This window comes from Molossus molossus, unplaced genomic scaffold (assembly GCF_014108415.1).
Source record: "Molossus molossus isolate mMolMol1 unplaced genomic scaffold, mMolMol1.p scaffold_m16_p_18, whole genome shotgun sequence".
In the NCBI taxonomy this organism is placed as follows: domain Eukaryota; kingdom Metazoa; phylum Chordata; class Mammalia; order Chiroptera; family Molossidae; genus Molossus; species Molossus molossus.
This window is the reverse complement of record NW_023425353.1, coordinates 28,941,067-29,082,594: the sequence shown is the minus strand read 5'-3', so window position 1 is coordinate 29,082,594 and position 141,528 is coordinate 28,941,067. Positions and strand designations below refer to the sequence as shown.

Below are 141,528 nucleotides of genomic sequence, written 5' to 3'. Positions count from 1 at the left end.
ATGGGGATCTCTGAGCAGTTTGATGGGGATCTCTGAGTAGCTCGATGGGGATCTCTGAGCAGCTCGATGGGGATCTCTGAGCAGCTTGATGGGGATCTCTGAGCAGCTTGATGGGGATCTCTGAGCAGTTTGATGGGGATCTCTGAGCAAGTTTGATGGGGATCTCTGAGCAGCTCGATGGGGATCTCTGAGCAGCTTGATGGGGATCTCTGAGCAGTTTGATGGGGATCTCTGAGCAAGTTTGATGGGGATCTCTGAGCAGCTTGATGGGGATCTCTGAGCAGCTTGATGGGGATCTCTGAGCAGCTTGATGGGGATCTCTGAGCAGCTCGATGGGGATCTCTGAGCAGCTCGATGGGGATCTCTGAGCAGCTTGATGGGGATCTCTGAGCAGCTCGATGGGGATCTCTGAGCAGTTTGATGGGGATCTCTGAGCAGCTTGATGGGGATCTCTGAGCAGTTTGATGGGGATCTCTGAGCAGCTTGATGGGGATCTCTGAGCAGCTTGATGGGGATCTCTGAGCACTCCGTAGGAAAGAGGCCCTTCTCCCTTTGGGCGCTGTTTTCCCACCTGGAAATAGGATTCATTCCTCTGACTACTCCCCCCCGGGAGAGGATTTTCTGTGCCCTCCGACACGGGCCTGGAGTGCAGTGGTCTGTTTCCTGTCCACTGCCCTCTGTCCAGCCCGCTGCCCAGGGCCCCAGTCAAAAGGCAGGAATAAAGTATTGCTAAAGGGTCTAAGATATAAACCTTTTCCAATCTCCTGCTGATTCCTCTTTCTCCCTCCCTCCCTCTCCCACCTTCTCTGCCTTCCCCTCTCAGTCTGTCTTGCTGTTTTGTATTTGCTACTTCATGTCATATTTCCATGGATGTGGGGACACTTGTGGGGGACCCACACCAGCAACTGGGCCTTGCCCCACAACTCAGCACTCATGTGCTCACTGAGCCCCAGGTTCCCCCTCCCATGGCTGCCTGACCAGTGCCGTGCTCCAGACAGTGGCTCCAAGCCTGGTATCACCCCTTCCCTGGTCTACTGCCCAACCCACAGTGACAGGCAGCCCACAAGGGTATTGTATCTTTTTAAAAAAAATATTTGTCTTTATTGATTTTAGAGAGAGAAGAAAAGAAAGAGAGAGAGAGAGAAACATTGATGAGAGAGAACATCAATTGGCCGCCTCCTGCATGCCCCCCACTGGGGATTCAGCCCACAACCTGGGCATGTGCCCTGACTGGGAATCAAACCAGCGACCTTTTGGTATGTGGGTCAATGTTTAACAACTGAGCCACACCAGCCGGGCAAGGGTATTGTATCTTTCCCGCCGGGGCAGGGTCCTTCTGTCCTAGGTACCGTGATCCCTTCTGCTGGAATAACCCACCAAATGCCTCCTGGTGCTGCCAGCTTGGGGTGGACACCCATGGCCTTGCCCTTCTCTGAGATGCTGCCGGCCTGCAGCCCTGACCTTACCTGAGCCCAGGCCCCTGGTAGGAGCCAGCGGGGTCATTGGGCAGGGCCTTGGGTGCGAGGGACTAGGACCATGGGTGGGACCTTTAATGTCATGGAGAAGTAGCAGGAGGTAGGACCACATGCCAGTCATGGTCCAAGTCCCTGGGGCATGATCCATTGTTCCATCGGACTTCAGCAACACACATTCAAAGATACAAATTATGAATTTCAAGGCAGCAACTGGGAACTTTAAACCCCAAGCGTAGGGCTCTTCTGAGCAACTGCTCTGGTGTCACGCCTGTGAAGGCAGCCTTCCTGCTCCCTCCTGTGTCACGGCCTCTGCAGAGACTGTTCCCTCTACTTAGAATGCTCTCTCCTCTCCTCTTTCCCCAGTTCTCGAATACACACCTCGTGCCTGCTCAGGCTTCGCTTCCCTGGGAAGCCTGAGTTGTTCCCTGCCCCCAGACTGGAGGCTCATGAGAGCAGGAGCCAGGATTTTGCTAGTGAACTTCCAAGTACAGAAGGGCTCAGTCAGTGTGGAATGAGTTATTAGCTGAATGAATGGCCGGAAGGAGGGAAGGGGAGAAAAGGGTGTGTGTCCCAGGCAGTGGGGACAGCAGGGCAAAGGCCTGGAAGCGATAGGCCTGGTATGTTTGGCAGAATAATGCCCTGGGTCCGAAGGCATGTGAAGGGCTGGTGGGAGGAGAGGCCGCAATGTCACACTGGGGTCAGACTGTCCAGAGCCTCGAATGCCAGGCTAAGGATCTAGACTATGTCCTGGTTAGAGCACGGTTCCCTGAGAGGAGTCTAGCAATGGTGCGTTATGGTCACAGCGATGCCACAGGCAGATTGAAGGGGGGGTACAACTGGGCAGTGAACCTGGGGAAGCTGGTGCGGTTGTCCAGACCAGGGGCAGTGAGGGAGGAAGGCAGGCTGAAGGGTTTAGCCTCTACCCATTGTGCCCCCTATGCTGGGTCCCTCACAGCCTAATCCTTTCTCTGGCACAGGTTACAATGAGGTGCTTAAATGTCACATGGCAGCCGAGCCCCATGCTACGGGATTACTGTGCTCTCCTGGACTCCTCGGGCGCCGAGCAGGGCAAGGACACACGCCGAACGCAGCCACCTCTGAATCATTGCTGCCATGGGGTTCTTCTCACCTGACCCAGGGTCCAGATTTAGCTCTGAGTTTGAAACTCCACTCCTAAAATGAGAGCACTAGAGATCTTGTTGGCCACTGGAAAAGGGCGTGTGGAGAGAGAGGAACAGGTGCCAACCAAGGGGAGTAGGTGATAACTCTAGGAGCTCTGACGTGCAGAGTCCTGTCTGAAGGATTGTTTGAAGGGTTGTTCTGAGAACAGAGTCATCCCAGACCAGCGGAAGTGCTAGGGGAGGGGAGGAAGGGATGAGCATGCCAGGAGGGGGCAATGGGTGATGGATGGATCAGAGATTGCTGAGCTTATCCAAGTAACTTCCTGGATTGGGAAGAGACTCTGACCAAGGGAGCAATACTGGGCTGGACTGGAGACCAGGGGCCAGACCATCCTGATATCAACCAAGGGGCACAGCTAACTACACTGTCCTCCCTGACCAGTGGGCACCCAAGACGAAAGGGGAAATAACTTGCCAGACCCTGGAGGAAGAGCGAGGTGGTCAGTATCTCAAGTGTATAAAAGAGAGCTCGTTACGTTCTTTAGACAGTTTAATAAGCACATGCTCTAGAACTGCCGGGCAGTCCTCCGAAGACAGAGACAGATGCCACTTCTGTCCTCAAAGAGCTTCGGGTCTCGTGGAGGAGAAAGACCTCAGTGAATTACTTTGGAGGCGAAGGAGGTCATTCTCTTCAGAGAGAAGTACATATTGTTGGGGACCAGCAGTGGGGGAGCTTGGAGCTGGGAGACGCGGAGGTGGGCTCTGGGCTCTGCCCTGAGCACAGGGAGACCTCCCAGCCTCAGTTTCCTCTCTCACACTGAATGAGAGCAGGGGTCCTCGGCCTTGATGGAGCACAGGATCCCTGGGGGCTTGTTAACACACCCCTACTGCTCCCCACCCCCAGAGTGTCTGACTCCGTAGGTCTGAGGAGGGGCCAGGAAGGTGCTTTTCTAACAAGTTCCAGATACTGCTGGTGCTGGTCCGGGAACCCCACTTTGAGAACCTGTAGACTCAGGTAAGGGCTTCCAAACCTGTTTTAACCACATAACGTGTCCTCAGGACCCCCACAGGGAGCTCTGAAAGAGAACTGGGTGCGGTGGAGGCACCGACACCATCGCCCACTCGGTTCACGTGGTAACTGCGCAGCCGGGTCTGCCTCCCTCTCCGCCACCGAGGCCCGAGGCCCGAGGCCCGAGGCAGCCCCGCGTTAGCACCGGGGACGCGGGTGGGGTTCAGACGTGGTTTTCCGCCGGCAAGGTGGCCTTGGTGAGCCAGCCGGCCCCCTCTCTGGACCTCCACCTCCTGGCCTGTGAAATGGGTGTGGGGGGCACGCAGGGCGCAGCTGCCGCCGTGCGGAGTGCAGTCAGCATTTCCGTCCTTGGGACTGCTCCCTGCATCCTCTGGGCAGTGCGTTGGCCTGTGGTGCTCACAGCCAAGATTCCAGCTGGATTCGGCCCCCAACGCCCTAAACCACAGGCATGTGCCGCCCCCACTGGGGAGGTACAGACCAGGGTTAATCCGGCCCCCAGGACCCCCTGGCCTCTGGCTTTGGGACAGACCGAGAATATTTCCAATTACAAAATCTCCCAGGGCAGCGGCTGTTTGGGGTTTGCTTATCTCCCTGCCCACTTCTTACAAAGCCCCTCAGGCAGGGGCCGGATCACGGGGTGTTGTTCGGTGTTTTGTTACTGAATTTTTCTCAAGAAAGAACCCACTGTGTTGGCAACGCCTGGAGGCTGGCAGGGCATGGGGGTCAGCCCCATTACCCTCCTGCCAGGGCGGGCCGCTGAGGGTAGAGAGAGCTCCAGGGGCTCGGTTTTCTTCTCCCAATGTCTCCTTCCAGGGAGCAGCTACCCGGATGTCACAGCAATGCCTGTGCCCAGGTCCTGTGCTTGGCTTTCATGGCCCCTGGGAAGCCTCTCTCTCTCTCTCTCTCTCTCTCTCTCTCTCTCTCTCTCTCTCTCTCTCTCTCTCGTCTGAGTTCCACAAGCCAAGGCAGCCCTGTCTGCTGCTCACACCCTTTCAGTCCCACCTCCTAGGCTTTGCTGGGCTGAGCTTCCCACCTGCCTTGCCCTCCCTTCCCAAGAGTGACTAGTTGTCCCAATTCGCCCAGGACTGACGTTCCTGGGATATGGGACTTTCAGTGCTCAGGCTGGGAGTGTCTCAGACAAATGGGGCAAGTCGGGTAGGGCACAGACACAGAATGGACTAGAAGTCCAGGGTCCAGTCAATCTAAGTGGTCCTTGTTTCCAGCTCCTTGGTCTGCAGTCACATAGCCCCCCTCCTGGGCACAGACTCTGTCCTTTGTCCTCTGCCACAATTGCCTTGCTTTATGGAGTCTGTGGCCTGTTTTATGGAGCAAGGGGCAAACCTTCAGGAAGCCAGAGGGGCAGAGACTGAGCCAGGAGAGGGAGCCAAGGGTGCAGGCAGAATGTAGATTTGTGGTCTCCACCCTGCAATGCTGTGTGGTTTTGAATGAGCCACTCCCTTCTCTGAGTCCATTTCCCCAATCATAAAATTAGCATTATTAACTATCCTTTTAGGGCCATCAATAATGGAAGGTGATAACATTACTAGGTTTAACCAGTAGCTCACAGCAGATGGAGGATCCAGAATCCTACAGTCCAGTGCCCTGTGCTCCCCACATGTTCAGGAGTGAAACTCTGGACCCAACAGTGAGATGCCCTCTAGACATGGAAACCACCCAGGGAGTGGAGATACAGCAGGGCTGAGCTGACCTCATGCTTCCTGGGATGGCCAGCAAAGGCTCCTTGAGGAGGTGACCTTTGGGCTGAGACACAAAGAAAGCAAGATCTGGGGGAAGAGTATTCCAGGCAAAGGAACAGCCAGTGCAAAGGCCCCGGGGTGAGAACTAGCTGGATGTGTCCTAGGCTGATGGGGCAATGGTAAGAGACAAGGTTAGGGAGCCCCGTGTGAGCCAGGTCATGCAGATGTGTGAGTGGAGCAGATGTGGGTCTAGAGAGGTCACATGACCTACCTGAGGTCACACAGCAACCTCAGGAGTACAGGGCTCATGTGAGAGCCATGTGGGGGGCCCACGGAGCCACCTTCAGAGCCCTGCAGCCTGGGCCCAGCAAAGGATGCTGTTGTTCTGGTTCCCAGGGACCAGAGGATGCCAGGGTCCGAGGTGTGATTTCCCCAGTGCCCCGCTCAGCTAGAGCAGGGTACCCATATGTGACCCAATGCAGCCTAAGCAGGGAGCAGATTCCAGACCCCCTGGAACTGCAAGACAGAGGTCAGCAGAAGGGCCTTTTGCACTTTAGGTGCTGGGGACTGGGTTCCAGGTGTTTCTGGGTAACACACAGTGAGAGCAAAGGTCACTGCCTCTGGAGGCTCTGCTATCCCTGGAGAAGACATGTTGCCCTATACCCACCACACACTGGACTCATTCATCCATTCAAAAAACTTTTTTTTTAATCCTCACCCGAGGACATTTTTTAAATTTTTTTTGTTCAGATAGAGTGGGAGGAAGAGAGAGAGAGAGAAACATCGACATGAGAGAGACACATCCAGTGGTTGCCACCCACACAAGCGAACCAGGGCCGGGGACAAACTGCAACCGAGGTACATGCCCTTAGCGGGAACCGAACCCGGGTCTCTCTGGACCGCAGGCCGATGCTCTGACTGCTGAGCCAAACCGGCCAAGGCCAGAAAAACTTTTAATGAGACCCAGGCTCAGAGTCAGATCCTATCTATAGCCACAGAGCCTCAGAACCCATCAAGACACTTACCAAAAAAATTACATTACAGTTTTAAAAATCTCAAGAGGGCCTTGGCCCTGGGAAAGGGTCCCCAAGGTGAGGACATTTGAATGAAGGCGTCAGAAGGTCTGTTGGAGAAGAAAAGACATCTGGGCTCCGAGTGTGACTGCAAAGGCACAGAGCAGCGAGCTGGCTTGGCTCTTAGTGGCAGGGACCGGGCCACTTGGTGAGCATGACTGCAGGGGGTTGTGGAGGAAAAGGAGGGGAAGACAGGGTGTGAACAGGTCTGGGGGGATGTGATGCCATGGACCTGGGGTTTATATCACCAGCTTCTGACTTGGGCCATGGCGGAGCTGGCTCCTGGACCCTGGGACCCTCGCTCCCTTCGGCAGCTTTGCCGCTTCTGCCTCTGGCTCTGCCCCTCCCAGGAGCTCCAAGCCTGGGCACGTACCTTTCCTCTTCCCACCGCCGGGCCCAGAAATCAACTCTGCTCAGCCTGGGTTACTTTTTACTGTGGGGCTGTAACTGCACACATGCTTGCCCCGGAGGGACCCGTTTCCTGAAAGGTCAGAGCTCTACAAGCCTGTCCGGCCCCAGCTGCTGGGAGCGCAGCGGGGCTGGGGCCGCAGCGGGGCTGGGGGCGCAGCGGGGCTGGGAGCGCAGCGGGGCTGGGGGCGCAGCGGGGCTGGGAGCGCAGCGGGGCTGGGGGCGCAGCAGGGCTGGGGGCGCAGCGGAGCTGGGGGCATTCCTGCGCCTGAGTCATGAAACATGGCCGGGCCCAGCGAGGGGCTCAGTGCCCGCTGGTGGCATCCAGAGAACAAGATGGGGCTCATCCTCCTCCCCAGTTTATAATTCAAAAGATGAAGAACACCCTGAGGATCCCTCGTCAACACGGAGGTTTACCTCTATTGTCCCAGAGTGTCAGCTGGAAAAGATGTAGCTGATAACCGAAGTGTTAACTGAAAACTAAGGTGCTTCACTGAAAACAAAGATACTAGTTGCCAAAAAACATCCCTAATTGCCAAGGTGTGAGCTTATCTTTAAGATCTTGGCTACAAGTTAGGGTTGGCTAATAACTGAAGTGTTAGCTGATAACTGAGATGTTGACTGAAACACTGAGCAGTTAACAGATAGCTAAGGTTGATAACTATGATATTAATGGAAAAGTACAATTTCTATAACTCAGTTATTAAATGGCTACCCAGTTATTGAAGCAGAAACTCTGAGAGATACCGGGACGTTCATATTCCTCTAGGCATTATTCACAATAGCTAAAGCATGTCAATTGACCAAAAAATATGCATAAACAAAATGTGATATAGTCATACAATGGAATATTATTCAGACTTAAAAGAGAAGGAAATTCTGACACATGCTACAACGTGGAGGAACCAGAGAACTTTATGCTCAGTGAAGTAATGTCCACCTGAGAGCGTGGTACCTGGTGCCTGGCACATAGTAAGTGTTCAATAAACATGCGTTCCTCTGCCTTGCAGACCACCCCCACCTAGTCTCCCTTCCTCCTCACTCATGCCTGCTCACCCTGTTATGTGGATCAAACACTGGCCACAAATGTTTCCCCCCTTTGGCTTAACAAAGGCAAGTTGGAGTTGTCCATAAAACAGAACAAAATACCTGCAAGGAAACAAACAAAGTCAGAACAAACAAGCCCCTCTCCTCCATCCCAAATGCCTCTGAGCAACACATGAGGTGGAGGGGTACACAGGCAGAGATGACCATCCAGGGGCCACCCAACCTCACTCTAACCATCAGGTGTCGAGAGGGCTGGGGGCCAGCCCAGAGCTTTGAAGCTGCCAGACCTAGCTGTGAATCCAGGCCCCACCTTTCAGGGACGATGTGAGCTTTAGAAAGTCACTTCACTGCTGTGTGTCTCAGGTTCCCCATCTGGGAAATGGGACAGAAGAAGCAGTGCCTGTCTGTCTGATAATCCTCTTGTTTGCGCATCAAACACTGCTGAGGTCGAATCGAGCACGGTGTGACTGGGTGGAGCTTTGTAAGAGGCAGCTCTTGGTGTTCTCCCATGTAGGGGGAAACGTGGGGAAAATTAATGCTGCCATGGACTGAAAGCACCCCCAGTCTGCACAGCCCCTCATACACCACAAGGGCCGTAAGCATAGTTAAAAGAGTAGGGGATCCTCACTTGGCCCCCCAAAAGCCTGTCCAGAGCCCTGCACACAGTAGGTCCTTTGTTAATCACAGTATTCCAGCCCTAACCCAGTGGTCTTGAAATTTTTTGTGTAATTATCTTTTAGCTTCAGGCTTCTTTCTTCAAATGAATTCTTACAAAGAAACCCTTTGGATAAAAACAGCTCAAGGTCCTGAGTCTGATCAGCTTAGTCCTCCTTCCCTTGCCCCCAGCCACCCATGGACATCCCCATGAACCACAGTGTATAAAATTCCTGCTCAAGCCCAGAAATAATGCCACCTGTCTGCTTTTATAGTGCACCTGCTGTGGACTCTGCCCTGCCTGAACCAGCGGTCTCCATCCCCTCCACTTCTATGTCATGGTCCTAAAATCAACATCTCATCCCATTTTCCAGGGGAGAAGACAAAGGCCAAAAGACACTAAGTTAGCCGAGGTACCCCAGCTTGTAAGGGCTGGACCGAGATTCACAGGGAGGTCAGTCCCTCAAAGGCTGTGCTCCTTCTACTGCCCCACATGAGGCATGGAGAAACTGAGGCCCGGAGTTGGGGGGAGTAGTGACTTCCTGAGGCCAGACCCATCTGCTGAACCTGGGTCAAGGCCAGAGTGACCTTAGTGACTTCCAAGCTGATGAGCTGTGCTGTGGCCAACACTGCCTGTGGGTGCCCAGGGGGGAGAGCGTGCTGGGCCCGGTCTACAGCTGGCCTGGACTCTGCTGCGCAACAGCTTAACATCCAGGGTGGCCGGAACCGCATCCAAGTCCAGGGTGTTGCCATAGCCTTTCACCCTGAAATCTAGCTATGGGGCATCCAAGGGTGGCTAGCATGGGGAAACTGAGGCCCAGGCTTTCAACCAGTAGCCACTGGCTTTCCAATGGGCAATCTCTGTCACAGTTATTTTGTGATTGGATGTGTAACATTAGTGACTGCATCCTCCCATCCGTCCCAGCAGCCAAGGACGGGCAGCATTTATTAAGTAAGCGGACTGTGTGCCTAGTTCTGCATTAGGCATGTTCTTAGCTGTCATCTTCTTCACTCTGCACAAATGCCCATTTCGTAGAAGGGGAAACTGAGGCTCTGAGAGGGGAGGTTATTTGCCACTTCTTCCTGACTCTGGGAACCTACAACAGGAGTGGTGGTGTAAGGGAGGGGAATGCAGTCATTTATAACCCTGGAGACACCCACTATGAAGCCTCCCAGCTCCACCAAACAGAATGTGGGCTCTACTGCACATAATATATACGTACTGAACGCATGGTGGAATGACTGAAGGCCAGACCCGTGGGTAGTGCTTTGTAGTGTTTATTGAGTGAATGAATCAATGAATGAATGGATGATTCTCAATTGGGCACATTAAATAGCTCCCAGCCACTGTCCATAAAGGGGAAGCCTGGAGCAGTCTGCTCCCCTGTCCTCTACATTGTATTTTCTCTTTTCCCCTCCTGTTCCTCCAAGGGATCCACCTGCCCAGCTCCGTTTCTCATTTGGAAGTAATTGTCTCTGTTTCCCTCTGTCTGCTGCCTCTCAAACCTAGTTCATGATTCATTCCTTCAAAGACATCTCTTTCTTGACTGAGGAATGAGCACGAATGGACTGCCTTAGTTCCTTTCTAGGGGACAAGTTTATACTTTGAAAGGGGTAGTCTTGAGAAAATAGAATCTGGGAACGTGTTATGTGGTCTGGCAGCATCCAGGATTAGGGCTCAGCCTGGGGCTAACATCAGGACTTAGTCTGTAGCTAGGGTCGGGCTCAGTTAGACGCTAAAGTTGGAGGTCATCTAGGGATGCGAGTCAGGGCTGACGTCTCAATCTATAACTTGGATTAGGATTCAGCTGGGTTAAGGTTTGGGCTCAGGCAAAGACTAAGAACAAGTCTGAGTACAGAGTCATAATCAGGGTTGAGTTCTCTCCATGAATCAGCACGTGTATTAGTCTATGGTGAAGGTCAGGGCTCTGTCTAAGACCAGGATCAGGCCTCTGCTTATGGCCCGAACTAGGACTCAGTCTGTGACCAGACTCAAGGCCCGTTTATGACCAGGATCGGGGCTCAGCCTTGAACTAAGATCAGGGCTCAGTCTGTTTTTAGGGTTAGAGCCTGGGCTATGACTAGAGTCAGGGCTTAGTCTGTGACCACAGTCAGAGATCCGTCCATAAATAGAACTAGGGCTTTGTTTGGGAACAAGTTCAGGCCTCGGGCTAAAGTGAGGATCGGCGCTCAGTCTGGAGCCAGAGCCGAGCCAGAGCTCAGTCTGTGACCAGGGTCAGGGCCCAGGTTGCGGTCAGGATCGGGGCTCAGATTATATTTGAGGCTGTTTATAGGCCGGCTATTTGGGGTGAGGAGTCAGTCTGAGACCATGATCAGGGCCCAGCCTACACCTGTGTTCAGAAGCTCCTTCGTGGGTTCCTAATGAAAAGAGTGAACACAGCTTCCAGAACCACTTAGCGCCCTCCCCAAATTCGGACCCCCTGGAGCCCACTGAATTTTCCTCTATTCCTTAAAAACCCAGTTTCTTTCTGTCGGGCGCTGTCCTGACCCTCACACGCCACAGGGGAGCTGCCTCAGTACCTCCACCCAGACCCTCATCCCCTGCTTTCCTGCCAGGGAGCCTCCTGGCTCCAGGGTTATTAAGGAAGAATCCGTGGGAAGAAGCCTGTAAACAAAATCCATCACGTGGTGCTGGGGTAGGCGCCGGTCCTCCTGTGGCTCCACCTGCAGCAGCACTGGGCGGGCGGAGTGGACAGGAGACTTAATGAAATCCAGAGGGAGGTGCCCTGGCAGGGCCTACTGGGAAGGAGGCCCAAGATGGTAATTAAATTAATTTGAGTGTGTGTCCCAACAAGCACAGAAGCAAGATTGGGGGCCAGGGCCCATTCACCCAGGGCTTCCAGAGTCTGTTATAATTATAGAGGAAAAATAAGTTTCGGAACTTACATAACTCCACTGCTTGGACCCTGAGGGTTAGGCCCAAAATGTACGTATGGCAAAGCTGTGCCCGGACACCAGAGGCATCTCTGTGTGTCACAGGACATGAAAGAGCATAGAACAAGAACTTGGTTCTTGGCTCCGCTTCTCAGATGTGTCAAAATGAGGCTCAGGGAACAAAAGCATCACCTTTGGAGTCATGTGACCTGCACATAGAACTACCATCAAGTGCCAGATCCGTTATCCTGCCTTAGACCTGTCCAGTGTGGTGACTGTGGGTGACCAGGAGAAGGGGGATTTGTTCTGCTTGAGAGGAGGAAAGGAAGGCTCTCGAGTGGAGCCCTCTAATGGAGAGTTGGGAGTGGCTAGGCCAAGAAGGGGAAGAGCATACCAGCCAGAGGGAACAGCATGTACAAAGGCACAGTGGCTGGAAGGAGCAGAGCATGGTGGGGGCCACACATTAGGGCTGACTGCAGGTGCAAGGGCAGGGGTGGGGACGGAGGGCGAGATGGGGCGGTGAAGAGCCCCATATGCAGGGGCAGCCCCAGAAAAGTCTCCCACCACTTATTTTTTAAAAAATATATGTTTTTATTGATTTTTAGAGAGAGAGGAAGGGCAAGGGGGAGAGAGATAGAAACATTGATGAGAGAGAAACATTAACCGGCTGACCCCCGCACACCCCCGACTGGGGATCGATCCCGTGCCCTGACCAGGAATCAAACTGGTGACCTCTTGGTCCATGGGTCAACGCTCAGCCACTGAACCACACTGGCTGGGTTCCCACCACTTATCTTACTTAATCCTCACAATGGCCCTATGAGCTAGATGCTTTCATTGCTCCCATCTGACAGATGAGTAAACTGAGGCTGGAAATTTGAGAAGTCTGCTCAAAGCAACACAGCCAGAAAGCGACACAGCTGGGATTAAGAACACACATCTGTAGAGCTCAAAGCTGCTCCCTTAAACATGCTTATTTTGCTGTACCTTCCCCCCTGCAACTTTCCCGGCCAGAGTCAGGGTACCATCAGGATCTCCAGGAAGAAGGGGGGAGAGATGGGACCACTCCCTCAGGAGCAGGGCAGCAGCAGGGAGATGATTTCTTACCCCGGACTACCGCAGGGCTGTCTCTAGGGGTGAGGAAGCAGAGGGATTGGTGGACAGGAGTGAGCAAAACCCATGGCAACAAGGGGGAGAGAATCATAGGAAAGGCAGTTCCAACCGAACTAGGGGCTTCTTAGACAGGAGACGAGCATCCCATCCTGGGAAGTATGTAGGCAAGGGAGAGATAGAGGCATTCCTGGATTGGGTTTCTCCTGAGATTAGAACTGCATAGCTGAGTTCTTAGGAGCACCCACTTCTGCAAAAAGCCATGTTTGGCCATTGGCAGTGGAGAGGTGTCTTCAAATAAAGCTCCTAGAAGAGGCAAGGCCTGCCCGAGGGATCCAGTTACTTCCAGAGGGTTTCAGATGTTTCCAGCACCTTGAAAGCAGGCTCTAAACAGAACCTGATATAAAAGTCCTTAGTGTGCAGAGACCTTTCTGTGGTGTCCTATCTCTCCCTGGGTAGGAGGCGACAGATGCAGTTGCACAGAGAGGGGAAGTGACTGACTGGGAGTCACACAGCATGGTCCAGTGGGCCTCCTAGAGAAGGAATATGGCCAGGCTCACCCTCAGGGCGAGGCCCTCCTGGATGGGTCAGAGGGTCCTTGACATCACCCTCAATCAGAAATGAGAGTGTATTTTTGGCTGAATATTTTCCCAACCACAGATGAGATGGGACGGGATTGCACATTCCAGATTCCTGGCAGCTTGGGAAACTACTGCAGGCCCTGCCTGGTCACTCTGCCTCCTCCTGGTTCCCTGCTGCCCACCCTACGGCCCCGGGGTCTGGCGGCCAGCTTGGATGAGAACGCTGCCTGTGGCCAAAGATGCTGGCAACATCCCACCACCGCCCCTTTCACCTCTCCCCAGACTCCCCCGTTCCATCCCTCAGATCTCATTTCCACAGATGTTAACCTGGGTCATGGGAATTTCACCAGACACAGTGAGGACAAGCATCTCAGCAGGGAAATAGTTTGTACCACAGCCCAGAGGCATGACAACAGGGTAGCCTCCTTGGAGAAGGGCCTGCCAGCTCTGTGGCTGAAGCAGGAAGCTCCTGCCCAGCAAGGGGTGGGTGATGATATGGCAGGGTAGGCGTGGCCGGCCTGCCAAGGGCCCAGAGCACTGAGGACCTGTGTTTTATCTTGGAGCAATGGGGGCCATGGAAGTTGAGCAGGGAAATGCCAGGGTCAAAAATGCATCCCTGAAAGCTCCCCCTCCGGGGGTTGGGGGGTAGGGCTCCAGTGACCAATAGATTGGATAGGCAAGAGTGTGATAGCCAGGAGATCAGGGAGGAAATTGGAGTGAGGACCCAAGTGGGGTGCAGAGGAAGGAACTAGCCAAGTCTCCAAAAGAAAAAAAAAAGGCCAGTTGATTGACTGGTAATTGTGGGGCTGGCAGGTATGGATAATAGGACCTCCATTTTACAGAAGGGAAAACTGAGGCTTAGAAGGAAGTGACTTGCCCAAGGTCACTTGTCTAGATAGTGATGGTGCTGTCACCATAGACTCCAAGTTCAGGGCCTTTTCTCTCTACTGCAGCCACTTGGCAGAGTTTAACGCCTTTGCCCCCTATGGCTGGGACTTCTGAGGTAATTCACACTTCCCAGCCAGGTCCTGCTCAGAGGGGCTTGTCTCCACCCCATTCCCTCCCAAGGCCCCTGCTCCCACCATCCCCACAGAGTCTCAGCGAGCCCCCTCCTCCACATGGTATCTATCTCCCCTTCTGCTCTTTGGTGAGGCCCATTTTGGGAAGTTCAGGGGTCAACCTCCCTTCCTGCTTCCATCTAACATAAATCCCTCCTCCCTCTCCAGGCCCCTGTCCTAGTTTAGGCCCCATCATCGCTCACCTGCACAATTAAGCAGCCTTCTCCCCATCACACTGACCCCGTGCACTCTACCATCTTTGTGACACACCAAACTGTTTGATGTCCCCAAACAGAGCACGCACTTTCACGTGGCCATGACTTTGCCATGCCCTCTCCCTAGTTCACTCTTCCTGGTGAACTCCTGTTCATCCCCTGATATACAACTGCAAACCACTTCCTGGTCGCCCTCCCAGACTGTTGCAGATAGAAGCAGTCTCTCTCTTCTTCAAACCTGGAGAGGTTGCTTATTTGTCTACCCTACCACCTGGGAGGACCTTAGGGGCAGAGGGCCTCTCTCATCTCTGCCTCCCCAGCACTCAGAACGAGGCCAGCCACACAGCAGGTACTCAGTAATTGCTGAGTAGAGAGATGAATGAACAAACAAGCAAGCAAATCAAAGAATGACTGACACTCACAACCTAGAAGCACAGACAGTTAAAGATAGATTTCGAAGCCAGACCATGACCAAGTTCCAGCTCTGCCTCTTGAGGGCTGGGTGGCCGGGGGGCTTCAGCCTCCAGAACCTCAGTTTCTGCCTCGGTAGAGTGTTGGCAATCGTTCTTAGTGTGCAGCCCGGAGAGCAAGTTTGGTAACACACCGATAACAGACACAGCCCAGTGAAGTACTTGACCGTGTGCTCTGTGAAGCCAGCTGGACTGGGTTCAAATTTTGCTTCTGCCACTTTCCAGCTGTGAGCTTGGCCGAGTTACTTGACTGCTCTGTGCCTCTGTTCCCCCACCTGTAAACAGGGAATAATAGGGCTGACCTCAAAGGGTGATTGGAAGGATCAAATGAGGAAATGCATGCAACAAGCTTACAACAGAATGTGGCAAGTACTAAGCTCCCAATACATTGTTTCATGAAGTTTACATGAAGTGTCTAACACAAGGTGTGTGCTTCACAGGGTGAGTGTCCTGCTCTCCCGCCTCCTCTGCCTCCATCCTGTGGTCCGGGGAGGACGCTGCAGGGGCTCTGCAGGGGCAGGGAGGGTTCTGATTAGCTGTCTTGGCCAGGGTCCCTCTCTGGGAAGCAGCAGTGGGTCAAACACCACAGGGGCCGCTGTTCTCCCACACGTATGTCGAATTAACCGCCCACTTCAACAGCGACGGCATTCGTTTCAGACCTTCCGTGAAGGAGGACAGTATAAAGCGAGTTACACTGCGAGGGGACTTCACTGGATGGGTTTCATTCTGAGCTCCACTGCAGGGCACCTTTCAGCATGCTCCTTTTAAGTCCCGGATCAGAGTGCTCCTTTTCACTCCAAGGTCGAAACTGCTCTGAGCATGATTATTTTATTTATTTCAAAAAATATGCCTGGCCGGTGTGGCTCAATGGTCGAGCATTGACCCATGCACCAAGAGGTCCTCGGTTTGATTCCCGGTCAGGGCACATGCCCAAGTTGTGGGCCTGATCCCCAGTGGGGGGCATGCAGGAGGCGGCCAATTGATGTTCTCTCTCATCGATGCTTCTCTCTCTCTCTCCCTCTTCCTTTCTCTCTCTATAAAAAATCAATAAAGAAACAAAATTTTTGTTTTAAATATGTTTTTATTGATTTTTTTTAGAGAGAGAGGAAGGGAGAGAGAGAAAGAAACATCGATGTCAGAGAGAAACATCTATCAGCTGCCTCCTGCACGCCCCCTACGGGGGATCGAGCCTGAAACCCGGGCATGTGCCCTAACTATGAGTTGAACTGGGACCTCTCAGCCCATGGGACGACGCTCAATCCACTGAGCCACACCTGCCAGGTGAGCATAATTATTATTTTATTATTTTTTCTTATTGATTTTTTAGAGAAGAAGGGAGAGGGACAGAGGTAGAAACGTTGATGAGAGAGAACACCGATTGGCCACCTTCTGCATGCCCCCCACTGGGGATTGGGCCCATAACCTGGGCATGTGCCCTGACTGGGAATTGAACTGGTGACCTCTTGGCTCATGGGTTGACACTCAACCACTGAACCACATCGGCCAGACTGAGCGTGATTATTTTAGTGTCTATTCTTTTTTTAAAAAATCTTTATTGTTGAATGTATTACAGATGTTCCTCATTTTTCCCCCATTGACCTCCTCCTTCCCACTCCCTCCCCACTTCCACCCCCTCCCACCCTTTCCCACACTGTTGTCTGTGCCCATTGGTTATGCATATAAGTTCTTTGGTTTATTTCTTCCCACCCCCCCAACCCCTTCCCCTTTGAGGTTTACAGTCTAGCAACGAATTTGTACTTCTTAATCCCTTCACCTTTTTCACCCATTCCCCCAACCCCCCTCCCATCTGGCAACCAACAAAATGTTCTCTGTATCTATGAGAATGTTTCTGTTCTGCCTGTTCATTTTGTTTGTAGATTCCATTGTCAATAGATATGTATTCATTGCCATTTTGTTTGTTCATATTTTTTATCTTTTTCTTCAAAAAGACCCTTCATCATTTCATATAATAATGGTTTGGTAGTGATGAACTCCTTTAACTTTTTCTTGTCTGGGAAACTCTTTATATGTCCATCGATTCTAAATGACAGCTTTGCAGGATAGAGTAATCTTGGTTGTAGGTTCTTGCTTTTCATCACTCTGAATATTTCTTGCCACTCCCTTCTGGCCTGCAAAGTTTCTTTTGAGAAATCAGCTGACAGTCTTATGGAAACTCCCTAGTAGCAGCTTTTCTCTTGCTGCTTTTAAGATTCTCTCTTTAACTTGAACCTTTTGCATTTTGATGATGATGTGTCTTGGTGTGGGCCTCTTGGGATTCATCTTGTTTGGGACTCTCTGTGCTTCCTGGACTTGTATGTCTGTTTCCTTCACCAAGTTAGGAAATTTTTCTGCCATTACTGTTTCAAATAGGTTTTCAATTTCTTGCTCTCTCCCTTCTCCTTCTGGCACCCCCAAGAGGTGAATGTTGGCACACTTGAAGTTGTCCCAGAGGCTCCTTACACTATCCTCATTTTTTTGAATTCTTTTTTCTTTTTGCTGTTCTGATTGGGTGTTTTTTGCTTCCTTATATTCCAAATCGATGGTTTGCTTTTTGGCTTTACCTACTCTACTATTGAATCTGTGTAAATGATTCTTTATTTCAGTTAGTGCCTCCTTCATTTCTAACTGTGCATCCTTCATTTCTGACTGGTCCTTTTTTATGCTCTTGAGGCCCTCACTAAGTTCACTGAGGTTCTCACTAAGTTCACTGAGCATCCTTATAAGCTAAGCAGTATTTTGAACTCAACATCTGTTAGGTTGCTTATCTCCATTTTGCTTAGTTCTTTTCCTGGGGTTTTGTTCTGTTCTTTCATTTGGGACCTGTTTCTTTGTCTCATTTTGGCTGCCTCCCTGTGTTTGTTTCTGTGTATTACTTAACGAGAGGTATGGGGCTATCTGAGACCAGATGCTGCTTGTTTGAAAGAATTTAGGAAAACCTGAAGCAGGATCCAAGCGAGGCCAATCCTATGGTAAAGCAACTGGCAACAGCTTGGGTGGGCCTGAAAGTTGGGTGGGGCGGGGCCTCAGGGGGTCACCAGGGCGGGGCTACCAGTGTGAGCCAGGTTACTGGAGTCCCAGATATGGCGGCTGTCTGCCGCCCCAGGGAAGGGCTCACCAAAGGAACAAAGGCCTCTAACAGCCCATTTGTCCTGGAGAAAGCCCCCTCTCCAGCCCTCGCTCCAGTGCCAAACAGCTCAGTTCTTCCCTGTATGTCTCTGGCGCCCCTCGAGCTGCCTCCCCTCCAAGCTTAGAGGGAGAGAGTCCGATAAGTCCGTGTGCGGGCTCTTTAAGGAGCTGCCTGGGGCTCCAGCCGCCTCAGCCTCCCTGAGCCTCAGTTCCCACTGGTTTTTCCAGCCAGAAGTTATGGGGACTTCTCTTCCTGGCACTGGAACCCTGAGCTGGGTGCCTGGTGTGGGACGGGGACCCCTCAGTCCTCAGGAAGGACCTTCCCAGCCGAGGTGTCCTCCTGATTTTTATCCCCCACACACGGGTGTGGGCCCAGCCCGTCTGCCTCCGCCCCTCCTACCAGTCTCGATGTGGCTGCTGCTTTAATTCTGTAGTTGTAGGACTTTCATCCAGCTTGATTTCAGGCGGTTTTGAATGATGTTTTTTCTGTAGTTTAGTTGTAACTTTGATGTGGTTGTGGGAGGACGTGATACCACGTTTACCTACCCGCCATCTTGACCGGAAGTCTTAGTGTCTATTCTTTTTTGAGCTCTAAGTATCAGGTGATTCAACCAAATTATATGATTTAGTCCCTTTATCGCAGGGATGAGAATGTCATTCCCAGTGGAAGGAGGAGGAGACAGGCTCAGAGAGATTTCCAAATAACGCTAAGGTCACCCAGCGTGTAAGCAGTTAGACACAGAGCCCACCTTAAAACTGCTCTTCACGCTGCTCCTCACTGCTCAGCGCTAGCTGGTGTTGGAGTCTATGGAATAGCTTGGGAAATGTTGCTTCTGGGGTGGACCTGGCACTGGATGTTATAAAGCTCCCCAGGAGATTCACCAGGCAGGCAGGTTGGCAGGATGGGTCCAGGGGACAGAGGGGCACACCTGGGGAAGACATGTCCTATGGGAGAGAGATAATCCTTGCCCCCCACAAGGATGGAGTGACCCTCTGTACCTTGCTGAGCCAGCTCCTCCCAGCCTCCCAGGGACAATTTAATCACTAAAGACCAGACCCCAGCCAAATGCAGGCTTGGAACTTCCAGAAAGCTGCCACTCCACAAGGAGTCAGCAAGGAGGCAGCAGGTCTTAAGACAGAATTTCTTCCAGGAGCCTCTCCAGACCCTGGACCGTCATCTGCCCGGACCACCACCTCCACTGCCCCCATTTGGCCTGGATCATTTCTTCAAACAAAATCTTGGAAATTTAGTTTGTCCGGACTTGGACTCGGACCCACTCATTTCCACGTTCCGGTGAAATGTCTCTGAGCCTGCATCCTCTCTCCAAACGCTCCTTTGAGATTTACAAATGCCAGTCCTTTACATTCATCCACCTTCCAGAGCTCGGCAGATTCCACAGCCCCTAAAAGACTCTGGGTTCTAATCTCAGTTCTGCAACTTCCAACGGAGTGGCTTTGAGCTGGTCATCTCCCTTCTCTGAGTCTGAGTTTCCTCCTCTCTGAGCACCTACCTTATACTCATACAAAGGCCACCGAGATTCAGTGAGAGACTGGTATGCAGGAGGCGCTCAGTAGTGACCACTGTTATTTTTACCTTGATAGTAATAAGAGAGGGATAGTGAGCAGCCCAGAGTCTCACTGCCTGCACTGCAAGCCTTTGGGATTTACACCTTGTGTGGCACACAGCTCTGACACCAAGTCATTGTCCTGCTGTCAGAGACTGATTCCAGGAGGCCATCCTATGGGCCGGAGGCTGGCGCACCTACTGATGCACTCCCCTCATCCCCTCCCCCCAGGTCCACATCCACATTGGCTTTAACAGTTGATATAATGAGCCTGAGCTCTGGCTGGAAAACCCACTGGGCGCTACCACCCTCACACTCTCCTCTAAAGCTCTCTGGCTCCAGTCTATTGCCCCCACTCTCATCTAGGCCCCCAGTGCACACACTTCCTCACTTTCACCCTGCAGAGAGGCTCTGCCCCTCAAGTGGATTCTCCACCCAGCTGAAGCCATGTAGGTCATTTTAAAACACACTGTGATCACCTGGTTATAAACCTTCATGGCTCCGTAATTCCTCCATCTCAGCCAATATCTGAGATGTAACCTGGCCATAGACAACCTCTCCATCACACCCGGCCTCCACTATGTGCTCCACTTACCCTGCCCCTCCTGGAACTGCCTGAATGTCCCAAGTTCTTTCCTGCCTCTGAGCCTTTGCACATGCTATTCCTGCTGGAATACCCTTTCTCTATCTTGTCTGCTGACCAGCTTCTGTTCAGCCGTTAGCCTCAAGTGTCTGGGGCCTTGGTTCTTTTCTCCGCAGATCACTTGGGCTTCTTCACAGCATGCTGGCTGGATTTCAAGAGTGAGGATCTCAGAGAACCAATGGAAGATGCATTGCCTTTGTGACCTAGCCCTGGAAGCTACACAGCATCATTCTGTCTTTGTCACAGGCCCACCCAGACTCAAGGGGAAAGAACATACGGACCTCACCTTTCAATGAGAGGAGTGTCCAAGTCACATCATAAGACGAGCCTGTGCATTGGAAGATGTGTGGCCATTCTTGGAAAACTAAATGCCACTGAAGGGGAAGGTCACTGTAAGAACTGCATAAGCACAGTGGCTGGGGACACTCAGTGTGAGGGCAACTGTTTGTGGCCCTCACTGACCTAGAGGTAGTGCTTTGGTAGTGTGGCCCGGCTCAGTAAGAAAGCTCAGCTATGTTAATCCCTTCTGCAAAGTATGCGAAGAAGTATCAGGGAAGATTTCTGTCTATACTCAGATCTTGTACAATTGAACAGGTTTTGAATTTTACAGCTTGAAATGTTAGTGATCTTGAAAATTCCCCAGTGGCACTGAAAAAGTAAGATGGGCCACAAATTGTTTCAAAGAGGTCTGGAGCAGGAAAAATGGGGAAATTTTCCGAGCACGCCTGGCCTACTAAGGATCATGTCTTCCGAAGGTGGTTATCAGGAGAAACCACCCCAGCACCCGTCCCTCTGACCACGGGAAATGCTTGGAATGTTCTGGGGTGATGTTCTGATGAGATCTGGCGTGAGCATATTCCATGCAGAGGCTACAGAATAGAACTGTAGGGTGGGGGTGAGGGTGCTGGTAAGGGGAGAACCAACCCAGATTTTCCTTTTTTTTTTTAAACCCTGGGCCCAGTTTCCTCTTTCCTCTTCCTCTTACCAGCTGTCCCCAAATGATTCAGATTTCCAGATTTTGAGGAATCCTTCAACCCCATGGTTTAGCACTGACACCCTGTTTTGGCTATTACACCTGAGGGGCCCCGCTTACCCTCCGGACTTCCGTCACACCCTGTGGTCTCCTAGGCCCCAGCATTGGTGCCTGCTCTGTCTCCTTGGCCAGGAAAGGGGGCGCTGTGTGACCCCGAGCACATCCCCTCCCCTCTGAGCCACTCACAGCAGCTTGAGCTGTTAGTCTCGGAGCAGTCTGGTGATAACACCAAGTGCTTCTCAAACAAACTGGAATGGACCATACAGGAGGCACTCGTTAGTAATAATGGCTCCCCATCCCAAGTTAGAGCAGAGTGTGGAAAGAGGAAAGGATTTAGGATCAGAAGGCATGAGCCCTTTTGCTTCCAAGTGTGAATGGTCCTTTCATTGAGCGTTTATTGAGCACCTACTGTATGCCAGGCCTCAAGTAACACCATGGACTTGGCACACGTGAAGGATGTGGTCCATGCCCTTGGAGGCTTACCATCCAGACTGTTCCAGAAATGAAGGGGGGGGGGTCTAAGCAGACACCTGAAAGGCAAAGAAGAATTAGCCAGTAGGAGAGAGGGGTTGCTTTCTTGACAGAAGAAGGAAGGGGAAAGAGGAGAGGAGAGGGGAGGGGAGGGGAGGGGAGGGGAGGGGAGGGCAGGGGAAGAGAGGAGAGGAGGAAAGAGGGTAAGACAGGAAAGACAGGAGAAAGAGAAGGGCAAATCCATGGCACATACACCTCTGTTCTTTCCTGGGTCCATAATAGACATTATTGCTAAGATTTTTTTCCCGTTGTTCTTAAATTGATACTCAGAAAACTCCTAAGCCCAAACCTATCAGCCATCATTCCCATTAATAAAGATTGAATACTGAATGAGGCTAGAAAGACTCTAGGCTCACACAGGGATGGAAACCATTATTTGTGGGTACTATCATGTGCCTGACACTAGCTAGTTGCTTTTATTTATTTATTTTAATTTTTTTTCTTTATTGATTTTTAGAGAGAGAGAAAGGTAGAGAGAGAGAGAAACAGAAACATCAATGAGAGAGAACATTGACTGGCTGCCTCTTGCACACCCCTAACTGGGGATCGGGCCCACAACCTAGGCATGTGCCCTGACCAAGAATTGAACCGGCGACCTCTTGGTGCATGGGTCGACACACAACCACTGAGCCACACCAGCCAGGCTATTTATTTTAATTTTTAATTAATTTATTTCCAGTTTTATTGCTGGTTGTTTTTCAAATTTTCTCATTTCACTCCTCATAACACAAACTATGGGGTTGGCATCAGCATCCCCATTTTACAGATAAGGAAACCGAGACTTTGAGAAGTCTAGAGACTTGCCCAGAACTTTCCAGTTAGGAATTTTGGCACCAGAATTCAAACACAGCAGTTACTTATTCCAGCTCCCCACCGGAGACCCTGCTCCCCACCCTGTCAGGCCTCACCCACACCTGGGCCTCCTGGTTCTGCCAGGGCTCTATGTTCCAGCAGGCTGACAGAGGCAGGTGTGAGCAGAGCACACCTAGAGCCTGAGAACCCCACCTACCAACCCCTGGGCTATCACCAGGCAAGGTGGCATGGAGGGGTATGTGCTCTGTGCTCTGAATTTGGGAGCCAGATGCTGGCTGGGGGGTGGCCCCTCCCCGCCCAGGGTGCTGCCAGCTGAGCCCGGCCAAGGGCGTCAGTCTTTTCTCTCTGACGCACCTAGAAGTTCAGGGCCAAGAGTTACTAAGGAAAGGTACAACTGAGGACTCGATGCCGTCAATGCCTGGGGAGGACACCGATCTCAAGGCGGCAGGGCTGGCCATTGTCACCTGGGCCATGCTCTCCTCCACTAGGGCATCTTCCAGGTAATTGGAGAGTGGATGAGTCTGTCTGCCCCGAGGTACTGTGGAGGTCTCTGAGCCTGCTGTGTATTAGAGGACAAAGAAGCTCATGAGTCCACAGCAGGCTCCAGAGCGAGACAGTCTGAGCTCAGATCCCAGCTCTGCCACTTACCTGCTGCGGGGCCTTGGGCCAGTTACTTTACTTGTCTGGGCCTCCTTCCAGGTAGAAAGAGAATAGTAACAGTATCTACCTCAGGGTTTTGTGAGTATTGTACGTGGTAATACATGTAAAACTTTTAGCACAGTAGGTGCTCGGGAAGGTTAACTACCATCATCATCATCATTGGTCATCCCCGAGTCTTTAAGATCCATGTGAACCTGAGCAGGTACCCAGTAAATCTAGAGGAAACATAGCCAGCCTCCTTGAGGTGGTACCAGGGGGCTGGGGCGTGAGGGAGCTGGTTATGAGCTGGTGTGAGCTAACACCTTGCTGTGTGACCTTGGGCAAGTCCAGTGCCCTCTCTGGACTTCCATCTCCCCTTTGTTCATGTGCAGACATAACATGCAGCTCTGTGACTAGACTTTTTTGGGAAAGGAGTTACTTGCTGTGGGCCCAACCCAAGGCCAGGTGCTTGGTGGTGCCTTGATATCAGATTTGGAGGGGGCTTTTGACCCTTGGGCCTCCCAGTCTCTCAGAGGAGTGATTGAGTTTGCTGGTGATTGGTTTCCCCTGTGCACACACACACCACGCCCCCTCCCCCGCCGCAAAGCAGGCTGTAAATTCCAGAGGTGAGCTGTGCTTTCTCTCTGTGCTCTGCAAAGCTCAGCCTCTTGGAACCAAGCAAGCTTTCCCTCCCACACTCAGGTCAGGCTTCACCTCCTCCAGGAAGCAGCCTTGGATCCAGGCTGAGTTAGCTGCCTTTGTAAGCCTCCTCAGGGCCCTCTCTCATGAACTGGTTGGATATGGGGTCTGTCTCCCTACCAGATAAGCTCTCTTGGAGGCCTGTTGCTGTGTCCCTGGCACTGTACAGTGCCTTCCACAGCAGGCACAGAAGTCCTTGATGAATGAATGAATGAATGAGTGGATGCCGCCTAAGACTCTAGGGATCTTCGACACTATCTGCCTAAAGGGACAGGATGTGCTGAGAAAAGTACACACAGATTAGGATCCAAATCCTGGCTCTGCTCTGTCCTTACTGAGCAAGCTGTCCCCCCATGAGCCTCAGTTTCCTCAAAAGTGGCCAATTCTCACTGCCTCTCAGGCAGGCCCACAGGGAGTGTGCTCCCCGAGGTACTGGAGACAGGGTGGTGTGGCGCTGAAGGGTCCGTGCTCGGAGGGCTTCTGCTCGTCCTCCTGACGACGGAATGGAGAGAGCTCAGCGCAGGGCTGGGTGTCCGAAAGTCCCCTCTGCCATTGGCTGGTCCGTCCTGTTAGCAAACTGAAGCAGGTCTCTGGCTCTGAAATCTCCCAGGTAACAGCATCTAAAGCAGCGGTTCTCGACCTGTGGGTCGCGACCCCTTTGGCGGTTGAATGACCCTTTCACAGGGGTCGTCTAAGACCATCGGAAAACACATATTTCCGGTGGCGATTCTTAACAGTTATGAAGTATCAACGAACATAATTTTATGGTTGGGGGTCACCATAACATGAAGAACTGTTTTAAAGGGTCGCGGTATTAAAAAGGTTGAGAACCACTTAATTCTAAAGAAAATTATAAAACTGTGTTCTGTCTTTATTATATTTGTTTTTCTGGTGCTGTCTGTTTATAGCAGTCATTTCTCAGCGGTGAAATAGTTTTGCCTCATTAAATATGCTGACCTAAGCAACAGTGTCAGGGAGCAGGGCGGTGAAGCCCAGGGACTCTGGGGTCAAGGGGTCCAGGTTCCAATCCCGGCTCTGCCTCTCCATTGGTGCACGCTCTCAGAGGTCTCCTTGCCTCTGTCCCTACTGCACAGTTTAAGGATAGCACTGGGACCCCTGCCTGGTCTGAGGGCTGTTATGAGGGTGGATGGGTATAAAGTGCTTAAACCTGGAACAGTGCCACAGTCAAGGTTACCTTCTGCTGTGAAGATATTTTAAAAAGCGGGCTGACACAGAGCAAGCATGTTAAATAAACCCGGTGACTGGGAGACATCACTGCTTGGGGAAGGCTGGCCGGGGCCACCTGCTGCGGCCTGCTCCCCGCAGCCTGCAGCTACCTGTCTGCCTCCTGGTAAGCCCCAGGCAGCACAGCCTTAATCTCCAAGCTGGTAAACATGTGATCAGGTTTCTCAGCTTTGTCCTGTTACTTGGAGCACTTCTCAGGCCCCGTTCCCTCCCCCTGCCAGCACCGCCCACCACCCTGACTCCAAAAGCCCTAGGTTCCAGGCCTAGGTCTGTCCCTGACCTATGCCTCAGTTTCCTCACCTATGAAATGGGCAGGGGCACCTAACTCTAACCCACAAAATGGGCATAATGCTGCTCTTACCTCATCACAGAAACCACCCGACAAAAAGCTGGGGAGAGAAATGGAGCCGTTGGCGTCACCCGCATTGCCCTTAGCCTGGCTCACTGGCTGGCTCCACCGCTGGACTCTGGGTGCCCTGCTCCGCCCCGCTCACTCCCACCTCTCACCCCGTCCTCAGCTGGGAGCCTCACCCAGATTGCCCTCCTGTTCTTTACTGCCCACCCCTCTTCCCCAGCCCTCCGAACATCCCACAGCACAGGAACCAAGGCCTTGCTGCCACCTGGTAGGTCAGCTGGGCGAGGGAGACGGGCAAAGGCCAGTCAGGCCTCGGGTAGTAACAGCATGGCCTTAGGAAGGTCACTTGACTCTCCGTGCCTCAGCGTCTCCATCTATAAAACAATCATAGCTTCCTCGTAAGGTGACCGTGGTGGTTTCCTAGGCGGTGTGACTGGTCCGCCTCCTGTGGCTGTGTGCGCTGGTATCATTCTGTGAGACCGAAGTGGGGAGGAAACCCTGCCTTTGTCAGGTGACTTCCGGCCCTGTGCTTAGTCTTAGCATGTGTGAAGAAATCCACCTTATCCCACACTCCCTCCACACAGCTAGCCTGGCAGGATGGCCGGCACCTCTTACCTGCCCCTCTCCACGGCCCACTCATTCCACATCCCCCGCAACCAGCACCTGCCTCCAGACCCCGTGTCCACCTGCCCCTCCTTTGCTCCAAGCCTTCCGGGGTGCCGCACTGCTCCCCCCTCGCTGGCACTCTCCCGCGCTCCCCGCTGGTGCCCTGGCCAGACCCCTGACATGTGATTCCCCAGTTATGCCTCATGCTTTCCCAGCTGGGCCTCCAGCCCAGAGGCCTCTTCGGCCAACCCTGTCTCATCACCTGCTCAAATCTTATTCATACTTCAAGGCCTGCAGCTTGCCACCTTCCTGCACAGAGCTGGAGAGGCCGGCCAGGCCTGCATTTGAATCACGGATTCTGTCACTTGGTCTGGGCCAAGTCACCTTTCATCCCAGAGCCTCAGTTTTCCTCTCTGGAAAACAGGATCATATTGGAGATGAAAGATAATGTAACTTACGGAGAGGCTCCAGTGCTCTGGGCACCCATCCCAGCACTTAACATCATGATTGTATTTTCTTTTCCTAACTGCATTGTGACGTGGGAACAGCTAACATTTATGAGCGATGCCTCTGTGCCAAGCACTTTATGAATGTTCACTCATTTAACCCTCAAAACAGTGCCACAGGAGAAGGACTGATATTATCCCCATTTTACATATAGAGAAACAAAGTCACATGACGGTGAAGTGACCAGCCCAAGGTCACACCATAACAAATGACAGAGTTGGGCTCCAGAATATAGCCACTCGGTGACATGATCTCTAAGTATATCCATTTCAGTTGAGGACACTGAGACCCAGAGTGAAAAGTGACTTGTCCAAGTTCACACAGCTAGGACACAGCAGAACTGAGTCGAGGATGATCATGCCAGGCCCCACACTCACTGCCCTATCCTGTGCCTAGCACAAGGCCAGGCACACAGCAGAGCCTCTGCAGAGGAGACTGAATGGGGCTACCACTGACTAAGGGGAGATCCACAGGTTCCCTCCTTGGGGCCCCTGGGCCCTTTTGCCTGGGGTAGAAATGAGTTGTGAACATGGGTAACTCTCCTAATCACCTGGGAGCTTCTTAATGATGGGGACTTTGTCTCATTTATTCATCCACCTACCTGCCCACTCATCCTTCCACCCATCTACATATCCATCCACCCACATATCCACCCATCATCCATCCATCCATCCATCCATCCATCCATCCATCCATCCATTCATCTATCTACCCATCTATCCACCTACACATCCATCCATTCATCCATCTTTCCTTCCATCTTTCCATCTATTCATCCATCACTGCACCTTCCATCCATTGCTCATTTGTTTATCCATCTCTTCTTCCTTCCTTCCTTTCTTCTTTTCTTCCTTCCTTCCTTCACCTATCCTTTCATCCATCTATTCATCCAGACAGCCAAACAGCCAGACAGCCCGACAGCACCTCTTCTGTGCTAGGCCCTGTGCTGTGCTGTGCTGAGGACTTGAGGGAATTGTCTCTAGTCTCTAATATCCAGAAGTCACTCCCTAGTAAGGAGACCAACTTATAATCCAGTGGGATATGAAGTGACAAATGCTATGCAACTGAGCAGCATGAAGGGCTATGATAGACCAAAGAAAGTGGAAGACTCTGCTTAGGGATCAAGGAGGGCTTCCTGAAGGAAGTACCCTTTGAAGGGCACTGTATTAGTCAGGGCTCTAATTAGAGAAACAGAATCAACAAAAAGGATATATAGCCCGGCAGGTGTGGTTCAGTGGCTGAGCATTGACCCATGCACCAAGTGGTCACTGGTTCAATCCCCAGTCAGGGCACATGCCCAGGTTGTGGGCCAAATCCCCAGTGGGGGGCATGCAGGAGGCGGCCAATTGATATTGTCTCTCATCATTGTTTCTCTCTCTCTCTCAAATCAATAAAGAAAAAAATAAAACATAACTATTATTTTTTAAAGTATATATAGAGAGAAAGATTTATTTTAAGAAATTGGCTCATGCAATTATGGAAGCTGGCAAGTCTGAAATTTGCAGAGTGGGCTGGCAGGCTGGAGACCCAGGAAGAGCTGATACTGCAGTTCAAGTCTGAAAATCATCTGCTGGAGAATTTTCTCCTGCTCAGGGGAGGCTAGTCTTTTTGTCCTAGTCAGGCCTTCAACTGATTGGACAAGGCCCACCTACATTAAAGAGGACTATCTGCTTTGCCCAAAGTTCACCAATTTAAATGTTAATTTCATCAAAAAGCACTCTGACAGAAATATTTAGAATAATGTTTGACCATATATTTGGGCACTGTGGTCCAGCCAAGTTGACATAAAATTTAACATCACAGCAGCTTGTATGAGAAGGAGAAACAGGTTCAGAGCCTTCTAGGCAATGGAAACAATCCTTGCACTGGGCCAGAAGTGGGATGTGGCTTTGGGCCAGTGGCCAGGCCACCAAGGGTAGAGACTGTGGGCAGGAAGGGGCAGCAAGAACAGTGAGGAGGTGGCCCAGTCCTGACATGCAGCCGGGAGCATTTGCTGAATTCTGATCTCTCGGGGAGGTTTGGGGGAAATGGGGTGGTTTGCAGCTGACATTGTCCCTCCTTTCTCCTTCCCCACCCTCAGGGACCTGCCAGGCTCAAGTCAGATGTGGTGGGCAGAGAAGAAAACCTGGCAGGCCGGGCTGCTTCAGCTGCGGCCTCCAGCTGCCTCTGAGTTCATTGGAGGCCCTGTGCCTTTGTCAGGGAGACACTGGCCTGGCTGGGTTCCCTCGTGCTTCCCACCCCACACAGATGAATCTCCCCTCGCCCACTCCCCATGTCCTTACCTGTTTGCCTTCTCTACTTGTTCCACTTTTGTCCTCAGCTTTCTCTCTCTCTCTCCTTCTCTCTCTCTCTCTCAATCTCTCTCTCTCTCTCTCTCTCTCAATCTCTCACTGTCTTCATCTCTGAGATAAATGAGGCATGGGTCAATGACTCTGCCACCCAGACATTTGAGCATCCCTGACTGAGACTCCCCAGCTGGAAACATCTCAGAGACCACCTTGTCCAACAGACACACAACTGAGGCCTGAATCTTGCCAGGGTCACTCAGCAGGTGAAAGGGAGTAAGAAATGCCTCCTACCCCTCGACTCTGGAGTGGGCCATCGTTAGTCTCTGAGGCTGGGACCCTTCTTTCCAGCTCCCACAACTGCTAAACCCTCAAACAGCAGCTAAACCCGCGGCTTGCTGGAGGGGCCGGTCGCCGAGGGCCGAGGACTCAGCTTAGTGAAGAATAACTCGAGGGAGAACACACGGCCATCCAGGAAGAGGTGGTCAGGGAGGCAGACATCACGTGTGTGCCTATTTCTTCCCTTGTCTCTCTCTGCCTCTGTGAACCCTCCAGTCCTTGGAGAGGAGAGCCGTGGCTGGGGCCTCATTTCCACAGGTCCAGGCCCCCCCACCCCCCCGGCATGCACCCTGGAGGTCCCACACTTCCTGCTCTTCAGCTTTACCTCCTCCAACCTGCTGGTGTATGGCCTGGGATGCAGGTGTCCTCCTTGCTGTGTGGCCGTGGGCAAGTAAAGCCCCCTCTGGTGACAACCAGGTGTCCAGTTCCTGGCACTGATCTCTGTTGCCTCACTTTTCCCGTCTGTGAGATGGGAATGACGGCACCTGCTGTAGGGCTGTTGTAAACATGAATTAGTGCATGTCTCTAAGTGCCTAGCGTGGTGCCTGGCCCAGAGGCGGGGCCACAGTCCTTTTCCTCTGGCTTGTGAGTGTCGTTATGGTTACAGCTACAGCAGGTGGCAGGGTGGACCAGGCTCCGGCTCTCGGCTCTCCGACTGAGAAGACGCCAAATCTGCCTTGTTCGCTCTGGAGAAAGAGCTTAAGGAATTCCCACCAGCTGGTGCTACGCCTTTGCCGCCCAGGGGTCAGGAGGCCTGGACACACGTGCCACCTCTGCTGTGATCACAGGCAAGTCCCTGACTCACTCTGTGCCTCAGTTTCCCTACATGGAAAATTATTTCACCCGAAAGCTCCTTCCAGTTCTGACGTGATTCAAATCTGGAAAGTTCTGGCACAGAGCTCAGCCCAACTGTTTCAGTGTGAAATGGTGGGTGGGCCACGCCCCTTACAGTGGGAACCAGGAGAGAAGACACCTGCGCTGTTTGTCGTGGGACAGTGGGCTCTGATGCCAGAACCCTCCGAAGGTGTCCTGCCTCCTGGCATTGAAGGCCATCAACCGGCGGGACTCATCACTCTCCTGTCCTTGCTCAGATCAACCTCCCACTGGGCCTTCTCCCAGCTCCAAACTCTAACTCCTCCATAGGCATCCTCTAGGCTGAGCTCAAACGCCCCTTCTTCGAGGCAGTGTCTGGGCTCTCTACTCCCGTGACCCCCACAGCTGCCATCCCCTTTCCCTGTCCTTCCCTCCACCTTCTCTCCGATTCTCTTGCTGGTTGCCTTTCCTCAGTCCCCCTGTCTCTCTTCTCTCCCTTTGCCAGTCCTCCATCCTGCACTTGCCCGCTATCCCCAGCGCAGCACACACCCCGGGCCCGGCCTCCCTTCTCCAGCCGTCAGCATTTGCCATGGAGTCCTGGGTGCGAGCCACTCCTGGACCTCAGTGCCAGCCCCTCTGTGGGGCCCTGCCTCCTTCATCCCCCCGCCTAGTCCCACCAGGACTTAGGACCTGCGGCGAGCCAGGGTCACGCAGCCTGACAGTGGCAGCGCCCAGATCAGCCCAGGCTGTCTGACCCAGTTCCCAAGCTCTTAAATCGACCTGCCATATCTCCATCTAGGATGGGGTCCTCGTTCACCTCACGAAGGGTCTTTCTGAAGGCAGTGTGGGACGTGGGAGGCAGAAAAAGACAGAGGTCCATGTCGATAAGCCATCAGGGGTAGCAGTGGAAGGGACCAACAGGACCCTTGGTACTTGGTGAAACCTCAGATGAGATTTTCCAGCAGGGCTGCTATGGTCTGAGCCTGAGCAATCCCTGAGGGTGACCTGAATGGGCTCTTCCTGCCAGGCTTGAGTGTGTGTCAAGCCAGTGGCTCATGCCTGAGTGACGACGTGAGGGTGGGCAGGCTCCCCTGGCAGAGGCCACCCCTGGCAGGATGGGCAGGGCCTGCGCCAGGCGCCGAGGGTTGATGTTCTTTGGTGGTGGGCAGGCGGGGGGGGCTGTGGAAACTCTGAGAGAAGCAGCTGCCTCTCCCCTGGGAGTGGGAGGGAGGAGGAGACGAGAGGAGGGGGGTTTCCTCGGGCCCTGGTCCTTGGGGTGACGTGCCTGCATATCTGGGGCATGAGCTGATGGCCCGATTGTGTCCACAGCTGCATCCCAGGGCCGCCCAGTGTGGAGTGGGGCTAGCAGCCAGTGCCCTGGGCTCCAGGATGCTCACTGGGGGCCCTCGTGGGCTTGCCTCCGCCTGGGGCCTCCGGCTGTGCTCACCTCCCTGCAGCCACGTGAGGGTCTGGGCACCTCACAAAGCCCATCACACAGGGTAGGAAAGAACGGTGCAGGGTGGCGTGGCCCAGGATCATACAGACGGTTCCCGACCTTTGAATAGAGCCCCATTGGCCACAGCTTGTGGCTGTGTCCTCTGCCCCATTCTGACTACTGATTCTCAGTCACTGTTGAATCCTCAGTGCCCCGTTTAATACTTGGCCCACAGCAGATGTCTAGCACATGTTTGTGGAATGAATGAATGAATCTGGAGAAACCTGGACTAAAGCACCTCAGGATCATTGAATTTCAGATGCTCCAAACAATCATTGAGCCTTCCTCTGAGCAGGTACAATGACTATCCCCATATTACAGATGAGAAAACTGAGGCTTCACGTGGATTTTCTCACTCAGTGCCCCAGGCAGGAGTTGTCTTATGGAGCCACAGTCTACCCTGTGACTTGTGTGTTGCGTCCCCACACTACTCCTGGGGTGGACTGAAGCCCACAGGTGGATTTGGGGCTGGGGTAGTTTCTGACCACTGGGCAGCCTTCCCAATAGGCCCCATGTCAAGGCCCCTCTCCTGGCCACCCCTGAGGGCTGAGATGGCCCTAGAACTAGCCTGGATTCATGATCTCTTCCCTTTTTGTTCACAGAATTTAATATAGAAAGAAAATATGAACATAATTTGAGGCTCAATGGGGGCTTTTCTGCCACTTAGAAACTGGTTGATCCCAGATGAGCCTTTAATCTCTCTGAGCCCACTTTCCCATCTGTAACATCAGAACCAAAGTCATACTTACCTGGACACTGGGAGTTAAATACAAGAACAAAAGATTGAATTGGAGCCTCTCCATGGAGTAACACACAGCAGTGAAAAATGAATGAACCAGAGCTACGTGTACCAACTTGACGGAAAAGGAGAGACGGGAAGTTCCAGAAGACAGTGTTCAGTGTGATCCTCTTTATCTAGAGATTAAAGACACAATATTTGGTATGTATTATTTGTAGATACATACATAAGTATTAATAGTCAAAGAATAAAAATACTCTTTGCACAAGACTCGGTCACCTTTGTGAAGACTGAGAGGTATGTGGAAGTGTTCAGCTGATAGGTGCAGGTTTGCTAAATGTTCACCTTTCCCAGCATCACTGTCCATCTGTGCATTGTCCAGGCAAGTGATAAAGGTGAGTGGGGCCTGCATGGTGGCCAAGGAGAGGGAGAAGAGGGTCAGGGCCAAGTGGTGTCTTGAAGGTATATATATATATATATATATATGTTTTTTTTTTAATCCTCATTCGAGGACATTTTTCCACTTTTTGTGTTCAGGTAGAGTGGGAGGGAGAGAGAGGAAGAGAGAGAGAGAAACATCGACGTGAAAGGGACACATCGAGTGGCTGCCACCCGCACAAACGACCAGGGCCGGGGACAAACTGCAACCGAGGTATGCGCCCTTAGCGGGAACCGAACCCGGGTCTCTCAGGACTGCAGGCCGACGCTCTAACCGCTGAGCCAAACCGGCCAGGGCTGAAGGTATATTTTGACAGGACTTGCTATGAGTTGCATGTGCCTTTAGCCAACTGACTTGACCTCACTAAGCTCCGTTTCTTCATCTGTGAAATGGGGACAGCCCTGCATGGAATGCAAGATTCAGTGCATTGATGTCCATAAAGTGCTCAGCACAGTGCCTGGCTCACCGAGACTCTTGCCCAGAAGTAGAGGGCCTTAACTGCTGTGGCCTTAACTGCTGGGTGGGGGTGGATGTGGGGAGGAGCCACAGGGTCGGCCAGGAAGCCCAGTTGGCCAGGGCTTCCACGGCTCCTTCCCACCTTCAAGGTGGGAGATCAGGCCCAGAAACACTTTGCTCCAAGCAATCCCTAAAAATCCCTCCCCATGTGACTCACAGGCCCTGCTAATCAGTCACATGGTTGACCTTGAGCTCCGAAGCTGAGCCACAGAAGTCCACACCACCCTCCTCCCACTGTTGTGAGGCCCGGGGCCCGGGGGTTCTCCTGCTGATGGAGTAGAGAGGCCCAGCCAGTATCTGCAGCCCAGAGCATTCCAGAGAGCTAGGCGGAGGGCCGCTGTGCCCACTTGAAAAACCTGGGAGTAACAGGTCTGGCTCTTTGAGCTTGGCCTATCCTTATAGCTCTGAGCCTCAGTTTCCTCAACTGTCAAATAGAGATTTGATGGTGCCCACTGCAATAAAATCATGACTTTCCATTGCTTGACTGGAGTGGAGCTACCTTTACTGTCAGTCTTAATCTCAAGGTTGCCTCCAGGCCTTTCCCAATACTATAGTTTTAAGCACCATGAAATCGGTTTCATCCACTGCTAGTCAAAACAGTGGCTAGCACAGGCCATGGCACATGGCACAGGGCACAGTATGTGATCAATTGCTTTGTGTCAAGTAGAAGTTGGGGGGATGTCAGGAAGTCTCTGGCATGAGTCTGAGCCCCATATCTGCTCCACCCCTGTGTGACACTCTCCCCCAACTACCTAGTTCTCCTGGACATCAAAACCAGCTCAAGGCCCTGGCCAGGTAGCTCAGCATCGTCTCAATGCACCAAGGTTGCAGGTTTGATCCCTGTACAAAGCACATACAAGAATTAACCAATGAGCCCTTCCCGGTTTGGCTCAGCGGTTGGAGTGTTGGCCTGTGGACCAGAGAGTCCCGGGTTCGGTTTCCGCTAGGGGCACGTACAAAAAAAAAAAAAAAAAAGAGAGAGAGAGAATCAACTAATGAATGCATAAATAAGTGGAACAATAAATAGATGTTTCTCTCTAAAAATCAATAAATAAAATTTAAAAACCCCTAGCTCAAATGTCACCTCCTCTTGGAGCCTTCCCTGATTGATTCCAGGCCAGGAGCTTTCTCTCCTCCTTTGTCCTATTGCTCTTTATCCCAATGCTCCTGGAACATCTGGCTGTGTATTTGTAGTGTGCAATATCCTTGCTAAGGAGGCTTTGTCGGGGTTTGGTGGCTTTGCTCATCCCTGCATAGCCCACAATGAATCCTCTAAATGGATGGAGTTTTTCTCTGCTTGACTGAGGCCAAGCTTCCTACCTCACCCCTGCACGCTGAATGCCTGACGCAGTCGCTGGCACATAGGATGCCTGGAGCATGGACAAGTAGACCAGAGGATTGGAAGTGTTCTTGTCTGTTCATTGTGATCTGACTGCTCATTGCCTCCATCTGGGTCCCTGTGATTTCCCCCTCCTGTTATTCACACCTTTATGCAGTCCCCACCAACACTGAATAGGTCTGACCAGTGTAACCAAAAAGATATTGCAGAAATGACCATGTGTGACTTCTGAGGTTAGGTCATATGACATTGCAGCTTCCTCCCTACCCTGGGACCGCTTCCTCTGGGGAAAGCCAGCTGCCCTGGGGGCAGCAGCTTGTGCAGAAGAGCTGAGGCCTCCCACCAACAGCCAGGACTGACTTGCCAGCCCTGTATGTGAGCCACCTTGAAAGCAGAGCTTCAAGCCCTGCCGGTTTGGCTCCGTGGTTAGAGCATCGGCCTGCAGTCCAGAGAGACCCCGGTTTGGTTCCTGCTAAGGGCACGTACCTCGGTTGCAGTTTGTCCCCGGCCCTGGTTGAGTCATGCAGGTGGCAGCCACTCGATGTGTCCCTTTCACATTGACGTTTCTCTCTCTCTCTTCCTCTCTCTCCCTTTAACTCTGAACAAAAAAATAGAAAAAATTTTCTATCCCCTGGTGAGGATAAAAAAAAAGAAAGAAAGCAAGCAGAGTTTCAAGACCTCTGATGACAGTGACCTTATGAGAGACTACACTGCCCCCTCCCAAGTAAAGCAGCTCCAGAATTCCTGGCCCACAGAAGGCATGAGGTATAATCAATATTTAGTGTTGTTTAGGGTGATTTGTTACAGTGTTGAATAACTGATACAGACAACCTGGGCTCCCAACACATTCCTCAGGGCCAATGGCATTTCAGGCAGGGCCCATCCCTAAGTTTCTGGGGGCCTACTTGTCAGGTGCAGATGACACACATGGCCCATCCCTGCCCCCTGGACCGGTGTGGGGATGCGCAGCCTGAGCCTTGTGGAGGGGGAGCAAGCCCCTACCCCAGGCCCCAAGCTGGGGTCTTTCTCTTCGGGAGGCAGACCTAACTGTTCGTGACACTGTTTGTCACCCTGTGACAATGTGCATGGTGCTCCCCAAAGGCAGAGAGGTCTCCTTGGTGCTTCATAGAGTTGAGGGAGGAGGGCTGAGAGTGTTATTAATCAGAAATAGCCTCAAGGCCTGAAGGCCTGCTGGGTAGCCAGGTCACACTCTTGTTCTGGTTTTTTTTGTTTTTGTTTTTGTTTTTAATTGCAGCATCAAACCACCAAAGTTGCAGTTTCCCTGAATTCAGGCACACCCAAGTATGACTGGGACATCCTCTCTGCCCATCTCCGGACACTCAGCTCAGGCCAAATAACAGTGACTAGGCACCTGCCATGTGAGGTGCGATGCTAGCACAGCTCGGCTCAGATCGGCCCCCCTCACCCCTCCACTGCTGCCAGCATCCTTCCCTGCCTGGACTGGTACAGTGGCCTCCTCCCTGCTCTCTCTGCCTTTGTCCTGAACCCCTACAGTCTATTCTCCAAGTGGAGCTCCAAGAGATTGTTACAAATGGAATCAGACCACATCAATTCCTGCTCAAAACCCTCTGGCATAAAAATGAAAATTTACCTTAAGAGTGGATCGATGTGGGGTTACTACCTGACCAGTCAGACATCACTCACAATGGGAACACCTGACATATTGAACCTCCTGGTGGGATGTGACATGAGGGCACAGCCCCACAAGTGAAGTCCTGACTCGGCTTATTCAAGGTCTTTCAGTTCATGTAAAATCAGGAGAGAACAGATTACGTGACACCACAAGGAAACCAATAGACACCACCACTGTCCTGGTCTCTTCACAAGAGTTAAATGTCTTATTCACTGTTGCCACACACGTCCAAAAGTCCCTCCGCAGGACAATGGGAAGTGACTTTCTCAGACATCACCCCGAGTAAGAGAAGCCGGACACATGAGAAAATGCTGTATAATTCCATCTACGTGAAGTTCTTGGACAGCCCAAACCAATCTGAGGTGATAGAAATGAGAACTGTGGGTGCCTCGGGCATTTGTAGGGATCCTGAAAGGAGCTCAAGGGAACCTTCTGGAAGGATGAAAACATGGTGTAGCTTGATCTGGGTGGTGATTACATATGAACACCAAGATGCATACTTAAGATTTGTTCACTGAATGGGTGACATAATTTAATAAAGTAATCGGAGAAATACACATGCTAAAAAGTCAGTGTCAGGCGGAATAGGTGGGAGACTATTCTAGTTTAGAAGAATTTGACATAGCGATCAAGTACAACATGTAAACCTTCATTAGATGCTGATTCCAGTAGAGGGAAGAAAGGAAAGAGGGGGAGGGGGGAGAAGAGGGGAGGGGGGAGAAAGGCCCAGCTGTGTAAAACATTTGGGGGACAATTTGAATATGGTTTGAGCATTAGGGAATTATTCTAATGTTCTCTGGTAATAATGGTAATGTGCTCATGTAGAGGAAGGAACGTCCTTGCTCTTAGGAGATACATGACCAAGTGTTTAGGAATTAATTAGAGATCATAAAGTCTTCAAGTTATCTTCAAATGCTAAGCCAAAAAAAAAAAGCACACATAAGGCAAATATGCCAAAATATTAACAGCGGCTAAACCTAGGTGAAATATATATGAGTGTTTGTTCTAAGTTCTTTAAATTTTCCTATACATTAGGACATTTTTATAATGAAATGTTGGGGTTACAATATATAAAAGCTAAAGTTCTGGCTGTGGTCCTACTCACCAAGCCCCTGCCACACACACACACACACACACACACACACACACAGCTGCCTCACCGGTTCCAGAACACACCAAGCTCCTTCCTACCTCGGGCCTTTGCACTGGCTGTTCTCTGTCTGGACCGCCTTCCCCTGGATCACCACATGGCTGGCCCTTGTGACTCAGGTCTCAGCTCTGATCCCAGGGGGACTCAGTAGCTCAGTGCCATCCCAGGTGACCCCAGCACTTTCTGACTTTTCACAGCATCATCCTCAGCATGTCAGTGACCCTTTTCCCTAGAGGACTCTGATGGTGGTTGTAGCTCCAGATATCAAGTGCCTCGAGCTGGGGGAAATGAGGCAGCGGCTGCCTACCCTGAACAACGAGGTGTCCCCTGTCGTTCCCCAGGAAGAAAACCTTTCCCATTGGCCCCCCAACGGACTTTCTCTTATGTTTCATTGGCCAGAACCTCCTCACATGCCCACCCCAGACCTGTCACTGAACATGGGGAATGGGATGGGGGGGACTGTCTACACCAATTCAGATTATCCGCTGGGGTGGGGTGTGTTGCTCCCTCTCCTCACAGTTCTCCTGGCCAATAGGAAGGAAGACAGCTACTGAGGAGGCAATGCCAGGGGGTGGTCCTCACATGTTTCTGGAACTTGGAGATGGTAAAGCTTACTTGGCATCTGTGCCTTTTCTAATCCTTTCAGCAGGCCTAGGGAGCTGGCTCTCAAATCCCAATTTGCAAATGGGCAAATGAAGGATCAAAGAGGCAGAATGACTTATCTGGTGCTGGCTGGTCCAACCCCAAATTCTCTGTAAGTGCAGAGGTTGCAAGGGCAGGACTGGCAAAACGTCTTGGAGATCCAGGCGGGGAGAGTCCATCAGACTGGGACCTGCAGCAAGGCTTCATGGAGGGTGGTACTCACTGGTGCCTGGACAGAGAGGGGATTTCAATAGAGGCTAGACAGAGTGTCAGGACGAGGGTGAGTGAGCAAGGCCAAGGAGGGTGGAGTGCACCGACATTTGGGTGATGGGAATGGAGGGGAGCTGGAAAGGAAGATAGATACAGCCAGATTTCGTGGCCACCTGGAGTGCTGGAGGAGGGCCTGCTCTTTGTTGTGCAGGCACCGGGGAGCCACAGAAAGTTCTGGGGGTTAGAAGCATTACAGAGCTGGCTGAGAGAAAACTGGAGGGGCGGGATGGAGGCCAGGAGACCACGGAAGAGGCTGGTGCAGAGCTGTGGACGTGGAGAGGAGACTCGTGGTGGCTCAGAGGGCCAGGAGCTGGGGGAGCACTTCTCTGGGGAGAGTATTTGTACTTCCTGGGTGATTGGGCCTCATCTGCGAAATGGCATCATGGCAACGCCACTGGCTCTTGGGGCTCTTGTGAGAACTGAAGTTCTCAGCACGGCCCGTTTATGGGGGGCCCTCCCCTTCCACTCCTTCAGGCACAGTTGTTCAGTGCCATGTCTGGACACTGCCCGCCTAGTGGCCCTGTGCCGAGAACTGCACTTTCTTCACGCGGCACTGACTCCCCGCAGCCCCCTTGAGGGCCATAATATTCGCAGGGTCTTGTACAAGGCACACAACCAGGGCCGCTCCAGCCACAGCGTCCTGGAGATCGGGGCCTTTGTACCAGTGGCATGTGACCTCCTGGCTCGCAGCCCCACTCAGTTAGGCCGACCCAGCTCAAGGACTCCTGGGACCTGCAGTGGCCCGCCTCCGATGACCCCATCTCACCTCCGGCCCACTCCTGGGCCCCTCTGGGGTCCCCCATCCCTGCCTCTGTCCGGCGCTCCCTCATCTCCCAGACCCCACCACCCCCCTGACAGTGCTGCCCTTTATGGCCCTACAGAGGGATCTGAGCCTCCTGAAGGCCAAGAAAATAGGCCCAATGACAGCTGGCTCCTGCCAACCCCCGGGCACAGCCAAGATGCAATTTTGGTCTCAAGGAAACCTCGCACTTGGAAGAAGCACTCAGAGTTCTTCTGCTAGGAACCAGGGAGGTCGGCGGTGAGCGCAGGCTTTCCTCTAACTGCCGACTGATGCAATTCTATGAATCACTACAATGGGCTCAGGGTGGCAGCTTTTTATAGCAGAACCAACGGTTGGCAACAACAACCTCAGGTATGCCAATTTCTGAAAGCCTCCTGGCTGACATCTTCTGAGATGTTCTGGGTGTGGGAGAGGGAGGACTCAGGTTTATGGCTTCTCAAATTCACGCAGATTTGGAGGTCCCTTGGGCCTAGGTACTAAATCCCTGCTGCCCGACCTTCCCCCATTAGGACATGGGCCTCCACCGCATCTTATCTCCTATTTCTTGTTAGTCTAAAAGCTCCCACAACCACGTGATTCTCCCCCTGGGAGGGTGCAGGGGGTACAGGCTGGGGAGGTGGTGCTGGTACTGAGGGTACAGAGAGGGTTAGACTCTGGCCCTGGCCTCAAGGTGCTCAGGAGTAATTGCAAAAAAATGCACTATGACAAGACACGTTAACAACCTCTGTAGCCATTTTTAGGAGGAGCCATAGCTTGGCCTGGGGACTAGGAGGGTGGATCTGTAGAGGGATTGCTCATGCAAAGATGCACAGTGGAAAAATCCAAAGGAAAGAGAATCCTTCTGTGTGGCCGATGGGAGAGTTTAGGGAAGATGGCTGGCAGTCCACTTGGAGAGGTAGGACTGGGAGACTCGGAGGACTGGCTGAGCGATTTGATCATTTGGCAGATAACAGAGCCACTGAAGATTCTTTAGCAAGAGAGTGACATGTGAGTTGGCTTTTCCCCGGGAGGGGCTCAAGTGGAGGCGAAGCCCGTGAGGAGTGTACTGGCAGGCGCTGGGCAGAGGGGCCAAGCCTAAGTCAGGGACAGGGTCCCCCATTTGGAGAGTCTCCTAGGACCTGGGAGCCAGGCGTGACTTAGGGCTGACCAGGTAGGGAAGAGGCCAACAGAGGAGCCCCTGGGTAACTCACAACAGTAGGGCTCAGGCCTTTACTGCACAGATGGGGTAACCGAGGTCCGAAGAGGGCCAGGTTCCCACACGAGTCTGTAGGAGTTCCAGGCCTCAGCCCAACGCTGCGAACTCATCTGCTTGGACGGGCGCCCCCTTCCCTGCCTGCTCTGGGATCAGGCCTCCAGTCCCGCCTCCGCTCCCCAGGTTCTGTCCCATGGGGTAGATTTCTTCATTTCCCTGTTGGCAGTGATAGCAGCACCTGCCTTGTTGGGCTCCCGTGGGGATTAGATGAATTGACAGGTACAAAAGAGGAAAGGCTGGCACACAGCAAGTGCCCAGAGCATTCCTGCCATGGTCACCTCCCCTCCCCGCCTTTCTTCCTCCCTCCCCTTATCCGCCTTCCTGCCTTCACTCCCGTATACAACCCTTTCCCCACTTTTCATTTCCCTTCTTAAACAAACAGCATCCACCTGGTCAGGTGTGTTTTATGACAACAAAAATGACCTCTCTCAGCTCCCTGGGGGATTCCAACCAAGGGGAACCTCTCATACGCATACCACTATCCACTGAGCTTTCCCACCTTGGGGGCCTCACCGCTCCTTCTCACCAGACAGCCTGAGTGTTGGCAGCTCTCACAGCTCCAGGGTACAGGTGATTATGCCGAAGTGCAGACAGGTGAGATTACCTGTCCAAAGTCACACAGCTTGGAACTACGAGAGCTAGGGCTGTCCCACAGCAAAGCCTGTTGGCTGGGCCCCAGGGCTGTGCTGGAGACTGGCTGGCCCTTGGGGACATTCTACCCAAGGATATGTCACTCATTCATTTGTTCATTTATTCATTCACCATTATCTGTGTTTTCCTGTGGATCTTACTATTTTTTAAAGAACTTTTTTCCAGTTGCAGTTGACATTCAGTATTGTATTAGTTTCAGTTGTTCAGCATAGTGGTTACACATTTATATAACTTACGAAGTGATCCCCCGACACCCTACATAGTTATTACGATATTATTGACTATAATCCCTATGCTATGCTTTACATACCAGTGACTGTTTTGTAACTGCCAATTTGTACTTCTTAATCCCTTGCCCTTTTTCTTTTCTTTTTTTTTTTAATCCTCACCTGAGGACATTTTTTTTTTTTTTTTTTTTAATCCTCACCCGAGGACATTTTTCCACTTTTTATTCAGGTAGAGTGGGAGGGAGAGAGAGGAAGAGAGACAGAGAGAGAAACATCGACGTGAAAGGGACACATCAAGTGGCTGCCACCCGCATGACCAACCAGGGCCGGGGACAAACTGCAACTGAGGTACGTGCCCTTAGCGGGAACCGAACCCGGGTCTCTCAGGACTGTAGGCCGATGCTCTAACCGCTGAGCCAAACTGGCCAGGGCGCTTGCCCTTTTTCACCCAGTCCCCCAACCCTCTCCCATCTGGCAACCATCAGTTTGTTTTCTGTATCTGGATCTCACATTTATTTTTCTTTTTTTAAAATCCTCACCTGAGGATATTTTTCCATTGATTTTCAGATAGATTGGGAGGTCGGGAGGGAGAGAAAGAGAAACTTTGATATGAGAGAGACACAGCAATTGGTTGCCTCCCACACGACCCCAACCAGGGCCAGGGATCGAACCACAACCCAGGTGCATACCCTTGACTGGAATCGAACCCAAGACTCTTTGTCTGCAGGCCGATGATTTAACCACTAAGCCAAACTGGTCAGGGCAGATTTCATATTTCTTAAAGATGTAAACTGTCCTTTAAACTTCTATGTCGCCCCGTCCTTAGGAACATATGAAATGCTCCCACACGGAAGTTAAAGAAATACATACATAACAGAATACTTGTGAACATACTATGTCTACACTCCATGCCTTCACTTGCTCATCCAGCTTATTGCTTGAGCCACTGTGCTTAGTCTTCCATCCCCTGCACTCCATGGAATCCTATCTTGCCTGGGGCACTGATAATTGATCTCCAGCTAGACACATCCAGTTGTCACTTGTCAATCCTCTTTCACTGAGCTTCCTTTGACTTCATTAATCCCTCCACCTTCATGATACCCATGCTCTTCTTTTGACTCCCATGATATGCCCTCTTCTGCTTTACTTCAACCTCCTGCAATTCTTCTTCAGGCCCCTTTATGAGCTCCTCTTCTGAGGCCCATTCCTTCAAGGTTGAGTCCTCTTCTCTCTCAATGTACTTTCTTTCTCTAATTGTTCTTATAAATTCTCCGAGATCTAAAACTCTAGTCAAGGAGAGCTTTTGTGAAGAGCATCTAACCCCAAACCACCAAAGGAGCCCTTCTATAACAAAGACATGGAGAAGAGACCACTTTTGGGTGAAATGAAATTAGTAGTAAAAATCACCAAACCCACAAGATGTCTCACCTTTCTTCTTTTACCTTTGATCACCAAAGAGCATTTTCACACAGGAGCAGAAGACCAGCATTTAGTGGCCATCTTCTCTCTGTGAGGCATTGTCTAAACTAAGTGTAACCTCATTTACTCCTCACCAGCCAAGGGAGGGTTGGAGTGGGATATTAGTTTGTTAGTTCCTGCATAACAAATATCCCAAAAGTAAGTGGCTTAAAACAATAACTTATTTGCTTCACAATTCCTTGGGTTAGCAGTTTGGGCTTGGCTCAGCTGGATGGTTCTTTGCTGGCCTGACTGGGCTCCCTCATGAGTCTGTGGTCAGCTGGTGGGCCTCTCTCCACCAGCAGGCTCCTCTGGGCTTTTTTACGTGGCAGGAAAAAGTTCCAAGATAGCAAAAGCAGAAGCTGCAAAGCCTCCTGAGGCCCAGGCTTGAAACTGGCACAGTGTCACTCCCACCACGTTCGATTAGCCCGAGCAAGTCATGGGCAGCCTGACTCAAGGGCCAAAGGGACAAACCCCACCTTTTTAAAAAAAAAAAGAAATCTTGTCTTAGTACTTATTTCTTTTCTTTTTTCTTTTTTTAAAAAAGTGCTCTTACTGATTTTTTAGAGAGAGAGCTAGAAACATCGATGTGAGAAAGAAACATCGATCGGCTGCCTCCTGCACACCCCCCACTGGGGATCGAGCCTGAAACCCAAGCATATACCCCGACCGGGAATCGAACCAGGACCTCTCAGTCCGTGGGACAATGCTCAATTCGCTGAGCCACACCGGCAGGGCCAGATCCCACTTCTTGATGGGGAGGATTATATAGTATTGTGATCATGTCCTAATCTGCCACCTGGACAATCTTCATTTTATGAAGGAGGCTGGTAGGGACAAAGCAGCTGGAGGGACTCCAGGTCCAGTGCCCCTCCCACAGACCCAGACCTCTACCCCTTTGAGCTTGGAAATGCAGGCCTCGCTGGAGACACTGTTCCAAGGTGTCCCAGGCAGTTTGAAAACCCCAGGAACAAAGCTCAGAGAGGGATGATCGCCCAAGGTGCCCTGGTCATGAGGGCAGGGCTGGGGCAGGTCCTTGGCCCCCTGACTCCCTTTGCCATGTTTTTCTGGCCTGGGCAGAGTTCCCCAAACCTTTGTTAGGTCTCCTAGTACAAGTTTTTCTTTTGCCACAACTCATCTGTTATGGGTTGAACTGTGTTCCCCCAAAAGATATGTTGAAATCCTAACCCCTGGCATCTGTGAATGTGACCTTATTTGGAAATAGGGTGTGTACAGATGTAATCAAGTTAGGATAAGGTCACTAGGGTGGCCCTAATCCAATATGACTGGTGTCCTTATAAGAAGAGGGAAATCTGGACCCAGAGGAGCGTGGCCATGTGAAGTCAGAGGCACACAGGGAGAATGCCATGTGATGATAGAAGCAGGGAATGGAATGATGATGCTGCAAACTAAGAAACCTGCCAAGGATGAATGGAAACCCCCAGAAGCTGGGAAGGGGCAAGGGAGGATTTTCCGCTGAGCCCCAGAGGGAGTGTGGCCCTGCGACACACTGATCTCGGACTTCTGGCCGTCGGAACGGTGACAGGATGCATTTCTGTTGTTTAATACCCCAGTTTACGGTGCTTTGTTTCAGTCACCCTAGGAAACTCATACACCTCCTATATCATTACTCATTTAATTTTTTTCCCCTTTCAAATAGATTCATTTTTAAACAACTTGCACACATTATGCTACAAAGTAAATCTTCCATCACTACTATAAATGAAAGGCCACAATGCTTTCCATAAATAGAAGGAGACTTAAAAATAAAGACAATGAAAACCAGACAATCTAGCCGGATGCAGTTGCCCGACAGCTTTGATCTGGGGACACCTTTGTTGAAAAAGGAGATGATCGAGTGACAAAGGATATTGAAGACACACAAGCACCTAGCTGAGTCTTCTTGATTTACTAGAGGGATAAGACAAAGAAATGAAAAGAAGAAATTTCCTTATTACCTGAAAATGTCTCATTCTGAAATGTCTCCAATGATTTGGGCTTCAGAGTAAGCATTCCCCTATCCTACACACACTTCTCTTATATTTGAAGAAATTGAGGCCCAGAAAGGTTCAATGGTTTTCCCAAGGGCACACAACATCAGTGGCCGAGTCTGGATTTGAGCCAAACTCCTATGTGCTTTCCAGGAAATTGCACATTGGAGGCGTCTTGGTCTGTTCAGTGGCCTTGCGTCGTGCCAGGTGGCCATGGGCTGAGCCCATGGACACAGAGCAAGGGCAGTAAACTCTGAAGACTGTGCAAACACACAGCTTGCATGTCCTAATCTCATAGCAATTGCAGCCATGTGAAGTCTGGGCAGAATTATTATTATGCTTCAAGGCAACTGGACCTGGGCAAAATTTGACTCACACTGAGGGTTATAATCCAAGTGGTGATCAAAAGAGTTCTTTCTTCTTGCTCCATTGGACCATCTAGATTGAAAACCAGGGTCCATGCAGGCAGCTGTTTCTCATCCTGCCACATCTGGTCACATGCTAAACCCCAGAGGTCGTAGAGTGCACCTCCAAAACAGGCATCTCCTTCACCCTCGTTCTGACCCTGCAGCCATTTGCTTCCTTCTACCTTTACTTCTCTCTTCTCCTCGTTTCCATCCTGCTCTGGCCCACGGTAAGGAGTAGGGTCATATCTAAGGTTCAAATCCTAGCTCCACTGTGTGGCCTTGGGTAGATGGCTCATCATCCTGAGCCTTTTCTCATCTTTGAAATGGGTCCCTTCCTCCCAGGTTATTGGGAGGGGTCAATGAGATCATGCCTGGCACACGGTAGGAGTTGAGTAAATATCGCTTCCCTCCTACCGCACTGCAAGCTCCTGTCTTCTCTGTCACTCAGCTTGCCACAGGGCTTCTCAACATCACCTTTAATCGTGTGAACTGTGCTGGGCCCTGTGCTAAGCCCTGTCATACATTAACTCATTTAACCTTTCCTTCATCCTTGTGCAAGAGATACATACTGTCACTACCCCAGACAGAGGGGCCTGTGCCTGAGAGGGCTCCTTGGGACAACGATTCTTCAGAGCCAGAGAGAAGTGCCCACCCAGAGCCCAGAGTGCCTGACTGTTGGCCTCTTCCCCCATCTACCCACCTGAGGGTGGAGAGGTCCACTGGTGTGCCCCCGGGGCCCAAGGGGGGATGAGCAGGGCTATTTGAGGGGGTTCAGGGTGTAGCTGAGCTAGAACGGGAGGCCAGTTGTCTTGTCTCACGTGCATGTGTCCAAAGCTGTTCAAGGGCCAGGGCAGAGCCAGGGGTGGCAGGAGAGGAGCGAGGGCCACAGAGGGAGGGCTGGCTCTCCACCCCCACCTTCCCACCACTTGCAGTCTCAAACTCCAAGGAGACAGAGAGTTGGTCACTCAAACTTGGCTCACCATGAAAACACACCTGCCGAGATGGAAGGGTGGGCTGTTTTATTTAGTAGCGTAGTAGCTTGATGCATAACTTTCCAACATCGAGACAGATGCGCATGCTCCTCCATTTTCTGTCTTGGGGCAGGCCCTGCCGGTGCAAGGAATGGCCTGGTGCCGTCCCTGTTCTCTCAAACACTGATGCACAGAGGACAAAGCACTCATCAAAGGAAAGAGTGTGCTGAGCCCAAGCCTTTTAATATACAAGTGGAGAAGATCAGGCTTCAGACCTGCAGATAGCACCCAGGCACGCAAGTGTGGATAATGGCCTTGGAGGCCAGCTTCAGTCCCATGTGGCAAGTCACCTCCACTGTTGGTGCCCTGGTTTCCCCACATGCACAGTGAAAGCATTGGCTTCTTCCCTCCCCCAGTGCCTGTCTAGGATCACCCTTGATAACCTTGGACCTGTCTCTTCCCTTCCCGTCCTCCAAAATGAGCCCCTTACCTCAAGCATCTGAGACCTGGATGGATAACCTCCCATATCCCTCTTTCCCACCGTCCTCCACGCATATTACAGTTTTTTCAAGAAGGCAAAAATAATCAGAATGACAGCAGTAATGGTGAGCACTCACCTTGTGTAGCCCCTGACCTTTACAGTGACCTTAGAAGGGGCTCAAGTGCCACCCTCATTTTAAAGACGGACAAACGGAGGCTCAGTTAGGGACTGGTTTCCACCTAAGATCCAGCTGGTAAGGGTCATAGCCTAGAACCGAACACACGTCTCTCTGATCCCTGAAGCCCACACATCTGCCCTACAGCTGCAAACCACAGATGAGAGGGAACTTCTCGGCCCTGCTGTGTGTCCTGGGGCAAATCACTCAACCTTTCTGAGCCTCAGTTTCTCTGGGGAAGTGGCCTCGGAGAGTGCCTGGGGTGACCAAGAGCTGAGGGATTCTGGGACTTCGGGAGTGGACCTGGGGTGGCCTGTGTGTGAGCCAGGGCCCACCCTGCCTGGCTCAGACAACTAGTCCTGAGTGCCCAATCAGGCCAGCCTTGGATCAGGCCATAAGTGGGAACAAAACAGTCAGGGAGCTTGCCTCCCCGGCTTTGTTTATTGTCTGGGAGCTAGGAATATTTTGAATTGTTGTGTTTGGGGAGGGAGGGAAAAAATAACCAAATATAAGAAGGCAGCCAGTGAGAGGCCCGGGCAGGAATGCAGAGGAATTAGGCCTGCCTGGGTATGTCTGGGAGTGGAGATGCTCCCAGAGGCCCAGCACCCTCCACGTCAAGGATGCTGGGCTCGGGTGAGATGTGCAAATTGCCTGGAGAACTTTCTTCTTAAAAAAGCCTCATGCTCAATTAAATTAGGGTTTCTGAGGGTGGGAACTAGACAGAAAGATCTGTTCAAGTTTCCTGGGTGATTGCAATGGGCAGCCCAGGTTGAGAACGGAGTGCCGCCCGATAGTAGCCCATCAGAAGCCCCATCAGAGGGCTTGCGATACATGACCCCTGGGTCTCAGCCCAGAATTCCCAATTCAGGAGATCTGGGCGGGGTCCGGGACTATGAATTTCTCCCAAGCTCCCGAGCACCACTGCTGCTGGCCTGGGGGCCACACTTTGAGAGTCGCTCAGGGTTACAGAACCTTTATGGATCCCTCAGGGCTTTGATCCAATCTCTCCAAAGGAGAGGGGGAAGGGAGGTGGCTCCCAAATACACGATATTATATTCAAGACTGGCCTCCTTTCCCCGCTGCTACACCAATAGTTTTGCAATGTGTGTGTGCGTGTGTGTAGGAAGGTGCTCCTGTGTGTGGGTGTGGGTGTGTGGCAACTGTAGGCAGCTACGGAGCCGTTTATTCGGCAGTCATTTGTTGGACTCCCACCATGGGCCTGGTACTTCTCTAGGCCCTGGGGTTGCGGCGCTGGACCCTGCATTCGTAGCCCTGCTTGTGTGAAGCAGGCAGCCTAGATGTGGAAACATATGTAAGAGTGATCAAGGTACCTTCACTAGGTTATCCAACTTTGGATGAAAATAAAATCAAGCTAAGGCGTAGTACTGGGGGAGGGGCAGGTGGATATCTGAGACACAGTGGTCAGGGAAGTCTTTGGGGAGCAGGCATTGGCTAAGGCCTAAAGTGTGGGGAGAAGCCTGGGAAGGGCTGAGGAGAAAGTGTTCTGGGCAGAGTAGCCAGAGCAAAAGCCCCATGGCAGAAGGAGCTTGGGGTTGAGGAAAAGCCAGGAGAGCATGTGGCTGTAGGGGTGGGAAGTGAGTGACAGAGATGGGGGGCATGTCTCAGAGGCTGTGAGGAGTGTGGGCTTAGTGCCAGCATGGTGGGAGCTGTCTCTGGGTTCAAAGCAGAATGGGAAACTGAGTGGGTCTGAAGCTCTTTCTTTTGATTTTTGCTGAGGTATTCATGGCATTGAGTGATACGCAGCAAATCTCAAGTATACAGCTCCATGGGTGTTTATATGTGTGGCCTTCCCCTAAATCAGGTTATAGCATCTTTCCAACCCTCAACCCCAATCGTTCCTCAGATTTCCAGGACCACAGACTCACTCCCCCTGACTGAAAAGTCCCTATTGCCCGATTGGTGAGGCTCAGTGGTTGAGCATCGACCCACGCGCCAAGAGGTCACCAGTTCAATTCCCAGTCAGGGCACATGCCCAGGTTATGGGCCAAATCCCCAGTGGGGGGCATGCAGGAGGCAGCTAATGGATGTTCTCTCTCATTGATGTTTCTATCTCTCCCTCTCCCGTCCTCTCTCTCTAAAATCAATAAAGAAAAAAATTAAAAAAAAAAAAAAGTCCCTATCAATGAAACAAACAGCACCTCCCCAGGTCTTCTCTCACCCAGCAGGTGTTTTGGAGATCCCCTAGGGTTTTGTGCATCTCAGAAGTCCTTCTTGTTTATTTTCCTTTCTCCTCTGGATGTACACGACCAGGGCTGTGTCCTTTCCCCTCTGGCTATCATGAATAGTACTGCTATTTACATTCTTGTATGAGTTGTGTACAAAAAAACAAAATTCACCTGAGTAAATTTGAAGTTCTAATTGGCTTTATTAATCGATTCATGAATTGGGCAGAGAATCCAATTTAGTGAATAGAAGGCCCTCTGAGAATGGAAGGTGTTTATAGAAAAGAAGGCAGGGCAAAAAAAGCTATTAGCAAAAGAAAAAAAGGATTATTTTTGGGCTGGGACACCTTCCTTTTGGGGGAAGAGAACAAGAAGGGTTTTTGTCATGCAGATTGCCTCTTCCTTTGGGAAATGTAGGAGGGCCCCTGGGACAGATTACCTCATTGGTGTTGACCAGAAAATTCCAGACCAGTTGATTACATTTCTGGAGAAGGTCAAAAGTCAAAGCTACAGTTGGTTTAGGTATTAAATCTAGGCTTGGTATCATGGGCTTTTAGCACAAGTGATGCCATTTTGGGTTTGTGGCTTTTCATTTGAACACTAAGCATAGAATTATGGATAGAAAAGTGGCCCTATTAAAAGTAATCTCAGGCCCTGGCCGGTTTGGCTCAGCGGTTAGAGCATCGGCCTGCGGTCCGGAGAGACCCAGGTTCGGTTCCCGCTAAGGGCATGTACCTCGGTTGCAGTTTGTCCCCGGCCCTGGTTGGTCGTGCGGGTGGCAGCCACTCGATGTGTCCCTTTCACATCGATGTTTCCCTCTCTCTCTCTCTCTCTTCCTCTCTCTCCCTCCCACTCTATCTGTGCAAAAAATGGAAAAAAAAAAAATGTCCTCGGGTGAGGATAGATAAAAGTAATCTCAGCCCTGGCCAGTTTGGCTCATCGGTTAGAGTGTTGGCCTGGCGACTGAAAGGTCTCAGGTTTGATTCCTGATAAGGGCATGTACCTGGGTTGGAGGTTTGATCCTCCGCAAGTTGGGGCCCTGCGGTAGGCAATTGTTGTCTCATATCGATATCTCTCTCTCTCTCTCCCCTCTCTCCCTTCCACTCTATCTAAAAATCAATGGAAAAATATCCTCGGGTGAGGATTAACAACAACAACAAAAAATAAAAGTAATCTTAGAGGCTGATCTGATCATAAATTCCGAACTGGCCCGGTAGTGGTAAGGCAGTCATACCCCAGGCATACAACTTCTTGTAAAAGGCTTATCTTTGCCCTAAGCAAACCTCATCCATCGTTTCTGTGCATCTAGGTGGACATAACCTTTGTTAACCTCTTTTCAGACCCCTCCTTCTAAATTGTGACCACCTGTTCAAATTCCTCCCTCTAAACCTGACCACCCTTTCAAATCTCTCTCTGTAAAGGGTGACCACACTCAAGACAACGATCCTGTCACCCGTTCCAGCCTCGCTTTCTTATAATCTCCCTTACGTTCCCTCCTTGGATCCAAATGCATAAAAGATGCTGCAAACTGTCAATTCTTGGAAGCTTTTTCTCAGTTTTTTGATACCTTGCTTCCAGGCACATCTTCTGTTTGGCTCAAATACATTATTGTAAACGTTCTCTCCCTGGCCAGTGTGGCTCAGTTGGTTGGGCATCGTTCCATGCACCAAAGGGTTGCTGGCTCGGTCTCCTGGCAGGTCGATTTCCCAGCAGGTTGATGTTTAGGTAGGTTGATGTTCTGCTCTCACATTGATGTTTCTCTTTCTGTCTCCCTCTCTTTTTCTCTCTAAAAATCAATAAAAATATAGTTTTAAAAATTCTCTATAGGTTTAGACATTCTTACCTTGACAGAATTGCTGGCTTATAAGTTATCTTATAAGAAATTGCTAAACTGTTTCCGCAGTGGCTGTGCCATCCCATGCCCCCACCAGCCTTGGAGGAGAGTTCCAGGATCCTGCTGGCTGCTAGTGGAGATGGGCTGGGGGGTGGGAGAGAAGGCCAGGGAGGAGCCCTCCTGCACCCCTCCCCCACAGTCACCAGAAGGAAGACAATGGCCTGGCCCAGGAGCTGGAGAGTGGCTGCAGCTTTGGTGAATTGTATAAATGTGCACATGTGCCCCCTCCTCTGCAGGTCTGTCTCCTGCATTGTTACCTTCCCCTTCTCTAGGGTGAATCTGCTGTACCCACCAAGGGAGAGGAGAAAGTGAACCCTGGAGGCTTGCCACCCACAGACCACATTCAGCAAGGGTTTCCTGGGATCTTCTGCACTGCTGAGCACTGCTGGGAATCCCTGCCTTCTGGGTGCTCCCACTCTGGGGCTCCAAGTGTGCCTGAGATCCAGGCTGCAGGAGGGCAATGGGCTAAGTACTTTGGGGGAGGACACAGCATGGAGGAAGGCCCGGAGGAGGGAAAACTCCGGCACGGGCACGCATGCAGGAGGGCCATGGAGTGTCCTGCCAGGCACCAGAATGCGTGCTTTTTGTGAGTCAACTCCACTTAATTCCTACAACAACCTGGGGCATAGGGATTATGATTAGTCTGGCTTTACAAAGTAGGAAACTGAGTTACAGAGAGGTCACGTGATTCACTCTAGGTTACACAGATCATGAGAGATGATGCTGGGATTTGCAAGCAGGCAAGAGGAGGGTGGGTGGGCAAGATTTCTGAAGGCTCAGATGCTCTGACAAAGCCTCGGTGGTACAGCCATCTGTCTGTGTACCTCAAGATGTGGATACATGGGATGTGCCCAAGAGAAAATAACCCGGACAGGGACCACTCGGCAGCTTCATCACTCTGTCTCCTGAGGGAATGATGTTCTGAGAGGTACAGAAGGCTGGCCAGATGGACCTCCAGTCTGCATTTCAACAACTCCTATTGGTCGCCTGAAAGATGGGACAAACTATTCTGCGGCAAGGGACAAAGGGTTTTATTCAAAGTTCTGGATCTATTTTATTTTATTATTGCCAGCAGTTTACCAAAATCATCAAGTTGTCTTTTCACCACCTCATTCACTGCCTTTAAGTTCAGGGCTGCAGATGGAATGAAGCCTAACACTTGGCCATGTCACCTCACACACCCTCCGTGAGCTCTCCCAGCTATTGATTTTCATTTCTGTAATGGGAAGAGGCAGTCCCAATGGAACTTCAGGCTGGCATGTGGCTTCTGAAGGAAACCGCTGTTTGGCTTTCCTTGAAGTTCCCTCCTCACTGCCAATGGTTTTGGTTCCTTGGTGCTCACAGTCTCTTCCTAGAGCTTCCAGTTGCTGTTCCCTGGCCAGGGGACAGGGGCAGTGAACAAAGCACACCACGGGTCTCAAACTCAGCCCCTTGCAGGGAACAGGTAGGTGGCATAAAGGAAGGAACTAGCCAGGTGGGGAGCCTGTGCCTCCCATGTGAGAGGGTGGCTGATACCACTCAACTCCAAGTGCTGGTAGGCGGGTAGATAATGGGCCTGAGGTGGCTCCATCTTGCCATTTTTTTCAGAGAAAGCAGACATCCAGGTTTCTAAAATGTGAACTCTCCCAAGTTTTTATTCAGGGCAATTGACTCAAGTATTTTAAAGCCCAGTGGAGGCCACAGAAGCACACCCAGGAGCTGGATACTGTACAGGCACCCCCCCCCCCAAACCCCAGTTTGAGACCTTCATCACAATGGCTCAATGAAGCAGGATTTATTGTCCTATATTATGGATGAGGAAACTGAGGTACAGAGAGCAGGCATGCAGGCCTAAGTCACATAGCTGAGAAGCAGCAGAGAGGGGAATAAAAACTGAGGGTCTCTGTCTCCATGCCAAGCTCTCCCCACCCCATCCTGGGTTCCCCATGGTCCCTCCCACCACCTCTGCCCTCTCTACCTCTTATCCACTCACCTGTCCTTGGGTTGAGGTTGTAGCCCTTGATGGCTCCTTTCCTCCTCCTCTCTTGTCCCCCTTCTCCTGTCCTCTGAGGCTGGGTTTTTGTCGGACAATCATTAAGAGCCCAGAAATTTCCTCATTTAAAAGTGTGTCCTCCCATCCTGGCTGGTGTGGCTCAGTTGACTGAGTGTCATCCTATGCACTGAGAGGTCACCAGTTCCATTACTGGTCTGGGCACATGCTCTGATTGCAGGCTCAATCCCCAATAGGGGGCGTGCAGGAGGCAGCCAATTGATGTTTCTCTTTTTCCCTCTCCTCTCTCTCTAAAATTAATAAAAACATGTGTGTGTGTGTGTGTGTATTTTTTTTAAGTGTGTCCTCTGGATCCAGATGGCCTGGGTTTGATTTCAGGCTCCACTATGTGACCAATGAGTGACTTTGGGCAAGTTACTGAATTTCTCTGTGGCTCAGTTTTCCTTTCTGTAAAATGGGGAGGTTAATAGTACCAACCCTCTAGGGTTATTGTGAGGACTGAACAAGTTAACATATTAAATGCATTGAACTATCCCCAATATGTAACTAAGTGCTATCTACATAAGGGTTTGTTAAATAAAATAAATGTAACAAACATTGAGTACCTAGTGTGTACCAGGCCCTGGACTTAACAGGGGCACAAAGGACAAGGTCCCATCCCTCGTGGAGTTAGTGGTCCAGCGGAAGAAGATAGAGGGTTGGACGAGACTTGTCCATGTGTTCCATGCTGACACCATCTGCACTACACTGGCCTGCCTGAAGTTCAGACAATGCAATGGACCTTTTCAAACTGCAGCTCTGGACATGTCACTTCCCTCATTCCTCTGTGGCCTCACTGTCCTCATTGACTCTCTGCCACCCTCAGCTGAGCCCACATCACCTTTGCTTAGGGCCACCACCACTCTTACCAGTGAGCTTTTGCATAGCAGCTTCCTCTGCCTGGAACATACTTCCCTCTCCGTTCTCCTCAACCCTGTGGCTTAGTCAAAGCCTCCTGGTTCCAACCTCAACTTCAGAATCAATTCCACATAATGACCTGCCACTTTGTACTGTGTATGGTGACACACTCACAAAGTTCTGGGAAGTTTCTGCTTGCATCTGCTCCTTCAATTCATGGAGGAACCTCATTTTTATCAGAAGAGGAGAAATGTGATTCTTCTCTCCAGCTGTGGTTTCCTTACTGATAAAAGGGGTGCAGGTACTCTGAACTCAAAGGAGAGAGATGAGGTGACTGGAAGTGGATGCCACCTGGGGCTGCTGGGACACTGGAGATACTGCTGGCCCCTGGGTACTTCTTTGGAGAAAGTGGCACCTGGGGTCAGTAGAGAAGGGCAGGGAAGGCACAAGAGGAAGGCAAGGGAGGGTATGTTCCAGGAGTGGCCAGTGTCTGGGTGCGGGGTAGCCTGCCAGAAGGTCAAGATGGAGGCAGACAGCAGAGGGCCCCCGTGAGGAATCCAGGGAGAGGCAGTGTCATCTCCAGAGTTCTGCTGTTTAGCATCCCTGGTCCATCTTTGGGGCTGCTCAGGAATAGGGTATTATGGAGCTCCTCCAGGCAGTGGGTCCCTGATGGGCCGGGTCTGATGTGGGGGTAGTTGTCTGCAGGGCCTGTTTGGTATTTTCCCCTTTATTCTCAGTCTAAAAGGTGGAAGGATCTGCGAGCTCTTCACACAGTCTCCCAGGTGCAGAGAGGGAATGAGAGAAAGAGGAGAAAACTGGGGCTGGGAAAGGGAAAAGACCTTGCTGGAAGTCACAGCGCTCCCCCCTCATGCTCAGCCAGGGCCTGGTTTCGGAAAATGGCCTCTGAGGACCGGCTCATGCAAATAAGGCCAAGAATAATGGCACATTCCCCATTTTCATTTAAAAATAGTCGCAGTAGCTGACACTAGCTTGGCACTTAAGTGCCTGGTGCTGTTCTGATTGCTTTACACTGTTAACCTTGGATCTTCACAGCAGCCAGAGGAGATAAGTTCTCCTATTTTTATTTCCATTTTACAGATCAGGAAGCCAAGGCACAGAAAGCTGGAGGAACATGAGTAACACTACCCCAAGGTCACCTAGCTGGGGCAAAGCCAAGAAACTGGGAGCTCTTTGCCGGCTTCACCTCCTTGCCGGCTTCACACCACAATCGCAGGTCGCCCTCATGTCAGTGGGAGGCAGCGAGGGAGATCTGCTGTGCCCATTTCTTGAAGGAGCATATCAAGGCTGAGAACCTGGATGATGGCCCAGGAGTACGCAGTGGAGTGGTTTGGACCTCGCCCCTCAAGGAGCCTCAAGCCCCTCCCAGGAGCCAGGTGGATGAGCCAGTGGTGGGGTTCGGAGGCTGGTGTTAGGAGCCGCCGCAAGTCGAGATTAGGGCCTCTCCTGGCAGGAGGGGGCTGAGGATAGACTGTACCACTTGGCACTAGGGGTTGTGGAGTAAGGGTTGCCTGAAAAACGCGCTGTAATGGGTAAAGCGGCGGGCAGAGCGTTCGACCACCGCCTGAGCTGTGCGCGCGCGCGCTCGGCGAGCCCGGGCTCTTTGTGTGTCCGAGCCCGTGTGCGCGTGCGTGCGCGCGCGCGCATGTACATATGTGTGTGTGTCCGCGTGTGGGGAGGGGCAGGGCGCCGCGGCCCCGCCCCGGCCCCGCCTCGGCCCCGCCCCCGGCCCGGCCAAGCTGGTATTTTTCCACCCAGCAGGATGGGTGATGCTGAGAGCTGCCTGCTCAGACAACAGACACGCGAGGTCAGGAAGAAGCCGCTTATAAATTACTGCTTCCTTCGCGCCGTCGCCAGCGCTGAGCTCCGGGCCCTAGTTGCAACCCGGCTCGCTTGCCGTCGCCGAGCCCCGAGGACTGCGAGCTCGGACACCCAGCCACGCCGAGGAGCGCGGAGCGCGGACCCCGCGGGCCAGAGATCCAGCGGGCAGGCAGCCCCTGGCGAGTGGAGGGGAGCGCAGCGCCGCGGCCGCCCCAGGTACCCGGGGAGAGGTAGCCAGTCGCGCGGAATCCCCTCTCTGCCCCCGCGCTCCATCTAGCCCCGACCTCCTCCCCGCCCAGTGCCCCCCATTCTGGCGCCCCTTTCACCGCCGAGGAAGGGACGGACGGTCGCCTGCTCAGACCTGCTGGCGAGGCTGTTATTGTTTCCCTGGCGAAAGGGCTCGGGCTTCTAGTGCAGGCGGCAGGTGTGTGTGTCGGTGTCTCAGAGTCACTGGGCGTCTGTTGTATCTCCGCGTCCCTGTGCGTGTGTTTCTGAGGGTGGCAGTTTCTCCATGTCCCCAGCAGCATGCACTGTGTGACCCAATGTATGTCTGCTATTTTCTGTGTTCAGGGCTGTGTGTGTGTGTGTGTGTTCTGGTGTGTCTGTGATACCTGAGTATGGTTGTATCTTCAAACGTGTGCACTTGTGTGTCCCGGTGTGTGTCTCTGTGTGAACTTGTGTGTGTGTGTGTGTGTGTGTGTGCACGCGCGCGCGCGCGCGCACGTGTGAGGACCTGTATGTGTGTGTGTGACTGTGTCTTCAAGTACCTGGCGGTGCACATGTGTGTCCCCAAGTGTGGCTGTGTCTCTGGGTCCCTGGTTGCAGGCACTTGTGTGTCCTCAGCTGTACCTGAGGGAGTATTTCTGGTCTAGAGGGCTGAACAGAGGAGCTGGTTCTTCAGGACAGGCACTGAGTTGGGAGAGGTAATAGGGCGGCATGGCTCCAAGGGTACTGCCCGTGTGCGGCGTGCAGGTGGCAGTGCCAACGTCCAGCCCTCCTGAGGGACAGCTGGAGGCCAAGTGGGCCATGGGCAGGGACAGCAAGACACTCCTCTTGACTTCTCTTCCTTCTGGGGGTTCCTCTTTGGAGCAGGAGGTTCTACCGTTTTCACCAGGGAAGCCAGAGAGAATCTCAGAGAAGCCACAGTCCCAAAGCTTCAGCCTGGTCTAAAGAGAGGACCTGTGGGCTGCCTTCCTGGGCACTCAGAGGGAGGTGTGTACTCGGCAGGGCCACCAGCCTGGCTATTTTGGTTACTGCCAGGCTTCTGCCAGAGCCCGGCCTTCCCCAGGACCAACCCCAAAGGCCCGGGAGGCAGCTCGGGCCCCCATTTCCTGCCTGGTGAAATAAATCAGCGCAGTAACCGCCCAGACGCTTGAACGAAGAGGGTCTTCAGGCTGAGGTTTTGAGGTTTAGTGGCGCGTGGCTCCATTTGGACTTCGGTAAATTGGCCCACGCTTCGGCACTGCTGACGTTCAAATAAATGTCATGGAGTAGATCTTTTAAAATGTCTTTTGAATTTTTTCTTGGCTGGAAGGGAGGGGATCTCATCCAGAGTCTCCTAGCCAGAAGGAGTTTATTTTTAAGAGAGAGAGAGAGAGAGCTGGTGAGCACTTAGCAACCGCCTGCCTCCCTCTCAACCAGGGAGTCATCCATGGAGTGTAGGGTGGGCATGAAGGAGGTGTGGGGGTGGAGTGGGGAAGGATGAATTTCGTCAGGATGGTGTTGGGAGGGGGGACTATAGGGAGTGTAATGGCACTGGCTGATGAGTACCCACCACAGGGTGGGATTGGTAAAATGGCTAGAGATCCTACGCCTGCCTCAGCCCCCAGTTGACCTTGGGCAACCTTTTTTGGGGCCTCAGTTAACTCATCTGTAAAACGGATGGAGTAGACTGGTTATAGGGTAAGCACAATCTGAGAGGCAGGTACTTGTCCCCAGGGAGCTGAGTTCAAGTTCTGTGCCTCAGTTATAGTTGGCCTGTGACCTTGGGTGATTCTCTGGGCCTCCGGCAGCAAGGACGTCAATGCCAGCCTCACTGTGTCCTTGAGGGGATTGAGGGAGATGAGGCTGAATAAGCCTGTGGTAAGCTGTAAAGCTGAGCTAGACTTCAGAGCTGCTGATTAGAAGTGTCACGAGGTCCCAGGTCACTGTGATATGTGGTAAAGGCTAAGGTGCACCCTCGAGCTTTTGTCCTTCAAGGATACCCTTGTGCTGACCTCTAATACAGTTGCAGTCAACCTCCCCTGATCCTTCTCATTCAGTTCATCGTGCAGTGATTAGGTCACATCTGCTTTGCAGAGTTGGGAGGCCCGAGTGGGTAATGCCCATTTCACGGATGGGCAAACTGAGAGCCACACAGAGGACAGTAGGTTGACTGGACAGTGATAGGTTCCTTGGCCAGCTGCGAGTTTTGGCTCCATGGAGTTTTAGTAATTAATGTCTCTGGGAGTTGAAATTGGACCAGGACTGGGGAAAACAAAGGACAAAGGTGCCCTGGTCATCAGGGTTGGAGGGTGAGTGTGCGGGACACATTGGCACCTCGTTTCTGTCCCTAGTTATCCATTTTCCCTTCTCTGTACCTTCTCTGGGAGCCCTGCCTCTTTTCCTATGCAATTGGGGCCCCATGGGTGGCATTGTTTAACTCTAATTTGTCCCCCTATCAACCTGTCAAAGGACTTGGGGGCTGTACTTACCTGAAAGTCTTTCCAAAGGTCCTGAAATGATAAGACCCTTGAGTCATTGAACGTAGTCTTTTTTTTTTTTTTCAAATCCTCACCTGAGGACATTTTTTTCATTTATCTTCAGATAAAGTAGGAGGGAGAGAGAGAGAGGGAAAGAGAGAAAAACATTGACGTGAGAGGGACACATTGACTGGTCGCCTCCCACACGACCCTGACCAGGGCCAGGGACGAACGGCAACCAAGGTATGAGCCCTTGACTGGAATCGAACCCACAACTCTTTGGTCTGTGGGCCGACGCTCTAACTGCTGAGCCAAACCAGCCAGGGTGAACATAGTCTTTTTTAAAAAATTGTTTTTTCTTTATTGATTTTAGAGAGGAAGGGAGAGGGAGAGAGAGATAGAAACATCAATGAGAGACATTGATTGGCCGCCTCCTACATGCCCCCCACGGGGGATTTGGCCCACAACCTGGGCATGTGCCCTGACCAGGAATTGAACTGGTGACCTCTTGGTGCATGGGTCAATGCTGCCCCACTGAGACACACCGGCTGGGCGAACGTAATCTTATATATAGGAAAGAGCTGAAAAGTGCCAACTTACCTTGACCAAAGTGTTTATGTGAATTAATGGGATTGGGGGAGGAGCTGTGGATGTGGAAATGCTCAGTGGCCTTCAAATGTGAATGAGAGCTCTTTTTAATGTGCCTCATTTAGTTGGTTAATAAGCCTTGCTAAGGTCAGTTCTGGTCAGGCACTGAATTCAGGGAAGAATATTGGCTTTTGAGGAGCTCATTGCCCAGAGGAGAAAGGACAGTGTGGCAACTGCTATGACTATGCTGTCCATGGGGTGCTGTGAGGACTCAGCGTGCATTGATGGCAGGATTGTAGGCAGGAGGAACTTCAGCTTCTTAGAAGAGGAGATTTTGGAGTTGGCATCTGAATGGAGAAACAGGATGGGCTGGTGTTACCAGCAGAGACACAGCAGGTGCAAAGGCACAAACACGCCTCTCAGGGACCTCCCTGGTGAGAACTGGTAGAGGGCCTTGAAAGCTAGCTAGACCAACGGGGCCTTTATTCTGAGGGCCGATGAGATAGAAATCAGAGCCCTGGTCGGTTTGGCTCAGTGGTTAGAGTGTCGGACCTTGGACCGAAGGGTCACAGTTAGATTCCTAGTCAAGGACCGGTATGTTGGTTGCAGGTTCCATCCCTGGCCCTTGTCAGGGTTGTGCTGGAGACAACCAATGCATGTTTCTTTCTCTCTCTCTCTTTTTCCTCCTCCCTCCCTCCCTTCCACTCTCTAAAAATCAATGGAAAAATATCCTGGGGTGAGGATTAAGAAAAAAAGAAGGAGGAGGAGGAGAAGAAATAGCATCAGACTGGGTTTAGGGAACTGGGTTTTAGGGTCAGTGGTGGAGAAGCCAGTTAAAACCCTGGGCTCGGGAGACCCCTGATGGTGAGTGAGGAACTAGGCTGGGGTATAGAAAACCAAGGGTGGCCCAGTCACTGTTGGTCAGGGCACAAAGCATTTTCTGTGCCAATGAATTTTGCCCTGAGCTCTTTTTGTAAACACAGGGTGAGGGCCTGGACATGCTGTTTAACAGGTACACAGGCCATTAACTTACTGGCTTAGACCTCCCTGGGAGCGTGCAGCCCAGATCTCTTTAAGGTATGGTATGTCTGTCCTAGAGAGGGCTTCTGGGTTTCCCTTCTCACCTCACTTGGTCAGAGGCTTCATTTGGAAATCTGAGCTGAGGGCCAGGGGTTAGGGGTGGTGGGGAGAGGACAGAGAGAATGAAAATGGTTATGTTTCTAAAGGTTGGTGATCACCCTGGCCGGTTTGGCTCAGCGGTAGAGCGTCGGCCTGCGGTCCAGAGAGACCCGGGGTTCGGTTCCCGCTAAGGGCACGTACCTTGGTTGCAGTTTGTCCCTGGCCCTGGTTGGGTCGTGCGGGTGGCAACCACTCGATGTGTCCCTTTTATGTCGATGTTTCTCTCTCTCTCTCTCTCTCTCTCTCTCTCTCGCTCTCGCTCTCGCTCTCCCTCCCCATTCTATCTGAACAAAAAAATGAAAAAATGTCCTTGAGTGAGGATAAAGGTTGGCATAACAATCACTCAAAACAAAAAAAGGGGAGGGAGTGTAGGGGGCAGGGGACAGCAGCAGTTATTCTAGTCAGGTGTTAGAATTACCTGAATTACTTAAAAATATTTTGTTTTCTTTATTGATTTTAGAGAGAGAGGAAGTGAGAGGGAGAGAGAGATAGAAACATCAATGAGAGAGAACATAGATTGGCCGCCTCCTGCATGCCCCCCACTGGGGATCGGGTCCACAACCTGGACAAGTGTCCTGACCTGACTGGGAATCGAACCAGCGACCTCTTGGTGCGTGGGTCGACACTCAACCACTGACCCACACCAGCTGGACAACCTGAATTACTTTTTACAAATCCAGATTTCCATGCCTGGCCTGGATGCTGAATCAGAATCCCTTGGGGTGGAGTCTGGGAATCTATATTTTAAAAAATTTTCTCATGATTAAAAAAAAAAATTAAGTCAAGATATAATTTACATGCAGTGAAATGCAAAGATTCTGTTACAGTTTGATGAGTTTTGGCAAATTACACAGGTGATTACACCTGTGTAACCATCGCCCACATCAAGATACAGAGCATTTCCAGTTCCCCTGGAAAGTTATCTGTGCCCTTCCCCTCCCAAAGGGAATCAGTTTCTGATTTCTATCACCAAATATGAGTTTGGCCAAGCCTAGAATGGACTTGAACGGCATATACTCTTTTGTGTCTGGCTTCTTTCTGCCTGATTCTTTTGAGACCCATCCATGCTATTCAGTGTGTATCAATAGTTTATTCCTTTTATTGCTGAGGGGTATTTTGTTATATGGGTGCATCAGTTTGTTTATTCATCCTCCTTTGATGGACATTTGGGTTGTTTCCAGTTTGGGGCAATTTGGAATAAAGCTTCTATGAGCATTGGTATACACGTCTTTTTGTGGATATATTTTTTTCATTTTTCTAGGAGTGGGAAACTGTCAAAGGAATCTCTTTTAATGATAAAAATGATACACCACAAGCAATACAAAACTGTATAAACTAAAAGTAATTCTTAAAGATCATTAATCTTCAGTCTGTCCATTTGAGTGACAACCTATCACCTAGCTCTCTTTTTATAACATTTAAGGCCTTTAAGATTATACATTTTCCTCTGCCTACAGCTTTAATTGTATCCCTCAGATGTCTACACGAACATCTTTTCTTTCTTTCTAGATCGGTTTTCATTTCCTCTTCCATCTAAGGGTTATTTAGGACCTAAGCTAGATGTAGTTTTGTTTTGTTGTGAACGAAAATGGCATTGCACTGTTCTTGGTTCTGCCACTTTATTCAAACAACAGACCATTGTAGAAACACTGCTTTTCAGAACACACAGATCTGCCTGGCCATTCTGGACAGCTAGTGTGTATTTGGGAATCACTGACCTAGGCTGGCCTGTCTTAATCACCCTGAGTGCCGCCAGCTAAGTGAATGAAATGCTCCCTCCCAGTGACTTTGAACTTGCCCTGACTGTGGGCAGAGAAGCAACCTGAGGCCATTCAGCATTCTGAGATGGGAAGGAACCAATACTTACTGAGCACCAACTCTGCCTTATCACCCTGGCTGCACTTCAAGCCCTGTACCTGACTTGGGTACCTTCCTATACCTCTGTCTTCTCAGAAAATTGACTTGCCCCAACTCACACAGCTGGGAAATGGGGAGGACTGTTGGAACCAGAGCCCATCGTATTCTAATGTTTTCTGAGCACCTGCTGGGTGCCAGGCATAGTGCCCGGGACTGGGGGACAGGGTTAAATAAATCAAACAGTCCCTGTGCTCAAGTAGCTCACAGCCTCATAGAAGGGGAAGAGATCTCTATCAGGAAGAGTTAATGAACAACCCCAGGCAGTTTATCCCAAGGAATACCTGGGAAGGTCTGAGGGAGAGTGGGCCATTGGCTAGAGAGTGTGGGGACTTTGGGATCATTGAATTAACCCTCTGTCCACCCACTTTATGGATGGGGAGACCGAGGTATGGATCAACTCTGGAAGATAGGCCACCAAAAGGGCTTTTGTTCATGACTTTGTTCTGCCTGAGCCCCACCTGCCTTTCAATAATTATGTAAAACAGGTGAATTTAAGGACTGCTTTTACCTCTGTCTTAAACTTTCAGTCTCAAACTTTCAATGGCCATAGTCAAGACTCTCAGATCCTGATTTTATGACAGTGAAATGGGAAAGGGGGTGAGAGGGCAAAGTCTGCTGATCTGAAAGATTCCTTAGGTCTTGGCTGTTCAGGAGACACCTGCAGAATCTGGGGTGGGGGTTCCGGGAAAGCAGGGACACCTCCCTGGGGAGGAGTGTGGAGCCTGGCTCCTGCTGGGCGGCTCAGGCCACTGTGTGGAGTAGAATTGAGGTGGTTGTGAGAGGGCTAATAGGTGTCTGAGCAGGCCTGGGCTGAAGGGCAGGAGAGCTGAGTTCTGGTTCTGCTCACCTTGGGTCCTCCTTGGCACCTCTGAGTTTCAGCCTCCCCATTAAGTGCAGGTTCAGACCCTATCACCACAGGGTCACTCTCACAAAAGTGATGTGAATTACTGCCATGTTTTACCATCCCTTTCCAGCAGAGGCCTAAACCCTGGGGGCCTGGTTGCCCGCTGCCTGGTTGGGGATGGAGGTGTCAAGCTGGCTTGTGGGTGAAGGGCACAGAAGGGGGCGATTTGGAAGGCTGGAGGTGATGCTGGCTCAGCCCTCATGGAGCACTCAGGCCATGATTTCAAGGACATTTATTCTGTTACTGGATGTCACCTGGTATCTCACCTCTGGGTGGATGTAACCACAGCTCTAGACAGTAGCCTCCTTGCCAGTCTCGTGCCTCCCGGACAGCTCTCTGCACTGCCACCTACTTCGTGAAGCTTTCCTTGAACCCCGTAACGCTCCTGACACATCGCAAGCACTCAAAAAGGTTACATGAGTCAAAGTAGACGTAACCTCACCCTGCTCCCAGCGCTGTGAGGCGAAGCTCAGGCCTCTGGGTCTTGCCTGTAATCTTCCCAGCTGACGGAGAACATGGGGGAGGAGGATGGTGCAGCACAGGGCCCGGGGTGCAGTAGGCGCTCAGCACACACACCAAGTCCCTCTGATTCCCTCAACGCTGAAATGAGAGCCTCTAGTTTAAACCTCTGAGTGGGTGGGTCCAGGCTTGGAAATTAAATTCACCCATCCAGTAAATATGGCATATTTGCCACCATGTATGGCAGGTGACCAAGATAGAACGAATCATGCCTCATGAAGCCGAGCACAAAATAATGTAATGAATTATCACAGGACTGGGACACCAGGTTTGGGTGACCTTGGCTGCTGGCTTGCTGTGTGGTGTAGGCGAGTCCTTTCCCTTCTCTGGTCCACAGTCCTAACTTGTAAGGAAACATCGTGTTTCGGGTGAAAATACTTGCTGAGGAAAAGGGGGAAACACCGTTTCTTTTCTCTGTTGGGGAGCACATGTCATCACCTCGTGAGGTGCTGCTCTGTCTGGCCCCCTTTAAGGATGCTGTTGCCATCCTGGAGGTTTTCAAGATGCTGTAGTCCTCTGAAAGCAGCCTTCTGATTTGGGGCCTGGAGTTCTGAGATGCTCTGAGCAGAGCTGTGGCAACTGGCTCTTAGTAAAAAACGTTTCCTTGGGGAACAAGGTGGATTTTTCTTCTACCATCAGTAGAAAAATATAAATTAGAGCAGACCTTTTAAAAAAAAAGGAAAGAAAAAGAACCTCCCCCAACCCTAACCTGCCAGCCTCTCCACTCGAACTGAGCAGAATTCTTTTGTCTTCCACTTCTCACCAGGGGAAGGTGTAGGTTGTTTTAAAAGGATTAGTGTCCAAGGTCTGAAAAAACCAATCATGGCAAAATGGTCTCCTAGGGACAGCTCTGGGCCACAGGTGTGTTTTGTGTTGTCCCCTTTGAGCCAGTATGTTTCAACACGGGTTTTTTTGCCTCTGGATCTGGCCATGTGGTTTCTCTGACCCGAAGCACTGTCCCCCCCAGCAGCGCCCCTCCCCCACCCCAACGTGCCCCTGGGCCCTGGAGGTATGGCAGGTATGGCAGGTGTGGCGTGAGTTGCAGGTGGATCCCAGATGAAGCACAGGGAGGTGATTCAGGAGCTTCAGCTCAGTAGCCCTTCCATTCACAGCCCTTGAGTGGCAACTCTTAGCACTTTCCTAGGGTCGTCCAAGGCTAAAGCTGGGGAAAACCCACTCTGGGGCTCACAGGCCTCCCCAACTCCTCCACCTCCAGGCTGCCTCATGAACCTTCCTGGGCAACCCCTTTGCCAACCTTTGCTGTGAGGTGGGGGCAGCTCGCTCCAGGCAGAGGGTAATTTAATTTGCCTCTTTGAATGCAGAAGGTTCAGCCTTTGATGGAGAGGAACAGAAGCAGCCAGACTCTGCTAAAAGCCTCAGCTCTGAGACCTGGAATGTTTTCAGTAAATTTTGTTACCTTGTCTGGGTCCTGTGATCCATATCTACTTGCTAAGTAGAATTGTAGGACACGCTTAGCCTGTGTCTGTTCCTCTCTTCCGAGCTGTCAAGAGGCTCAGGGGAGGCTGAGAGACATCTGGAGAATTTGTCTTTTTCTCTCCCTCTCAACATTTCATTACCTCTGACCCCTGCCTGTCCTCCCCATCCCAATCCCTGTCTCCACTCTGTCCAGGGTGCTGCAACCACAATAATAACATATACCTGGGCCCCTCATACTTGGAAACTGTAGACCTCACCTGGGATCTTGTTAAAATGCCCCTTTCCATGCAGGAGGACTAAGGTGGGGCCTGAGATCTGCATTTCTTTTTTTTATTTTTTAGAGAGAGAGGAAGGGAGGAGCGAGAGAGAGAAATATCAATGAGAGAGAACATCGATTGGCCGCCTCCTGCATGTCCCCCCCTAGGGATTGGGCCCACAACCTGGGCATGTGTCCTGACCAGGAATCGAACTGGCAACCTCTTGGTGTACAGGTTGATGCTCAACCACTGAGCCACATCGGACGGGCCCACTATTCCCATTTTGCACATGAAAAGCTGAGGCCCCAGAGTGAGCAAGTAACTAGCTCAAGGTCACACAGCTGGGAGGCAGCAGAACCAGGCCAGACCCTCTGGGCCGGTGCCACCTTGGAAAGCATGCTGGTGGGGAAGCCCTTTTCTACTGAACAGTGTCCCTGGTCCAAAAGCCACAGGAGGCTTTTAAAGGCAGCCAAGTCGGATGTAAATCAGGGAGAGCCCAGGGCCCGCCAGGCCTTGCTGACAGCAGGGCAGCCGAGGCAGTGTCAGGCCCAGGCCCACATCGGGATTTGCTGCTGGCCTGCTGCCTGGTGCCAGGAGCTGCGGGGGGGATGCTCACAGCTCCTGGAAGAGCCTGCGGGAGCCCGCGGAGGCTCCATGTCTCTTTCAGCCTCTCCAATGTTTAGATAAACCCCAGGGTGGAGGGCTGGCTGGAAGGGTGGGCAATGGAATGGGCATAAGCTGGGACCTGGTGCTTTAGTTATTTAAAGATTGGCTCATGTAAACCCACACGGACACTTTCCTATATTGGGGGTCTGCTTAGAAGACCTAGTGGCCTTGGTCTCCTGCCTGGCTCTTGCTTTATTTTGCTCTGGCACCTGCCCCAAACAACTGGGAAGGGTAGAACAGATTTAGCGTCTAGGTCCTCAAAATGTGGTCACTGGACCGGCAGTCGGCACCACCTGGGAGCTTGTTGGAATGCTAACTCAGTCCTGGGGTGGGCCCAGCTCTGTGTTAACAAGCCCTCCAGGCTTAACTTTGAAAATGGCTGATTTCTCTGGCATAGGGAGGGCACTGCAGTCCTAACCTTTGCAGTAGGCTCTCTTGGTAGCTAGAGTACCACTGCTGCAGAGGGACCTCAGATGTCATTTCATCTGTACCCCACTTTTCTGATGGCCTGAGTGTCAGAAGGAGGCATGCGTAAAATTACACAGCACATTCAAAACAGGGCATAGGTCTCTATTCTTAGGGTTGCAAGCGGCAGAAATCAGTTCAAAGTAACTTAAAAAAAAGAAAGTAAAGAACATTTACTGACTCCTTTAACTCAAAAGCCCCAGGGTTATACTTCAGGCATGGCTGGATCCAGGTGTTGAGAGCTGTCTCTGGGACTCCTTTCTCTTTATTTCTGAGCTCCATGTCCCTCCCTTCTCTGTTGGCTCCATTCTCCTTGGGTTGCCCCCAGCTGCAAAGGGTGTTCCCCCTCCCAGCACAGCTATCTCAGCTTAGAAAGATCCTTCTTTTTCCCCAATGTTTTTAGCATAACTCCTGTCATTACTCTCATTTGTCCAGGCTTGGCTATGTGCCTGTCCTTGAGCCAATTGTGACAGCCCCTCTGATTGACTAGGCCTGGCTCACATGCCCACGCCTGAAGATAGGAAGTGGGGTCAGCCCACCCAGAACCCCATAGACTGTGAGCAGCAGGTGTGGGTCTCCTGGTGGAATTTATGCAGGCTGTTCCTAGAATAAGGGGCCTGGGTGCCAGCCCGCTAGACCCACAGGGACTTAGTCCCATTCTTTTCCTCCTCTGTGAGCTGGGCTGGCCTCATGCATCTGCTAAGGTCTCACCCCAGATAGAATTAATGCTGTGCCTGTGACTGTGCACTAAACATGCTGTCTTCATCTTTCCCTTTGTCCTTCTTCCCTTGATCCTGCCTGGGACAGCAAGGCACACATGGCCACTCCCACCACCCACACCAGTTGGAGACGCTACTAGTCCATCCCAGCCTTCAGATGTGTCCACCCAGAAAATAAAGGCTCCATGACATCGTTTGTCACTCGTTGGCCTTTACCATGGGTTCCAGGCTCCACGGAGCAGGGACCTCGGCTGTCTTGTTCACTGCTGTGCTCTCAGTGCCTAGACCATGGGTGCCCTAACAGCAATGAGATTGTCTAATTTGGGGGGCAGCTCTTTGTTTGCCGGGGCCGTTTCTCGGTCTGAGGAAGAGGCTGTAAGGGCAGGGCTGCAGACACTGAGGAGTGGGAAGCCCACCGCTTGGAGGCCCCTCCGCCATTCCACTTCTCTGCTGATCCATTTAAATGTACGATCTTAGTTGTTAAGGAACCATTTCCTGGAGTTCTGCGTTTTTATATTCCAGTAAGCCAGGAGAGCCGTCCAGCACAGCTCTGCTGGTGGAATGAGCAGCAGTGGTCTGTCCTCACTTGCATTATTTCCCAAACTGAGTTCCAAAGAACAGGTGTTCTATTAAAAAGAAAAAAGAAAAAGGCTTCTGGGGTCAATCACATTTGGGGATTGCTTGGCACAGCAAAGTTCAACAGATTTTCTTGGCACATGAATCTCAGAGCCTCTAAACAGTTGATAAATATTCTCTAAGAATCTTGGGGTGCTCAGGGCCTCCCGCAGCCCATCTATCTAGCCTTGGCCTGCAGGGAACAGTCAGTCCCAGACCTGGGCGCATGACCGGGCTGGTGGGTGCTCTAAGGAGTACGGTCATTTGGATCAGAGTTGGGGGGCCCGGCCTCGCTAGCAAGAAGAACCATCTTCTCTGACCCTGGGCTGACCATCTGCTCCTCCCAGCACAGGCTGCCTTCGGACAGTTTCAGGGACACTGCACCCAGGAGAGGGGTGTGTGAGCAAGCACCTTGGCACCCCAGTTTTCCCGTCCCCGCTGGGTGTTGATGGGGGCCCCTCCTAGCGAGTATAAGTTGGGTGGTGACATCTGGAAAAAGATTGTGTCCTGTGTACAGTCATAACCTGACCAGATCTTTCCTTCTTTGCTTCCTCTCGTTGTAATAGGTCCAGAACAACAGCCCTTTCTGAGGAGCCTCCAAACGTAAGTGGCACTGAACTCTCCCCATGATGATGGGTGTCACCAATGTGGCAGTGACCGGAGGTGCTGAGCGCAAGAGCTTGGTGTTTCCTCCAGGCTCTAAGAGGAGGAGACAGACACAGGCCCTAGGGCCTTGTTCACAGGCTGTCACCTCTGGGTGGCAGGTCCATAGCCCAGGTTGGCCACCTGTGCCAGCCTGTGCCAGGGAGGCAGCCCTGCAAATGGGCCAAGTACTGATTTTAGGGTCCTGGCCTCGCTTCCGTCCTGGCTTTGCTCCCGAACAGTGATGGGGCCTTGATGAGTTGATTCTGAGGACTGGGCTCAGGCTCATGTGAACGGGTGGCTGCTTGGCTTCCAGCCAAGACAGCATGCTCCAAGAGTGGAGGCTGCTATTCCAGTTTTCTCTTATGTAAACTTTTTATTTAAAAAAAAAATTGAAAACCTTCTGACCCACAGGTATGGCTCAGTGGTTGAACGCTGACCCATGCACCAAGACGTCATCGGTTGATTTCCAGTCAGGGCACAAGCCCGAGTTGTGGGCTTGATCCCCAGTGAGGGGCATGCAGGAGGCGGCTGATCAATGCCATGTTTCTTCTCGTTGATGTTGCTATCTCTCTCTCCCTCTCCCTTCCTCTTTCTCTAAAATCAATAAAAACATATTTAAAAAAAAAATGGAAACCTTCAGAAAAGTTGCAAGGATATTACAGTGAACTCCTGTGTACCCTTCACTTAGATTCTCCCGTTGTCGGCACGTGCCACTTTTGCTTCATCTCTTCCTCTCTATGATATAAGAAAGTCACTTTCATATTCTCTTTCTCTTTCTTTTTTTGTCCTGAATCACTGGGGGTTTTGCAGTTAAGATGCCCCTTTACCCCTAACCCTTTAGCATATTTCATGAGTGAGGCTATTTATTCTTTTATGTAAGCACACATAATTATCAACCCCAGGACTTTTAATACTGACACAATTCTGTTATCTAATCTACAGACCTTAATGACATTTAGCTTTTGTCGATTGTATCCTGATATTTGCAGAAGCTGTCCTACCCTTCGTTCAGGATCCAGCACTGTTTTTAGAAGGGGTGTAATGGGGCAGGGACCTGACTCAGTCACTTTTCTGCAGATGTCTTATTTACCCTGATTTAAAAGCTTCTCGCTGTAGGGCGAGTCTTTTAGTTGTGACATTCAGGAGAAATACATTTTACGACAGGATGCCGCATGTGCTCACATACGCACACACACACGAAACTGAAACCACAGTTTCAAGAATAATAACTCATATCCTCACCCACTTCGGGGCTCTGTTCTCTTCTGGGCTCTGTTCTCTTCTGGTTTCTTGTGTAAAAATGATAGCCTTGCCCTGGCCGGTTTGGCTCAGCGGTTAGAGCGTCGGCCTGCAGTCCAAAGACCCGGGTTTGGTTCCCGCTAAGAGCACGTACCTCGGTTGCAGTTTGTCCCCAGCCCTGGTTGGGTCGTGCAGGTGGCAGCCACTCGATGTGTCCCTTTCACGTCGATGTTTCTCTCTCCTCTCTCTCTCCTTCCCACTCTATCTGAACAAAAAATGGAAAAATGTCCTTGGGTGAGAATAAAAAAAAAAAAATCACAGCCTTGACCCTCAAAGTCAATTTCATGACCCACTAGGAGATTCTGCTCTGGAATTGGCAAATCCTGGCTTCCTGGGTAGTAGTTTCTCCTGGCAGGGGTGGGGAAGGGAGGTAATACTCCTGACCAAGCTCCCACTGGTCCAGGGTTGGGTTTTAGTTGACTTGGAGTCACCTAGGGAGCCAGGACTAGGAGAAAAGGCCCGAAGACCCTTGGCCCGCTGCTGCCAGGTGCTGCCAAGCACCCTGGGTGCTCTATCACATACACTGGACCCCATGGAGACCTGTTCTTCATACTGTGACACTAGATGTGGACAGTCAGGCAGGGGTACACCTTGTGGCTCAGGACATCCCCCTGACCAGCTGCCAAATAGGCATGGAGTTGTCCCACTCCATGTCACCTCCACACTCATCTCCATAAACATCATAACTGTCAATGAGAATACTCATTAACATTTAATTCTTTAACGTCATGTTAAATATGGTGCTGAGAGGTTTAATGTGTACTAGCGCGTTTTATCCTACAACACTCCTATGACTTGGGTGCTGTTATTCTTTCTGTAAAAACGCCAGATAACATTTATTGAATGCTTCGTCTGCATCAGGCACGCTACGCACTTTACAGACTCATGCATTCCTCACAGTAGCCCCGTGAAGTGGGCACAGATGTTTCTCTATACAGAAAGGGAAGCTGAGGCTTAGAGAGGTGAATTGACTTCCTATCGAGGTCACATGGCTAGGAAGGATTTGAACCCCAGTTGATCTGACCCTAGTGCCAACATCATCCAGCACTGCCTTCCCCTCTCCCTCCCCCAGACTGGGTGCAGACTCCCACTTCAGCCCCTTCCTGAGGCCCGGTCCTGGTTAATGAGTAGCCCAGGGCAGCTGGAAGCCAGGTGCCTGCTGTTGAGAAGCTGGAATGTGAGTTCTACTTTCAGATAAAGAGAATATTGTGCTAGGGGGCTGGTCCCCACCAGGGCTGGTGACTTTATAGGAAATAAACAGATAGAAGCCAGCCACTGCTCCTCTCTTCCGAGGCTTGCTGATCCATTCACACTGGGTGGGAGCTCATTTTACGGAGAGGCAGTTGAAGCTGACAGGTGGGTTTGCTCTCGAGCCTGTCTGATGCCTCCTCTAGCAGCCCTCCTGGGTTTACATTCAACATGCCAGGCAGCAGGATTTGGAGGAGAGTGTCTTTGGAGAACAGAAGCTGTCATCCCTGATGTCTGACCGCTACTGGGTTGCAGCCCTCCTTTCTGTGACCTCCAGGTTCCCATCTGAGAAAAGGGCTGATAATCGCCTACCAGCCTCTCACAGGGTTGTGTGCAGCCAGGAGGAGTGATGTGTGGATGTTTGTCAGTTGTTCAGCAGACTCTGAGTTAGTAATGAACCAGTCAAAATACTTATTTCTGACGGGACAACCCATGTAGTGGAAAGTCCAAGGAGGTGGAGAGTCAGACAGTTCTGGGTTCAAATCCCGGCCCCATCCTGTGCCAGCTGTGTGACCTTGAGAGGGTCAGTGAATCTCCGAGCCTCGTATTTCCGACCTGTAATCTGTAACATGAAACAGTAACAGCACCCAGGAGGATTAGAAAGACAGCAAGTGTGTGGGATCAGGGGTAGGTAGCAGTCACCTTGTCATCACAGTGGAATTCTGAAGCACTCAACAGCCTAACAAAATCAGTTCCAAGAACCCCAATATATTTTCACATTTCATCTCCCTGGCAGGGTTCGCTAGAGCAACCCCTACCCCTACCCCGACTCTGGCTGAAAATCAGATCCACCTTCCTGGGTTTCTGGGGTAATTTTAGCAAGAGGGGAACCTGTCTAGACCTGTCATGAGAATTCCCATGGGGCCTTCCCCCTACCCCCTCTAGGTTGTAAGCTGACAGGGAAAGACTGTTAATATCAAGACTTGTAACCTGTTAAAAGCCTCCAAGTCAGCACTAGCTACCTCTAAGGGCCAAGTCAGTGAGAATGGTATTTATTGTTTTTTTTCCCTGATTAAAAATTTGAGATATATTTGACAGAAAAACTGTATAAATTTAAGGTGTACACATTAACTTGATACGTTTGTATTGCAGTATTGATTGCCATTGTATTGCTAGCTAACACTTCCATCGTGTCACATAATTATCAATTTTTCTAGTGTTGGGAAGTAATATCTTTAATATGGCAAATTTGGAGAGCACAGAAAAGTCAAAAGAAGAAAATAAAGTTTATTCCAATCCACCATCCAGAGATAGCTGTAGGCTGGGAGAAAGGCATCAGGTGTTAGCCGATGGAGTCAGACCAGCTCTCTGTTCAGCAACCTCAGTACTTGAGGTCTGGCTAAGAAAGAATTCAGAGTCAAGACTCAACTATAAGAAAAAGTTTATTTAGAAAATCACAGAGGCAGAAGAAGTGAGCCAGCTGAACTGTGTGGGCTCAGGGAGCCAGTTACAGAAGCAAAAGAAGAGCCCTTGATGCTTAGGTGAAAAAGAGACAAGGAAAACATGCTGGAGGATGGGGGAAGGTGCGGGCGTGCTCATCCTAAAGGCTTTTAAGGGTGGGGATTTTAGGGGAGGTCCCAGGAGAGGATCTCAGTAGACTATGCATCAGCTTTCCAGGTGTGTCCTTTTAGGATCTGTTCTCCACTGATTGGTCAGTGCAGTTGGTCCTGAGGTCAGACACGGTGTCTCTTGCCTGGTGTTGCTGCTTTTCTGGGCCTGGACCTGCAGCACAGCTGAGGCCTAGATGTTATCCTAGGGATTACTGCTTAAGGCAGTGTTGTGAAAGGGCCCGCACGGGAGTCGCTTGAGGCTGCTCTTTAGCCCCTGTTCTTCCTCAGAGGGAGTCTACCACATGACTATCGACTTGCAGGGGAGGGTCTGAACTGCATGACCAGCAATATGAAGAGTCATGGGGTTTGCCCCTGGCCAATTTGGCTCAGCAGTTAGAGCATTGGTCCGAAGACTGAAAGGTCTCGGGTTTGATTCCCAGTTAAGGGCACATACCTAGGTTGCAGGTTTGATCCCTGGCCCTGGTTGGGGTTGTGCAGGAGGCAACCAATAGATGTTTCTCTCTCTCTCTCCCTCCCTCTATCAAAAAGAAAAAATTAGTGGGAAAATAGCCTTGGCTGAGGATTAACCAAAAAAGAAAAAAGAGAAGTCAGGGGGCTTCAACTGCATGACCAGCAGTATGCTAGGGGAGGAAAGGTTACCCTGGGGGTGAGGTCCTAGTTTTCCCAGTTTGGCCTGTTGCTAGGCGCTCGGAGCTTTCTACCCTGCTGACCTTCTGTACCTGGCCCATCCTCCTTGCTCTGCTCATGTCTGACTGACTGCCTACCATATAGCCATGTTATTGTACAATTAAAATCTTTTTTTTCAAAATTGAACTATCAGAGTGGCTATATTTGGGAGCCAATCCCTCTCCCCCCAACACACACACACACACATATTTCTGAGGATTTTCTGGGTCTTAGGTCTTTTAAAAAAAATTTTTTTTTCTGTATTGATTTCAGAGAGAGAGGAAGGGAGAAGGAGAGAAGAGAAAGAAACATCAACGAGAGAGAACATCAATTGGCCATCTCCTGCATGCCCCCCACTGGGGATTGGGCCTACAACCTGGGCATGTGACCAGGAATCAAACCTGCGACCTCTTGGTGTATGACCATGCTCAACCACTGAGCCACACTGGCTGGGCAGGTCTCGGGTCTTCTAAGTGAGGGGTTCACAGACTTCTTAAGGGTTGGATAGTGTGTATTTTGTGCATAGGCCATGTGGTCTCACCTTTGCTATTGTAGCTAGAATGCAAAGCCAATATGCAAATGATGGGTGTAGCTGTGTGTCAATAAAACTTTATTTACAAAAACAAAAGTGTTGGATCTGGCCCAAGTTCGTTGACTCCCTGTTCAGATTGGTTTTCATTTGTTGTGTAAACCATCATTTATTTATTTAATCCCCTAGTGATGAGGGATTAGCCTTTTGCAGTTTCTCTTGTAAACCATTCTGCTGTAAAATTTTTTTCCATTCTATTTTTAATTGTGGAAAACACACAAAACATAAAATTTGCCATCCTAACAATTTTAAGTCTACAGTTTAGCAGTGTTAGGTATATTCACAGTGTTGTGCAACCAGTCTCCGGAACTTTTTCATCTTGCAAAACCAAATGAAGTGAACATATTACACACGGGTCTGGTCAGCAAACTGGAACTGCTAGCCTAAAGGGGCTGTGCATTTTTAAAATGCTAGGCACAATGTCATCAAATTTTACACCCTCCAGAAATTACCCTAAATGACAGCCTTCAGGCATCAAGAGGAGTGGTGGCACCTCTTTGGGGAATCCCTGCCTTCAGGGCTTTAGGGAGCAGAGGATTTAAAACAATCCACTCCAGATAAGTAGCTCCCTATCTGCTAGCCTCCTCATTTGGGAAAAAAATAAAAATTCAGGAAACAAGAAATGCTATAAATAGTGGGCCAGACTCAGAGATTGATTAACACACCCTTTAGAGAGAGGAGAGGTGTGGTTAAGATCTTAGCTCAGATGTCCAGTGAGTCTGGGTGTAAATGTCATTTGCCCTCTACCTTACTCTGTGACTCGGGTATGTCAATTAACCTCTCTGGGCCCCAGAGTCCTCTGTCAAAGGAGACATGATATAGAATGATGTAGAATTTTCCTTCGCTGGTTGTTGTGAGGATCAGGGAAGAAAAACTATGGAAGTTCTCAGTACAGTGATGGGACACATAGCAGTTACTCAATAAATGATAGTTATTATAATTGCTATTCCTATTGCTGTTCTGATTGCTACCATTATTGTAATTACTTCTGACACCTCTAACTCAGGCTAGTCTGAATATATGGACAATAATGGCATGAGCAGCCCTTTGCAATTCTCAGAACAGTTTTCCACCTCTAATGCTTTTATTATCTCACAGCATTATTACTCTCCCCATGTAACAGGTGAGAAGTTTGAAGCTCAAGGGGGCAGTGGCCCGGGCTGGTTTTGGCTCAGCAGTTAGAGCGTCGGCCCTTGGACTGAAGGGTATTGGGTTCGATTTCTGGTCAAGGACACATACTTGGGTTGCAGGTTCGATCCCTGGCCCTGGTCAGGGTCGTGCGGGAGGAAACCAATCTATGTGTCTCACCTTGATGTCTCTCTCTCTCTATTGCCCTCCCTCCTTCCCTTCCACTCTATCTAAAAATCAATGGAAAAATATCCTCAGGTGAGAATTAACAAAATAAATATTAACAACAACAACAAAAAGAAGGCAGTGGCCAAGTTGAGGGCAGCCACGTGTCAGGAGCCTGGGTTTTAGCCCATGACTGTGGCTTCTAGTTTCCTACACAGCAGCTGCTGGGAGATGGGGCTCTGGGTGCTGGCGTCCAGGGCAGTCTGAAACCTCCCTGTCCGGTCTCACCTGTGTCAGGAAAGCTTGGGCCTCAGGTGGAGAGAAGATTCCTTGGGTGTATCTTCCTGTCTTGGCTCTTAGCCAAGGGATCAGTCAGGAAATTCTCCAAGGAAAGGGGTTACAATTTCAGGGAAGAGGGAGTCCCACACCACCAAGCACTTCTCCCACACCAGCCGGAGGTCCTGCCATTCAACTCAGTTCTGACACCATCTACCTGGCGACAGTGTCAGATTCCACAGGTCGAGGGCTCAGTCCCACAAGTTTGACCCTCCCCTACCCCTTACATCCCATTTGCAAGTCCAGGTTGTCACCTGTGCTTTTGACCAACTGGCTGTAGATTGGAGGTTCCCATGACCTCCTCCTTGGGTTCTATTAATTTGCTAGAGTGACTCACAGAACTCAGAGAAACGTTTTACTTACTAGATCACTGCTTTATTATAAAACGATACAACTCAGGAAGAGCAGGATGGGAGGGATGCGTAGGGCAAGGCCTAGGGAAGGAGCACAGAGCTGTGCTCTCCAAGCACCACCTTCTCGGACTCCAGCCCAGGGGCTGTTCGAACCCATCCTTTAATTTTTATTTTTTTAATCCTCACTGGAGGACATTTTTTCATTTTTTGTTCAGGTAGAGTGGGAGGGAGAGAGAGAAACATCGATGTGAAAGGAACACATCGAGTGGCTGCCACCCTCACGACCGACCAGGGCCGGGGACAAACTGCAACCGAGGTACGCACCCTTAGCGGGAACCGAACCCGGGTCTCTCAGGACCGCAGGCCGACGCTCTAACCGCTGAGCCAAACCGGCCAGGGCCGAACCCATCCTTTAGGTTTTTATGGAGGTTGCACGGCACAGGCATGCCAGGTTTAACCACTACCATTGGCAGTTGGTTCAACCTCCAGCCCCTCTCCCCTCCCTGGAGGTCCTGTGAGTGGGGCTGAAATTTCCAGTCCTCTAATCACAAGGTGGGTTCTCCAGGCAACCAGCCCCCATCCTAGGTCCCATTCTAAAAGTCACCTCATTCATGGACCAAAAGACACCTTTATTTATCTCATCTATTTCTTCTTATAAATCATACCATCACAAAGGTTTTTTTTTTTTTCAGCAACTGACAATGCCTTTCAGAGACCAGAGCTTCTCACCATGGTGAAACCTGAGAGAAGTTTCTAGAAGGTATTGCCATCTGTGTCCAGAAACCCGGGCTCATAAAAGTAAAAGTAGGAGCTTCCTGGATCCTGGGGAATGCAGATAGCCTCTGGGCCCGGGGTCTGGCTCACCAGGGCATCCCCAAGGGAGGGTACTCTTGGTCATGTGGATGTAAGAATGTCCAAAGTTGTAAAGAACTAATATAAGATTTTATCTGAGCCAAACTGACATCAACACCAGGAACTCAAATGCTCCTTCTGAGAATGGCAGTTTTGCAGTTTCTTTTTGCATTTGGAATTAAGGAGGGACCTTAAGGAAGATTACATCAAGGTGGGAGAAAGCGAGGCACAGAGTAGCTAAGATTATGTGCTCCCTTGAGGGGTCTGGAAAAGAGGATTACTTTTGGCATTTGGAAGGTGTGTTAACAATGGACAGGGCTTGCTTAAAAGCCTGATACTAAAGAAGTCATAGGCCTAGGGTGTGGATTTATGATCAGATCACCCTGTGAGGTTACTTTCCATAGAAAAAACGCAGTCTGTGTTCAGATCCAGCCAGGGAAGGGCCCTAGAGCAGTGGTTCTCATCCTGTGGGTCATGACCCTTTGGGGGTCGAACGACCCTTACACAGGGGTCGCCTAAGACCATCAGAAAACACATTTCTTTAAAAAAAAAATTTTTTTTTTTATCCTCACCCGAGGACATTTTTCCTGTTTTTTTTTTGTTCATATAGAGCGGGAGGGAGAGAGAGGAAGAGAGAGAGAGAGAAACATCGATGTGAAAGGGACACATCGAGTGGCTGCCACCTGCACGACCAACCAGGGCCGGGGAGAAACTGCAACCGAGGTACATGCCCTTAGCGGGAACCGAACCTGGGTCTCTCTGGACCGCAGGCCAACGCTCTAATCGCTGAGCCAAACCGGCCAGGGCAGAAAACACATATTTCCTATGGCGATTCATAACAGTAGCAAAATTACAGTTGTGAAGTAGCAACAAAAATAATTGTATGGTTGGGGGTCGCCACGACATGAGGACCTGTATTAAAGGGTCGCGGCTTTAGGAAGGTTGAGAAGCACTGCTGGAGCCTCTCACAGCACCTGGTGTCCTCGCCTGAAACATGGGTCTGGGATAGTTCCCCAGGGAAGCTGCTGGGGCGGCAGCACTGAACTTCGGGTGTGAAACTCAGCTTTGCATTCAGGAGCTGGGTGCCCTGGTATGAGGGGTCTCCTTCCCTGAGCTGGGCGTTCACTGTAAAACAGACAACAGTGCATGTGCCCCCCCCACACACACACCTTCTGCGTGTGCTTAGGAAAAGGGCTGGCCCCCACCCCAGCCTGGCAGCTCAGTACACCTCTGTGGGGCTATCTGTGTGGACACCTCAGCTTCCAAAAATCACTTCTCACCCTCTTGCCTCTATCCTTAGGAACAGTCATGGGTAGTTTTGGGTCGTCTGCTCCTTTGCTCCTCATTCTTCCCTTCTCCTCCCCTCATTCTTGAGTTCTTGCTCCGTGGGGTGCCCCAGGGCTGTGGTGTTGCCACAGTGGGAGGAATATGGTTCTTATTCATACACCATAAATAGGAGCCTCTGCTTGTCTTGCTGTCCCCCTAGTCTTTTCTGGGTGTCCTGCCTGCCCTGACCATCTTTCATATATGAGATCTCGCTCTCTTTTTTTTTTTTTTTTTAATTTTTTTTTCCATTATTGATTTTACAGAGAGAGGGAGAGACAGAAACATCGATGAGAGAGAACATCGACTGGCCGCCTCCTGCATGCCCCCCACTGGGGATTGGGCCCACAACCTGGGCATGTGCCTTGACCGGGAATCGAACTGGCAACCTTTTGGTGCATGGGTCGACGCTCAACCACTGAGCCACACCAGCCGGATGAGATCTCTCTTGTTCATTAAGTTACTGGGGCTCAGAGAGAGATTGGGTTCTGATGAGGAATCTAAGGCTGGGTCCTGATCAGTGGGAAAGATGCCATGATCATAGCAATGTCTGTCCAGGGGCAGGACAGGAGAATGTGGAATGTGATGGTCGACGTGACACAATGTCCTTGGCAGTGGACACCTGCTTTGGAAAAAATGTAGAAATGGAGAAGCCAAGAGGACGGTGAAATGTCTGCAGCCACCAGGAAGAGGCTTCCTCTGGGCGGGAAGAAGGAGAGGGGCAGGCCGGTGGGAGAGTGTGTGGTCTAGTCCCCACTTTCTCAACTTGTACTCAGGTGGAGGTTTTCGGACCAGGCAGCCAGAGGATTTGATCCCTCTTATTTCCTGGGTCTCATATTGTGTGCTGGCTTTAGGGGTGGATAAAGACATTGTGGATTAGGTCGCCAGATAAAATGCAGGGCGTCCAGTTCCAATTCGAATTTCAGATAAACAATGAGTCATGTTTTTAGTCTAAGTATGTCTCGTGCAGTATTTGCTAAATCTGACAAGTTTACCTCTTCAGCATCATTTATCCAAAAGCCCAGGGAGGTCATTTTCACGGAAACTATGACGAACTTCTTGAAGTTTCAGATTGTCCCCATGAATCTAATTACAGTGGCTGTCGCCCCAGCCCTGACCCTCTTTGCTGTGAGACTCTAAGACGCTGCTGCCCTGGGCTTCTGTCTCCTCATCCAGGCACCAGAGGGTCAGCCTAGTTGATTTACGAGTCCAGTTCTGACGTAGAGATGCTTACTGAGCACCTACCATGCCCCAGAACTTAGCTCATGGGAGCTGAGACAGCCTTTGAGAAGGTTACGATGTTCTCTGCTTTGGGTGAAGAAGCCGGGCTCAGAGGTGCCCGGTGATGCTGCTGCGACACAGAGTGGGAGACGGGACTTTCAGGCTTCCCACCACCCTCCTTCGCTGGGGTGCTACCAGGAGGCCCCTGCTGCCCTTCCTGGTTTATTCCCTCGAGACACTCTCCTGTCCTGTGATGATCTCACACCTGAAGGACTTGTGTCATTTATTCATTTACTCGGTTTTCATTGAGTTCCCACTGTATACCAGGCACAGTGCTGGGCAGTGGGGACAGAATGGGAACAAGGCAGGAAAGGAGAGACATCAGTGATTACACAAACCATTATTCGGTTGCAAAGTGGGACAAGGGCCCCCAAAACTCAGTCAGTGTGTGTAACCAGGAGACTCGGCCTTGTCTCAGGGTAGAGGAGGAAAGTGGTCTGGGAGTGAGAGCCACCCCATCTTCTCATGACCCTGTCTGCCTCCACCTTCTCATCCACCCTTCCTTATAAAAGAGCCTCCAGAGACTCAGAGAGGTGCAGTGACCTGCCCACGGTCACACAGCACCTTGAGACGTCAGGCCTCTGCTCCTCTCAGAACCACCCTTCCTGTCCTAGTACTGTCTAGAGAAGAGCCCCTGCTCTGCAGCTTCTTGGCTGTGTGACCTCCCTCAAGTCCCATCTCCTGCTGGGCCTCAGTTGCCCCATCTGCAAAATGGAGACCATGATGCCCATGGGATTACCTGGCACATATAAGAAAAAACAGTTTGATATACTAAAAAACTTGATGCAGATATTTCTCATTAATGTGTCTTATTGATAATGGCCACAGTAAAGTGACATACGTCACTGTGTAAGTTTGCGGTGCACAGCATGAGCGTTTGATTTACATATATTGTGAAATGACCACATAGGGTTAGTTAACACCCATCATCTTATCCAGATACAACAGCTTCCCACTTTTTAAGGTTACAGGTTGCAGACCTTTTGTTTTCCCTGTGGCCTTTCCAGTCCATTGGAGAAATTCACATGTTTTCAGACCCCTTTGCTGCCTGGGGGAAAAGCCTAGTGAAAATTATCTGATGTCAGGGGAAGTTTGGGGAAACCTGAACATCTGAAAACAGAATTGAAAGTCTGTTCACCCCGTCGTCAGAGAGTTATGGACTTTTCCTGTGGCTCAGGCTCTGGCCGGGTCCTGGGGACCCAGAGATGAGCGAGTCTCGCTTTGTCCAGGCTGGGAATTCCCAGGCCAGTGGGGAGACAAATGGGGTGTCCATTGGCGGGGTCTCTAGAGGATGCTTTGGGCACACAGTGTTTGAAAGTCTTTCTCAGAGGCCTTGAATAGTCTCATGCCAGGTGGGCACAAGACCGAAAGGGCCTTCCTGGTAGAGAACCCGCCCGTGAAAAGGCCCCGCAGAGTGAAGGTGTGGAGTGGATGCCCCTGTGCCATCCGGGGGCGTGGCTGGGTGTCCCCTTTGGGGGAAGGGAGAGGAGCTGGATGGGGTGGTCTAGCCTGCTGGCCCCAAATGCCCTGCTGAGTCGTTGGTCTTGATTCTCTTTGGGGAACCGGCCTAAAACCAGAAGTTTTTATTTAATGCTTCCAGGTGCCCTTACAGGTAGTGACTATTGTTTAGTTGTTGTGACAACTGGCTGCTGCTCAGGAAGAGAAAGAGCCCAGCCCTCACCCAAACATACTTGTAGGAGAATCGCTGGCACGAGCAGAAGTCCCAGGAGGAAACCCACTAGAATGAGGTGTCTAACCTAGTTTTGCTGACTCACGTGGTTTTGGGAGCATATGAAGTGCCTTGGGAGGGGACGGCAGGGCCAGCCAACTGGCTGCTTATTTGTCGCAAAACACCCATGGAGCTGTTTATTTGGTATTTCCCCTGCAGTGCAGATCAGCCCTGGTGCTGTGCCTTTCCCCGCACGGGCCGTGTCGAGAGGGGTGTAGCCAGTGTTTCTTAACTACACGAAATGAATGGTGCCCAGCTTTTGTGTTCAGGGCTACACTGTTTCTCCCGAGAGCAAATCCAGTCCCGGACTGAGGCACTTCCTCGTCCCTTCCCTGGTGTCATATGAGGTGCCACATTTTAAAGATGGTGCATCTGAGACCCCAGAGGGAAATGATGCTCCTGAGGTCACTACTTACAGCTGGCCAGTGGCAGAGTGAGGCCCCAACGAAAATCTTTTATGGTGACACAGCGCAGGCAAAGTGGATCTAGGCAAAACGTGTTTGGGCAACAGTCGCGAGGGCCGTGGGGGATGCCTGTTGGGGAATTCAGAGAACAAAGCTGGAGAGGCCCGTAGGGTCTGTCCTCTCCAGTGACACTACTGGGCAGGAATTATTTAGAACTCGGCCATCTGGGGGTCGGCAGGAACTGATTGAACAAATAAGTAGATGAGTCCATTAAAAAGGACGGATTTCTCAACTATTTATAGTTGTGGCCTAAATCTCGGGTATCCTTGCCCTCAAGCAGTAAAAGGAGACTTTTTCAGATCATGGAATAAACTGGTGACATCCTGGTTGTGACACTTTGCTGGAGGGTCTGGGTGAGAGAAGGGGAGGGCTCTCAGGGCGGAGAGGGAGCTAGGTGGACTGAGGCAGTTACATTTCCAAATATTTCCTAGTCAAAATACAGAACCTCTGGATTCCAACCCTTCTTTCAATTACTTGAGATAAGCCACAAAGCTACGCAATGCTCCAGGCAGGCTGAATTTAAATAGTTAAAAGCCCTTCCTGGCCAGAGGGGCCAGTATTAGTAATCCCAGCAGGTGTACATAATTAAATGGGGAGGCTCTCTGTGAAGCACTTAGTACAAAGCCTCAGCTAAGTGGATGTTTTGGTGGCTGCTTTTCTGTGGTTGAGACTGGCTTCAGCGTAGCCCTTGAAGATGTGAAAATAGCTGTGATCTGGGCCCATCATGAGACATGGATTTTAATCCAGCTGGTTAATTTACAGAATGACACCCCTACCTCCTGCCAGCCTCAGTTTCCTTCTGTGTCAGATGAATAGGGGGACCTTCTGGTATAATGCCACGAGACGCCCCAGAGCCCAGTGGCTGAGAACCCAGGACACTGGAGCTCTACCTTTTCCTGGCTGTGCAACCTTGGTCAAGTCACTCAACCTCTCTGAACCTCATAGGGTAAGATCCCTCATCTCATAGAGTGGTTAGTAAGGACTGGGTCAACTACTGCACCCAAATGCCAGACGTTGAGCCTGGGCACACATGGGTGCTTAGCTCAGGGAGATGGCATTTATCTCTATAACTGCCATACAGTTGAGGGTTTTTCCATACATTTAAGGCATTTCGAGTGTGCTTTTTGTCCTATCAGGTTCCGCAAATGCTATGATGTCTCATTACCTTGGACTAATTATAGGAGAAAAACGAGCAGCCATAATCAGTAATTTAAAGAAATAAGAATATTTAGCACCATTAAAAAAAATTGCTATTAGCTAGAATTATACCAAGTGCCCAGCAAAGTGCCAAGCACACGTTAGCTGCAATTCTTGTTTCTAGGAGTTAGGAACAGTTGGAATAGAACCAAGGGTTGCCATGGCAGCGGTAGTCCCGGGCCCTCATTTGCTGCCTCCTGGGTGGAGGCTTGCCCCCTGCTCCAGAGCAGTGACACATTTGTGACCACCGGAGGAAGATTTGAGGATTACAGCTGAGGAACAGCAGCTCGCTCAGCTGGGAGCGGGGCAGGGAACGGTTGGGGAATGGCAGGGAACGGGTAGGGAATGGCTTCTTGGAGGAGCTGGCATTTGAAGATGAGAGGAGCAGGGACGTACATCCCAGAGCGTGGAACCACCTGTGAAAATGCCCTGAGCTGTGAAGCCCACAACCTCCCAGGCAGTGCTGTTTGGAGACAGTGAGTTCTGCGATTAGGAACCCTCTCTCTGGCTTTATAGTTCTGTGCGGGACAGTCCTAATCAGCGACATTTTTCTGGAGAACAAAGTCTCTGGGCACCTGGGCTGTGATGGAAGGGGCATTGTGACCTCAAGAGCAGATGTTCTGAGGCCCAGTGTTCTCACTGCTCTTGGGGCTGGTGAAAGCTCCCTCGGGTTGGTGGAGGCCTGGCGCTGGACAGCCATGCTGAAGCTCTGGAAGGCTCTGAGAGCAACCACAATGATCGCCTTCCTACTAGTAGGCACTTCTCTGAGATTTGCTCCAGTGTGAACAGATGTTCACCCTCATGCATAATATCTTAATATGCATCTGTTTGTGTGCCTGGCTCTACGCTGAGCGGTTTACTTGTAGCAGCAGTTCATGCGATCACCCCCTGCCCTGGGAGGTGGATGCTACTGTCAGCTGCATTTTCAGCTGGGAACTGCAGCACAGTGAGCAGGCTGCCTAGGGCTGCTCAGCAGAGCCAGCGTTTGATCCCTTGCTTCCCGGCAAATCCCCTTCCCCTTTTGGGCTTCGGTCTCCTTATCTGTGAACTCTGGGCATGGGTCCTGGGCTGCGGTGTCATTCAGTGATGGCCGGGTGAGGGGTCTCAGGCCCTCTGGGGTTTTGAGGCTGCCAGGAGTAGTTGAGGGGTCACAGTATCTGATTTCTGCAGCTGCGGCCATCCTGGGAGACACTAGCGAGGCCACCTTCCTCTCCTGAAGGTTTTCTTGACAGCTGCACAGAGTCTCCAGCTGTGACCGGTGGGGAGGGAGGGAAGCCCCTTGGCCACTCAGCTCCAAGTAGCTGGTCTGCAGTTGCCCCCATGGGTTGTTGAGGCCTCTCTGCAGCCTCCTTCCCAGCAGTGTTCACAGCAGAGCTTTTGTCTGCTCTCAGGCTCAGGCCCCAGCCCTGAAACTTCCACCCCCGCGCCCCCAGCTTGGCAGACACCACAGCCCTGAGGGCCGGAACGGTACCAACCCCTGTATGGGGGCTGCAGGCTCTGGTCTAGCTGCCTGCCCCTCCTCTTGCCCTGGGCAGCTACCTGAGATGCTGTGCCAACTGCACGCGAAGGCTAGGTAGGGGAGGCGAAAGGAGGTTGCCACATTTATGCTCAGATCCCCAGGAAGGCACCAGCCCATGGCACCCACATTCTCTCTCAGTCGGCAATATACTGGGAAGGGTTCCCCTATCCCACCCACTGAGGAAGGGGAGAGGAAATTGGAATAGAAGGGAAGGGGCAGCCAGGAGGAGGCTGGGGTGTTAGGGTAACAGCCCTCATCGTAGGGAAGGCTGACCTGTGTTTGAACCCTGGTCCTGGCTGTGTGAGATGATCTGTAAGGTGCCCAGCGGGTCTGGCAGTGCCCAGCAGGGCCTTGGCTGTGAGTCTAGGCAGAGTGCATGAATTTGGCCATCATCTTGATATCTGACGCTTTGTCCGGGTGCTATTCTAAGCAGTCCACACATATTAGCTCCTTTAACCCCCACAATCCTCAGGCATAGGTGCTATTGCTATCCCCCATTCTATATTTGAGGGAACTGAGGCACCGAGGTTTATTTATGCTGTGCATTTTCTTCTGCCCGGCGGTTGCCTTCACAGAGAGGGTCGTGTGCGCGCATCTCCAGGTGGTTAGGACTCCCGCTCAGCTGGTCTGAAGCACAGCCCAGAGGGCAGGCCTTGCCTTGGTCAAGTAGTGGTCACTGGCGGGACTGGGGCCTCACCAGGGCCTCCTGGGCCTTTCCTGCTATTCCTTGTGCTTGGGGAGCTGGCATTTTAGGGACAGGAGTTTCTCTTTTTTTGGAAGGCCCTACCTGCTGTCTCTACTTTAGGGAAAAGTGACTCTCCCTTCGCGGGGTGACAGCCAGGGAGGTCCCCAGTCCCAGGGGATATACCCTGCTCCTTGTTCCTGTCTTTGGAGACTCTGCCTGAGGCCTGCTCGGCTGGACTCTGGGACTCACTAGGCTTTGGAGCCAGGTCTGGGCTTCCGTCACTTCCCCACTGGGTGGGGGAGTCTTGATGACATACTCCACTCAACTTCCTTTCCCAGAGCCCCAGGTAGTCCACCTGCCAGCCCTTACCTGTATTTATCAAGCTCCTTTTTACTCGATCAAGCAGATAAAAAGAATATTGGCCTTGTCCTGGGTTCAAATTCTGACTCTGCCACTCACTGGGTGACCTTGAACCAGATCCTGTCACCTCTCTGAGCCTTAGTTTCCTTATCTGTAAACTGGGCACAAAAGTGTCCACCCCCAGGGGAACTGTAAAGACCTGTGGCAATAGGGCATAGGAGCCAATGGCAAACTTTTGAGTCTGGGCAAATGGTTCTAAGGGCAGGCCCTGGACCTACTGGGGCTGGTGGAAGTGAAACTGAACTGGGCCCAGCCCCCAGCGGCTCAGAGCCCATCCACTTGTGACATGTGCGCACACATGTGCACATTCACGTACATTATCAGTCACCAAGTCTTTTATTGGTCGATTTTGTTTATGGTTTACCAGGTGTCTCCCAGTTCATTAGCACCCCTGTTCCACGTGATTTTAAGAGTCACTGGGGTGGGACTGAGGGCTGGTTTTACCAGCCTTTAAGATTTGGGTTTCACAGGTCTGGGGTGGGCGCAGGCGCCTGCCATTCCGGCCAGTGCTGATACTCAGGCACGTGTGAGGAGTTTGATCATCCAGCCACTCTGCCCAAGAACCCGGAAACTTCAGCGAGGGATGGTGTTACAGATTCTGGGGCCTGTGTTACAGATGAAACTGAGGTTTCCCAAGGACAGCTTTAGAATTTGCCACACAGTTCTGAGCGAGAGCCCAGCGCCTGGTGAATACTGCGATGTTGGAGGCCAGAGGAGGAGAGGGGAGAGAATGAGGTAGGCAGGAAAGGCTTCCTGGAGGAGGCAAAACTCAGGCCAGGCCTCCAAGGTGGCTGGGATTCACCTAAACATGAAAGAACCCACGAGGCACAGGGTTGAATGGGGTAACGCTGGGGAGGCCAGGGGCCCTGAGACTCATGCAGGAAAAGAGGAGAAATAAAGTGGCAGAGATTGGGGGCAAACAAGTGTGAGCCTTGGATTCCAGTGGGGAAATTCAGGGATTCTTCAGGCAGCTGGGAGCCACCGCTAGTTCTGGAGCTGAGGGTGATGCAGCAAGGAGTGAGGGTTGCTAGAAACAAGCTTGGCAGAGTTCAGAGCACCCCTCTGTGGAGTTTCCGGGGGCTGGGGGAGCCTTGTTCTGTGATGCTGCCTGAGTCATGGAGGCATAAGGAGGCAGTACCATGTCCCCAGCACAGTGCAGACACTACCAAAGTGTAAGTGGAACCTCAGTGAAAATTTGAGGGAGGCGGAGGCTGTCTGGGCTGCCCTGGGGGGTAGTCTGCACATATAGGAAGAGCACAGATGGCTGTCCTCCGGTGAGCTCGGTCCAACCCTGGGGTGGGTTTCAGTGCTGAGTGTTTCTTCTAGCCAAGCAGTAGCTGGTGTTAGGTACATCTTGTAGCTCTGGAAGTCAGTCGCCAGTGTTGCTGCAGCAAGTCCGACCACCTGGCAGGATTAGATATGAGTCTAGCCCACCCAGGTTTGGAATAAGAGCTGTATTTTCAGCCTCTGGTACCCACTGTATTTCCATCCGGTTGGGGATGCCAGGAGTCCCCGCCCTCAACTTCCAGCTTCATTTTCCCTCCTGTGAACTGAGTTCCCTGCAGCTCTGATGGTCCACCTGGGAGAGAGGCTGGTGTCTCTCGTCATCGCTCTGCTCTGGGTCCCGGCCTCTGTTTCCTCCTCTGGAAAGCAGGTTTGCGTTGGCAGTGCAGGGACCTCTCAGGACCCACCCCGAGCTGTTGGTTTTGTGCGGGGTCCAGCAGCCCCCCAGCACCTGGCAAATCTTCAGGGGACTGGGGAGAATTCACTTCGAAGTCATTTTTGGAAGATGTTTCAGGGACCTGTTGTTTAATGAAAATGGATTTTCTAAAGCTTGGGAGCTCACCTCTCACAAAAATGCTAAGGTTTGTCCAGTTTTTGCCATTTGTAGGGGACCCTTTTTCTGGCGGCCTCCCTGCTTGTGTCCTAAATGTCTGCCATTGCCGTTCCCTGCTCGAGAAGCCCTCACAGCTGCAAGGTAGGAGATACTCCCACATTGAGTGTCCCCAGAGTCCGGAGCCCCAGATGTCCTGTTTGACCAGAAAGCAGGCCCTGGGCAACAGAGGAGCAAACAGATAATTAATTGCAGTATGCGTTGGCGAGTGAGTGTGGCCTGTGGAGCCCAGGCATGGCCCTGGGAGTCCCGGGAGTTACTTGGGGAGCAGTGTGCCAGGCTAAGGAACAGCATGAGGCGAGGTGTGGGTTAGGAGCCTCTGGGATCTTGGGTGGGCTCCAGATGGTGGAGGACACCTGAACCCAGATAAGTGGGACAGTCATCCAGAGGAAAGCTCCTTTGCTCTGTAACAGCGGCCCTGGTGGCAGACATTGCTAGTCGATGGCCCTCTCTGTCTTGCTGAACCCCCAGGCTGTTTCCTTCTGCAGGCACCAAACCCTCCTTGAGCTAGATTTCTAGTTAGGGTGAGGTAAGGGTGGAGCCAGGAAGGTAAACGAAGGTCCTTCCTCATTGAGAAACAGGTTGAAAAGAGGAACAATGAAAACGGAGAGCTTGTTTACAAATATTTACCGAGCTGGTTTTCACACACTGGAGATGAGCTGTTACATCTGCCGTACCAAGGGTCACACTGAGCCGGAGAGGTGACTTGCCCAAGGCTCTCCAGCAGAGTGCCTGGCCGGTTTCCATGGCGCCGGGACTCCCCGCAGAGCTGTGATGAGTTGGTTGGGAGTGGCTGGCCCTGAGTAGGCAATGGGCCACAGGCGTGCCACTAGCTGGCCTTGTCACCCGGGGCTGTCTCCTCGCCCAGGGAGGGGCTGCTCTTTGTTTGCTTTTCGCAGCCTGAGCAGAGGGTGGCTTTAGGATTCTTACAGCTCAAAAGGGGAAGTTGGAGGAACCGAAAACCAAGGCTTTCCTTTTTCTCATGTCTTTTCTGTGGCTTCCAGAAATAATCCCGGGTTCTGCAGAGCCTCAGGATCATGGTTGACTCCACCCCACCCCCACTTCCGGCAAAACCAGGCTGAGGCCTGGGGTGGTGGGGTAGCTGATGGAGTGACAGGCTTGTGGCTGGTGAGTCAGTGCCCGGAGGCTGTTGCCTGCTGACTCACTGCGCCCAAAACAGGCCCTGAGCGCCCAGTAGACACCATGGCCGCCCTCCTCTGCGCTCCCTAACCCTCTCCTTCAGCTGAGCTTTGGTTATGGCGGTGGCAGGTGGCGTATGCTGGAAATCTACTAAGTGGCATTTGGGGTCTGAGCCCCTTCAGACAGGATCTGAGAGTCTGACGATTCCTGGACCCCAAGCCCAGCTGCAGGGCTCAGCCAGACATTGTCATGAGACTTCCTCCTTGAAGCCTCTCTTGACTCAGATGCATGCTCCTATTCTTATGAACTTGTAGAATGATGTGTGTGGCTTTGATGAAACGAGCCTCTCCCCCATCTCTGGGCATCAGCACCTTGAGGGCATGAAGGTGACCCTGTGTCCCCTGCACTGGGCCTCGACCAGGGCCAGCCTCGCAGTAGGTGCTCGGTCAGCGTGGGACAGTTGGGACTTTTCCTCCTGACCAGCTCCAGGTGAGTGAGGGCCTGCTCAGTGCAGGGAACTGGCTTGTCTGAGATCGAATAGCATCAAAGGCTGAACTCTGACCTTTCCAAACTCACGGGCCTCACCTTTGGACTAGACTTGATGCACAGGAACATGTTCTTCTCTGTGTGACCAGTTTGTGGCCCTTGGCCCAGGGAAAGGGGTCCTACCGCCCCTGCCTGGCTGGTGCCCCTTTGTAGCCACCTTTGGCCCATCACAAGGGACTCAGCTCAAGAGGAGGAGGCTGGATGGCTCTGGGGTGTCCGGGGGAAGGGCTTGGGCTCTACAGGCCCCCACTGTAAAGTTCCCACGAGCAACTGCTTACAGGGAAAAGCCCACCATGTGCCCTCAGATCCCTCATGGAGTGGGAGGGGAGAGGGGTTGGGCAGGCGGTTGGAGACAAGAGGGGACTTTCAGATGAACATACCGAGCCTTCAGTGGGGGCTGAACAAGGCTCTCGGGGGCCTCCACCATCCTCAGGACAAATCTCGGTTCTAACCCTGGCCTCCAGGCCTCGTCTCTTCTCCAGGTCACCTTGTGCCCTGTCCTCTCTTTTTCTCGGTTCCCACACTGGCCTCCTCTGCTCCTTTACCATGCCCAGTGTGGCCCTCGCACATGCTGTTCCCTGCTCTGAGAACCCCATTCCCCCAGCTGTTTGTCATGCAGATCTCAGCTTCAGTGTGGTTAAAAGCACAGACCCTGGAGCCGATCTTCTGCGTTCAAATGAATCCCAGTGGTGTGATTTTTGGCAAGTGGGTTCACCTCTCTGGGCCTCATTCTTTCATCCAGTCTTCTACAAGGAATAAATGAGTCTGTGCCCGAGTGGGCTTAGCATGGGTCCTGCCCAGAGCCAGCCCTCAGTGAGTGTCTGCCGTTAGGGAATGTCATCCCCTCACAGGGCCTCTCTGACTCCCCGTGCCCCCCCCCCCCCACACCTCATCCTGCTTGGTTGTCTTCTACGGGCTAGGCCCGGTCATAATCACTAATTCTGATGTGTTTAGTGTCTGTCTCCCCTTCTGGAATGTTGGCTCCTCAGGGCTCATGTCCACGCCCCCAGTTCCTGGAGCCGAGCCTGGCACCTAGGGTAGCTTGTCAGTAAATGTTTATCCAATATTCACTGCTTGCTAACGCCCCTTTGCTCTGTTTTTTCCCGGGACATCCGAGATGCAAAGTACCTGTCCTGCGTGACCCAACTGAACCAAAATAGGCCCAGCTTTCTGAGTCCTAGCCTAGTCCATGGCCTGCTCGGCTGGTGCTGGGGGCACCTCTGTTTAGGGCGTGATTGTGCCCCGCTCACCTTCACCTGGGGGGGGGGGCACCCAACCATTCTGCTCCCACCCCTCTCCCCTTCTATAGGCCCAGCCCTGCCACAGGGGCGCCTCCTCCTGCCTCCCTCCGCTCCTCCCACTGCAGTTTGCTTGTCCTCCTCTTGGTGCCATTTCTGCTGCCCGCCTGTGGTCTCTGGGCTTTGGATCGAGGCCCGCCATCTGCAGGGAGATAAGAAAAGTATTTGGACCCAGTCCCTAGACCCTTTACCTGCAAATGTTTGTGAGGGGCGAGGACCAGGTGGCTGTACACCAGGCCGCCACCACGCCTGCCCCCACAGCCTTGTCCCAGAGGCCAGTTCTTGGCAAAATGTGTTTACCTTTACCCGCCTTTTTCTTTGCAAATTGCAGACCAAGAAGGACAACCTGCTCTGGTGGGTCCCTGTGTAGAGGTTACACTTGCCCCAGGATGGTGTGGAGTCAGGATTTGGATGTAAATCCTGGCCCGCCGCCTTGTGGCTGTGTGACCTGGACCAGATCCCCCCTTCTCTGAGCCCCAGCTTCCTGATCGGTGGAAGGGGAGCCTTCGTGAGGCTTGGGGAGAAGTAAATGTTTCTGTAGGCTGAAGGCTGAGCCTGAGCCAGGCAGGTGCTCTCAGCAGAGGTTGGGGGTCTTTGAGGGTAGAACTGAACTTTTGTGGGGTGTAGGGGTTGCAGTTAGATTAAGGGAGGGGAGGACATTGCCCACAGACACTGAGCCCAGGTGGATAACAAGCCCTGTCCCCAGAGATGTCATGCTGAAAACAATTCCCCAAACAATTCACTTTCACTAGTACCAGAATATTGTCGCTCATTGTTTTCGGCTTTGTTCCGGGCAAAACAATGCCAGGTTTCCTGGATGACCTCACTGGGGTGAGCCATCGGGCCTGTGAGGCTGGGCTGGTCAGCATGTCCTTTGCTGTGGCCACCTTGTGTGACCTGGGGCAATGAGATGACCAAAGAGGGTAGACCGTGCTTGCATTTGGCCCATACAGTGTTTTAGAAATTGGAAAATGTAGCCTGGCCGTTGTGGCCCAGTGGTTGAGCGTCGACCCATGCACCAGGAGGTCACTGGTTTGATTCCCAGTCGGGGCACGTGCTCAGGTTGTAGGTCCAGTCCCCGGTGGGGGGCATGCAGGAGGGGGCCAATCGATGTTCTCTCTCAACGATGTTTCTATTTCTCCTCCCGTCCTCTCTCTCTTTAACCAATGGAGAAAGAAAATTTTATAAAAGAAAGAAATTGGAAAATGTGTATACCCATCCATCTCAGATTGCAACCTCTTGAGAAATTGGAGGAGCTGGGGCTGAGAAGAGCGGCCTGTGGCGGGACCCGGGCTCCCTTTTGGCGCAGGCCCTGCTCCTCCCTGTGGCCTCCCCACTGCATTCCTGTCCTTTGCCTGCCAGCCCCCTGGAGGCCTTTGAACTTTGAGGCCCTGAGCTTGTCACTCCTGAGTTAGCCTGAGTTAAGAATAAGTAATACAAGATAGAAGGATACAGATCACAGGACTCAATCAAATCATGCAATCTTTTAAAGGTGTACCTTTAGCCCTGGCTGGTTTGGCTCAGCGGTTAGTGTCGGCCTGTGGTTCAGAGAGACCTGGGTTCAGTTCCCACTAAGGGCACGTACCTCGGTTGCGATTTGTCCCCGGCCCTGGTTGGTCATACGGGTGGCAGCCACTCGATGTGTCCCTTTCACGTTGATGTTTCTTTCTCTCTCTCTTCCTCTCTCTCTCTCCCTTCCTCTCTCTCTCTCCCACTCTATCTGAACAAAAAATGGAAAATTGTCCTCGGGTGAGGATAAAAATAATAATAATAAAAAATAAAGGTGTACCTTTAGCCCTGGCTGGTTTAGCTCAGTGGTTAGAACATTGGCCTGCGAACCAGAGAGACCTGGTTTCAGTTCCCGCTAAGGGCACGCACCTCGGTTGCAGTTTGTCCCCGGCCCCGATTGGGGTCGTGAGGGTGGCAACCAGTCAATATGTCTCTCTCACGTCAATGTTTCTCTCTCTCTCTTCCCCCCTCTCCTTCCCGCTCTATTTGAAAATTAAAAAATGCAAAAAAAATAAAATAAAATAAAGGTGTACCTTTATAAGAAAAAGACAAAAAACAAACAAACACCTGATTAATTTCTACTTTTTAGTAACAGCTACCCTAGGCAGAGGGTAAAATAGTGCTCTTAACGCAGCTCACTTTAGGGGGCAAGGGTGCTTAAATGTTTTCTCCACCAGGATGGTGTGTAGTAGACATTACTGGTTGACCCCAGACCTCCTTCTCACTGAGCCTGTCCCTTGACTGGAATCTGTGGAGACAATGCTCACAGGAACCCCTTCAAATCCAGCAGATAAATCTGGGAGACTTTCTCTCTTTGCTAGAGGAAGCCTCCGGTCCATACACAGCACTGTCCATTCTGCCCTAATCGTGGGGTTTTATCAGCTCACCCAGCTCATTCCTGTGGCCCTGGGCACTGACTGCTCCCCAGGGCCCCAGGCCCGGCCCCGTCTCTGTCATGTGGCCCCTCATTTCCCTGTTTGCCCTTGCCTACTTCCCTAATTTGCCAGCCCAGTCGAGTGGCTTGAAGTTGGCTTAAAGTCACCAGACCGAATTTCGCTGTGTGTCTCGACCAAAGCCCTGTGTGGTTGAGAACATGGAATTTCGAAGCCAGAACAGACCTGGGAGCCATTTGAAGCTCCAGCGGCCTTTTACCTGCTGCATGGCCCCGGGCAAGTGACCTCACTTCTCTTCACCTCATCATCAAAACAGAGCTGGTAACAACGTCATGGAGGGGCTAAGACGACGCTTGCAAAGCCTTAGCACGGTGCTCAGTAAAGGTGCGTGCAGTCAGTGCCCGGTACACGCAGCCTTCTTTCTTTGTCTTTAAACACTCAGTATACAATACCTGCCACGTAGTATAATAAAGTCCCAATGTGGTCAGCCATGTTCTTCTATAATAGGTAATATTTATTAATCACTTAGTATGTCTCAGGCCCTGTGCTGAAAATTTTATAGGTGTCATCCTGTTTAATCCCTGTGAGGTGAGTTTCATTTTTACCCTCATTTTTTTTTTTATCCTCACCCAAGGACATTTTTTGATATTTTGTTCAGATAGAGTGGGAGGGAGAGAGAGAGAGAGAAATATCGATGTGAAAGGGACGCATCGAGTGGTCGCCACCCACACAACCCAACCAGGGCCAGGGACAAACTGTAACCGAGGTTCATGCCCTTAGCGGGAACTGAACCCGGGTCTCTCCAGACCGCAGGTCAACGCTCTAACCGCTGAGCCAAACCGGCCAGGGCTACCCTCATTTTTTTTAACCAGGGGGGAAACTGAGGAACAGAGGAGGTTGTCACTTGCCCTGGGTCACACAGCACAGTATGACCTCAGTGAGCCCAAAACACTGGCTCTGGAGTGGATAGGGAGACTGGAGAGGAGGGCAGACCAGCCAGCCCCACAGGCGGGGCCACTCAGGCCTTGGGTTTCCCCACTTGTAAAATGGGTCTGTCATCCAGGTCTCCTCTCCCAGGTCTGGGATGCTGGGAGTCACTTGCCTAACCCCCAGAGGTTTGCTGAGAAACAGCAACGGTCCTATGGGTCTTAGAGGCCAGCCTTTTGGAGTGTGGGGAAGTATTCCAAAAGGAAACAGAAAAAGTGACTGTCCTCTTATTAAAAAACATGGTAGAGCCCTGGCCAGTTTGGCTCAGTGGTTAGAGTGTCGGCCCGCGGACCAAGGAGACCTGGGTTCGATTCCAGCCAAGGGCATGTACCTCAGTTGTGGTTTATCCCCAGCCCCGGTTGGGGTTGTGCGGGTGGCAGCCAGAGTCTGTGTGTCTCTCTCACATCGATGTTTCTCTCTCTCTCTCCCTCCCACTCTGTCTGAAGATAAATGTAAAAAATATCCTCGGGTGAGGATAAAACAAACAAACAAACATGGTAGAAGCTCCTGAGTGGTTAACTCAGTGACAGTGAGAGATTTAAGTCATTGTTATCTACATTATAGCTGTGTGGGAAGCTGTTGAAGGTTCTGCAGGGGAGACTGAGGCAGAGAAACCCCCCTCCCCCCCAGCAGCTGGGCAGCTTGTCCTAGAAAAAGAGGTAAGGGCTTGGTTTTCCCAAATCCTTGGACTGAGGTGGCAAAGCTGGGGGAGACAGCCACAGCAGCATCTGCGACTGAGTCCTGGGCCCAGCTGCCGGCGGGCGCGTGGGCACCGGGGCAGAGGGGATGGGAGTGCATGGAGGCAGGCGGGACGCCCCGTCCCCAGCCCTGCCCTGCAGCTCCCTGGACCTCTGCAGTCCTTTCCCCTCTGTCTCCGTGTCCCCATCTGCAAATAGTGCAGAGGCCTCCTGCTCCCTGAGCTTTGCTCCAATGCCTAAGGCCTTGGGCAGACCAAGGCGGGAATTCTGGCTTCAATCCCCTTCCCTCTTAAGCTTCAAGTTCCCTGTCTGTAAAGCTGAACGCCCTCTACAATACGGGTCTTTGAAAGTGAATAGAAAACTGTTTTCAGATAGCTCAGCACAGAGTGAGTACTAGCAAAGGAACCTCTTCTAAATCTGCACGGTCGCTGCCACCAGGTTGAATCTGTCCGAGCATGTGCCACTGCTGACCAGGTGATCTTCATGCCAGGCTAAGGGCACAGCGGTTCCGGCTTTAGTCCCTGGAACAGAGACAAGGAGCATTTCAGCTGGGCAAGAAGCGAGCCTTCGTCTTGGAGCCTTTGTATCAGAGCCTACTCTAATCGCCTGTAGCTGTAATAATCAAAGAGGAAGCTCTTAAAATGGGGAATTATGTATCACCTTCGCTACAGAATAGCCCTGGGCCTGGCGCCAATGAAAACAGCACTGGCACAAGCCAGCAAGACAGCGCCTGCCGGGGCGCCTGTGGAGGGAGCTCGTTCCCAAGCGCTGAATCATGGGGTGGGCTGTTGGGGGTGATGGGGAGTTAGTGGGCCTCATTGAGTGTCATCTGAGATCAGGAGAGGCTGGCAGAGGGACAGCAGAAGCAGAGCCAAGAATTTGGGCACATCATGGTTACTGTCACAAGTTTCATGACCTTGGGAGTGTCACTTGGCCTCTCTGGGCTTTGCTGATTGCACCCTGAGTAGGACTGACCCCAAGGTGAGGTTGGACCCGATAATAATCACAGCAGTCATAACCACAGTAATACTAGCAGCTACTATTTAAGGAGTACTTGTCACATGCCATGTACTGTTGCAAGCACTTTCTATGCACCTCTCATTCAGTCCTCACAACCTCTCTGTGAGGTGGGTATGAGTATCCTCACTTTACAGATGAGGACCGTGAGGACCTCTTGCCTGAGGTCACCCAGCCAAGAAGTGGCTGTCAGCTTCTAGGCTAGGGCTCACCCTTTGATTCCTGCAGGGGCTAGGCAATTACTAGAGGGTCTGGAGCACCCATGCAGGGAGTCTGAGCCCGAGGGGGGATGAATTAAAGCAGTTCTGTGGGGCTAGTGTTCCAAGGAGAAGGGGGCCTGTACTGGGAGCCCCAATAGGTCTTGGGGAGGAACTGGTATTTTCTTTGGGGAGTGGTGGACGGTTGGGTAGGAGGGCCTTATGATCTGAGTGTACTTTGTAAGTTGCCTTTAGCTGCAGTGTTGAGAATAGATTGGGGGGTGGTGGGTGGGCAGAGTAACAGCAAGCAGGCCTGTGAGGAGGCTGCCTCCTATTCCCTTGGAGGACTATTGGGGCCTGGAGCATGGTGGTTGCCATGGCGATGGAGAGAAGTGGGTGGATGCCAAGAATGTATGAGAGGCAAAATCCACTGTCTTGCTGCTGTGGGCTTCTCTAGGTACAGGGTGGTCAAACACCCCAGAGGGGCTTGGAATGAGCCCCCTGAGAGGGAGTTGGAGTGTCTGCACCTGGGTGTGACCTCATCCAGGCGTGAGTGAGCACTGGGTGAGACCATGGAGGATGGCCTGGCCTGAGGGAGCCAGAGGCAGGGCTGCTGGCCTTGGGTTCTCAAAGGGCAGGTGGCTTGTGACGGCAGCAGCCACTGGTGGGACAGGTAATGGTGAAGGAGGAGCACGTCTCTGTATACACCTGGGAATGAGGGTCAGTGAAGCCCCCACCACACCAGGCACACGACAGGCCCCTGCTCTGCCTCATTCAGGCCCTATCCCCATGCAGCTTGACCATGAGGGTTGGAAAGATGGGGTCCTGAGTGTGGAGGATGGCCTGGAGGCCTCACCTTGTAGGAAACCAGAGCCCAGAGCAGAGCAGGTCTCAGAGTTGTTGCTGCCCCTCTCCCCCCATGTTTCTAGAGGGCTCTCTGAGTGCCAGTGTGGCAAGTGGGTCTGGGGCCCGGAGGGCAGAGCCGGGACTCTCAGGGTAGACCCCAGCTCCGGGTGGGGAAGAGCGTTTGCCAGTCTCAGCTGCCTCTGTGAGCAGAAGCTGGCCACTCCCCTCCATCTGGCTGACCTTGTGAAGTGCCTGCCAGCTCTGAGATCCAAGGAGAGCCCAAGAGGGTGGAACCAACCTTTCTTGGAGGCTCAGGGGTCATTCCTTGAAAAACATCTTCACTAAGAGGGAGTTGAGTCCCACATCCTCCAATTATGCTCCCATCCAGCCAGCCCACAATGGGTCGTTCAGATAACCATCGGGGGCTGCACAAATTAACACTGGAACAATGCTGGCTGCTCGGGCTATTTTTACAGTAGCCATACGCCCGGCCGAACCCCCGCGTCGCCCCGAGGGAGCAGGGCGAAGAAAGGCCATGCGGAAGCCGCCACCAGTCTGCGCTCTGGGAGACAGAGGAAGGGCTCAGCGAGCCGCCCGGCGGCTCCAGGAAGCCTTTTCTTGGTCTGCTCACCACCAGATAGCAAAACAATTGGGGTCCCCCACCCCGAGCCAGGGAGAGGAAGGAGGCGTGGGGGAAACAGGGGTTCTGTTGTGCTTTTGTGCCTCTGCTCCTCAGAGCACAGCCCCTGTGGGCCTGGCTTCTGGGGCCGGGCCAACACGTCCCCTCTCCACACCCCAGTCCTCGGGCAGCCCCCACCTTGCTCTGTCCGGGACAGCTTTCTGGGCTAGGCAGCGTGGAATGCGAGGCTCGGAGGCCCAGTGACTCGCCAAGTCCCATGGTTGGGAAGTGACCAAGCCAGCGTTCACACTTAGCACCAGCTGCTTGCAGATCCCACCCTGGGAGCCATCTACCCAACAGTTTGTGCTTGACAACCTACTGCGCACCAGGCTCGGGGCAGATAGTAATGGACAAGATAGGTCCTTGTCCCCATGGAGGCAGTATTCTAGTTCAGGAGGAGACAGTTAACAAGGAAGCAAGGATGTAAATCAAGACATCTTCAGGTAGTGCCAAGCAGTTTGACAAGACAGACTCAGAGGCCCACCGATGGTGTCCTGTGAGCTGGGTGGTGAGCTGGCCCGATGTGCCCACGTGATGTGGCCACATCCGGTCCAGCTGATGGTTGCCAATAGGAGCGTGAACTAAACATGGTCCAAGCTTCCAGTTTTTCAAGAGAACCTAGAAATCTTGACTTTTCTCTGAAATCTGATATTTTCAATGTTGGCCTCCGGTTTGGATCATGAAGACAAGTTGTGTCCCTGGCTGCTTGGTTCCGAGCGGTCACCTTTGCCATTATCCTTTTCATTCTGCAGGTGGAGAAACAGGCTCAGAGAGGGGTGGATAGGCCCGCTAGCTCTGGTCCTCCAGCTCATCTGTCTTCTGTGAACCTCTGCCACTTCGGGGTAAACCCTTGAAAGCACCCTCTCCCTCTGGGCTGAGCTACCAGGGAGAGTGAGAACTCGGGGGCCTGAAGAAAAAAGGGGCTCTGCCCTGGCTGGTGGCAGATGCCCTCTGTTGTGGGGTCCAGTCGGGGGTGGGTTGAGAGTGACCACAAATAGCTCCTGAAGGCTTAAGGATTTGCCTTCCACTGGGACCTTCCATTGCCAAACCCAACAGGGAGTCAGAGGACAGGGAGCCCGGATGGTACAGGGGTCAGAGCAATCCAGAGAATGGAGGGAGAGGGGTGACCAAAGGGAAGTTAACTGGCTTTCTTACATAATCCTCACCAGTGCAAACCCATTAGGTTTTAGGCTGCAGAGATGTGACTGGTTAAAGAATAGCAAATATAGTTCATAAACATCCATTTTCCATACTTTGATAGAAACCCCATTTTCAAATATTGTTTCCATTCCAGCCTGAAACCCCCTTTGTCATTCGTTTTATGTTTATCCATTCTTTAAACAGCCAGGCTCAGGCCCCTCCTGCACGCCCGGCACTGCTGAGTCATGAGTGAAATGGGAGCTGTCGTTTTCTATGCAAATCTGCAATTTAGAAATAGTATCTATTTCTAGAAAATACAGGCAGGCATTCTTTGGAAGGTGCCTTAGAAGTGCCTGGGGTGTGTCGTGTTTTGTAGAAATGATGCCAGGCCAGGGGTGGCTTCATGCTTATCTGCTTGCAGGTGCAGGATGAGGTATGACATTCAAGGACGACATACATTGGGTCCCCGGAGCTTCTCCTCAGCTGTTGTCTGTGGAATGGGATCTGTCAATTTCTGAATCATTAGGTCCCTGATTGCCTAGAGGGGGCCTGAATCACTCAGGATGTTGTCAGATCAGTGGACAAACAAGGGGATGGCAGCCTCCCTGCCACAGGCCTGGGCAGGTCAGAGCCGGCCCATGGGTGAGATGGGAGAGGTCGTGTTGACATGCAGCCTGTACTTACCAACCATATGCTCGGTTCCGTTTTGTCCCCCATAGAAAGCAAGGAGGAGATGGCCACCAAGGAGAAGCTGCAGTGTCTGAAGGACTTTCACAAGGACATCCTGAAGCCATCCCCAGGGAAGAGCCCAGGGACAAGGCCCGAGGATGAGGCTGAGGGGAAGCCCCCCCAGAGGGAGAAGTGGTCCAGCAAGATCGACTTTGTGCTGTCCGTGGCTGGCGGCTTCGTCGGTTTGGGCAATGTCTGGCGTTTTCCGTACCTCTGCTACAAAAATGGTGGAGGTGAGTCTAGGCTGGGCAGAGAGAACCGGGTGGGGCCAGAGTGGGGGTGGCCTCTTGTGACCTGCTTTCCCTAGTCCCCACCTTGACCTCTCTCAATCAGCCTGCCACACCCTTGCCCCGCCCACCCCACCTCCGAGGCCGAAGAGGAACATGCCTGGGAATCAGGTGGTGTTCTTTCAGGGTCTTACTGTGTTACCTTGAGACCTGTTACCCTCTCTGATCTTTCAGTTTGCCATCTCTGAACAGGGGTGATGAGGCCAGGCCCACGTCCCCCAAACTTCCAACATGACACACTCCCTTCATAAATTTCCTCTTGTCTCCGTGCTCCCCAACTCCTCCTTACGTTATATATTTCCTATATTTGCTTTGGCTTTTCTAACTTAAACCAAATATAGTTCAAAAGCAAACTTTGTTTCCCCCATAAATGGAAAACCAGTATCATTTGCCATGATGGAAAGGTATCCCGGGGAAAAAAAAAGGAGAAAATATTTATTTTTCTTTTTTAATTAAAAAGTGATTTCTAGTTTTATTGATGTATAACATTGTATTAGTTCCAGGTGTATACCACACTGATTTGATATACGTATATATTGCTCAATGATCGCCACAATACGTTTAGTTAGCACATATCACCTCACAGTTATACATTTTTTCCTTGTTATGAGCAATTTAAAAATTCCTCTCTTAGCAACGTTCGAGTATAGTACAGTGTTATTCACTGGAGTCACCATGTTGTGCATTCCATCCCCAGAACGTATTTTATCTAATAACTGGAAGCGTGTACATTTTCATCACCTTCACTCATTGGAGATATTTTTTAAATGTAAATGTCTGGTTGGTTTGGGTTTTTTTGTTTGTTTGTTTTTTCAACCTGAAGGCTCTGAGCTAGAATCCTCTCCTGCCGGAGGTGTCCGGGCCGGGCAGCACGTGCTGGGACCTTCTTGCTGTGCAGTAGGAGGGGCCTGAGAGAACTGGGCAGGAGAACGGTCTGTCAGCAGAGCCGGGCATGCTGTGTGCAGCTCGCATTAGGAGAACGACCTTCCAGGAAATTCTGCCTTAGAGTCTGGTTTCTTAACCTTTTGTAGGTCTCAGGTGCCTTTGGGACTCTGATGAGTGTTCTAGACGCTCCCCAGAGCAAATCGCACACACATAGACCCAAGTTGCCCACAGTTTCAAAGGGTTTATGGACCCGCTGAAGCCATTAATTGACTACCAGGTAGGAACCCTTGCCCCGACTCTGCCCCTCACTCCTCCCGTGGCTCCCACCCCCAGCTGGAGGTGCCCACCTCTTGCTTCTCGTCACCGCACCCTTCTTAGCTAGTCTGCCTCAGCTTCCTGCCCTGGGCAGACCTGGGGACAGGTAGGTGAAGCTTCAACAAGGAGTTCATATTGGAGATGGGTCTTACGGGCTGAGCGGTCCTTATTCAGGTGGACAATGCGGGGAAGGCAGGCAGGCAGGCACAGCTTACCCGGAGGCTCAGAGGCTGAAAGCACCTGGTAGATTTGAGGAAGGTGAGAAGGCACACTGGACAGTGATGCCAGCTGGACAGGTGGGCAGGGCCTAGAGAATTTTCAACCATGCCCAAGAGTTTGACCTTGACCCTCATGTCCCTCACTCATTCTCTCTGATTTCATTGGCTGGGAGGGCTTAGGAGAGAGCACCTGCAGTCTTGGCCCCTGTGATGGCCACGGCCTGACCCTCACCCCACTCTGCTCTCTCCACAGGTGCATTTCTCATACCGTATTTTATTTTCCTGTTTGGGGGCGGCCTGCCTGTGTTTTTCCTGGAGGTAATCATAGGCCAGTACACCTCTGAAGGGGGCATCACCTGCTGGGAAAAGATCTGCCCCTTGTTCTCTGGTGAGTATGGGATAAAGATTACCTGGGGCCGGGTGTTCATTGGTTCAGCAAATTTTTATTGAGCACCTGCTGTTTGCCAGGTACATTGAAGCCTCATGCAAGTGACTTGGCACTGTGCCTGACACAAGGTAGCAGCAGGTACACAATATGTGTGATGCTACCCACCGTGACAGCTCAGTACATACTAGCTGTTCCCACCTCTCTGGGTTGTTGGAGGATAGAGAAGCTAGTAGTCGCTTAGGAGTAAAGTGCAGAAGATAGGCACTCGGATTCAGGGACCTTGCTGTCTCGGTTCGAGTCCATCTTTCTCTTGCTAGCTCTTGTGACTTTGGGAAAGTTACTTAGTCTCTTTGTGCCTCAATTTCCTCATCTGTAAAATGGAAACAGTATGCCAACTTCATAGGGTTACCATGAAGACAGAATGACATAGTCATATAAGAGTGCTTTGTCCATATGGTAAGCCCCAAATTAATGGTAGCTTTATTATTATAACTTTTACTCCTATGTCTAGCACCAAGTATGCATTCATAAGATAATACTGTTATGATTATAATTGGCAAGGATAGGAGGATGTATTTCTACTTAGTCATCCACATAAATCTATCAATATATCATCCATCAAACCTTCATTAAACTAGTCAATTTAGTTAGATTATCCATTCATCTAGCCCTCATCTATATGTCTACCCATCTACTCATTCATCCATCTATTCATCTACCTAACCTTCCAGCTAATCCTCAGCCATCCATCCATCCAACAAATCAATAATGTCCATCAAGTTTGTCCAAACAAACAATATCTGTCCATCAATGCGTCATCTACCCATTCAGATATTCATTGGTCCATCTAACCATCTAGCTAACCGTTGATCCATCAAATCATCCCTTCATTGATCGGTCCCACCTCCCTGCATTCTTCAATTCATCCAAGTGTCCCATTTATGTAAACATCCATTTTTTTCACCTATCCATCCTCCCAGTCATCCATTCATTCTACAAATATTTGCTGGTCACTGTTGAAGGTCCCCAGGGGGTGCCATGGCCTTTCATTTGAGTATGTGTATTTGAGTATGTGACCATAATGGGTCTGGCTTTCCTCCTGATGCTTATCTCGCTTGTCCACCCCCAGGCATCGGCTATGCCTCCATCGTGATTGTGTCCCTCCTCAATGTATACTACATCATCATCCTGGCCTGGGCCACATACTACCTGTTCCAGTCCTTCCAGTCGGAGCTGCCCTGGGCGCACTGCAACCACACCTGGAACACGCCCCATTGCTTGGAGGACACTATGCGCAAGAACAAGAGCCTGTGGATCACTCTCAACACCAGCAACTTCACCTCCCCTGTGACCGAGTTCTGGGAGTAAGCTTGGCCTCACTAAGGAAGGAGGGAGGGCGTGGGTGGGGGCAGAGAGGACAGTTCCCTCATCTTCTCCCCAGTGATGTGGGCGTCTGTATCTTGGGGTGGGATCGGGGAGAAGGTGGGTACAGATTTGGAGACAAATCCTCGCCTTTGGTCTCAGGCCTGGAATCAAGTCCCAGTTCGGCCATTTTACTGGCTGTTTGAACTTCAGCAAGTCTCTGCCCCTTTCTGAGCTTCAGTTTCTTTAACTGTCAAATGAAGGGAATGAATTGTTCCAACACCCTGGCATCTCTATGAGGATTTTTTCCCAAAGGCAGGTATATGTACTTATATTGTCTAAAAATGATGTCGTTTTCTTAATTATTTTAGAATACAGTTAGCATATTAAACCTGTCATTGCACAGAGAAAATGCGTATATGAAGCTGAAGTAGTTAGTCCATTTACAAGGTGAATAGACAGAATAAAAATTATGTGTCAGTTAGCTTTTGCTGTGTAACAACGGCCCCCAACTTGGTGGCTTTATTTATTTAGAGAGAGAGAGAAATAGAAACATCAATGTGAGAGAGATACATTGATTGGCTGCCTCCTGCACGCCCCCTACTGGGAACAGAACCCACAACCGGTCATGTGCCCTGACCAGGAATTGAACCAGGACTTCTCAGTCCATGCAATGACACCTAATTCACTGCGCCACACCAGCTGGGCCAACTCGGTGGCTTTATTTTTTGTTTGTTTGTTTTTGTATTTATCTCCAGATGGAGCAGGAGGGAGAGAGGGAGGAAAAGAGAGAGAGAAACATCGATGTGAGAGAGACACATCAAATGGTTGCCACTCACATAACCCCAACCAGGGCCGGGGACAAACTGCAACCGAGGTATGTGCCCTTAGTGGGAACCGAACCCAGGACTCTCTGGTCCGGGGGTCAACACTCTAACCACTGAGTCAAACCGGCCGGAGCCAACTTGGTGACTTTAAACAACAAGCATTTATTTGGCTTGAGGTTCTTCTGATTGGAAATTTGGGCTGAGCTTGGCTGGGTAGTTTTTCTGGTCTTTGCTGGGCTCCCTCATGGGTGGATTACCTGCAGGGCATCATGGTAGCTCTTCTGGGGATTGGCCGCTTATTGGCTGGGGTGCCAGGGTCCTTATGGTCTCATCACCCTGCAAGCTACCCTGAGTTTATTCAGAGGCAGCTCGACATTCCAAAGCAACCCATGGGAAAGTCCGTGCAGGAATACTCCGTATACCTCTGCTTGGGTCATTTGTGTTAATGTTCCATTGGCCAAAGACAGTCACAAGACTAACCCAGTTTCGAGCAAGTGGTGGAGAAATGGGTTCTGTCTCTTTTTGAGAGGATTGGAGAATCATGGGCACTTGTACAGTTCACCACCCTGTTGTCCAGAGGAGTGCGCACACAGGACAAACATCAGAAAGGCAGAAGGTGGAGGGGCCTGAGGTTCGGGTACCTCTTAGCTGGCACACGGGAAAGTTCTTCTAACACGGTCCTCGGGGGCAATTAAACTTATATTAGTGCACCACTTCCCCAGCTCTCCATGTGGGGCTCAGCACTCGGGTGCGGCCCCCTCTATCTGCAAATTACTGAGGTAAAGGAACCTTGAGAGCCAGAAGCAGGGAATGCTGTTAAGGAAGCAGGTGGACCCTAATCATCAGTGTGTGGCTTTGCTGTTTCCAAGGTGTCTCCCCAGCTGTTAGAACCCGGCCCAGGAACAGGCCCACAGAAGAGGAGTTGCCCGCTGGTCGGGCCCAGGCATGCGTTAGGGCCGGAGCTGGGAAATAATAGGCAAGGTCAGTTCAGTCCTCACTCGGGTGGTGTATGCCTCTGTCGTGACACGTGGGCCTTTCAGTATGTACCCCCAGGTCCCTGGGGCTACTTGGACTGGGGCTCTTTGTGTGTCCATGTTTTCCACTTGCAGACAAAGAGGGCATTACCAGCACATTCATCTCCCTTCAGCTTCCCACCCTTAGAGAGTCGAGTTTACAGACAAAGAAATGCAGCACATCATTCTTCTCGTTTGAATGGGGCCCGAGACGACGGCCTGGCCGCTCTCTGCTGTTCCTGGCACAGCCTGATCACCCGGGGCCTGCCCAGTGCGACACTGGCCCTCAGCCAGCCACTCGGGCGCCTGCTGGGGGCCTCATTGCCTCAGGCATGGATTGGCTGCCTGGGTTCGAACCCTAGTTCTGCTACTTCTAGCCCAGCCAAGGTCTACTTCTCTAGACCTCGATGTCCTCACCTGTACCTGGAGAGGGCATAGCACTGAGTCACCCTACCTCAAGACTGTGTGTGGCCAGCCCCGAGAACCTGTGTGATAAATGTGGGTCCTTGTTATTTATTTCGTGTCCTCCTAGTGGATAAAACTGCTCCTCGAGCGTATTTGGAACTCAAAGTGATATGGCCTTCAGAAGGACTGAGAAAGGCCCCCTCGTGAATGCCCATATTGTCCCCCATATTGCGAAGGGGTTCCTCTTTGCTCATCTCCCGAGGGCTCTTGAAGATGCTCACATGGGCAGTGAGGTCCTCGGTGCGTCTAGTCTTCTCTCTGCCTGTGTCCCAGGCTGGGCCCTCCTGGGGGATTCTAGGTCCCTTACCTTCCAGATCCCATTCTGAGTGCCCCAGCTCTCCTTCCTGCCCGGCAGACGTTAAGAGAGTGATTATCTTTGCACATTTCCTGGTCCTGCAGGCACCTTCCTAAGCCCTATGTGATCCAGATAGACTTGCTCAGTCCAGACAGCTCTGGCCACCTGTCTGGTGCTCCCTTCCCACTCCAGCCTTCGCGCCCCTCCTCCTGGGTTCTAGCAGAGCTGTACGCCGCCTGAACATCCAGAAGTAACTCGCCCTCTTTCCAGCACACTGGAGGACTGGAGCCACAGAGGAGGAGCCTGGGAAGCAGGTTTAGGTGAGAGGACCCGGCCGGCCGCCTGTGTGAGCAGAGGCTGAGGCCAGTGAGCTGGGCCAGGGCCTTCCGCTCAGTGCCTGCCTGAGTCAGGCACAGTGGACGACAGGGGCCTGGCCGCCTGCCCTCAAGAGCCTTCTCTTCTCTTGGTCACGAAAGAGGAAAAGATAACGAATGTGGAATGACCGACTCCCATGAACATTGTGCCAGGGTCTTGCCCCTAACTTTTCATTTTATCTTTACAGAGGCCCTGTAAATGGGGTGATTCCCAAACTGCTTTCTACCAGAAATCCCACTTCCAATTCACAGGTCCTCCTGGCTCTCCCTTTAAAGTATATTCAGAGCCTGACCACACTCCCCACTTACACTGTAACCTCCTCCCTCCACCTTGGGGCCCCTCCTGACTCTCCCAGGCCCCAGCACTGCATTCCCCGCCTTGCCCTGGCATCTCTGCAAGCAGTTGTGAACCCAGACATGTCATTTCCCAGCTCAGAGTCCTCATGGCTTTTCCCACACTGTGATCTCCTCGAGCCAGAGCGGATTTTAAGCGTTTCAACATAGTAAATGCTCCCCGATGGCTGATTCTCCTTATTAATTGCATGTCTGCATCCATTCAACTGTGTAGCCCTGAGCAGAAAGTTACTATCCCTCTCTGGCCTCATTTTCCCATCTGCAAATGGCCATAAGAGCTGGGCTTTGAGGGATGAGTAGAAGCTCACTAGGCTGAAAAGGAGAGAGAAAGGACATCTGGGCAGAAGGAACAACCCATGCATCCTGAGAGCACATGACTGTTTTGGGAACAGCAAGTCATTGGTTGGGGCAGAGCATAGGATACATAGGGTCAAGGAAGGAGGCCTCGAATGTTAGGCTAAGTTTGAGCTTTGTTCTCTAGAAGGGGGAACCATGGAAGGAGTATGAGAAGGGGAGTGATGTGCTTGAATCTGTGTTTTCTGAACATTGCTTAAACAACACACTCGTGGGGGAAAGGCTGGGACAGGTATTATGCACTGACTGTATACAGGGCCTCCGAGGGCTCAGCCATCAGCGGGCCTGGGTTCCCTTTGGGGCGAAACTTAGCTTATATGCTTTCCCCTGAAAATAGCTACCAGCTCCATAGAGACCAGCGGTGGGGTTTTCCTTGAGAAAGGCTTGCTGAGGTGCCCATGCCCCTCAGATGGAGCCCGGTCCTAGCCATTGTTTCCTTTCACTCCCCTCAGCAGCAGCAGAGGCACGGGTCTCCAAGCGGCCGTTTCCCTGGGCAAACGGTGCCTGGCGGGTGCTCAGGAGCTCCCTGGGAATCAAGACAACGAGACACCTTGGGACCTGAAACTTCCTTCTGGCCCTGGGCAGAGGGACCTTGTCTATGAGCCCTGTGCCCTCCAGTTTATGGGAGGAGGTAGTAGCGAGCAGTGGGTGATGCTCCCATCCCTTAGAGGGGGAGACTGACTCTGGCTCCCACATGTTCCAGCTGCAAATCCTCGGGGCAGTCACCTGTCCAGAGATCAGAGAGAGCATGGTCCCAGCACCTCACAGTCTGGCTTCAGTGTTACAGAAGCTAAGACGGGGCCTCGGGCATGGCTTATTAGATAGGACACTGAGGACCAGAGAGGGTAACTGACTTGCCAAAGGTTACTCAGCAGCTAGACATAGCAGAGTTCCCAGCTCTGACCTCAGATTCTGGCTGCCACCTCCAGTGGCTGTGTTTCCTTAGCTGTAAGTCCACTGTCACAGGTAACACTGTGCCGGGTGTGTGCCCCCACTCTGAGGTCATGCGTGGGGCCTTCTCTTGGCCTGGATCCCCCGTGCCCACCCATCTGCGATGCTAAAGTGCCGTGCTCAGCAGAAGCCAGTGTGATGCCCTGACCAGATCCCTGGGAAAGCCACCTGGGCTCCTGAGACAGTCATTACATGCTGGCTTTATAATTGAACTCTGAGTCACTGTATGATGGGGATGCAGAGCCTCTTCTTCTGGTCAACTTCGTCCTGCTCTGGGGTCACCTCTGACCTGAGGGTCGTGCTCCCCCGCCCCCCGCCCCTGCCCTGGAAGACAGGCGGGGCTAGATCTGGCCGAATGCCCTCCCTCAGGCTGGAGCCATGCCTTCCTCCCCGGTTCCTCCAGAGCCCTCTGGGAGCTCAGCACGTATCATTAGACTTTATTAGAATCAAAGAAATGAGTCATATTTGCAAACAAGCCCCGCTCAGCCAATCTTACCCTGCAGCTGTTAGAAGAGGGAGGCGGGAGAGAAAGCCTTGTGTGGCCCCATGCTTAGGGCGGATGGGCTCTTTTATAATTGTTGCTTCCATCAGTCTCCAGGGAAGAGCCATCGCCAATAAATGGCTGGCCGGCAGTCAAAAGGAAACGATTTGGCCCACTCGGAGGACGTATTTACATCTCTGAGTGCCGGCTGGACGGCAGCAGGCTGGCCGACTCAAAACAGACGTCCAGGCAATTCTTTTTTGGATCCCACCCTGGAATGAATCATTACTATTCTTGGACAAGAATGCAGCTTACCTCTGTATCTCCTCCCTCTGTATTAGCGATGCAGGGAAGTTTGGGGTGCTGTGGACCCCATGAAGGGCAGTGTAGGACCCAGCACACTGGTAGCTGGTCCCCAGGGTAGCATCAGAAAAAGAACCGGACCTAGGGTTGATTTTTATCTGGGTAATTTCAGGTGAATTCCTGGACCTCTCTGAGCCTCTGTTTCCACATCAACCAAATGGGTCTAATTAATTTACTCAACTAATGTCTACTGAGCACCTACTGTGTGCCAGGCACTGTTCTGGATCCAGCTGTGATCAAGACAGACACAGGCCCTGCCTCCATGGAGATGTCGTTTTAGTAGGACAGACAGACATTAAACAGATACCACAGATGACATAGAAAAGTGACAAGTGGTGTAAGAGAAGGCCAGGGCGGGGACAGGAGAGTGACCAGGGATGCTTCCTACATAGAGTGGCCAGGTGAAGTGGCATTTGAACAGAGACCTGAAGCAGGTGGGGGGTGCGTGTCATGTCACAAGTGGTCTAGGGAACAGCCAGTTCAGAGATCCAGAGGCAAGAGCATGCTCCATGTTTTCTGGGAACATTCCAGAAGCCAGTGGATAAAAGAGGAAGTGAAGGGGCCATACGGGATGAGGTTCGAGATGGGACCACCTACTGTACATGCAGTTTGACCTGGACTTGTCCCGTTTACACCTGTGGTCCCGGTATTAATAGCACCACCCTCCTTTGAGGTGTCTGGGTCTAAATGATAGAGTGTTTGGTCACATTCAGGGAGGCAAGAAAGAATAGGGCAAGTTGGGAGGACCTCATTGGCCAGGTAGGTGGGAGCCATGGGAGGATGTAGAGCAGAGGAGAGGGTGACCTGACTTGAGTATTGACAGATTGATGAGAACAAACTGGGGATTGAGAATGGAGGCAGGAAGACTGCCTGGAAAGCAGTGGGGTGGTGGCGGTGGAGTTGGGGAGAGGTGGCCAGATTTGAGGTCACCTGTACAGTCTCCTGGCGTGGTGAGGAGGCACCTGTGAGGGGCAGTGCATCATGGCAGTCCCTCTGGGGCACGGCGCTAGTTTACTGAGCACTCCCACGCGGCACGGGGGAAGGCCCAACAGATCCCGGTCTGCTGTGTGCCTGAGGCCATGGGGTCTGGCAGGGAAGGGGCTTGTGGAGGGTCCTTTGAATGGGGTCCCCTCAAAAAGGGATTCAGATAGACCACACACTTTCTGGCCTCCATGGCTACTCTTGAGACACCCTTGGAAAGGATGTCAGTCCTTTTGGCCCCGAGCCCATGTCAGGCTCTGTTATGACAACCTGTGATTGATGAGACATTTATTTCATTCCTAGGATGTCTGCATGGCCCATGACAAACATTTTCTAGAATTTAAAATAACTTGTATAAAGGTGATGTGTGCACAGTAAAAACATTCAAACAATGAACAAATATATGGAATGCCAAGTGAGTCCCCTTCCCCCGCATCCCCCCGCGGCCCCCCCACCCCCGGCAGTGACACAACCGGAGTCTGTGCCCTGCGAGAGGGGCCTGTGAGTTCCAGCACAAAGTGCATTCATCCCTTTGTACACAACGGGGAGCGAGCCCTGCGCCTTCCTCACCTTGCTTTGTTCCCTTATCTCAGGAGGGAGTTCCTTATCAGTCCCAGGGAGCTTTCCCGCCGTCCCCTGGGCTGGGCTGCCGCGTTCCTCTGTGTGTCTTTGTGTCGGCTCTGACCCTACTGTTGGCCATTTGGGTGGTTTCCAATTTTTCACTCTTGCAGACAGCGCTGCAGGGTGGACCTGCCTTCGGCCACATGTGCAAGTGTAACTGGAGGGGGAGAGCCTTGGGAATGGAATTGCTGGATCCAAGAAAACGTGCCCCACGTTGACACCGGAGGCAGTGAGATCCTACAAGGAGATAGCCACCAGTTAGGGGAAGAGCGAGTTCCCACGCAGTTTCCTGGCGGTGGCCCGCCTAGCTGGTCAGTTGTCCGGAGCGAGCCTTGCACTCGACGTGGGCGCCGCCGGTTTTCCCAGAACGATGGTGGTGGAAGGCGGGGAGGTACCAGTGGACTGTGGGCTTGTCACATGCTGGCTCCGGGGTTTCCAGCTTCTTGGCCAAGTTGCCCTTAAGGCGAAAAGAAAAGGCCGTCTTATGACTGAGCACCTACTGTGTGACTGTCCGTGAGGTTCTTGTCCTTGGGATGTCTTGAGTCTGGTAGTCAAGCCAGACTTGTCACCCCAGGATGACATCCAGGGCCTCTGGTCAGTCACCTGTGGAGCAAAGGGAAGGCTCTCTGGAAGCACGAGGACTGTGTGCTTGGCATTGTGGAGTGGGACGCGCTCTCCCTATGCTGCCCATTCACAAGGAAGCCTTGGGCCACTGCCCAGCATGCCCTGGGCCTCCATTGAAGGCAATGAGCTCTGGAGGCTGCCCGGGGAAGGGCTTTTTGTTCTAAAGCTGCTGCAGCCGCCAGATCCACGTGCTTGGCCGGGCCCCAGCTGGGATGCAGTTGGCTGCCAGCCCTGCCTTATGGGGATGTTCATGTTCCCCTGCCCCGAGGTTCCAGGTGACCCCGGCCTGCAGCAGGGACTGGAGAGATTCTTTTCAAAGTTTAGGCTCTGTTTTCTCTGTGAATCCGGGACAGGTGGAGTCCAGGGGGTGCTGGCTTTTGGAGTCAAATGGGCCTGGGTGTAGGTGGCAGCTCTGCCCCCTGCTGTCTGTGTTGGTGGGCAGTTGGATCCTCCAAACCTTGTTTTTCCTGTCTGTAAAAAGGGGCAAATGAGCCCTGGCCGGTTTGGCTCAGCAGTTAGAGCATCAGCCCGCGGACCAGAGAGTCCTGGGTTTGGTTCCCACTAAGGGCACATACCTCGGTTGCAGTTTGTCCCTGGCCCCAGTTGGGGTCGTGTGGGTGGCAACCAGCCGATGTGTCTCTCTCACATCGATGTTTCTCTCTCTCTTTCTCTCTCTCTCTCTCTCTCTCTCTCTCTCTCTCTCTCTCTCTCTCCCTCCCTCTTCTTTCTTCCTCTCTCTCTCAATAAAAAGGGGCAAATGACCTCTGGGCCCTGGATCCCATGAGATAACCGGAAAAGGCCTTGGTGTTTCCATGAGCACATACTGTCCTAGGAGCCAGTGGGAAGCCCACTGATGTCAAGTTGACCAGGAAGAAAAAGACAAAGGAAAACTGCCCTTTCTTAAGATGTGCTAGTGGAGGTGTTTCGTGGGTTGGTCCAGAGTGACATGCAAACTTTCCATTCACCTCAGTTAAGTCCTGTCATTCACTCAGCACGCACTTATTGATGCCCTACTATGTGCCACATGCTGTTTTAGGTGCCGGGAGCACAGCAAAGCAAGGCCTGGCTTGAATGCCACTTACGTGGAAATTTTGGATTTATTCAAGGTCCTCGTATTGGAGCTTCTGTAGGGGAAAGAAAAGAGGCTATGAAAACATGTCCCAGAGCCCTGACCATAGGGAACATCCCTCAACTGGCTGAGAGCTAAGGATCTATCTGGAAGGCATTCCTAGCAGCATCATGGGCAGGAGCTGTTCATGTTTTACAGATGAGGAAACTGAGGCACACTCCTCTTCCTGCCTCTCCTGCTCAAGAGTGTGGCCTTCAAATAGTGAGCTGACTTTTGTTAGAAGGAACCCAGCATCTCCCAGGGGAGCATAAGCGCTCTGTCTCCCATGGTTCATGGCCTGGAGATTTGGTGGGTCAGTGGTTCCAGTGGACTGGTGGGCAGGGCGAGTGTCCCTTTGCTCCGTGGCTGCCCTTGGTCAGTACTGCAGCAGTCAGAGCTCTGGGACAATGGGGACGTTTCTGGGCATTAAGTTGCATGGTCTTCTGAGCCATCTGCACCCTGTGCTGCCCTGCCCTGGCTTCAGATAGCATCTTCCCCCTGCCAGTGTGTCTGTGAGTAGGCACTTGTGTGCATCAGCAAGGTTCTTGGACTGCAAAGATTCAGGCTGTGCCGTGTGATGCTGGGCAGGGTTGGTGGCTGCCTTGTGCCGATTGTCCTTCAAATGGTCTACCTGCCTCCTTTTGAGACCTTCACAACCCTGGGGGCCAAGAGCTGCTCCAGGCCTCTTAGCGTCATGACGGCAACAGCTACCGTTTCTCGAGGGCTGGCTGCAACCCCTGACCCCGTAGTTCATACTTTACGTGGGTTTTCTCCTGACAACAGTCCAGGCAAGGAGGTGGGTGGGTGTTCTACAGCCACAGATGGACACGCTGTCCCCCTTGAGGCTTTCATTTTAGTGAGAGCCAGATGAGAAACAGGTGAATAAAATAAAAGAAGTGCAGGACAGCATGTTGGGAGATGGTAGCTATTTCCAGTTTACAGATGTGTCTGAGGTCTGGGAGGTTGGGTAAGTAGCCCAGACTCAGTGATTACACGGTGGAGCTGGGTTTCTGAACCCAGTGCAGAAGGGTCTGCTGAGAATCAAGTATGGAAATCAGTACCCATTTTACAGATGAAGAAACTGAGGCCTAGGGGTTTACTTAACTTGTCCAAGGCCAGGCTGGGTTGAACCCAGGTTCACCTGACTTAGGAGTTTGAATTCATCCCCTGGTTGACTTCCCCACACCTCGGTGACAAGGGTGTTAGCTATTTCCCAAGGCCAACGAGGCTTCCAGGACAGGTGACCTGTGCAAATCTGCACATGATCTAGGATTTGAACCCCAGACCTTGGCCCGACTGACCTGTACCTGTTTGCTTTAAGGCGCAACGTGCTCAGCTTGTCTTCTGGAATCGACAGCCCCGGCTCACTGAAGTGGGACCTTGCTCTCTGCCTTCTTTTCGTCTGGTTGGTCTGTTTCTTCTGCATCTGGAAGGGCGTCAAGTCCACGGGGAAGGTGAGTCGTGCTTCTGTCCCTCCCCGGCCTCATGGAGACTGGCCCTCGCCAGAGCCCTTCCTGCCCGAAACTGGCCCTGACCCAGGAGGGGGTTCGGGCTGATAATCCAGTCCTCAAAAAACAAGCAAAGCCCTGGTTTGTGACATCCCCTCATTGTTCGGTGCAAAGACTCCCACCATGTCTGATTTGAAGTTATTGATGGTTTAACAACCAGCTCACAAAATTCCTGAAAATGGAACGCACCATCAAGCTTTCTCTGGAGCCTGCACACGCTCCCAGACACCACTGTTCCCCCATCGAGGTGTCGGCCGTGATGGATGTGGTTGTAACCAGTAAGTTAGCTGGACACGAGGTTTTCTGTAGTTCTGCTCTTAGTTACCAGCTCTTAATGGACAATGGGGACCTTTGCTTTGCGATGTGCCCTGACCAGCAGCGTCAGCACCCGCTGGGGGCTTGTTAGACACGCAGACCCAGTGGGCCTGCCCTGGACCTGCAGAATCAGAAACCGCATTTGAGCAGTAGCCAAGATAACACAAATGCACCTTGGGGTTTGAGAAGCATTGCCTTGGATTTTTGCTGCTAAGTCAAATTCACTGAATTATCTTGCTACTAACATTTTAGCTGGTAATTAATATGTTCCTTATTAAGGAAAGCTTTCACTGATGATTAAGTCATTCACTCATAACCAAGATGGTAGTTGTTAACCAAAATGTTAGCCAGAACTGAACTGCTGATTAATGTGTTACATGATGACCAGGATGTTAGCTATTAACAAAGGTGGTAGTGGATAATTAAAATGTTAGCTTATAATTAAGATTTTAGGAATATATTGATATATACTGGCAATAATGAAAATGTTAGCCTATAACAAAAATGTTCTGTGTTAACAGAGCTGAACAGTTACCTGCTAACTGGTCAGTCTAATGACAGTGTCAGTGCAGAGTGGTCTGTTGTGGTCAGACGTGTGAGCCGGAACCGGCACGAAGCCATAGCGAGGCTGTGGGCGTGGTCTGCCTTTACACCCATCTGTTATTTCCCCTCATCGTTTGCATCTTGATAGGGGGAAATCTAAGATCAAAAGCCCCCAAAGGTCAAAAGAGTATGTTAAAGTGCCATTTGAGGTACAGCGGTGAGCAGTGGTGAAGTCGTTCGGAGAAGGGGCCTTGGCTGCCCCAGAATTTGGAGTTACCACAACTGAAGAGCCCCTTGGGCAAAACCGTGGATCTGAACAGATTTCAGCTGGGCGAGATCTGGGCCCCATGGTTGCAGAGGCAGAATGGGAATGATTTTGAAATGGGGGCCTGCCCCCCCCCACCCCCATGCTCTCTGCCTGTTTCTAAGGGCAGAACTACCCTGTGATCCTAAAACCCAAGATGGAAGGGAAGTAGGCCGGGCTTCCAAGATCTCCACCCGCATCTCCACCTCCAGCTCACATCGTCCCCCAGGACGGGCAGAACAGGGCGCCTCGAGTTATTCCCACAGCTCCCTCCAGCTCATCCGCCTGTGTTGTCCCATCTCATCACCTCCTCTCTTTAAGTGGTGAGGGAACTGAGCTGGGAGAGGTGAAGTGACTTGTCCAAGGTCTCTCCCTCACCTCTGAACCTCAGTTTCCTCATCTAGAAAACAGGTGGTAGAGAGGGTTAAAATGAGGTGGGCTCACACCCTGCACAATGCTTAGCATACCCTATGCAGTAAGCCAGCCCCTTGCTCGCCCTGCCTCCGTTCCCCACATGGAGGTGAGTCTGTCAGGAAGTTTCTCTGGAGCACTGGTCCCGAGCATTGCTGGGGACGTGACCATAAGCTTCGAGCTTCTATGTCTGCCAAGCGCTGTTGTAGAAGTGGGGCCTGGGGATGTGCAGGGGTCAACAAAACACAAGATCCCTGTGGTCCCAGCGCTGCCAGGCTCATTGGTTGTAACAAGGGGAATGCGAAATACAGGGTAGGGCTAAAGTAGGTTTACAGTTGTGAGCATGTGAAACAGTTTCTTCTATTATTGGATAATTATTGTATTATCTTCCATTCGAGCAGCTGTAAGCCTACTTTTGCCCCCCCCGTGCATAGGAATAAGGTAGTGACAAGACCTACGAAGAAGAAGAATGAGGCAAAGGAGAACAGGGAGTATTGGCTGCAGTGTTAACAGGGTGGCCAGGCAAGGTTCACCGAGAAGGAGACTTCGGGCAAAGATCTGAAGGAAGTGAGTGGGTGAGCCGTGTGGATATCTGGAGGAGAAAAAACTCCAGGGAGAGAGAACAGCTAGTGCAAAGGCCCTGAGGCGTGTCTGACCCAGACCCTTGAGGAGCCCCCGCTCTGATGGAGGAGGCCAATGTTGACCAAGAACAGTGGGCAACGTTTGAGAGACAATAGAGGGAGGAGGAGAATAGAATCAAAGCAAAGCAGAGTTCGGGTGCCAGAGGTCCCCTGGCCTGCCCCTAGAGACATCCTCCTCCTCTGGCAGCTCCAGGCCCCTGAGGGGCAGGTGTGGCTCCCAGAACAATAGCAGGGTCTGGGCCAGCCCAAAGAAGCCAAGACAAAAGCACAGTTAGGCTCAAGCTCCACCGCCTGCCTGCCCACCACTTGCGTGGTTTCCAGCCTAGCCACAGACCGAGGTCCAGGAAGGTGACAAAAGTCCAGACCCAGACCCTCACACAGGCACTACCATCCTGTGGACCCAAAGGAGGGACAGAGCACACGTGTCCTCAGGCGGCGCCTCTCCATCACTAGCCTCCAGGGCAGCTCTTCATCCAGTTTAGAAATAAAGCAGGGGTGGTGGTCAGAGCCAGACCTGGTTTTGGGTCTCAGCTCTGCTCCCCACAAGGTGCATGACTGTGGGCAAATCCCTTCCCCCCTCTGAGCCTCATTTTCCCCTTGTCTGAAGTGAATTGGCAATGCCATCTCCCCCCCCCCCCCCCCGCCAACACACAGGGGTGCTGTGAGGACCCTCAGGGCCTGCTGAACACTGGGCACCAACCCACAGCCTCACCTGCCCAGGTCTGCACCCCCAAAGGACGCTCAGGGCAGCAGGAGACTAGCCCAACTCTCCCGCCTCGCGGGCCACCCTCTCCCCACTGTCACTAGAGAATGAGGAAGAGTTGCAAGTTTCCAGGGTAGTTGGGCCATAGGGCATTTGGGTCGAGGGCTCAGAGGAGCCACAGAGGTTTGCCAGCAAGAGTGGAAAACTACCACGTCCTGTGGCAAGGCCTGCTGGGCCACTGCCAGAGGCCCACTGGCGGCGGTTGGCACCAGCCTCTCCCACAAGCATCCCGGGGGAGTCACGGAAAAGTTGAGAGAATAGCTCTCAGGGGCTTGTCTGTCCTTAGAGCGGCAAATTCTGCAAAACAAGGGTGGCTTTGTGAGGAGGCAGCCGAGGTGAGGCGGCCAGGTGGGGCAGTCCTGTTCTGGATTTGGGAAGAACACGAGACAGGACTCCGAGGCAGGCTGGCCTGGATCGCATCCCACCTCTGCTAGCTCCGGAACCCCGGGCAGCTGACGCCACCTCTCGGAGCCTCAGTTTCCTCGTCTACCTTTTCGGGTCGTGAGGACTAAGTGAGTTAACACGCATAAAGCTCTTAGCATAGTGCCTGGCACACAGGAAGCGCTACGTAAGTGCTTGTGAAACAAAGTACATACAGGAAAACAAGGGCCGCCACCCCCATCCCCCGCTGGTGTCCTGTGTCCCTGACACAAAGCCCTCTGGCCACCGCCTGGTTGTCCAGCCCAGTGGAGCCCAGCTAGCTTTGAAGTAGCCGCCCTCTGGGGATGGCCTGCTGTCAGCAGCTATTGTTCGGCTGCCCCGGGTGTGGCCACGGCAGGGCCCAGAGGTGGGAACTGGTCAGAGGCCTGTCCGCAGGAAGGGAGGAGCAGCTCACTGGGTTTCTTCTTTCACCCCTTCTGGGGCTTCCTGCCCTGCTCCCACCCTCCACGTCTGCCTTCTTGTCCTTGGGAAGTAGGGCTCTCTGCCTCAGGAGAAGGGACTAAGGGTGGCTGGGGAAACTGAGGCTGGAGGAGAAAGGGTGTCTGGGGAGAGTGCAGCAGAGGCAGAAGCAGGCCCACCGCCTTATGGGACCATCAGGAGAGTAGCCCCGCTAAGGTGTCTTCAGGGCTCACCAGGCGCCAAGTGTCCGGAGAGGTGAGCACACTCATGTCCCTCCTACACCCGGGAGCTGAGGCCCGGCGGCCCGGCTGGGAAGTGGCAGGAACTGTCCGAGCCCCAGTCTGGGAGATCCCAAGCTGACACCTTCTGCCACTCCGCCCCTTGCCCTGGAGGGGACCTCAGAGCTGCACCGGTGGGGGCTGAAGCCCAGAGAGGGACAGGAACTTGCTCAAGGTCTCTCAGTAAAGCTGGTCTCCCTCAGGCCTTTGGGAGGATCGACTGAGCGGCAGGCGGAAGGGCTTCGCGCGGCTCGGTGCTGTCGTTCAGAGGCGGCTCCGGGCACATCTCACTCCGCCACTTAAGTGCCATGTCACCTGTGTGGGCAAGTGGTGGACTCTCTCTGGACCTGTTTCCTTGCCTTCAACACGGGGATAGTAGTAACACCTACCTCAACATGTGGATAGGCAGAACCAACTGCACATAGATGTTACTGCACTTGGGATGGCGCCGGGCATGCAGTAAGCACTCAATAAATGCTGGCAGGTGGTATTAGCTGAGGGCGGCTGAGTAAGACAGGTCCTGAGAGCTTCATTTTAGCCTTTTTCCAAAGCCCCTTTCTGATTGTTTTTACACAAACGGATGGTGGCTACCTGAGAATTCGGCTTCATCAAGGATTCCTGGCACTGCCTTCTCCCCGCAGCACCACAGCACATTTGTCCTGTTCTCAGTCTTAGTTTCCTCACCTGTAAAACGGGTGCATTGGCTGTGGTAGTTCCTCCCTAGTCTCTTGGTCCCCAAGGCCCTCAGAGGGAGCCGGGGGCTCTGGGTGCAGACCCTGAGCTCTGCAGATATCCTGGTCAAGTCTCTGAGCCCTGCCAAGCCTCGGTTCCCCTGTCAACAGGCAGCCAGTGTATTAATTTGGAGGGCACGGTGAACGTGACGTGGGCTTGTGCCTGGGGAGCCCTCGCTCAGCCAGTGCCTTGCTGGAAATGCCAGGATTTCACTGTCCATTCAGGCACACACCTTTGAGCTCCTTCCAGGCACAAACCCTGCCTGGAATCTTCTCATTGTGAAGAAAAAGATGGGGAAATCTATCCACTAGAACCGAGGTTGTAGGATGTTTGGAGACCAGTGCTTTTAGGACAGGAGAAGGAGAGAAAGTAGGGTAGGCCCCTGGGGATGGGAAGGCCCAGGCTGGGTCATCTCTGGTCCACACCTTGCATTGACCTTGACCTGGCTGGGATGTGCTATGTGAGCCAGGGAAGGCTGTGGGCCTCCCATAGCTCCAAGGAAGTGGAGGGCCTTTCCCCACCCTGGCTGAGGGGCTTTAGAAGCCTCATGTCCTTTCCAGAGGTTCCCTTGTGCTTCCTGCAAAATCATACTGTCAAAAACAGGTCCATTTCTCGAGCACCCAACTGCCAGACAAGCGCTGTCTTGATTATGTCAGAAGCGTCATCCTGTTGAATCCTCATCTCACCTCTTGATGCTGACCTTTTGTTTCTCTTATCTCTTACACACGAGGCAACAGGCCCAGAGAGGTTAAGCATGATGCCCAAGGTCACACTGCAAGTGAGGGAATAGAACCGGGATTTGAACCCACACTTATCTGATTTTCACCATGAGTCACACTGATAGCGAATATGAACTAAGTGCCACGTGCCACCGCTGGGCTAAGCCTTTTCCGACGATTTACTCTCTTCGTTTGCATTTTCCATCTCTACCCACTAGAATGTGAGGGCAGGGATTTGTTCTGTCTTGTCCAGCACTGTATTTCTAAAATATAATTATTTAGTAACTATCTATAGAATTTTTCATTGAATCTCAGTAAATCTATGAGGTGTAGGTACTTATACCCAGGTTACAGGTGAGGCAACTGTGGCTCAGAGAGGTTAAACAATATGCCTAAGGTCACACAGCAGGTGAAACAGCAAGGTTGGCCACAGAACCCTGCCTCGGGAAAGATGCTCTAATTTAACAGCAGTGGGAGGTGACACAGGCCCCCATGAATCCCTCTTGTCCCTCACAGGTTGTCTACTTCACGGCCACTTTCCCGTTTGCTATGCTCCTGGTGCTGCTGGTTCGTGGACTGACACTGCCTGGTGCAGGCGCAGGCATCAAGTTCTATCTGTACCCTGACATCAGTCGCCTCCAGGACCCACAGGTACTGCGGGGCAGCCTGTCCTCCCTCCTACCCAGGGCTGTGGTTCTTGGGCGCACAAATCTAGCTGAGCCGTCACCCCCTGGTACTTTTCCACTGGGTGGTGGCGGATCCTTCACAGTGCTCATGGGCTTTTCCAGCTACGTGTGTATCTTTTCATGTTGAGGACTCCTGAGGCAGGCCAATTATAGAGTCTTCTTTAGGCACTGCGCCAGGGAAGAGAGAGAGAAGTCTTTCTGAGCTAGTGTCTCCTTGGAGCTGGCCTCTGCCTGCACCAGCCAAGAAGGCTGCATCGTGGGGGTGGGAGAGCCGCTGGCTTCCTTGGCCAGGGATGGAATTCGGAGTTAGTGACCTCTTAGACACTTGAGGGCTCAGTACTGAGTGTTCACCTCTGGGCACTCAGCCACGTGACCACAGGGGTTGGAGAAAACCTTGGGAGATTTTATGGGCCTGTTTAAAGATGATTTTGTCCTCAGGATCCTCAGCCTTCAGGTTGCTGCTTTGGGTTTCTCCCCCCCTCTCTCCTCACCATGGGCAGAAGGTAGAGGGGCGGGGACTTGGCCAGTATCAGAGGACAGCATGGAGGGCAGCTTTGTGGCCAGAAGGAGACCTTCCTAAGGAAGGTTCTGGGAGCAGCTTTGCCTGCATTAACCGTTAGGGGATTCTTCTCCATTCCAACTCAGGGTCCCCTGACAGCAGCCTTGACTCACGGGCTGCCACTGGCACTGTGCTAAATCTTTATTCTTTGAAACTGCAAAATAGCTCTGTGGGGCAGGGCCGTGGAGCCCATTTTACAGTGTGCAAACTGAGGCTTCGGGAGTCATATTTACTTGTCCACGATGATTTCGTGGTTGGAATCCAGACCCATTCGCTTTAAAAGCTCAGACTCTTAACCCGATGCTGAGTGACTGGGGTTTCTTTAACTTCTTGGGTTCCTTGAAGCTCAGTGTGGTCTTGAAAGGCACCTTGGATTTCAGCACAGACACTCCGATTGCAATTGAGAATTTGCACGTTTTGAGATTCTGTCCTCAGTGACCAGGTGGCCAGGGACCCACCCTGCCTACTACAGGAGGCCAGCTCTAATGGCTCCTTCTCTCCTTGCCCCCTAACCCCCGCACCCCCATAGGTATGGATCGATGCTGGGACCCAGATCTTCTTCTCCTATGCCATCTGCCTGGGGGCCATGACCTCACTGGGGAGCTACAACAAGTACAAGTACAACTCGTACAGGCAAGTGTTGTGCCAGCGGGCCTGGTGGACCTTAGAAATGATGATGATGTTTAAAGAAAAAAGAGAAGAAGTAGGGAGCGTGGCTTCCTTGTGTTGTGAATTAACTTGCTCCCTGACATATGTGTAACTTAGGGACTGTATGCTGCTGGGATGCCTGAACAGTGGTACCAGTTTTGTGTCTGGCTTCGCAATTTTTTCCATCCTGGGCTTCATGGCACAAGAGCAAGGGGTGGACATTGCTGATGTGGCTGAGTCAGGTATGGTGGTATCGGTGGCAGTGGTGGTGGGCACTGCCACCTAGTGTGTAAGCCGAGTACTGCAGGCATGAAGCCAGGCCCCAGGGGCTTTGGAGGGGGGGGACGAGCCTGGTTTCCAAAACGGACCCCCCCCACCAAGATGTCCCCCAAGTACTAAAGAGTACAAAAGCTAAATTTTAAACACTTTCATTGCAATCTGGCCCAAGGGGTGGCAGAAACATGGGTTTGGTTAAGTTGGGGAATATTTAGCTACTTTCGAGTGGTCTTCCCCCCTCCCCTCCCTTCCCCAGCAAACTCATGGTTTCCGAAACAGAACCACTTTCCTAACTCAGGCCCAAGTCAGCCACCAATCGGCATTCCATCACCACCTTCTCAGCTTTGGTTTCTGTATTTTGCACTTTGCTCCCAGCGCGCTCCCTCTAAGCAAACCCATTCATTCATTCCACTGATGTTTATGGATTTATTGAGTCTCTACTCTGTGTCAGGCACCACCGTAGGCTTGGGGTGGGGGAAGACATCGGGCATGGCAGGCTGCCCTCTGGGACAGGACAGATCTGATTTGGGGGTGGGTCGTAGGGACACTGTCACCCTCTCAGGGTGTGGGCCCCATTGGCAGTGTGCTCCTCCCCGGGACACTTGGAAGTGAAGGAGAGAGTCTTAGAATTATGCATGAACTCTGCTCAGCCAGGGATCTTAGGCTGGGACCCTGGAGCTCCAGCAAGACAGTTCGGGAATCTGAGAAGCGTGAGGTCTTCAGTTGCTAGAATCCTAGAGCCTCAGAACCACAGTATCTCAGGTGCCTAAATTCAAGGACTGGCCACGATGCACTAAATCCTGCACCTACAGCTTTAAACTGCAGTGGCTTAGACATGGGGAAGAGAACCTTAGGCTCCCGGGATCCTCAAGTCCACCTTTATGGCTTCTCTGCCCTTTTTTTGTCCTGCCCAATTCACTTTGAAGGTGGCTGTCAGTTGCCTGGAAGGTTTTTTATCTTATTTTACACACCTCCTTCTGCTCCGCCTGACCTAATTTCTCATGACCTCTGTGGGGCCTCTTGGAAGCAGGTGGGGGTTCTGAACTGAGGCATTTCAAGCCTGGAGGAGAGCACAAGGTCCTGATTCCAGAGATCACCATAGACCAGGGTTAGGCACAGCTGGAGTCCCTGCCAAGGTGTCACCCTTGCCCATAGGACCCTAGAGGTGGGGGCTCAGGGGTGCCTCAGCATTGTGCATTCTGATGTTTGCTCCATAGATGAGACCAATGGCCTGAGAACCTTGGGCTCGTCAGATCTGGGGTCTCTAGGACAGGGCCCCTCTGACATGAGGGTGTCCCCCCTCCTGCCTTCCCACCCCACCTTGGACACATGTGACACATATTTTCCTGTATGAGAATGTGAGCTCCCCTGATCTCTCTGAGCCCCTGGGCCCTGCTTTCCTCCTTACTTGCAAAGATGCCGCCTAGCCCCATCCTCCCACCCATAGGTGCAGGCCCGCGTGGCAGGTCCATGCTTCAGCCCCATGCATTTCTCCACTGCCCCTGGTTTCAAGCAGACTTCAGTCATAGTTTTCCTGCCCTGAGAAACCCCCAAAGGCAGGCCTGAGACTGAGGACACAGAAAGTATTTCCAGAAATATCCACATCCCCCTGTGAGCTGGCAGAGTGGTGAAGGGAGACAGTATACACCTCCTTCGCAAGTGGCTTTTTTTTTTTTTTTTCAGTCCAGGGCTTGCAAACCGATTCTGATTGGTTGGGAATCGCCAGGGGCATGGAGTGAACTTGGTGGTGGGAGATATGTACGCTATATAAGACGGCTGTCTGTGCACAGCTAGGTATTTATGTGTATGTATACGTTGTCAACCCAAGTTGTTTTCTTCCTCCCGTCCACTTCAAAGACCTTGGCGTTTATTCCCCACGGTGATGTCTGACAGCCGACACATCAAGGGTGATTATTTCTCTAATAAGCTTTTAACAAGCACCATATTGAGCCAAGCACATTTGAACAAGATCATTATTTAGCTGAACGGAGAGCAAACGAAGTGTAGAGAGGCGGTTCTCTGCTACCAGGCGTGCAGAGCTCGGAGCGGCCGCATTGTCCCACATGGGTTCTCTCCGAGTTCACCGTGCGCTTTTACACCGGCGCGCAGACCTCTCCCAGAGGCTGGCTTGAGAAACGCAAAACTGAAATACAGAAACGAGTGCACTGAGAACCTCCACAGGCCCCGAGGGTCGGGGGGACCAGGGGTGGGGGCCCCATTTTACATCTGTCTCGAAGTCAGCTGGACTTGACTCCTCACGCAGAGCTGACGTGTTGGGGGGCCGGGGCCCCAGCCTAGGTGGAAGCATGGTTTCCTAGTTCACCTTGGGCTTTGGGCTTAGTACGAGCACCCCTTCCACTTCTTAGGTGCTGGTTTTCTAGCCGCCTGAGGACGCTCGGTCATGGTTGGATTGTCCTCAGGTCGAGTGGACTCTGGATTATCAAAGGACTCGCCCTTGACCGCCACATTAGTATTTAATGCTGTGGGATGTGGTTTCTGGCTCCAGTGTATTACAAAGGGTTTTTTTTGTTTGTTTGTTTTTGTTTTTATTTTTGTTTTTGTTTTTTCCCCCATTCTTACACCATTCATTTGGTTCTGATATCTGCTTTAAATATCCTGCCTCCAGCCCTTTTTGTTTCACATTTCTTTTCTTGACCTTATTTTTTCTTTATAGTTGTGGGTTTTGCTTTATTTTTTCAGCTCCGGCCTTTTTGGCCCACATCTCTCGGACCCACAGGTCCCAGTACAGCTCAGTTCTTCCCCCTGGCGTCTTCTCTCAGGTCGGCTGGAGAGGGGAGACATGTCTCATGTCTTCAGAATGTTCCCGTCAGAAAGGCACCCCTGAGCCGATGGGGCTCCTGTCTGCCGAGCCCTGCCACCAGGTTCTGTCAGGGTCCCCTCTTTAGAAACCAGAAGGCCTTTGCTAGGGAAACAATGTCAGCATCTGAGAATCTGGACATGAGGAGGCTCCTGCTCCTCACTTCTCAGGTGGGGAAACTGAGGCCCTGAGTGGGCGTGTGGTGGTGAAGCCTAGGAGGAGGAGAGAGTGGGAGGGGACTTCAGTGTCGGCCGCGGGTCTCCCAGGCCTGGCAGTTTGCCCTGCACACTCTTCCCTTCAGCTCTGGGCCTCGGCTCTGACGTTGCTCAGGTGGGTGCGCAGAGGCACCCCTGGACAGACCTTTGCCCTGGGGGCCATGGTTCTCCATTCTTTTTTCTTTCCATTCATGCAGTGTTTCAGTAGAAACCTTTTCTTTGCAGATGGGGATTTAGTAGTCAGGTAACCAAACTTTTCCTCTCGCTTCCTTCCAGTAAATGTTGGCATGGTTGCTCTGGTTTGGGGCGGGGGGTGCTCCTTTTCCAAGCCGGCAGACTGAGTCCAGGCTCAGTCCCCTTTCCCACCCCAAATAACCAGTGTCTGTCTGGGTTCTGGTGTGTGAGGAGGCCACTGTGCTGCTGCTTAGGAGACAGATGCTAAAACGGGGCCCTGCCTGAGCGCCCGTGCGTCCCACCCAAAAGTGAGACCGGCCTGGTCTCTTTCCCCAGGCAGGAATCCAGGCCTGGCTCCTCCCTGCATTTTGGGTTTGGGAGACCCGCCTTAGACCCAGGTGTCTTTGTATGAGCTCCGGTGCTCTGGGTGCTCAGCCACTAATGTGTCTCCCCCTCTGTCCCTCCCCATCTTCTCTTCCCTTTAGGTCCTGGCCTGGCCTTCATTGCCTACCCAAAAGCTGTGACAATGATGCCGCTGCCCACGTTTTGGTCCATTCTCTTTTTTATTATGCTTCTCTTGCTTGGACTGGATAGCCAGGTATGTACAGATCGAGGGGCTGGCCCCGGGAACAAAGCCTCGTCTGTGCGGTGTGAGGCGGCTACAGCTTGCCTACCCTCTCACCAGACTTGCAGCAGCTTCAGCCAGCAAGGGTTCCTCTGGGACCTGGGGGTGGGAAGGCCTCCGGGCAGCAGAGGGACATCTGCCCCAAAGCTCAAGTCTTTGCCTCAGCAAGAGGAATGGACAACCAAGGGGTGTGGCTGGGACAAAGCTAAAGGTGGGAAATAAAAGGGCAAGGCCGAAGCAGAGATGGCGCGCCCCCGTGGAGTGGCTGGCAGGGGCCCAGGGGTGACCAGCGCAGGAGAAGTCAAGGGAGGGACCAATGTTTCTGCTTAAAGCACAGGTGGACCTGCCCGGCTGCACCGAGAGTCAGTGAAACCCTAACCCTCAGTGCTTCCTAAACAGCTAAGCACTAGGGAGCCTCCCTCAAACCCACCCTGTCGTCTGGCCATCCTGGCTTCTGCCCTCCTGAGGCAGACTCCCCCAACGCTGTTTCCTGTACTTCTCAACTCGCACAGGCTCAGGCCTCCACATGGTGCGCAGTGTCAGCCACCCAGGGGCTATGTCTGTCTTTGGAGTAACACAGTTCTAAGTCCCCCAAGCTGCTGTGTGACATTGGGCACATTTCCTGCCCCCTCTGAGCCTCAGTTTCCTCATCTGGTAAATGGGTATGATTCTCTCTCCATTGTCCTGTGTGAAGCACCAGGTACAGTGCCTGGTGCAGAGCAGTCAGTGGTGCTTGGAGGATGAACAGCGTGAGCTCTCAGTCACCTGACCCCGGAGATCTGTGTATTTTCACTGGGGTCTTCTGAGGGTGCAGTTTCCAGTACAGGTGTGACTCCAGAAGTGGGGAGTTATGGCGTGCAGGGCAGTCGGGTCCGGTGCCCAGGCTAGGTAGATTAGAGCTTTGCCTGTGGTGTCTGTCACCCAGGGACCAGATCTGAGGTCAGTCACTGAAAGCAAGCGTTGTGCCACTTCGTGTGTGGTCCGGGGGGTCTGACTGCCTCCTGGAAGGTCGTTGGTCAGCTGAGATTGAGTGAGAGGTGGGGGCTGTGGCCAGTTCAGGAGAAGGCTTTGCTGCCCACCCCGAGGGCAGCAGCCACAAAGCCAGTGACCAGCGCAGGTCCCAGGAACTCAGAGGAAAGTCTTAGAAGGTCGGGCAGAGCGGAGGAGGTGGTCCACCAGCAAGGTCAAGAGCAGAAAGAAGGATTTGGCAGAAAGGGAGCACGATTAGCAGAGAAGACAGAATGAAAATATTTGGGGGATTGAAAACAAAATACTTCCGCAGCTGTTGATGGGCTTGAGCTGTGTAAACAGCAGGAGGACTCCATTAATCATTCCAAGCTAATGAGTTTGGCCATCGGAGGCCCCAAGCAAATGGCTTTTATAACTTTTTCCAGACCTCTCAATGAAAGCAAAAAACAAAAATAGAGAGAGGTTAATAAATGATGGAGTCTGACATCTCCTTGGGCCCAAAATAGGCCTCTTGGGCAAGCGGAGGTGGTTTTATTCATTAGATTTTCTCCTTGGGAGGCAGGCGGGGCCAGCTGAGGACGTGTACCTCTGAGCTCAGCCCCACGTGGCCAGGACACAGGGACTCTCGGTGAGCTCGCAAAGCCGGCTCAGAGGGGATGGTTCTCTTCCCACTGTAGAGCATGGAGCTCTGCTCAGAGCACTTAAATGACCTGCCTGCTGACACACCAGCAAGGGACATGGTGGGATTATACCTGGTGAGCCAGGTGGGTCCTGGTGTGTCTCGTTCAATGGCAGAGGTTGATTAGAATTCTTCTTTTGCACTGTGCAGGCGGCCACAGTGGAGTGAAATAGAGTGGGGACGTCGCCCACGTGGAGGCAGATGCCTGTAGATGTCTGGCCTGCCTGAGGGGGACACAGTTTGTGAACAAACATCACAAGGAGAGAGCTGGAGCCCCTGTCCCGGGAGCTCACCCGTCCCAGCCCCATGATGTGGGTTAAAACCCGTTAATTGCCCGATTGCCAGTTCACTCTGATGATTTCAAATCTGCCTCAGCATCCTTGCTGAGTAGGCAAGGAGGAGAAACTGAGGCTTGGAGAGGTCAGGGTCACGTAGCTATTCAGGGAGACCAGTCTGAAGAGGCTGACGGGGGGGGCGGGGGGCATTCTCCGGAAAGGCAGGCGACTTGGAAAGAAGGGCTGGTGCAGGTCTTGGCTCTGACTCAGCGGCACTGGATCTTCCTGTCGAATTTCCCATCTCAAAAAAAGAACGAGCCTTTGTTTTTAAACTCCCTTGGAAGCTGACATTAGAGCTGCAGGTTCAGTAGCCATTTAGGTTCAAAATCCCTTAAGCTGACACAGCAATTAGAGGCTGAGACATCGGCCCCCTGTATTTGGTCCCTTTCATGAGCCTCTTGTTCATCTTTTCCCGAGTCCCTGGCAACAAAGAGTCGTTTCTCCTGTCCCCTCAGCACATGAAAGGGATCTGCTCCCTGGTCCTCCAGTGATGCATCCCCGAGGAGCAAGTGGTTGGACTTGTCTTGAGGAAACATTCCTTCCCAAAGCCTCTCCCAGATGAAAGAACAGACGGGTGCGAGTTTCAGCTTTTCAACCTTTAAAGAATCAGATCGGCCTCAGAGGGTGTGTGGTTAGCAGGGCAGTTTGTCTGTAGCTGTCCAGATGTAAAATGAGGCAACGAGCCCTTTCCTCCTGAAGTTTTGCTCTGTGCGCATGCACCTGAAGGCAGGTGGCGGGAGGGGTCCTTGCCCAGGTCAGCAGAGGCTGGAAGCAGTTTGTTGGGCAGGGGTTAGGCCTCTGACAGCACGGGGCCACAGCACGGGGCCACAGCATGGAGCTGTGTGCTGCCGTTTTAAAAACAAGGCAGCTCTCCGTGTAATGAAGTGGAATTCTCCAAGATAAATTGTTAGGTGCAAAGATGGGAAGATTCAGAAAGACTGAGGGTCATTCTAGAGCATTACCTCACATTTGGGAGCCCAGGGATGGGTTCCCAGAATCCATGAGCCCTGGAGTCATGGCTGCATTGCACTAACATACGTGGGCATGTAGGTGGGCACTCACGCAAAATTCTCTTGTGGGCCTACGATTCCCAGAGTTAAAACCACCATGAGACTGATGGGGAAACTAAGGCCCAGATTTGCCCTGGGTTACCCAGCCATTCGTCATGTGTCTGTTGAGCAACCACAGGTACCTGGTCAAGCTGGGCACTCAAGGCTTGGGAAGGAGGGGACACCACCCTCGGCTTCAGAGAGGACCAAGACCAAAGTGGGGGGAGGTCGTCTTGTTGACACACGCGTACCAGGGTGGAGGGTTAGCACTGGCTTACCAAGAAGCCGTCATTCTTGAACTGAGTCTTGAATGATGAGGGTAAGGCATTCTGGTGGCGGATGAACCTCAGCAGAGATCCGAGCCATGGAATATGGGGAGAACTGTGCATGGGCCACCATGGTAGGCCGAGCCCAAAGACCGGTTCACATGTTTGGACTTGACCCCGCAGGCTGAGTGCGGTGCCAGGCTCCTCTCTCAAAGCAGGGGGGAGGTGCTGGGCATCTGCCGCTCAACCGCTCTCTTTCTCCCCCCAGTTTGTTGAAGTCGAAGGACAGATCACGTCCTTGGTTGATCTTTACCCATCCTTCCTAAGGAAGGGTTTCCGTCGGGAAATCTTCATCGCCTTGATATGTAGCATCAGCTACCTGCTGGGGCTGACGATGGTGACGGAGGTATGTGACTGTCTCACCTGCATGAGGGGCCTTCCCTGATAGGTCACTTGGTGCCCCAACTATGTGTCTCAGAGCAGTTCAAGCAGTTCATGCCACCTCCCTGGTCTCAACAACAGCCGGATGAGAGGACCAGGGTGGGTAATCTCCTAGCCCCACCCAATTCAGGGGTCCTGCCCTGCCCGGGGTACTCAGCCTACACTGTGGAGAGGAACCCAGTAGTTGGCCCCCCCACCGTCTTGTCCCCCCATTGTGATTTCCCTGTTACCATGACAACACTGTTCTCTGTTTCTCCTTCATCCTGGAAGACCTGGGGGAGGGGTGCTTCAGCTGAAATCTATTTTAACAACAGCTCTGTTCACCCATGACTGCAGCCGCCCTTTGCAGGCCTGGAGTGGGTGGTTCTCGAGGGTAAATACTGTGGGCAGTGCCAGGGCCTGGAGTGTGCACTGTTCAGAGAGTGGGCAGGGGCCAGCAGAGGATCCATTTAAAGTGGGACAAAGAGGCGAGAGAGGAAAAGAGCAAGAGTGTCTAAGGCGGCAGTGGATCAGCATGTCTAGCAAGAAGTGGGCCAGAGGAAAAAAGATTTTTGTACTAAATAATGTAGGCATGTGAGCTTGCATAGGCCCAGGACACACCCTCTCCTGTACCTCTCCCCACCCACCTCCCCATATTCTCCAGCAGAGGATTGCATCAGCCCCCAAACTCAGTTCAGGGTTTCCCGTCACCACTTTTCCTTATTGGAAGTAAAAGTAAATTTTTTGTCTGGAAGTGTCTGAAAGAAACCTCCCCCTGCAAAAGGTAGACCACAGGTCCACACACTGAGCAGCTGGGTGTTGCTGAAGTCTTGTATGTTGGCCACAGCTGGTTTAATACCTCCTTTGGAAGAAGCTTTAGGGAACTTGTCATTTTTTGCGAAGGAAGACATGTTACTTTGCTTTCCTTTGTGTGTGTGTGTGTGTGTGTAATTTGTCAAAGATGAAGTGGAGTATCTTTTTACACAGGTATCTGGTTATCATAGTCTTTGCCAATTTTTCTTTTGGGTTTTATATTTTCTTATTGATCTGCCAGAGCTCTTTATATAAAAGGAATTTGATACCAAATAACAAATCAAACCTCTCTGTTTTTTTCCTTCACAGGGTGGCATGTATGTGTTTCAACTCTTTGACTACTATGCAGCTAGCGGTGTATGCCTCTTGTGGGTTGCATTCTTTGAATGTTTTGTTGTTGCCTGGATATATGGTGAGTACTGGTTTTTGCATATCCTTTCTCAAGTCTCTCCTTTGGGCCTATTTAGAAGCTTCAGAAACAGAATTCTAAGGGGAATTCATTCTGATTTGACCACAAAGGCTTTTCCTATCTGGACTTTTCATCTGAAGGCTGCCTCTTCCCCACACCAATAATTCTGTTGCAGCCAGAATTTTTCGTTTGCTAAAGGTGCAAGTGTGGCTGTATGTTCTGACAAACATAACTTGGCTGTGCAGGGATCTATCTATGATAACTACTCTGGGGTCCAGGAATGGTCCATATGGACCTCCTTGAGACCATGGATTGGTCAAACCAGGTTTTGAGTGGGGTATGCCTAAAGTGGCCGAAAAATATAGGATGCTCAGTTACTTTTGAATTTTAGATAATTTCAGATAAACATGTGCCACACTTGGGTCTATGTGGTATAAGATGCAAGGACCTGGATCAGGACCCAGAGACCCCTCATGGCTCTTGAGCCCTTGCTCTGTCATTCCCAGGGTGGATGCTGGCCTTGGACACCATGCCACCACTGTCTGCCTCTGTCTCTTGCAGGCAGTGATAACTTGTATGACGGTATTGAGGACATGATCGGCTATCGGCCTGGGCCGTGGATGAAGTACAGCTGGGCCGTGGTCACTCCAGTTCTCTGTGTTGTGAGTTTTTTCTTGCCTGGCTATGGGTAGAAGCCTTTTCTTATCTGCTAACCTGGTTTGCATTCAGCATCTGCTGAGTGCTGTCCGGAACAAGCCTCGCCACAGCTCGCATGGAAGGAGGTGGGGCAGGCAGCTCAACTCTGAGATGAGCTGAGATGAGTTTTGAAGGACGAGTAGGAGCCTGTCAGGAAGAGAAAACAGGAAGGGCGTTCCCGGCAAAGGAACCAGGCTGTGCAAAGGCAAAGTGTTCCTCAAAGAGGAAAACATATCGGGGCATGTTGAAAACTTCAGGGATGCGTGATAGAGTATGTAACCTTCCCCCAAACCCTTCCAGAGCTCATGAGCCCACTTTCAGTCACTGACTAAGGAGCCACTGGGGTGTCCAAAGGGGAGGTCACAGACATTGGAAATGTGGTGTTTCATGGCAGGGTGGGGGTTGTGACTAGAGAGGGGACTTCCCAGCAGAGAGATGCTCTGGGATCTCCCACGAACAAGGAAGCTGTGTACCAGCCCAGGGCCCAAAGGCCATGAGGTACCACGTTCCTCTTCCCGCCATCTTAGAATGTGGCCTTGGAGTGAGTACACGCAGGCACCCTGCCTGCTTCCAGGCTTCGCTCAGAGGCTCCGGCCAAAGGGAAATCCTCTGGAGCAAAAGCTGCTTTCCTGCCGGTGTCTGAAGCCAGTCTCGGGTTTTGGAGCTAGTGGCAGGGGAACACGCCTGCTCTGCCGTCTCGGCTCACGCGGTCGGAGGCACAAACGGCAGAAATGTTTCTTGCGTTTAGGGACCAGGGCCCGAGGAATCAAAGGGCCCTCCGCTCAGTGACTTCTGCTCCTCTGCCAGAATAAACAACGTTGCCATTAACTCACTGTGTGACGTTAGGGAAGCCCCTTCCCTCTCCACCCGGTTTGCAAAATGAGGGATGTGAGTGGCGGCTGACAACCTTAGGTTGTTACTGTTACTATTTAATATGGTTGTGGGCTTTCCATCTGAGGTACTTATTTTCCCCATAAAAGTAAGTAAACTATAGCAGCCAGTGACCACAACAATTGGCAATTTTGTTTTTGGAGGGAGATTTTGTTAGGTTCAGTGCCCATGTTCTACTTATTGCATGTGTGTGGGCAACTCCTCTCACCACTCTGACCATCAGTTTCTTCCTCTCCTTCCCTGGAGTTTTATAGATCAGAGATAGGTTGTATTCCAAGGTGGTAGGATGAAGTCACCCTCATGGGAAGAGGAACGTGACAGGCAGGTATGGGTCTCAGGCAGGTACAAAGCTTCCTTGTGTTGGGAGAGCCCAGAGCAGCGTCTTCTGGCACGCTCTTGTCTAAGCAACAGGCCAGCATGCAGCAGGGGCCCGATGGAAGGCACCTGCAGCCTAACGCCCTGCCATCACTTCTAATGCAGATAGATTGCATTCCCATCAAACCCAGTTGTTAGCCCATGAGATAAGTCATTTTCATATCTTGTGGGTCACCTGAGACAACCTGAGTTGTCATTCTGACCAGAGCAGGAGCCTCAGGCCCTCCCCGCCCAGCTGAATGTAGAAAGGGGGCCTCTGCGTAGGCTCTGGGGCTCAGAACGGACCCCACCTCATCCCATTCCATTGTTCATGGACACTGATGACCACGGGGCAGTTTCATGGGCTCGGGCTGGGCTGTGGATGCCCCGTCGGGCAAGGCTCAGGTCCACACCTTGTCCGGGGGCAGTGGTTCTCCACCTTCCTAAAGCCACGACCCTTTAGTACAGTTCCTCGGGTTGTGGTGACGCCCAACCATAAAATTATATTTGTTGCTACTTCATAAATGTAATTTTGCTACTGTTAAGTCTTAGGCGACCCCTGTGAAAGGGTCGTTCGACCCCCAAAAGGGTTGCGACCCACAGGTTGAGAACCGCTGCCCTAGGGGCTGAGTGTGGGGCTTGGAGGTGGAGGTGGGTGGGGAGGGGGGTGGAGGAAAGGCTTCACCCATGCAGCTGGCATTTATTATGCACCTGCTTTGTGCACCTGGAACCAAGTGTTAGAGAAATGGGGACGGGACACATACCTCCAGCCCTCACTGGCTCACGTTGGGTGGGCGCGTCATGTGCTGACGAAGTGATTGGAGCCACGTGCTCTCTGGGAAGGAGAAGTATGGGCACCTGACAGTCTGGACAGGGCCTGGACAAGTAAGGCAGGACCAAGGGAGTTAAACTAGGAGGAGGAGGTGAGGGAGACAGGTCCAGGCAGAGGGAACAGCCTGGGCTGAGGCCCTGGGGCAGTGGCTGAGGAGCTGGCAGGCATGCAGGATAGCTGGAGGAAGAGGGGGGGTCGGCGAGAAGGGAAGGGGTGCAGAGCTCTTGGTGGCTCCAGCTGAGGAGCTTGGACAGCATCCCGAAGGCACTGGGGAGCCACAGAGGGTTTGAGCAGAGAAATGACTTGGTCAGATATGCACTGGGGAAGGTTCTTATGCTGCAGTGGAGAAGGGTGTCAGGCCCCTTGGGTGGGGCGTGCCTTGGTTCCAGAAGCCACCCACCCCCCAGGCCCCGGACTCCCCTGACTGCCCCCATTTCTCCACAGGGATGTTTTATTTTCTCTCTCGTCAAGTACATACCCCTGACCTACAACAAAGTGTACGTGTACCCTACCTGGGCCATCGGGCTGGGCTGGAGCCTGGCCCTGTCCTCCATGGTGTGTGTCCCCTTGGTCATGGTCATCCGCCTCTGCCAGACGGAAGGATCGTTCCTCGTGGTGAGCACCTGGGGCCCCAGGTTGGATTGGGGGGGGGGGCGGGAGGCCAAGGCCAGCCTGCTCTCAGTTTGCTGTGTGACCTTGGGCATATCATTGGCCCTGAGTGCTGCACCCCTACCTGCCCCATGGAGTGGTTTGGATTGTGGGCAGGAGAGTACATCGTGGGAAAACTGGAACCAAGTACAGTTCCCATGGGAGAAGGCTCTGTGGTGATGTTCAGAGCCGGGCCCTAGCGGGAGGAGGCATTTGCCAAGCAGGGAATTCGAGATGAGAAGGGTGTAGGGCATGGTGCAAGGAGGCGCGACCGCACTGGGGCAGCAGTGGCACATTCTGGGGGTGAGCGGGTGAGAGGCTGGAGAGATGGTGGCAGTTTTCGATGCCAAGCTGAGAGCTAGGGCTTCATCTTAAGATAGGAGACTAGGAGCCAGGGAGGAAGCCCGAGCTCCACCCAGAGGCCTTCCCTTACCCTGGAGCCAGATTGCAAATAATCCCCGCCCGTGCTGGTGCCCCCTTCCCAGATCTGCAGATCTGTGGTCCTGTCTCTGCCCCACCCTCACAGGCCACCTCTGTCCTAGGCAGAACCTCCAGTTTCCGGCCTCTGTGCCTTTCAGTCTCCTCCTCTGCTGCCCCCTCCCTGAGGCCCACCTCCTCTCAGAAATTCCTCTGACAATACTGTAGATTCCAGGGCTCTTTCCAAGAAATCCTTTTCTTAGAATCTCCCTTAACCTTTGGGCTTGGGTGGACTCCAAGATTGCACTGTTTTGTTCTGGGCTGTTTTTATTGTTATTCTCTTAAAAATCTGGAGCCAGGATGTCCTGGGGCCCTGGCTCCCCCTTGGGCTGGGTGGGTTTCCTTGTGGGTAGGGGAATGGCCTGGAGGTATTGGTGGGAGGAGAGGTGGGGCAGAAAGGGACCAGCCTTCCGAGACAGAGGAAGTAGGCAGGGGTGTGCCAGGGAGGAAAACATGAAGCTCTGTCTGAGCCAGCTTGGCCCTTGGGTGTTCCTGCAGCATTGACTCATTGTATTTTCTCAAGGACACAGGGAAAGACCCCAGTATTCAGCCAGAATGCTGAATGGCCCTATCATTTGTTAAAACATTGAAATACTGAGCCCTGTGACAAACAGGCAATAGCGACTGCCCCGAGCCCTCTGCGTACCCCCTGCATATACACTATGCAACCAGTCCCTCCCCAGGAATTCCAGAATGTCCCTGCCATCCAGAAACTGAAGAGTTCATAGCAGAGGACTTGGATATCTGTTCTGATTGGTCAGTACCCACAGCAATTACATAGTTTAAGCATGGGGGTGGGACACAAGGACACCCAACAGGTCACTAACTTTGTCCCTTTACAGTCTAATTTTTTTTTAATTAAAAAAACTTTTTTAGAGAGAGGATGGGAGAGAGATACATCAATTGACTGCCTCCCACACACGCCCTGATCCAGGATTGAACCCACAACCTGGGTCTATGCCCTAACCAGAGATCAAACCCGCCACCTTCTGGTGTACAGGATGTCGCCCCAGTCCACTGAGCAACCCTAGCCAGGGCTTCAAAGTCTAATTTTAAAACATTGTTCCAGCCCCAGTTTAGAGGTTTGGTCAGAGTGGGGTTGGTGGGGGAGAAGGAGGATGCATGGGTGAGGAATCCACTTCACCCCAAACTTGCACCCCTTCCTTACCTACAAACCTAACCCCTCCTCCGAAGGCAGCTGTCTGTCTTTGCTACGTTCCCCTCGGGCTCCCACCTGCACAGGTTGCCCAGGTATCTCCCCAGCACGAATATCTTGGAGCCAGGTTCCGCAAACCCAGGTCTGTCCTGGGAGGAGTCTAGTTGCATCTCACCCCCCATATAAACGGAGCCGGGTGGCGGGTGGCTGTCCCTGGGCCTTTGACATCTGCCATGTGCACACCCCACTGTACAGATGTGGAGAGGCGGACGAGGAAAGGGGACAGGACGCCCTTCCTGCTGGCATTCCACCCCTCGCCCTCTCCTTGTGGCCTCCAGCCGGTCCTCCAGGGACCAGGCAGGAAACCCAGATGAGGGCAGCCGCTGGAGGGGGGGGCAGTGAACTGGGGAAGGTGATGGAAACCTGCAGCGGGCAGCCGTGCTCTCAGCTCTGGCCAGTGGTTACCGAGGGGACGTGGGCCTACAGTTGCCAGATCTTGCCATTTTTAAAAAGATGGAAATTGGATTTTCAGCGCATTTTAGGTAGCTTTTAATAAGCAGCTTTGAAAAGTTATAATATACCTAAACTGAATGCCTAGTGAGAGAACTTCTTATTCACACCACTTTCAATTTTAGTTTCTGAGTGGACACTTGACAGAGGTGGGCTGGGAGACAGGAGCTCCGAGTTCTTGTCCCAGCTCTACCTCTGTGTTCTCGGTGTCCTCGGGGAGGGCTCTTCCCTCACTGACTCCACGAGTGGGCAACCAGCGGAAGGATGAAGGGACCTCAGGAGCACCTTAGTTCGACATCTGCATTTGCCAGTGGGTGAAATGGGAGGTCCAGAGAGGACAGTGGTGAGGAAGAGGCCAGACGGCACACTGGCGGGACCCAGACAGGGTAGAAGGCCGTAATGAAAGGGAACCAGACCGCCTGACTTCCTGCCCGCTTCGGTCTCCTTCCTTCCCCAGAGACTCAAGTACCTGCTGACCCCGAGGGAACCCAACCGCTGGGCCGTGGATCGAGACGGGGCCACACCCTACAGCTCCCACTCGACCATGAATGGCGCTCTCATGAAACCGACCCACATCATAGTGGAGACCATGATGTGAGCTCTCTCGGGCTGACGGGGCTGCTTTCCTGCTGTTTACTAACATTAGATTCTCATAGGACCAGGTTTACAGAGCTTTATATTTGCACTAGGATTTTTTTTTTTTTAATTGTCACAGAAAATATTACTGTGTGTGCGCGTGTGTGTGTGTGTGCGTGTGCGTGTGTGTGTGTGGTGTCGTGCGTATGTGTATTTTGTTTTGATTTGGGGATATTTTGTACAAACAAACACCCCATGGGCAGAAGTCCGGGGCAAGGCAGAGCTTTCATACTGAATTAGATGTATTTTATGGGAACTGGTAAATTTTCCTTTGTATTTTTTTTTTTTTTTTTTTTTACATATAATTATATATACATTTAGAAATTGTCATACACTTTTACCACTTGAATTGATCTTCTTGCCAGCAATAGATCTCGTTTTCAGAAGCAATTCTTTGGTGCTTGTGTAGCTGGCAGAAAGTTCTGCCCCGAAAAACACAGGGTGGAAATTTCCTGGGACAGCCAACCCGTTTTAAAGGTGGAGTACCTCCCAAACCTGGTTCAAGTAGAAGCAGCCAGCAGGGAGAGGGCCCCTCCCTCTGGCCAGACCCACAGGGGCTGGAGAAAGGAGGGTTGTGAGGAGACGTCTCTTTACACTTGTAGCCAAGAAGAGAGATGCCAAAATAATGAACTAGGCACTGACTTAAAGGTGACAGGTGAGGCCCTAGAGCAAAAAACAAAATCCCACCTTTTATTTTGAGATCAATATATTTTGAGATCAATTTATTTGGTGAGGGACGAGAGGTGAGCGGGTGGACCAAAGGATGGAGGGCCCCAGGGTTCAGGGGCCCGGCGTTGGAGGGGGGTGCTTTTTTTCCCTCATCTCTCCACCCTCATCTCCCAGAGGCTGGGAGAAACTCCTGCCAAGCTCTTGTTGAAGACCCCAGCCCAGGGCCACACTGGCTCCGAGCAGGGAGAACCAAGAGTGTCTTTGGAGTTGCACCGAGTATTTGAATCCAGTGAAGTGCTCTCAGAACTCTTCCTCCAAGTTCATTCCCAAGTGCAACGCTGGCTAGACCTGAGCGATAATAAAACTGTATTTCCCAGTCCCTGCAGTAGCTGGTGTCAGATACGCACTGTGTGGGGACCGAGGGGAGGCAGTGAGGGAACACTGTCTAGGAAGCTGGGGTTGTTCAGGGGGCTGGCACCCCAGAACTGGCTCAACCAAGAATGGTGTCCTCTCTGAACCAGAAGGGAAGGTACTCTACCTTTAACATCCTGAGTGTGGACGCTCCTCCACCTTGGCCCCCATTTAGACCTCAACTGTGCCATTTAAAGTCACTTCCAAGTTCAGAGTCTAAACTAAATGGAAACGTCACAAAGGGCAATGACTGCCTAGCGGGGGGGTGGTGGGGGGTGGGGGTGGAGAGTGAAGTCCAGCTCAGGTTTTCAGAGCGGGAGCTCTCTGAATCCTGGAAACCCCCTCCTCAAATCCAAGAGAGGGGGGGCCTTTGGTGTCCCTCTCCCAAGGGGCAGAGGCAATTCTGAACTCTTGTCTTGGTAAACTTTCACATTTCACTGTTTCCAAAGCATATACTCTGCCAAACAACACCTATTCCAAACCGGTCACAGTTCCGATGTGTTCTTGTTTTTCTATGTATTTATGGTTGCGCTGTGTCTAACTTGACTTTATTGTTATTATTTTTTTTTCTCTCCCTAATTGTACTGAATAGCAATGTGACCTGTTTTCCTCTGTCTAATGGAACTTTAGTAAACTAACCACTTTCCGTGATTGGGGACAGGTGATGTGTGGAGCGAGGGGGGCGTGGCAAGCTGTGGCTACCTGGCATCTGTGGTCATTTCAGGCTGCATACATCTCCCCTCTGGGGCTCAGACCCCCAGCGAAAGGCCACAGGGTGGCGGGCAAATTGCAACATTCTGGAAATGGCCCGAGGAAGTCCTCTTCTTATAAGATTCCCAGACCAAATTCTAGACCAAAGACACATGCAGACCAAGTCCCCAGGTCCCACCTGGCTGGAAGGTCAGCCACTTTGCCCAAGCCCATTCCTCGAGTCTCCCCGGGCACCTGTCTCCAATTGCGACCCTCGTGTCTAATCCCCTAGCTCTGATGTATCCGCAGAACTTGGCTCTATGAGTACAGTGTGGAATGATGTGCAACTTTTATATGTCTCTACATAAAGGAAACTGTCATTGGCGCTCAGACTCTGGTCCACCTGTCACTGGAGAAGGGGCAGCCCTCTGCCCACTCTCTGCCTGGGATGGGTCAGAAATTCTGATGTCCACACATAGTCCAGCCAGCCAGATCCAGAAGGGATGTGAGGGAGGGGTTTAAAGAATTTTTTAGGATGCAGAAATGGGCAGATCTCACCAGAGAGATGCTTCGTCGGGCTGAGCCGGGGCCTGTCCGCCCTGCAGTGGAGCTGCACGGTCAGTGTTGGAGAGGCTTCCGGGGCCCCCCAGCCAACACCCTCATAAAATGGGGAAATGGAAGCCAGGAGCAGGGGAGGGACTTTGGCACCGCAGGTGGAAATGGAACCAGACTGTCCGTAGTCAGCTCTGGCTGCAGGTCCTCTGAGGTGTGTGTACTGGGTGCAGCTCCCCGGTGTTCTCCCTGAAGACCAAAGACGAGCCTTTAGGAAAAAGGAAATGCCCCATCCCCAGCATTCAGGGATGCGGTGAGCAGCACCCTCCACCCCCTGAGCATCCTTGGGTCAACTGGTCCCCAAGCTGTGACTCAGGCCTCTGGCAGGAGAGGCAGCCCCTGTTCACCCTGGCCCTGCACCCAGCAGCCCTCTGTGAGCTAGGCATTGAGACCCCTATTGCACATGAGGAAACTGAGGCCCATCGAAGCCAGTTGGTGTGCCAGAGGCAGAACCTTCAGGCAGCATTCAGCCGGACACCACGCAGGACATTCCCAGGCAGCAGGAAGTGGCGTTGGATGCCGATATCTGGGTGGTGCGCAGCTCCCTCTCGGTCCCTCTGGTCCCTCTGAGCCCAGATCCCAGCACGCCCCAGAGACAGTGGTGAAGCACCCGGGGAAAGCCAGCCCCTCAGCCTAGCAAAGGGCATTCCTGTGTCACCGGGCCCACTGCACAGTGACCAGTGATCCAGCTGACATCTCAACACTGCCCCTCTGGATGGGGAAATGCAGAGGTGCCTCCCTTCCCCCACACCTCAGACACAGGCCAGGAGAGGACCCAGGAGAAAGCCCCTCCAGGCAGTTAGTGGGCCCAACCAGCCCTCAGACCCAAGTTAGGCGACTCCAGCTGGGCTTTGCACGTGGACGCTGTAAACACCACAGTGCAAACATGCCACAAGCACAAAGCCATGAAACAAAAACCCAGACACCAAAATCGGACTGGACTGCGGGCCCCTCCCTCTCAGAATGCATCTTGTTTCGATCGGAAGCTGTTTCCTTGTTCCCTTGTGGGTGTCACTACAGACGTGTTCTGACAAGGTCCCTGAAAGATGAAGCATCTTGTGATACATTTGGCTTCAGACTGGGATGTTAGCTCCATTTTTTTTTTTTTTTTTTTTTTTACCCAATTAATTTTCAAATCCTTACCAACTGTGACTCTGTATTTAGCACAAGAGAAAGCTGGGAACGTGGGTCTTGCCTCCTTTCAGAAATATGTCTGCCTCATCGGGACTTTTTTTTTTAACTTCAAAATATTTTTAAACTATTTTAAACTTTTGTAAAAAAAAAAACAAAAAACAAGTCAACCAACAAGAGACTCTTCTGAGGAGGAACATTTGTATTTGAATAAGATCCTTGGTGTGTAATTCAGTCTTGCAATATACAAGCTTTTGTGTATACATGTTTTATGATATGAATCCCTGTATTTTGCAGGGTTTCCCTTTCCCCTTTTGCTTTTTAGATAAATATGTATATCGATATTTTAAATCCATCTTTCTTTTTTTTTTTTAGAGGAATTTGTAATCACCTTATAACATGAAAATAAACATTTCCTTTTTAAATCCAATACGTGTGGGTTCTTTTTTGATGAGGCTGTTTTTTTCCGACATCCGGCAAGTCCTTTCCAGTTCTTGATGGGCTCTCAGCCCCAGGATGCTCCTCAAAGGTGTTCAAGGCTGGAGACCCCGAGGCAGAGGCTTCTAGACAGGGTATGGTTTGCTCACTTGCACAGGGCAAGTCCGAGCAAGTCATTTGCACCCAGGTCCACAGACTCCTGGGCCGGTTCTGGCTGGTTCTACCGGTCCTGCTGAATGAAGCCACCTGCTACACACACAGCCCCATGCAGCTGGGAGAGCTCCCAGTCTGCTGAGCCTCAGTTTCCCCACCTGGAATAAACCACCGCCCCCTTTAAGGCTTCAGGGATGGTTAGAGATGATGCTCAGTGATCAGGCCCTCACCTGCTCTGGCTTTGTTTCCTTCTTTCCCAGCCCAGGGTTATCTTGCTGTAAGCTCAGGAAGGGGGTGTGGGAGGGGGGCACTAACCTGAGGTTGGTGCCCTCCCGGCTCCCTCGGTGTCTCACCAGGTGCAGTCACTAAAGCCTGATCCCATGCCATCCCATCAGGGCTCTGACTGCCAAGTCCAAGAGTGGGGCTGGGGGCTGCTGGACCATGGGAAGTGGCAAGACCTGGAGGTGTGCACATAGAGACCTCACAGCAGGACCTCAGGGGAGGACACTCGGGACCCCAGAAGGTCAGTGTTGGCACAGATGTCCTCAGCCTTAGGGGTCATAAGCCCAACACAGTTCTAGAGGGGGAAACAGACCAGGGAAAGGTTGATGTTGGGGCAGCCTTCCAGCCCACTGGCCCCATTACCCTTTGTGAGTGGGCAAGGTCAGGGAGCTTGCTAGGTCTTCTTTCTCAGTATTTCATTATTTATAGACAATGTTAGAGTAAAATCTCCATCTCCCCTCTTTTTCTGGCCATCTGCCTTTCTGTTGCCCTCTGTCCTCCTTCCTCCCTCCCTCTCTGAGTGTTTTGGCCATATGGCTTGTGTTCAAATCCTGACTTCCTTGTTACCTGTATGACCTTGGCAAGTTATTGAACCTCTCTGTGCCTCATTTCCTCATCTGTCGTGTTGAGATGGTAATAGAGCCACCGCTGAAAGCTCTTGGGAGGATCCAGGGAATTCTTGCAAAGCTCTGGGACCAGTGCTACCTCTCCCGGAGACCAGCAGAGTTCTGTAGCGCTGCAGCCTGGGTTTTCTTAGCCCAGCCACATAAAACGCAACCTGGGCTCAGCCCTTACCCCTCCTGAGGGGTAGCTCACTCCATCTGGTATAGCTGATGAGAAGCTCTTCATCTGTCCACAGAGTTGTGGCTCCCCCAGTGGGACCCAGCCCTGCCCCTTGGGCTCATCCTACCCATGATACTACCCCCAGGCTGCCCCCTGGGCCCTTCCCCACCCAGGCACAGAGAATAAAATCCATAGTCCATACCTCAGCCTTCATGATTGGGCTCTCCGACCTTCAGTCTGGTCTCTAACCCCCTCCCTTCCCCTGCCACATTTCTCTTCCTTGAAACCATCAATCTCATTCCCAACTTGGCCTTTGCACTTGCTGTGCCCTCTGCCTGGGACATGCTTCCTCCATGTCCCCACAGGGCTAACTCATATTCCTTCGGGTCTTGGCACAAAAGCCACCTCAGCGAAGCCCTTCCTGACCCCCTGAACTAAAGGTTCCCAACCCCAATCACTGTCTTCATTACTGTTTTCATTGCTCTTTATTCCTCCTAAACAATTCTTTATGATATTTTCACTTGTCAATTGTCTGTCTTTCGCTAGAATATAAGTTTCATGCAGACAGGACCTCATCTCTTTTGTTCTTGTTTTTTCCCCAAGGGCTAGAATGATGCATAGTACACAAAGACTTTTTGAATGGATGATAATGAATTAATCAAAAGCAGGTGAGCCCTGGCCAGTTTGGCTCAGTGGTTAGAGTGTCAGCCCATGGACCAGTGAGTTCACGGGTTCAATTCCGGTCAAGGGCACGTACCTCAATTGCAGTTTCTCCCCAGCCCTGGTTGGGGTCATGCGGGAGGCAGCCACTCGATGTGTCCCTTTCATGTCGATGTTTTTCTCTCTCTCTTCCTCTCTCCCTACCACTCTATCTGAACAAAAGTGGAAGGATATCCTTGGGTGAGGATAAAAAAAAAAAAAAAAAAAAAAGGTGAGATGTTACAAGATCCAAATAGAAGCTGACTCTTGCCAGCTTATGATTTTAAAAAAAGTAGACACCCTAGTTTAGGTGCATTTAAGTAATTTTATTTAAAAAAATGCAAATCATCCCAACAGCACCCCACCCCCAACTTCCAAGTCATGGCAGCCCCTGGTGGGACAGACAGATTTACACGGGGCGCAAACAGACCCCAAATGGCCTTTGCAGTGCACCCCCCCCCTTGGCTTGTAGTGCTTCCCGAGAGCCCTAAGAAACCCCATGTAGAAAAATACTTTACAAGGAATATGCTCCCATCTCAGCCAGAGAAAAATACAGCTTTTAGGGGTGGAAGGGGCATGTTGCAAGGGCTGTACCCAAAATGCATAGGCAGGCAGGACGCTCACCGGGGACAGGTGTCAGGAAACATCAAGTCTGGGATGAACGGTTCCCACGAGAAGCCAGAAGAAATATTGCATATGAGTGAGTAGGCCGGC

At 51.9% G+C, this 141,528-nt stretch overlaps 1 protein-coding gene across 4 annotated transcripts; it reads left to right on the top strand.

The window, feature by feature from the left end:
- The first annotated feature begins 55,441 nt into the window (after positions 1 to 55,441).
- Positions 55,442 to 135,020, top strand: SLC6A6 (solute carrier family 6 member 6). Of its 4 annotated transcripts, XM_036266452.1 has the most exons (15): positions 55,442 to 55,711; positions 68,009 to 68,045; positions 98,476 to 98,718; positions 100,444 to 100,578; positions 101,708 to 101,942; positions 112,073 to 112,205; positions 118,322 to 118,456; positions 119,580 to 119,683; positions 119,816 to 119,940; positions 123,667 to 123,779; positions 127,373 to 127,510; positions 128,647 to 128,749; positions 129,308 to 129,408; positions 131,964 to 132,134; positions 134,768 to 135,020. In XM_036266452.1, the coding sequence occupies exons 3-15, from the start codon at positions 98,490 to 98,492 to the stop codon at positions 134,906 to 134,908; spliced, it is 1,863 nt and encodes a 620-aa protein (XP_036122345.1). In that variant the 5' UTR covers positions 55,442 to 55,711; positions 68,009 to 68,045; positions 98,476 to 98,489; the 3' UTR covers positions 134,909 to 135,020. The 4 variants fall into 4 exon arrangements, with proteins under 4 accessions (XP_036122345.1, XP_036122347.1, XP_036122346.1 ...); XM_036266454.1 differs by lacking the exon at positions 68,009 to 68,045; XM_036266453.1 differs by lacking the exons at positions 55,442 to 55,711; positions 68,009 to 68,045 and adding an exon at positions 87,963 to 88,435.
- The last annotated feature ends 6,508 nt before the right edge of the window (positions 135,021 to 141,528 follow it).

What these genes read in the sequence shown, in the direction of transcription:
- SLC6A6 (XM_036266454.1), top strand. Translation starts at nt 98,490, where the DNA reads ATGGCCACCAAGGAGAAGCTGCAGTGTCTGAAGGACTTTCACAAGGAC. An exon ending in GTCGCCTCCAGGACCCACAG is followed by an intron (nt 118,457 to 119,579) that starts GTACTGCGGGGC and finishes GCACCCCCATAG; the next exon opens with GTATGGATCGATGCTGGGAC. An exon ending in TCACTCCAGTTCTCTGTGTT is followed by an intron (nt 129,409 to 131,963) that starts GTGAGTTTTTTC and finishes ATTTCTCCACAG; the next exon opens with GGATGTTTTATTTTCTCTCT.